The sequence below is a fragment of the Brachyhypopomus gauderio genome, chromosome 14, assembly GCF_052324685.1.
Source record: "Brachyhypopomus gauderio isolate BG-103 chromosome 14, BGAUD_0.2, whole genome shotgun sequence".
NCBI classification, from domain to species: Eukaryota; Metazoa; Chordata; class Actinopteri; order Gymnotiformes; family Hypopomidae; genus Brachyhypopomus; species Brachyhypopomus gauderio.
In genome coordinates, this window is record NC_135224.1 from 12,461,533 (window position 1) to 12,603,754 (window position 142,222).

Here is a 142,222-nt window from a genome sequence, read left to right on the forward strand (position 1 = left end):
GGTTGTTCCAATCTAGAGTCTTAGGCTGTGGAACATTTTAGTGCAGAAGGATTTGTTTATTTTTTTTACACAAGTAAAAATATCCAAAGTGCACGCAGGCTTCTTTCTCACCCATATAGACTAGACATTGTCAGTTCTGTTAACTGTGCTTGGCCTCTCAACGACAATTTGTACTAGGATTCATCTTAATCCACAATCTGCTAGTGTTGTAGTTACGTCAGCATTTTACAGTCACGTCCACACTGCCACGGCTACATCGCAGCATCGTAACTGAGGCTGTTTCCCCTGGACTCACCGAGACGTCATCAGCAGGCCAGAGCAACAGGTCTCTCTGAGGATCACTGTGGATCTGGGCCTTCCTCTGGAACACCACGTTTTCATAGTCCAGTGGTTCGATTATCTTTCTTTGTTCCTGCACATGCACAGACATAAGAGTATATATAGTATTAACAGTAGAAAAGTAACAGACATAGAATATGCCTGTAATAGAGGAACAAACAGAGTATATATAGTATTAACAGTAGTAGAGTAACAGAGTATAAGTGTGCAGATTTAAGTGTGCAGATTTAAGTGTGCATATTAGCTACACAGTTCCTATGTTTTGGTGTGTGAAAGGAGGAAGCAAACGTGAGTCTTCAACTGAAAGAGTTTAATGAAACAAAGACAAATATGAGTTAAACCTGCACTAAAAAGAAAAAAAGAAAGCCAACATAACAAAGGCGTGATAACCCAGGCAAGGGTATGAATGAATGAATGAATGAATGAATGCTCAACTTATATAGCGCCTTTCTAGATACTCAAGGTCGCTTTACAATTTTAACACAGGTACAACTCTTACACAACCAATCACACACTGGCGAGAAGCGGCAGCCAATTGCGCACAGCGTACTCTTTACCGGGATCCACAGCCCCCTGGGGGACTGAATGGGGTGCAGGAGGGGGAGAGAGAGGACAGACCCTAGTGACAGAGCACCATCCACCACTGGGCATACAAACACACACACATTCATGCACACACACTCAGACAACTGCTTTTATTGAACATGAAGACACACAGACACACTCAGGGAGAATTTGTCAGGGAATCAGGGAGGGCCAATTTACCTAACCTCCATGTCTTTGGACTGTGGGAGGAAACCGGAGACCCCCGAGGAAACCCACACAGACACAGGGAGAACATGGAAACTCCACTCAGAGTAGCTAATCTAGCTGAGGCTTAATATGACCAAATGGTGTGAATGTTTCATCTCATAATTTATCTCATAAAATGTATCTCATTAATCACATTAAATAAATAATTTTTAAATCATTTTATTTACAAACCTCATGCATGTGAATTTTTATTATTCATCACATGCTCGTATCGAGATGACAATGCAGATCTATCGGTCAGGACTACCACACTATGCCACTTACTAAGGACATTATACTAATTCAATAACAAACATAGTTGTACAATTATAATATCCATTGATGAGAAGAATTCAGCTATTTTTATTTTTAATAATCAGCTTTAGTAACCAATATTTCAAACACATGTACTATTAATCTATTACTCTAAAACACCCATCATGTCTCTGATACTAAGTCAAACCATCTATTTTTTAAGTTTTTGTGTTTAGCGATATTGGTTTGAACCTGGTGTGATTAATAATATATTAAGAGGAACTGCAGGACTGCTGTAGTTAGACATACTCACATCAGTTGTTGGACCCCATTAAAGGGTGGACCCCATTTTAGGGTCCAACATCAGCTAAAACATTTCCAGCTACCAAAAGTACAATACATTAAATAAGCCACTTACAAATATGTTTGTTAGCTTTGAGCACCCTGGCAGGGTCTTGCAAATCACTGACATGTATAGTAATGTGCTGTGATCATGTACTGAATTTCTTCAAAGCAAATGACTTCTCTGTCTATGAATGCTTCAATTCCAACATACTCTTACACTGTGAAGGTGAGATATGACCGAAAGGCAACTAAAACAGCGCACACTTACTTTGATACCGGATATGCAACCACGTCATTATCCTTGAATACCCCTTTCTCAAGCACACACATGCATGCATGCACGCACGCCCACACACACACAAACACACACACACAAACACACATACATACACGCACGCACACATGCGTGCACACACACGCACACACACACACACACAGAAGCTAAGCAGCTTCCTGTCTTGTGTCACAAGCATGAGCACAGAGGGGGCTAAAACCACAGCCAGTCTAATACAGCTTCCAACACTGGTCAAATTACAGGTCCTCACTTCATACTGCTCTCTCTAACTGTCTCAGTCTGATCCAAACAGAGACGGGCCCTCTCGCCGAGCCCAACACTAACTCGGCATACGGTAGCGGAATCACAGAATGTCAAAGCATACATTAAAGGGAAAAGAGTAGCACCGGCCATTGGCAGCCATCTCCAAGCATGAAAGGCGTTAACACTGATGTGTTATTACTTTCATATCCACATATTGCATCCTGACTGGGAGCCAAAATGGGCTACTACTTAGAATTTGTGACATGTCTGTCGGAGGAAAGTGTGACATGCACAAACAGGTATGCCACAAGAATGTAAAAGGCTAACTGCTCCCCCAGATGTTGATCTTGTTCCTGAGAGCTACATCTGATATGCATCAGGCCACTATGTATAAAACACACCTGCTGGCGCTAAAGCATCGTCATTTCAGTGAACCAAAGAAGTGTTTGAGCGTGAACCCCGTTTTATTTTCACTTTAGAGTTAAATCTGTACGCCTACGTATGGAGTGCAAATAAGAACAAAGTAGGTACAGATACAGTATGATGCTGTTTATTCAATATATGCTCATTAAATTTGTGAACATTGCTTTCACAAAGTGAAAGTTACATTTTAAAAGTTTTAAAAGTTATATTTAAAAAGTCTATATTTTGAATAAAGGCACACCAAACCCAAGTTTAGGCACAACATAAGAAGTGTGCCTTTTCCAGAAATGTAAACTCAAATGTAAACATGTGTAAAACTTTAGCATGCATGGTTGCCACACAAAACAACAATAAAAAAATACACAACAAATGCTGTCGTTAGTAAAAGGCCCAGGGCACACAGCCCTTGTGATGCCCGCATGAACTGCGCAGAGCCGGCGACCTCCACAGAGCTTTGGCTGTTTCCCTTCGCCTTGACAACGATTCCCAACCGGTCGCCAACAAACAGGACGCGACAGAGGATGAGTTAATAACTTCTTCAGCAAACTCATCAGGCTGAAGACACTGGCTGCAACCATTTATCCGCTACTTTGCCTGCGGCATTATTAGCTAACGGATTTAATAGCCCAACACACGGATGAAACGCACCACCCCGTCTGCATTAGCAGTGTGTTCATACATCTTTTTTTATATATGGACACGTCTATCCAAGCAAATGCGTTTAAGTGGGTATGCCCAACCAGATTGCTATATCTGGCCTAAAAGCGGAGAAGAACGAATAAACATAACGAAAGAAAAAGCACATAGTATTTTTTTCCGCACACAAAGGAGGCACCAGAAATGGTCCATGTGGTCTCCGCAGGCTTTGCCTACTGGAGGATTACAATGACTAACACCTCGTGCACTTAATCTCTGCCACGCAATCCCATCATTCTCAATGCACTGAAATAAATCAAATACGTTTTGCTGATGAGCCGAACTGTATTCCAGATGCTGCCAAGCTGGTATTTCGCTAACGTTATGTGAACCCAATCGCAGCATCAGCCCACTGCAAACGGGAAATTGTGGCTTGAGCTAGTTTGCATGTGTCAAGAATGAGGCAAGCGCCGAGAAAAATTAAACACAATAAATATTCCAACATATTTTATATATGAGATAATGAACCCGCTATTCTTTATATTTTGGAACATGCATGGGCGCCAGAGGAGCAGATAGCAGACAAGACGAGCTATTCTTACAAGTTACACGTTAACGTTAAGGTTACTAACCACAGCAATAGACGTCCGCACAGCCTCCGACACACTTTGCCGGAGCTCCGCTGCTGTTCCGGGTTTGCTCAGCCTTTTAGTAAATTTTCGTACTTCGGACATGTTTTATCCTTTAGATAGCTAACAGTTCCATCAATTTCGATTTGAAATCCGAGACATGCCGTAATCCCAGGTGCGATTCAGACAGATGTGGCGACCAGCGCGATTACTGAGACACGAACCTTTTCACGGGCGCTCCACCTCTCACGTGAGGTTGCCAGATAAAACTATAAGGCGTCAAAGACAAATGCGAGGCCCACAACTCCATGTAGATTGTTTTTATTACAACATTTTTTACATTTATTTTTATGTATACTTGGCTGGAGCAGTAACCTTAAACTAGATAATATCCTGAGGTTTAATTGCGAAAGGAAAATGTATATATTCGCATAGTCATTTAACAAGACATTTAAGGTTCATTTAACCAGAAATTATTTACCCTTGGTTTAACAATATTGAAAAAACTGACAATGACAAAATATTTGTAGAATATACGTATTTTTGTAAGGTAAATTCTAATTCAGAATGTGACATTGACATTTTTATACATTGGTCATGAAGTGACACCCTGTGGTATTGTTTGGTATGGCAAGATTTCAGCGTCAACCAGCTTCTGACGTACAGCTAGGTTTATACTTGACGCGTCGCGACCGGCACGAGGGTCTGCGCGGCAAAAATGACGCAATTGCGGTGGCTCCGCCCATGCGCGAGTGCCCCGCGCGCTATCGCGTCGCGAGGTAGTGCACCTCTCGATTTTTGTAACTTCGCGCGTGCTGCGCTTCAGCGCAATGAACAATCATGTTTGCAGGGTTCCTACACCTTAACAAAAGTGTCAAAATGGAACACAACTTTAAGATAAACACAAATATAAAGATATAACCACTGTAATAATACCTGCAGGTGGTTTTCTGAGTGGAGATACACAATTACCTGCAAAATCTTGTATCCACGGCACGGAAGTAATTTGGGGGGGGGGACTTTTTCAAAAGCCCCCACTTTTTCAAAAGCCGGTGTTGGGCCCCCCCAGTTTTTACGGTTAAAACCAAATATTTAAATAGCGACAAATCCATGTCCCCCCACTTTTTATTACAAAATTACGTCCATGCTTGTATCAACATAAAACTTATTTACTTATTATTCACCGATTTTCTGTTGATATGGTCAAATCTGAAGCGATGATGGAGAAACTGTATTTTACATGCAGCTCGTGTTTTGGCTTGCCATAACAAGTTTCATGTGAATCAACAGAGCATTGGTGCGTAGCAGCTGTTTAAGAACAAGATCTAGTCTTAAGTTTTTATTAACATAAGACATATTTTAATCCTCAAACCCATGAGTTATGTATGCATAAGAGCCCCCCAAGAGGCTTTTCAAGAATTAATAGTCTTGAAATAACGACCTAATACATTCAAACAAGTAATGAATTTTTAATAAATTATAGTAGCCTATCTGGAAATCAGTCATTTTTTTACATAAATATTTGCTAAGGCAATGGCATTAGTCATCATTCTGACAATACGCACACTGGAAAAAATAAACTTTGTGGTAAAGTAAAATCTACAAAATTAACGGTCGTAATTTATATACCGTAATATTTGTAACGTTTTGCGTTCACGCAATACAGGGGCGGACACAAATGCGGAGAAACCCGCAATAGGGATCTCAATAGGGTTCTGACACAGAAACGCAACCAACAGACTAGATACACGACGACGAGACCTTAACGTATCCAGGGAAAAACAGAAGAGAGCAGGGAAACCAAAACAGACGGGTATAGGTCACTTAACGACTTAACGAGAGAAACCTACTTGCAACAAACACAAAACCTTATAACATTAATGTAGCGGTGAATACAAAGAATGAGCAGGGAAACCAAGATAGACGCACGAGTTTACATTACTTAACAAATGAAAAGAAACTTACTGATACAAGTGAACATAAAACCCTAGCTACAACACGCATAGAGATAATTAGACACACATAGAAGAGCATAACCAAAGCGAGAAAATGTCAAGTTTACTAGGAAAAAGGGGAAAAAAAGATAACAGGAACGGAAAGAACAAAGGAACCCGGAACCGATAAGACAGGACGGGGAGCAAATGCAGGCTATAGAAACTCATGGTAACAACCATACGTAAGACTGACAGCGACTGAGAAGAGTCAAGGGGTCTAAATACCCAACAAACAAAGGTAAAGCCGGGACATAGGTGAAACAGATTACACTTAAGAAGGGCTGAACCAGGATAGGTGAACATAAAGCCCCCCGCACACAGTAAACACCGTTTGCTCAGCTAGTTGCTCGCTGTGTGCCGGGGGGTTTAAGGGAAAGGAAAACCACGATGACAAATGATGGACAGGGGGGCGGAGCCAATTCAACAAGAACTAGAATTTCTTGTTGAAATAAATAAAATAAATAAAAATTAAAAAATAGATATATATTAAAAAATAAAAATAGATATATACATAGAACAGAACACGTAAATTAAAATTTACCATAAAACATCAAACATAAAAAATTAACATAAATTAAAATTTATATATACATATATATATAAAATAACATTTTATTTAATAAGCGCCTTTCAATACACCCAAGGACACTGCACAATAAAAGCGAACAATAGAAGGAAAATAAAAGAAAGTTAAAACAGGAGACAGACAAAAGCAATAAAAGGTGAAAGAAAATAAAATAAAAATACAAATAATAACAATATAGGCTCAGCCATAAGCCAACTGAAAAAGATGGGTTTTTAGATGTGCCCTGAATATAGTGATAGATGGGCAAGCACGTAACTCAAGCAGCAGACTGTTCCATAACTTTGACCCAGCCACACTAAATGCCCTATCACCAATAGTGCGCAACTTGCTGCTAGGAACTTTGAGAATGTGCAGCTTGGACGAGCGCAAGGTGCGTACTGGAGAGTATGTTTGGAGGAAACTACTGAGGTAGGATGGTGCACAGCCATGCAGAGATTTAAACACCAGCACAATAACCTTGTACTGAATATGATACTGGACAGGGAGCCAGTGAACACATTCCAGAATAGCCGTAATATGCTCCCAGGATCTGGTAGGAGTCAAAACCCTCGCAGCTGAGTTTTGCACATACTGAAGCCTGTTCAACAGCCGAGCCGGGAGTCCATGCAATGCAGCATTTCAGTAGTCAATTCTAGATGTCACAAATGCATGAACAGCAGCAGTATGGGAAAGAAATGGTTGAAACTTAAATGTTCCTTAAATGAAAAAAGGCTGTCTTACAGCTGTTCTTAATGTGTTGTTCAAAGGAGAGAGTTGAGTCTAGAATGACTCCCAGATTTCTGATCTAAGTTGAAGATGAGACAATAAATTCAGGAATAGAGACAGCACCATTGCCAATCTTCTTGAGTGTACCTGGAGAAGCAATTAATATAGCCTCTGTCTTGTTACTGTTTAGACTCAAGAAGTTCTCCTTCATCCATGTCCTCACATCAGCTAGACACTTAATCAGAACAGGAGGAGGTAGACTGACAGAAGGTTTAGTGCATATGTGTATCTGCACATCATCAGCAAAACAGTAAAACTATAGCCCATGGCCCCTAATAATGTTGCCAAGAGGAAGCAAGTACAATATAAAAAGTAGTGGACCAAGAACAGAACCCTGTGGGACACCATGTGACAAAATGCAGGACTCAGATCTAGAACCTCCAATTGAAACAAACTGTTGCCTATCTGTAAGGTAGGACTGAAACCAAGCAAGAACAGTTCCAGATATGCCAATCAGATTACAGAGCCGAGTTAGTAATATCTTATGGCAGACTGTGTCAAATGCAGCTGTAAGGTCTAATAGTATAAGTAAGTTTACCAACCCCTGGTCAGCTGCTATAAGATAATTTACCACCCTCAGTAGTGCAGTTTCAGTGCTATGATTTCTTCTAAAGCCGAACTGAAACACCTCAAACAGTTCATTTGATTTGATGTGTTCAGTTAACTGGGCAGCTACAGTCCATTCTAGAGTTTTGGCAAGGAAAGGAAGATTGGAGATAGGCCTGTAGTTCACCAGATTTTCAGGGTCTAAGCCATTTTTCTTTAAAACAGGAGTAATGGCAGCCATCTTCAAGGAAGCCGCAACTAGACCTGTGATCAGTGAAACGTTAATGCACTGTGTAATAAGAGGGCAAATTGTGGAAAGGCAAGCTTTGACCCAGGATGTTGGCATCGGATCTAATTGGCAAGTGGTGGCTCTAGAAGTCATAATTAACTGTGAGACAAAACTTTCCTGCACAGTATTGAAAGTGGACAGACAGGTGCCATTAAAACATGTAGAGGAAGAATCAAAATTGGCTGATGCTATGGAAATTGAGAATAGATTGTAGCTATTTTCTGATTAAAGAACGCCATGAACCGACGACATAGTTCAGTAGATGGAACTAAGGTAGTGCATTTTGCAGGATGCAGTAACTTACTAACAGTGGAAAAAAGAGCTCTTGGACTGCTATGGGCACTTTGAATGATATTTGAATAATAATAAGTTTCAGCTTTTTCAATTTCTCCTTGTAGTTTGCAGTCTTCGTAAGCATGGCCATGCACAGTCAAACCAGTTATCTTCCAAAGACGCTCAATTTGTCGTCCATATATAAATAAATTAACAATATATAGATTTAATATAGATTTACTAATTTTTCATTTTGTTGTTACTGCACATAAACCCAAAAGTACAAGTATTTTATTCTTTAAAGTTTGGGGATTGTTTTGGAGTTGCTGTGTGGATTGGTTATCTCAACTGTAGGATAGATTTCTGTGTTGATGTGAATTATGGTTGCTGACTTCTTCCTATTTGGGTATGAAAACACAAGGCATGCAGTTATATGCAAAATAGCCATGACCTGTAGAACCTCCTGGTGACTAATTTGTCTCTCAAATTGTCTTTGCAGTTTTCCTCAGGATGTTATACTAAACAGTTATGCACATTTTGGTCAAATCAAAGTATGATAGTCCTTCATAAGATCTCCTAAGTTGTTAGGACCTCTGCAAATCCATCCATCCATCTATTATCTGAACCGCTTAATCCCGCTAGTCGGGGTCACGGGGGGGCTGGAGCCAATCCCAGCATCTCCGGGCGAAGGCAGGGTACACCATGGGCAGGTCGCCAGTCCACTGCACGGCCACCTCTGCAAATAATTATTTGAATACAATTTTGTGATACTAAATGAATGAAATATTTATATAGGATATATGACAAAACATATAGGAGATATACTTGATTTTCTTGAATAGCACCCCCTAATGGCTGAATGTTTCAAAAGTTACAGAATTGCAGAGAATCTTTAATTGTCCATAGTGTTCAGGTTTCATATGGAGTGAGATTACTATGGAGCTAAATCTGTTGCAAAACTTGAGAGCGTGAAGGACCTGATTTGAGAACTTGTAAATTAAAGGTTGCACTTGTAGTTTCAATTTGAGAACCTGTAAACTAAAAGTTGCACTTGTAGTTTTGATGTGAGAACTTGTAGAATAAAAATCTGAGCGTGAATTTTAAAAAAATCACTGGCAGGAAATGTACATGAATTCAGCACAACTTCAAATCTGCCCATCTCGACTTTTGCAACACATATCTCGGTGTACGTGTTGCAAAACAGATTTGTGCTCTTGTACGGGGAAGTGGGCAGGGCAGTGGGGGATGGGACAAAAATCGTGACTCGGCTTATTTTTCGCTACAAAAAGAAAAGAATTGGAGGCAGAACAATTACGGATAATTCCTTCTATGATGGCACAAACTAGCTAGTGACAAGTATTTTTCTAATTATTATAATTTTTCTAAGCAAAGAAACATCATAATGACATTAGATTAAAGTTTTCATCAAGTGCCTTTATCGATCATATTATAGTATTGCTGTCTAATACCATTTGCCATGCTTGTGTAAACCTATAATTTGAATGTCACTATAATTCCAGGTCTCTTTTCCGAGGGGTTAGAAGATAGTCGGGTTACAAGTAAAGTAGAATTCTCTTTATTTCCAGCCGAAGAGCTCAGGACAGAATAACTGGTAGTAGCAACTACACACACTTCTTCCTCTCTCTCGTGCGAGCACTAGGTCCAGCTCCCTTAATTACCACATTTTCCAGACTATAAGCCCCTACTTTTTCCCCCACACTTTGAACCATGCGGCTTACAATGAGGTGAGGCTTTTCTGTAGGTTTTTCTTCAGCCGTCAGGGGGCGGAGCAGAAAGTGAATCAGGTTGTAGGTCAAAGTTGTAAATCAAAGAAGAAAGAGCTCATTTTCATTTAGCACATGCAAGCAGCAGGCACAACGGAGAATCTTTTTCAAACCAACATGGGTTTTTCAAATCAACAAATTCTGACTCCCTGGCAGAATCCGACTCCCCTCATTTGCACACGCATAAAGACGCTACAGATGATATTCGGGAGTTACAGTGATAATAACTTAGTTCATTGAGCACTCTAGTTTTGTCCTAACTAGATATTTAGACATAATACTACTGTAGTACTGCGATAATACTGCGATAATGTGGTCACAGGTAAACTTCGGTATAGCCAGTGTGTATTTTATTTAAAAGAATTGAACCAGTGTGTCTTTGGACATAGATAATGATGTCCCATTTGCTGTGATGGATAATTAAAGTCTAGCTCTTATTTATGCATAGAAACATAAATCGCGTAAACCCACGGCTCCGATATTGCTCTATGTGATGTTGTGGTTATGTTTTTATGATGGATGTGTGTGTAATTATGTGGGTTATTCTTAAAAAATGCAATCGATGGTTCAGGTAATCATCTACCAAGCCTTGATCTGTGACCAGGGGCGGACTGGCATACATTGCTACCGGGGATTTCCCCGGTGGGCCGATGGGTTAGTGGGCCGGTGGGCCGCCGGTGGTTTAACTCAGCCCGTGGAGGAGCCACTGCCGCGCACTGCGGCCCCGGCCCGTAGTCACGCTGCTGTTTAACGGTGTTAATACCTCCCCCGCTCCAGTCAGACTAACCTGCTCAGCGCGGCCGCGGTCTGAGCCTGTAAACACATGAACGAGTTGGACCGCGGCCGCGGACTGGGCCAGCTGGTGCGGGCTGACAGTATGCAGCGGAGATCAGAAAAAAACCAACTTGTCCCAGAAAATATGGGCCGGACTACGAAAACATACAACAGTTTAAATTGTAGATAACATGTTATTTTAAATGTACTGCTGTCGCCTCTGCAACGTCTAAGGCAAATTACCTTAACACGGTTAATACGGACGCAAGTGGCGGTCTTCAAGGCAGAGCACTGTGCACTGTTTTTTTAAAGCTATTGAAATTCTTAGATTAAAACTAACCACCACAAATAGGTAAGAGGAAGAAATACCCACGTTAGAGTTGTAGGTTGTTCTTTAGGATGCACTTTGCGTAAAACAACTTGTTTGGTTGTCTTATGGTGGACTATTTAACAACTTGTTTGGTGGTCTTATGGTGGACTATTTAAAAGCCACTATGTGGCTTTGTAATCATATTATTGCTGGAATTAATATTGTCCATATGACAATAAACGCCGTCATATACACTACGTATAGATTCATATACAGTATACACACACATATACATATATACACACACACACACACACACATATATATATATATATATATATATATATATATATATATATATATATATATATATATATATATATATATATATATATATATATATATTAGTGGGCCAGTCTGTCAGGAACTCCCGGGCCACTTTTTCTCCCCAGTCCGCCCCTGTCTGTGACGTATTTACACTTGTAATCATGAAGCGAGGAAAAATTTTAGAAGCGAGCAAAAAACTGAAACGCTCATGGAAAACACTGAAGTGAGTGCACTTAACCATACAATTCTTGTTTCTCTGCTCTCGCTGTCACAGTTTTTGCTCAGTTTTCTTTATTTTGCATACACAGTGTGTCTGACTTACTCGATTTAACCTTATCTTTGAGCTCTCATATTAAAGACAGTAATCTCACTCCATAGTTTCATGGTCAGTTTTAAGCATGTCAAAGGCCTTCAGAGAGGTGATTGTCCAATTGTCACCACAATATTTGACATACCATTTCATCCGTAATTTCTTTTATATTTTATAGGTCAGTGATCCGTTAGTTTGATCTGATGTTGAGATGTCAAGATATAGGTTTACTCATAGTTCTCCCTACTGACTTACTGGCACCAAACTCAACATTACTTTAAAATCGTGCAAAATTCAATTAAGCATTAATGAGTTTTAACTGTTTATGCTAAATATACTAATTTCCTAAATTATTAATTTGCATATGGCAGCCATTTTTAAGACAATTATTGAGGTTCAGAATCTTCTGAGTATTTTAACACTAAGATTGTGGTGATAGCATGAACAATTTATGACTAGTTAACAAAGTAGGTATCGCATATGCAAATTAGCAAAAACATCTTAATGGGCAGAGTTTATTGTTCATGAAATGCACAGGAGGTGATGTGTTTCATCTTACCATGGGGGAAATTCATTTATACATCAGGGTCATTTTATCTTGTTGCAGCATGCTGCAAAGCTTTGCCCTTTCTTATGGTCTCTCTGGTACATTTAATTTTTGCCAAGAAAAATAATGAGGAGAAAAATGTGAGCAATTACCAGAGTTACAAGCAGCCTGAGTGCAGATAATGTGATTGAGAGCAGATTCCTGTTTTGGAGTATGGCCAACAAAGAAGATGAAGGCAATGTTAAACTTTGCTGAATTTCATATATATTTAATGTGGTAAATGTAAAATTGTACATGTGCCATATTTGTCAATTGTGATTTTTGCCCCAATCAAAATTTGTCATCTGCATTCACCCATCTGGGCAGTGAGAACACACACACACACGGACGTAATTTGGGGGGGGGGGACATGTCCCCCCCACTTTTTCAAAAGCCGGTTTTGGTCCCCCCCAGTTTTTACGGTTAAAACCAAATATTTAAATAGCGACAAATCCATGTCCCCCCCACTTTTGAAATCAAAATTACGTCCATGCACACACACACACACACACATACACACACAAGTGATCACTACGGGGCTGTGATGCACACAGCCAAATCAAATGTAATTAAATTATTATTATTATTATTAATAATAATAATAATAATAATAATGTAATTAATAAAGAGGTTTTTATTTCCATTTGACCATGAAAATTAGTTCAGAATCAGATTAGACATGTTTGATGTAAGTGACCTTGGGTATGATAAAGGCACTATATAATATTAGGGGAATGTAAGGTGGAAACAAATGGAAACAAACACAGACTTCAACTTGGATTAATTTATTATTAAAATCTCTGAGTAATTTCATAAAAGTAGGTAATTAAGGTTAAGGCGATGCCCAAAAGTAAATAAGTCCACAGTGTGGCTTTGTCTTTGCCTACCTTACGCCATGAAGATTTGTTTTTGGGTTTTTTTCTTTTTCTTCAAAATATAGTTTAATCATGTCTTCATATGTACAAAATGCATAATATATACAAGTGTTTCACAAGAGATAAAAAATTTCATACATATATTATGTACATAGTGTGGATATACATTCTGTACAACAGGCTACTGGCATTTCTGTCTGCTCTGTCTGGCTTACTTTCATTCACAGGCATTTTTCTATCTCTCTCTCTCTCTCTCTCTCTCTCTCTCTCTCTCGAGTGTGTGTGAGTGAGTGAGATAGACAATCCCTAAAAAGTCTCTGACTGTCTCTCAGACACTCTCCCTCACATTCCTTCTCACTCACTCAAATGCATTTCATTTTAAGGAATTGAAGTATTCTGTGACTGAGGCTGGCTCTCCATGGTTTAACTAAGCTCCTCGCGTTGACCAGGAGTCGACCTCTCCTCACGTCCTCATGCCCAGCTACGAGGTATTCCACCCCTACAACATAGTGAGCCACACATCCAGCAGGCCATTTGAATCATTCTCTCATCTCACATGCTACTGTGGGAGCAAGTGCTTCTTTAAGCTCACCCGGGTGCAGGACAGGGCAGGTGCAGCCTCTGGATGTCCAAGACTCTGGATAAAGAATGAGGTTTCCTCGAGTGAGCCTGAGGCCAGGTCTGCTCCACAGAACCTTCAGAACCTTCACATCTACTTCTGCATGAGAGCCCTTATCATGTGCTGCTAGAACCCTTACCTTCAGAGCTATACACACACACACACACACACACACACACACACACACACACACACACACACACACACACAGGATTTGAGCGCAAGAGGGCGGCAATGTTATTTTTGTTCTTGTTAAACTCTAGAACAGTGCAGTTGCCATTACCACATAAAACAAGTGTTTCCTGAAATATCTAGCCCTAAAATACCGGTACTCCAATTCCTACAAGAGCTAAAGCCACACCTCCTCCCACTCAATCAGCCAATAACAGCATATTCAGTCAGATGGTGCATTGTACATTGAGCTTTATAACACATTGCAATTCAGAGATCCCCTGTGTCAGCTTGAAAGGTTTCATACTAACCATATGAATATTTCATAGTGCAAAAACTTTTGCTGTTTCCAAGGGATTGTGGTTTACATACACATTTCTCTGCAAAGAAAAAGAAAACAATTACTGTACTGAAATTTCAGCTCATATCCATTGCCAAGACAAAGAACTAACAGGCATAACATTTGTCATAATCTATTAAAACAAATGCTTAAATTAAAACAAACTAATTCTTACCTGGAAAGGTTAGTGCAGAGAATAGTTCTTCCACTCGAAACAGGGTGTTGTTCTGATGCGTATCTGACCTATACACAGCCACAACATTTTTATTATTATCTATTATCTTAACCATGTCATACCCACACAAAAATACTGGAAGTTGACCTAACAGATGGCCACACAAAAAACGCTGACGTCTTAACGCAAGGTCTTAATCAATACTCGCTAACACAACCGGATGCTAACCAAGTCATGCAGTCTCCAGTGTGAGGGTCACAGCTGACTGCACAGTTGCAAGGTCTACAGCCATAGTCACCGAAAGCCCAGTATCCAAGCATGCACTGGTCACAGTATGGGCCAGCCACACCCAGTTTGCAGAGACAGTGACCATTAGTAGTGTTGCAGTTCACAGTGCCGACTGGGTGGCATGAACAAGCTGTAGGTGAACAGGAAAAAACACATAAACACACAAAACAGAATGTGAGATATTATAATAGTAGCACTGTCATTCATGTATAGTCCAAGCTTGTGAACAGGAGGCACAATTAAGGAAAAATGAAATGCAACTCTGAGTGATTTGTAGTTGCAAATCATACAAATTTGTAAATAATGACTTAAAAGGGTAACACATTTTAAAAATGACTAAAAGAACAAAATTTTATGTAAATAATTTGGAAAAATAAGTTATAAAGACAACAATGAACGAATAAAGAAATTAAAACAGAATTAATGTGGAATAGTGAAATTAAATATGTGTAAGTTGAGCTGCAACTTAAAATTCCTCATAATCTTCCCTTAGGGCTGGGACTTCCAAAGCTTTGGAGTTCCACAGCATAAAAACATAAGGCAGCACCTTGTTGGTTAATCTGGTGGTACATTTGAAAGTTAATGAAGATCTTAATAATTTGTTGCAGTTTTTAACTGCCATAAATATTGTCATTTGTTTTGATACCTTTGTTAAATATTTATTTCTTCATTTAAGTAATTTGACTGTACTAATTTGGGTTGCATTATATGAGAACGAACATACTACGATTTGTGTTCTACACGGACCCTTTTTACTGGTGCTTCTTTGTTTTTTTTTAGTATGAAGAAGGTGCGCAAGTCAGACGTTAAGACATTTTGCTAAGCTAAAGGATAGCTAAGGTTACAACTGATAACTAAAGTACGTCGCCTGTTTAATTCGAGTTGCAAGTTAACTCATTCCCTCACGGTTATGTGCAGCCAGCGAGGTATGTTAATAGCATTGTTTATGTATGCGCATTTTACGTTCATTTTTGTTGTATGTTTGAATACGAACATGTGATTGTTATGTTCACTATATATTTGAACAGTTCGACGGTGGATTGCAGTGTGAAGTGCCATCCCAAAGGGGAAAATAAATCCATCAGTAACAGAAGAATCAAAGTGTTGTGTATTTCCTGGAGGGAGTGACACAGTTTGCCAATCAATCATTAATGTACTGCTTTCCTGAAAGCAAAAAACAATTTATGTTTAATTGGTTGCATCATCTAGTCCTACAGATATGTCCAGCTGTAAGTGAATTATCATATGGCTCATGATTACTTGACCAAATGTGTGTATGTACAGAAGAAAAAAAAATGGAAGAAGACCAAATATAAATATAAAGATGTAACGATCTGCGCTGGGCAGAACATGGAGACGGACACAAACGCGGAGGAGAGCGAGATTTAATACAGGAAATTCCAAAAGCAGAGTCGTAGTGGCAGGCAGGGGTCATAACGGGAAGGCAGTCCATACCAGAAATAACAACAGACATACTCGGACAGATAAACCAAACACGACGGGGATACACGGAACAGGCAGGAATGCAGGCAGCGGAAACAATACTCACAACCAACAGGCAACAAAGCACAAGGCACGAAGTAGACAAAATCACGGATCACACGACTGGGGAATGACGGGACTTTATACATAGAAACTAACTAGGGACAGGTGATGGCAATGACACTGGGCGTGGTAACAAACAAGGAAACACGAAGACAAACGAGCAGGGCGGGACAAACAGGCAGGGAACACGGACATGAGGGAACCCAGAGTGACAGCTACGAGAGGGGGCGTTGCCCTACGTGACAGAACCCCCCCTCAAAGCGTGCCACTCCGGGGCACGCAAGGGCAGACAGGACAGGGACAGCGGACACAGGACAGACCGGAGGGACAGGACCAGACAAAATAGGACGGGGGACCTGGGACACGGCAGGGACTGGAGACAGGGAGACAGGCCAAGAGCTGGGCCGGGACACGGCATGACACGGGACACAGGGGGGCAGGACAGGGCCAGGGCGAGGCACAGGAGCAGGACTGGACCGGACAGGACTGGGGACAGACACTGGAGCGGGGCCAGGGGACAGGGCAGAGGTAAACACTGAGGCAAACACGGCTTGGACGATGGTGACGGGGACAGGAACAAGGTGGGTAACAACTTGGGGAACAGACACGGGGACCGGGACAGAGACGACACCACAGGAAACAGACACAGGAACAGGAACATGGACACGAACAGACACAACCACGGGGACAGGGACCAAAACAAAACCAGGGACGGGACCAGGGAGCAAGGGGAACACGGGCAACGGAACATAGGAGGTACATGGCGGGCAGCGGGCACAGGCGCGGCCGGGCGGCGGGCAGCGGGCACAGGCGCGGCCGGGCGGCGGGCAGCGGGCACAGGCGCGGCCGGGCGGCGGGCAGCGGGCACAGGCGCGGGCGGGCAGCGGGCACAGGCGCAGCCGGGCGGCGGGCAGCGGGCACAGGCGGAGCCGGGCGGCGGGCAGCGGGCACAGGCGGAGCCGGGCGGCGGGCAGCGGGCACAGGCAGGGTCCGCTGGCGGGCAGCGGGAACAGGCAGGGTCCGCTGGCGGGCAGCGGGAACAGGCAGGGTCCGCTGGCGGGCAGCGGGAACAGGCAGGGTCCGCTGGCGGGCAGCGGGAACAGGAACCGGCGTGGACGACCCCTCCTGGGTCGCGGGGACAGGAACCGGCGTGGACGACCCCTCCTGGGTCGCGGGGACAGGAACCGGCGTGGACGACCCCTCCTGGGTCGCGGGGACAGGAACCGGCGTGGACGACCTCTCCTGGGTCGCGGGGTCAGGAACAGGCACGGACTGCCGACGGGCAGCAGGGACAGGAACCGGCGTGGACGACCTCTCCTGGGTCGCAGGGACAGGAACCGGCGTGGACGACCTCTCCTGGGTTGCGGGGACAGGAACAGGCACGAACTGCCTACGGGCAGCGGGGACAGGAATCCGAGGTGAGGAGATGCACTCGGGGGGCGGAGCCACCAAGCCGACGTTCTCGGGGGGCGGAACCGCCATGCTGACGTCCTCGGGGGGCGGAACCGCCAAGCCGACGTCCTCGGGGGGCGGAACCGCCAAGCCGACGTCCTCGGGGGGCGGAACCGCCAAGCCGACGTCCTCGGGGGGCGGAACCGCCAAGCCGACGTCCTCGGGGGGCGGAACCGCCAAGCCGACGTCCTCGGGGGGCGGAACCGCCAAGCCGACGTCCTCGGGGGGCGGAGCCACTATACTGACGTCATCGGGGGGCGTGTCCGCCAAGCCGACGTCCTCGGGGGGCGGAGCCACCATACTGACGTCATCGGGGGGCGTGTCCGCCAAGCCGACGTCCTCGGGGGGCGGAGCCACTATACCGACGTCATCGGGGGGCGTGTCCGCCAAGCCGACGTGGCTTGTACTCCCCCCCAAAAAATACTTGGGGGTGTCGTGATGTATAGCTGGCGGGGTCAGCGGCGGTAGGTCCTCCTCCTCAGGGTCCTGGGTGAGCCTGGAAGAATACACAGACACAGAAGCCCCTCGGCGGCTCTCTCTGCGACGGCTCCGCCTCCTCTGAGGCGTCGGGAGCTCGCAGACGCCATCGAGAGCCAACCGAGGGTTAAGCAAATGCCAGTCTGTGCACTCAATCCGTCTGCCTGCGACTTGTACTATAGGTTTCTCCTCCCTATAGTGATCAAGCCGGGCAGACACGTAGCGCTCAACAGGAGTCTCGACGCGAAAGCCAGTCGAAACCGAAAGTGACTGGGCTTTCGTTGGTGCGCGTCGAGACTTCCGTGTTCCCACAGCGCCAGGGGAATTTCTGTCTCTGGTTCGTTCACGCTGCGATATCGGAGAGTTGAACTGGACCGAACCAGTCAACATCTCATCACCGCGATTAAACTCACCAGAGTCTCGCTCCCTCGCTGTGTCCTTGTAAGATCCGTGATTATGTAACGATCTGCGCTGGGCAGAACATGGAGACGGACACAAACGCGGAGGAGAGCGAGATTTAATACAGGAAATTCCAAAAGCAGAGTCGTAGTGGCAGGCAGGGGTCATAACGGGAAGGCAGTCCATACCAGAAATAACAACAGACATACTCGGACAGATAAACCAAACACGACGGGGATACACGGAACAGGCAGGAATGCAGGCAGCGGAAACAATACTCACAACCAACAGGCAACAAAGCACAAGGCACGAAGTAGACAAAATCACGGATCACACGACTGGGGAATGACGGGACTTTATACATAGAAACTAACTAGGGACAGGTGATGGCAATGACACTGGGCGTGGTAACAAACAAGGAAACACGAAGACAAACGAGCAGGGCGGGACAAACAGGCAGGGAACACGGACATGAGGGAACCCAGAGTGACAGCTACGAGAGGGGGCGTTGCCCTACGTGACAAAAGACCTACAAGTGTGATTTTAAAATATGGTCATCGAGGCTGAGGTCCTGGAGGCCAAGTCGTCTACATAAATATTTTATAAATTAACAATTACCCCCTCTGTGGATCACCACCTTATCATGGTGCAGGGGTTTGCGTGCCTACATGATCCTATGAGCTAGGTTGTCAATGCCCCCTGTAGGGTCTCCGAAAGCAAATTGGTCCTAGGTGATGGGGCAGACAAAAAGTGATCCAAAAACCCCTATGGAATTCACAAATAACAGGACCCAGATACCATTGCCTGGAACAGGGTTTCAGGGCCTCACCCTGGAGCCTGGTCTGGGGGAGGGGCTCCTTTGCAAGTGCCTGCTGGCCGGGTCTCTACCCATGGGGCCCGGCCCAGCACAGCCCGAAAGAGATACATGGGTCCACTCTCCCATGGGCCCACCACCTGTGGGCAAGGTAGTACTAGGGGTCTGGTGCATTGTGGATCGGGTGGTGGCCGAAGGCGGGGGCCTTGGCTTACAGATCCTCGGTTACTGAAGCTTGCTCTTGGGACATGGAACGTAACCTCTCTGGTTGGGAAGGAGCCTGAGCTGTTGTGCAAGGCTGAGAGATACCAACTAGATATAGTTGGGTTCTGGAACTAATTCGAGAGAGAGAGAGAGAGAGAGAGAGAGAGAGAGAGAGAGAGAGAGAGAGAGAGAGAGAGGCTGAACTTTATTCTTTTATGGAGTTGCCTAAAATGCAGAGGATAGGAGTGGGCTTACTCATAGCTCCCTGGCTCACTGCCTGTATATTAGTGTTGCTTCTCTGCGCCTTCGGGTTGGGAAAGGGGCTCTGACTGTTGTTTGTGCTTATGCACCAAATGGCAGTTTGGAGTACCCGGCCTTCTTGGAGTCCTTGGAGGGGATACTGGAAGGTGCCCCTTCTGTCGATCCCATTGTTCTGCTAGGGGACTTCACGTTCACGTGGCCAATGACAGTAGGACCTGGAAGGGTGTGATTGGGAGGAACAGCCTCTTTGATCTGAACCCGAGTGGTGTTGTTATTGGACTTCTGTCCATAACGAACACCATGTTCCGAGCACAGAGGTATCCATAAGTGCATATGGCACCAGCTCACCTTAGGTCGCAGTTCAATGATCGATTTTGTAATCACGTCGTCGGACTTGTAACCATGTGTCTTGGACACTCAGCTAAAGAGAGGAGCTGAGCTGTCAACCGATCACCACCTAGTGGCAAGACCCAAATGTATCGTGAGGGTCTGCTGGGAACGTCAGGCAGAGGAACCTGTCAGAAAGATCTTCAACTCCCACATCCAGCTTTGACAGCATCCCAATGGATGCTGGGGACATTAAGTCCGAGTGGGCCTTGTTCCGTGCCTCCATTGTCAATGCAGCGGACTTGAGCTGTGGCCACAAGGTTGTGCCTGTCATGGTGGCAATCCTGAACCCAATGATAGACACCTCAGGTAAGGCAGGCTGTCATGCTGAGTCCTATCGGGCCTGGTGGGCTTGTGCAACTCTGGAGGCAGCAGATGAGTACAGGAGGGCCAAGCGGATCGCGGCTTTGATGGTCGCAGAAGCAAAAACTCAGGTGTGGGAAGAGTTCGGTGAGACCATGGAAACTGACTTTTTGCATGAAGATTCTGGAAAACCGTCAAGCAACTCAGGAGGGCAAAGCAGTTCCTGACCAACACTGTATACACTGGGGCTGGGGATCTGCTGACCTCAACTGGGGTGGTGGAAGGAATATTTCGAGGATATTCTCAATCCCATCATCATGCCTTCCACAGAGGAAGCAGAACTGGAGGACTCAGATGGGGGTTTGCCCATTACTCAGGCTGAGGTGACCAGAGTAGTTGTGAAACTCCTTGGCGGCAAGGCTCCAGGGGTGATGTGCGACTCTCCTGGCTGACACATCTTTGCAACAGCGCATGTACATCGGGGGCAGTACCTCTGGACTATCAAAACAGGATGGCCCACTGCTATGGGCTCTCCAGTCCCTGTACAAATGGAGCAGGAGCTTGGTTCGCGGTGGGAGAAGGACTCCACCAGGGCTGCCCTGTGTCACAGATTCTGTTAATAACTCTTATGGACAGAATTTATCGGTGTAGCCAAGTGGTGGAGGGGGTTCAGGTGGGTGGCCTAGGATTCCGCATCTCCTTTTTGCGGATGATGTGGTCTTGTTGGCATCATAAGGCCAGGATCTACAGCTGTCCTTGGATCAGTTTGAGTGTCCAGGTTCTCTCAGAGATAAGGTATGGAGTACAGTCATCTGGGAGAGGCTCGGAGTAGAGCTGCTCCTCAATGTAGAGAAGAGCCTGTTGAGATGATTCAGGCATCTGGTCTGGGAGGAGACCCCGTTGAAGACCCAGGACATGCTGGAGAGATTATATCTCTTGACTGTCCTGGGAACGCCTTGGTATCCCCCCAGAAGAGCTAGAAGAGGTGGCTGGGGAGAGGGAAACTTCTTTGCTTAGGCTACTGCCTTTAAGTTTATTAGGAGCAATTTTTGATCTACATAATTAAAATTGCACACATGAAAGCATTGGCACAGCTTTTGTTAGTAACTTTTTTTTTTTTTAGTATTTTAAGTAGTGCTGTTTCAGTCAAATATATTGACTGAAATGTTTTATATATATATATATATATATATATATATATATATATATATATATATATATATATATATATATATATATATATATGTATATAAATATTTTAGAAAGCCATCAATTATTAACTACATTAAAGTATTATTCCTTTTTGAACATATCTGAACATATCAGGATCTAGATTATGTACACTGCTTTATTATAGGTGTTGCAGTAGAGTAGACCACCAACACAACTCCATTATAAGGCAACAATTCTGCCATAGTCACACAATACAGGAAATGCATGTGTTTTCATAGTGCTGATCTGTAATAGCACTTTTTGAAACTTTTTGAAATTTATATAAAAGGAAAGAAAAGATTCCAGAAAAGGACTTGAATACATACATGCTCAGAAATAGTTATGAAATAGCTATTACTAGATTTGTGGGCAAAAGATGTATATAGTATATAGCACTGTCCAGATGAGAATGGTGCTTTTGCTATGAAGGTACTGCATGAAGTGGGTCAATGTATGTGATGAATAATCTGTCTACATACACACAATCACATACAACCATGCATATGCACATGTGTGTACATGTGCACACACACACACACACACACACACACACACACACACACACACACACACACACACACAGCCATGGGCCCAGCAGTGCTCTTGTTATTCTGCATGTCTCAGCTCGTTATAAGAGCCATCAGCATTCCGAGCTGGAAATGTGTGTGAATGTGTGTATTTGTGTGGGTGCGTGTCTAATGTATTTAGCAAAAAATGCACACTTCCTGAACTTTGACACCATCCTGGCCAAACTTCATAAATAAATATTTAAACACATTCACATGCATGCACGCACACACACACACACACACACACACACACACACACACACACACACACACACACACACACACACACACGCATTGAACCAAGAACCCAGAGAAAGAAAAAGCCCCATTTCACTCTAAACCATTTTTAATACAAAACCTACACACCCTGACAGCCATATCATTATGAATCACATTTAAGTCAACAGCCTCTAAAGTGCAGTTAGTGTTGTTAGCTTGTTGTGTGTATTAGACTGTGGCGCATGTTAGCTTGTTGTGTGTATTAGCTTGTACAGCCGTGTCTTACGTGTGCAGGAGCCGGCGTCGCTCAGGGGTCTTTCGGGGTGTCTGTAGAAGCCCCTCTGGCAATGCTGGCAGTGCTGCCCCTCCGTGTGGTGCAGGCAGTGGCACACACCCCCGCTGCGCCGACCTGAGCGAAGCCACGTGCTCACGTCGAAGTGGCAGCTCTCCGCGTGCCCATTACACTTGCACTCTGCACACACATGAGGTAAGTGACTACAGCTGCATTGTGAATAAAAGCGGCATCGTTTAGCATAGAGAAGATGCAGATAGCAACATGCTTGTTGGTGCATATAGGGGTACAGCAGTATTGAGCCAAGAGAGGGGGGGAGGAAGAGGGCGAGAGAGAGAGAGAGAGAGAGAGAGAGAGAGAGAGAGAGAGAGAGAGAGAGAGAGAGAGAGAGAGTATAACTGACTAGCACACTGGTGAGCTTCTCCAGTTATGCCACTGGCTGGTCTCCATGGTTGTTCATTAAAGAAACTATCACATCTTTCACAGTGGTCACCTGCTGTGTGATGCTGACACACACACTTGCCATGCACCTGAAAAGGAGACACAATTCATTACATTACAATACAATACAATAAAATACATTACATTACTATACATTAGCTATACTTTCCTGTGTTCTTTGCAAGAAGCTTTTCATTAAGTGGAAAGAGCATATTTAGATCTGCATGTTTAGAGATGACATGATATGTCAAAGATGAGTCATTTTCTTCCAGCGAATTAAACAGGCATAAGCTGCTCTCTGCTGTAACCTTCAACGTGTGATTCCTCACTCACTTTTCAAACTCTACCCAGGCCAAATCTACTCCACTGTTTACTCAGTCCCACTTCCTCTCATCTTACACCCCCATTTCACTGCTTCCAAAAGTTCCACATCATGTCACACAAGTCCCCAAATCAGTCTGTCCAAGGAAGACATACAAGGCAGTGTGCAGAATATTCCATTTGACTACTCTACCCACTTCAACTAGATTGTCCGTGACTGGCACACTGTCCAAATTAGAATTTAACGCAGGCCACTACCGTCTCAGCTCATGAGAACTCACACATCTATGAACAAAACAAACTGGGCCCTGGAGGGAAACAGGAAACTGAGAGCAAAGCAAAAGAACAAGAATATGTGATAATAAGCAAGCTTCTAAAGAACTGGCATCACAATCAGTTTCACATATATTTATAATAACCATCATCATATGGAGGAAAATATGATACGCATACACCTAGGGCCCTACTAAATTAACCAATCCCACTGAGTGTTCAGGTTGACATGGGTCTGGACTGCTGGATCAAACTGGGTGACACTCCCTTGGCCACAGTGTTTATATGTGTGTGTGTGTGTGTGTGTGTGTGTGTGTGTGTGTGTGTATCGCTGATTGCTGCTGCCGGCTGATTACAGAAGGCCGAACAACAGGAGAGTGAATTAGGGAAAGTGAGCACAGCGGTGTGCTTCATGTCGCCTCCGTGTCCTCCCCGCGTCTCGCCGGTCCTCTCCCACTTCCTGTCTCACCGCGATATCTCTTCTCGCATCTCAGCCTCGCTATCAAGAGTTTGGGTTTACAGTAATGTTTCCAGTGAGGGGCACACTACATATCAAAGCACTACACCATCTATGTAATCTGTTCCTCACAACGCAATGGCAAAAGATGAAGAGTATTGAATATGGTAATTCAAAAAATAAACAGATCAGGCATTTAAAAGCAGAAAGGTATGATGTTTTAATATTGCTTGTATTCAATATAGGTACTGCCAGTCTGTCTGAAGTTAGCCTGCCAGGATGCACCTGGTGGAAGAGATTGGCAGGTTTATATCGTGTAGATTTTTAAAAAAATAAACAATGGCGTAAAAGCAGGTCAAGACACCATTACTTCCCATCAAACATCCTACCAGGTCTGGACCCTTATATCTTCACAGAGATCCAAACAGATAAAGATCCCATGTCAGTGAGTGATAAGCCTCACTGACATGTCTTGGGCAAAAAAAAAACCCCATCAAAGTTCCTGAAGGCTACAGTATCTAAAGGAACTCTGCACTCTCCACATGCACCCGCACACATGCCAACGCAGCCTGCTCACTCACCACATGGTGACCGCGGTGGGGCATGAGCTGGAATCCAGCAGCAGGCACACACTGGTCCGAGTGGCCGTGGCAAAGGCAGGCCCCCTTCAGGATGAGGTCGTATATGGCGTAGGGCGCCGTCGGGAGGGTGGGCGGAGCTTTGAGCCGGCACGGGCACTGCTGCGGACGTAGCAGGCGCACTCGCAGGTTGGTGATGCCAAGGCGAGCGTGAGCCTCGGAGCTGTAGGGCTGGAGGGTGTCCCAGGGTGAGAGAGCGCGGAAAATAACCTAGAGATAGACCCCCACCACCACACACATACACACAATCTGAGCACAAGTGAGGAGTTTTATGCTGTGTGTGTGTGTGTGTGTGCGTGTGTGTGCGCGCGCGCGTGCATGCACCTCTCCACCGCTGCAAGGCTGCGATGAGGAGTACTTCTCCGTGCACTGTCCGCCGTCCTCCACCCCAAACATACTGCTGCAGTTTCGGGCGTAGAGGCGCAGCCTGCTCCACGTGCGGCCGAAATCCCGCGAACGCTCGAGCTCCATGGCAGCGGGGCGGGCCGAGCGGAATATGATAATTAGGTGAGTGAAGTAGAACTCCGTCTCCAGGTCCAGCTGCAGAGACTCATTGGCGATGCCAAGGGCTGACTGCCACCACGTCGGGGGCCGTCTGAAAGGCGAGTCCGTCATAGACGTGGGCGGATGGGCCTTCTCCGCCACTGATGGGTCACACACCTCGCAGCTTGGCACACAGCTGCCGTCGTCATAGTTACACGCGTACTCCGGCGAGGAGAAGCCGCACTGGGTGTCCGTGCGCAAACGCCTTCCCACTGCCAGATTACCCATGCGAGGGTTACACACTCGATTTTCACAGCCTAAGGCACAGATAAACAAACAATATCACACCCTCACCTAGCAGTGGTGTGATTGTACTAACACAATTAAGGCACGGCAGTCACGCGCACTTCAAATGTATACTCGTGCACATATCAGGACATAATTATCTTTCTGTGTGTCTATGTGTCTGTTTTTTATAATCTGTCCTTGTTTTGATCGCACCTGCACGGCGCCGCAGCGTGCGAGAACATAACGCGCTTGGAGCGCAGGACACTCACCTGAACGCGCTAAGTGAGGACCACTGCAAGCGAAAGCAAAAAACAAAATCCATCTGTTCATCATTCTCTCGTCAAGATCCCAGATCAAAACTTTGTGGTTTTGGGGAAAAAAAACTCCGAATGAACGCTGGATGACTCAAGTAAGTTATCTAGTCAACAAATTATCAAAAAGATCCAATATTGAGTTTCTCAAACGGCAAGTAGAAGCACGATTTCATTCGCGTGGGTCGGCCAGGTGCAAGAACGTTGCTAAACGGAGGTGATTTCCAACTATACCGAACAGGAATCATTCACCTAAAAACGGTATAGAAGTCTCGCGCGACAACGCCATTTGTTTGCGGTCCCGAGCAAGCGACACTACCACGGACGTGCCATGTTACCCCCTGTCACTGAAGCGGTGTCGTTCTTTAGATGAGACTTTAATGGGTTGCCACAGTGTCGCTGTTCTCTTGAGTTGCAATCTCCAGAATATTTGTGAGTGACAGCACTGTGAACTTTGGCTCCTCCCAGTCTCTGAATATTTTCTGCTCAGTTTTAAAGGAGCGTTCTGAGCAAACTTGAGTTTGTGACGTGAGTCACTGATGACTTGGAAGCAGAAAATGTGTACCTACGTGCGCAGCCTGCGCCTTAAAGCATATGGGGACATGACACCAGTGTAAATTATTGACAGAAACAGAATTAGGCTACACGAACTACAGCTCTGTGGTCTAATTTATGCTGTCTGATCACATAATACTCAACGGTTTAATCTCAGAGCATGTCTGGTGTCAATGCTAAAGGGTGGCAGAGCAGGTTGATAGGCCAGACGGGAAAAGCAAGAAGAGGGGGAAAGAGGTCGAAACGGGGCGAATAAAAGACGGAGCATTCACTGAATTTTTCCTGATTGATTGTCTGGAATGCAGCTTGGCAAAAGATTTCCGCTCATAATCTCTTAGTGTGGATTTACAAACTGCCTGCAGCTTCATAAATGAATTCCTCATGAAAGGTTTTAAAAGAGCCCTGCATTGTTGGGTCACAGCCCTGCCTCCTGCACAAGTGAAGTTTATATACACATATACTTATACACATATACTGTCTTTTATTTACGTTTCCATCCTATATAGGATTTACAGTTTAGATCAGGACTTTTATTTTGTTTATCATTCCATATAGCCTGAACTATCTCTTTAGATTTGTGAGTGGGTGTCTTGGCCTTGAGTGAACCCTGCACTACTCTTTTTAGATTTCTTTCTGCTCTCAGCTCACCTGACTCAACTCATCAGCTAGAATAAATTACAAGCTATTCATGTGGTTTAAAAGGGGCGCGTTAGAGCAGGTTAAAAAACAAAAAATGTGCAGTGGAACTTCAGGCCCAGAATTGGGGAGCATAAAGATTACTTTTACATTTTCAATTCAGTCTGGTCTTGTAATATAAATCATATTGTTTGGCTGCTACATCTCCATCAATTTCTGAATGTCCCATTGAAAGCAATAAGGTATCAAGCAATTTATTTGAACTATAGCTTGAAGCACATTTGAAAAGGTTTTTATATATGTTGTTTTCCCCATCATAGCTGGGTGGATAGGTGGAAGCTTTCTGGAGAACCTACAAATACTGAGGCAGCTCTTACTGACAGAGTCTCTTTCAAGATCCAGCAATCCTGTTTGGAGGGGAGTTCCATTTCATTTTTGTGGAGAGTGAAGCTTACATTGATATGCTTCTGCCATTGATGTTGTTGTTGTTTCCCAGGTTAGCGGTGTGAGTACATACCATAGTCAAGCTTCCTACAAATCTCCCATATTCTTTTCCAGAGTTTAGAGAACTTCAGAAGGGAGGACGGGCCATTCTTTTCATTCTATGTAGTCTATTCCAGCTCATATCCATTACACGTCCCTCAGATTTCGAAGGTACAATGTCACGTTGAGTCTGCCTCTCTGGGTAGGACTGAAGCTTTTCAGTAGTAGTCTTTGGTGATACATGTGCAATAAGCCAAAGGTCAGATGACAATAAAACATGATTCATGGGAAAGGAAGGGTGTCTATTTTTTAGGCACTACTCCTACCTTAGGCTAGGGCATATCTGATACAGTGGCTATTTTGCTATAGGGAAAACTTGATTAAATTAAATATCCTAATAGTAACAAAAATGATAACTTGTTGCCCTATGTGTGTAACCATTCAAGAAGCTAAAAAGCTAGGCAATATGATAAAATATCTACCTGTAAGTGCACCTCAAACACTTAAATATCATTATGACTAACATTTATCAGTTGGCAGTTTTGTAGGCTTGTAATGTTAATACTTTTGATTCAAATCCTTGTGGTTGGTTTGACTGTTCATGCCCCAACAGCACTGTTTAAGAATATAACGTGTTATTGTAGAACATAATAGTTGGGCAAATGAATGAATCTGAGCAACAGCTACTTTACACCTTACATTACTTCGATTAAGTCTGATTCCCAACACTTACACAAACGACAAATGAGTACTGTTTGTCTCGTACGTCATGGAGCCATCTATGCATGTCAAATGAAACGTAAAACACGAATATGGGGACGTGTATAATTATTCCAGGACAGTAGACGGCGCTGCCGTTCACGTGTTCTACGTTTTGAGTTCAAAGGTTACTCGTTGTCCTTCCTTTTCCTGGCGGCAAGGCGTGCGAGTGTGCATCTGCTATATATGCTTTTCAATTAAGTAATTATTTTTCATTGGATTTGAAAACTGCTTTTGAGTCCCCGGCATGGTAAGTCCTGGTTAAACCGTTTTCACTCGGTTCGTTGCATGATTCGTTGGGCGAACGTGAAGGAATTTTCATTCAAGAACTTGTCGGCGAGTTGGTAAGCTAGTTAGCGTTATGGCTAGTTGGCTAACAAATGCAGCTCCAACGTAAGAGTTTCGTTGCTGTATCCACCAGCTGTATTCGCACTAATAACACGAGACGTGACATTTTATTATTTTTATTCTGCATTTCCCATTTTTGATAAGAGTGTAAAATCTTGCTCACACATTAATTTACGTTCATTTCCCACAATTATGGATGTGACGTTATTAAGGCTGACAGAAACCCAACACTGGTAGTAACACTGTCCTTATACCTCTGTGCTAAAACCTTCACTAATTCACCCACTATTTCCAGAGTTTGCCACTGAACCCGAAGCCGTTCTTGAACGGTCTGACAGGAAAACCCGTGATGGTGAAGCTGAAATGGGGTATGGAGTACAAGGGTTACTTGGTATCGGTGGACGGCTACATGAACATGCAGGTATTGTAGCTAGTTAGCTAACCTAGGTTCGCTTTTCCATTCACTTCTATGAATTTTTATTATTAAACACCCTCGCCAATCCCACGTGACTAAATAATAAGTTAGCTAGATCAACTGTGTTTTAATTTGTTTAGTTACACAAAACACATTGCTCCCTCAGTAATCTCAGATTTTGGTACCTTAAAATATTGGTAATAAACATTTCAGTATTGGCAGTGTGTGAATAATCAAGTTCATTGTTGCCAATGAACCACTTTTTTATACTTGGATTTACATTTTAGAGTATTTATTTGTTGTAATGTATCTACTGTTTACTGTCTATTGGTGCACCATAGGGTCTGAGAGTAACATAATTTCCATCCTCTGTATGTCCTGAAGATATTGGAGATGTTGGCAATAAAGTTGACTTGGACTTTAAAAACTGGTTCAAAACACCACCAAAATATTGATCCTTCTTATTTTACTAAAAGTGCAGATATACTGATGCACCAACATCCCATCAAAAGGGTTTTTTAAATACATAGCGACTAACAAAGTGCGTGCCTATTTGTTCAGATTGTTACTTTATCAAAGAGGCCAGTGATTTAGTTTCACGAATCGTAATTCTAGTACTCTTCCCTTCCTCTTGCTTCATGTCCAGTTGGCCAACACAGAGGAATATGTTGACGGAGCTTTGGCGGGTCACCTCGGTGAAGTGCTGATCAGGTAAGAGTACCTCTGAATTACACCGCACAGTGCACAGGCCTGCTTCAGCATTGAGATTTACACTTCAGGCTGTAATCTCCCACTTGTCACCTCGATCCAACACACAATTGACTGGGTGTCTGTAGCACCACATTGCATCATAAACTAGGTTCATGTGCACGTACCAGCCTGAAGATGGGCTACAAATTGCAAACCCATTTGCATGTATCCAAGTTTAGTGAGCTACCCTCTAAATCTCTGGGAGGATTCAGAACACGGGAACGAGGCTGACTGGATATTGAGTGATGGGCCATTTATCTTATCAGACAATGCAGTGTTTACATTTCCATGTGAAGGCTGTGTTTAGAGTGGACAGCCACCCAAAAATGTCCAGCCAAATGCTGTGCTATTAACTACAATTATGAGGTGTTGCTTAAGTGTGTGGAGAGTTGTCCTCAATGCTGTAGTTGTGTTCGTATGTGTCCCCAGCTGGGAAATGTATAATTAAGGCAAGCTACATTTATTCCTGTAGTTTTGCCATTCTGTGTTTACACAACAATATTGACATGAGGCAATGATTTTGACATACATTATTCTGACTTTTCCCAAACCTATGTTCATTGAAATTCTGGTTTACTTGTTTTCCAGGTGTAACAATGTTTTGTATATACGAGGAGTGGAAGAGGAGGAAGAGGATGGGGAGATGAGAGAATAATAAGAGATGTGTGATTATGGAGTGGATATTAAACATGTCTAAGTTAGTTTGTTTTAAGTTGTATGTGAACTTTTCTTTTTTTGTGAAATTCAATTGTTGGTTGTTTTTTTTTTTTACATTGTAAAAGCATAATTTTCATGACACGGTAGTGCAAATAAAATTATGCATTTTGTATTTTTCTGTTTTATTTTTTTCTCAAATAACTTAAGATCAACAACAGTCACTACACATTTTTGTGGCAAGGATTTAGGTAATTTTTGGAATACAACATGATACAATTGTTCTGATTCTCTTAAATTCACCTTGCGTTCCAGAACAGTTTCATTGCATAAGTATACATACTCCACACAACGTTTTTACACTATGGAAAATGTAAAATTTGCGTCAGCTGCCAACCCTGATTGATGCATATCAAATCTATATATAAATCTACATATTGTGTGTCTTACAAAATATCTCATTCAGTAACCATGTTATATAAGCAGTCTTAAGTCTACTTCTCAGTATTATAAGCCATATATATTTTAAGTTATATTGTATTCACTATAACCTGTCAGGTAGGATGAAGTACTACTTTGTGGTCTTTCGGTGCTCTTCAAATGTACAGTACAAAAAACATTTCCTAGAAGGTGACTCAGTCTTTCAACAAATTAAAATGCAAAATGGGATTTATTACATAGACAACTAGCAATTCTAGGCTGTCCCAGGGAAATGAGATAAAGATCATCAAGATCTTTACACGTCTTTACACTTGTGCTGCTAATGCAGAAGATGTGAAGAATCCTGCTTTGGCAGCAGTTGAGGGCTCTGGATTTTTTTAAATCACTTTTTGGTCAGTTCAGAGCTGCATAAGGGGCAATCAAGCACAGTCGAAATGTGCATCAATGTATTCATTACTATTTCAAGCAGGTCTGAAGCAAACAACCTGATTTCTCCCATTGGATAGATGCTTGTGACATTTTTAACATGGGACCCACTCCCACCCCCTAACACCAGTTTTATATTTGCCCCTCCCATCAGAAACCTTTGCCCCGTAGCCTGCCGCATTTGAGGCTTTGCTAATATTTACCTGCATTTTCAACTGGGAGCTCAGCATTCTAAAAGTGCATGTGATACAAAGGGCAAAATTGGCAGAAAATGTCCAGCAATTTTAAGCTTTTAGTGAAGGACGCCAAACAAGTTGTTTTAGTGTGTAAAAATGGTGAGAAGTTTCTAACCAAAGATGGCATGCAGAATTTGGCAGTTATTGACAATGGAAGTGTAATAATTGGACAGTAAGTAATGCTTTTTATATGATAATTATAGCATTCATTTCTGATTGTTCAAACACTTTGACTGGGATAGCTAACTTTGAATGTGATGGTGACAGTGCAAAAATGTTTTTGTCAAACAAATGCTTTGACTTAAAATTGAAAAATGTGCCTGTGTAGTGATGGACTGATAAAAGCCGTGGGGACAGCAGAGTCCATTGAGTCACAGTTCAGAGGCGCCGTGTTCGATAAAGTTCTGGATGCTGCGGGCATGTGTGTTCTTCCAGGCAAGTTGTCATCCTGCAGCCACTAACCTCCAAACTGTCCTAACTGTATGACGTTCTCTTCCTACTGTTCCAACTGTAATCTTCATGATCATGTGTTCTCCTAGGCCTGGTTGACGCCCACACTCATCCTGTTTGGGCTGGAGACAGAGTGCACGAGTTTGCAATGAAGGTAGAGCAAGACGATCTTTAATCACTCAGGTTTCTCCGTCTCGCACGACAAATTTTCTCTGTCGCCTGATTAGAAACTCCCTTGTTCCCTGTCACAAAGAACACCTTTATTACTGAGTATAAGAAATACCTCTGAATAAAGAACACCGTTATTACTGAGTATAAGAAATACCTCTGAATAAAGAACACCTTTATTACTGAGTATAAGAAATACCTCTGAATAAAGAACACCTTTATTACTGAGTATAAGAAATACCTCTGAATAAAGAACACCTTTATTACTGAGTATAAGAAATACCTCTGAATAAAGAACACCTTTATTACTGAGTATAAGAAATACCTCTGAATAAAGAACACCTTTATTACTGAGTATAAGAAATACCTCTGAAGCTGAGATTCATGGTAAATTTGTCACATATGTGATTCAAGGTTTAAATATGAATTGCTTGTCTGTGTGCATGTAGCTAGCCGGCGCCACGTACATGCAGGTGCACGAGGCTGGCGGGGGCATTCACTTCACCGTGAGCCACACGCGTGCGGCGGCCCCGGAGTCTCTGCTGCAGGCGCTGAGGGGCCGTCTGGAGCGCATGCTGAGGGCCGGCACCACGCTGGTGGAGTGTAAGAGCGGCTACGGCCTGGAGCTCCAGACCGAGCTAAAGATGCTGGACGTTATAGATGCTGCCAGGAGAACCATGCCCATCGGGATATCCTCCACATACTGTGGGGCACACGCTGTGCCCAGGTAAAGGAAACAAAAGCCACGCAGACTTTGTCCCGTCTCTCTGTCACATTTGTACATGGTCTCTTGCTTAAGCAAAAAGTTTCATTGTATAGTCTCTCCTACAGAATTGCGGAGTTACTTAATGTAGTTTCAGCTTCATCAAAGCATGTTTTTTGCTGTGTTACAGTTGCTAACATAGTAAGTAATCAGCATTCTGCAGCTGTAGTTGACCAGGTGCATTTAGAGCTGGAACTGTTTGCTGTAGGACGCTCCCAGACATGAGTTTAGAACTGAACTGTTGGCTGTAGGACGCTCCCAGACATGAGTTTAGAACTGAACTGTTGTCACCCAGACCCATGTGCTTGTTTTCAGCGACGTTTCTTTAATACACACATGTTGTGTCCAGAGGTAAGACTGTGGAGGAAGCAACTGAAGATGTTCTAACAGTGCAGTTACCTGCCATCCAAAAGCAAATGGCTGCAGGAAGTCTTAAAGTGGACAACATCGACGTGTTCTGTGAAAAAGGCGTCTTTGATCTGAGCGCCACCCGCCATATTCTACAGGCCGGCAAAGACATGGGGCTCAACATCAACTTCCATGGAGATGAACTTCATCCAATGAACTCTGGACAGGTGTGTATGTGTCTTTACGTGCGGTGGATTCAGAAAGCATTCACACCCCTTTACTTGGTGCAGACTTTGATTTTCAATTTTATAATTGTCATTTTAACCCATCTGTATAATTATATATAATTATTATGAAGTGAATGTTTTCAGAGTGTTTTGGAAATGTATTAAAAATCATAAACTGTAAATAATACAGGCCTTTTATTGAATTCTTTGTAGAAGCCCCCTTTAGCAGCAATTACACCTACAAGTTTTCCTGGATACATCTCGAACAAGCTTTGCACACCTGGTTTTGCTCAGTATATCTCATTTTTGACAGATACCCTCAAGCATAGTTAAGATTGGAAGGGGAGTGTGTGTACACCCATAGCATGAAGGCACCATGACGGTTCACTGTCAAGCTGTTATTAGCCAGGCCATGTGCTGATTTTTAAAGTGCTGAAGAGAGTTGTCCATTAGGTGCTGGTTGTCTGTCTATTTTAATATTATTATACAAGACCATGAGATTTCAGTTTTTGTATTTTAATACATTTTCTAAAAACTCTAAAAATGTTGTCCCTTCATCACTGTGGGTGATTCCGTGCACACTGATGGGCAAAATGATGGCCTATTTTATCAGTTCAAAATCAAATCCACACAACAACAAAGGGTCTCTGAACTCACTACATACAACATACTCTGACCTATGTACATCTATGTAACTATGTAAGTATACACAAACATATCTAATGTACTAAACCTCTAATGTGTTCATTTCTTCCCATCACTCATGGCATTAGCTTGGGGCGGAGCTTGGAGCTTTAGCAATAAGTCACCTGGAGGAAGTGACAGACGAGGGCATTGCTGCCATGGCAACAGCCAAGACGTCAGCCATTCTTCTGCCTACCACTGCCTATATTCTCAGGTGGATGTTCAGCGTAAAAATCCTGTAAATGTTTTTAACAAAAGCACTAAACTATGTGGATTGTGTGCCATGAATGACCAAAAATTATCTTTCATATTGTCAAAACAGGCTTCCGTGCCCTCGTGCCAGAGATATGCTGGATGCTGGAGTTATAGTCTCTCTGGGCAGTGACTTCAACCCTAACGCTTACTGCTGCTCAATGGTAACTAGCGTACACATCCATAAACGTTTGTACATGTGCAGAAATGTTTATACATGCCCAGAGATGTCCGTACATGTGCAGAGACGGTCACATGATGTGCTAAAACGATGCCGTTCAGTTGTGTAATCACACCTCACTCTTTGCTAGCCCATGGTAATGCACCTGGCCTGTGTGACACTCAAAATGTCAATGCCAGAGGCTCTGGCCGCCGCCACCATAAACGCAGCCTACGCTCTTCAATGCTCACACACACACGGATCCCTGGAGCCCAGGAAACAAGGAGATCTGCTCATCATCAACGCCCCACGGTACACACACACACACACCCCCCAAATGAAATTCAAAGGTACATGGTTGCATCAGAAGTGTTATTATAATTTATATAATTATGATTCTAAACCAATGGAATGACTTGTTGTTTTTAACTTCTGGCAGATGGGAACATCTTATCTATCAATTTGGAAGCCATCAAGAGCTGATCAGATTTGTCATCATCAAAGGAAACATTGTCTATGAGAATGATAAAGTCCTGGACCTCTAAGTGTACAAACATTGATTTATTTAAAATGGTTTGGGTTATAAGACACTAATCAGTCAGTATGAAGAAATCCAATATTACCCAAGTTACCAGGGTCATACTTTACGTTACAAAATAATGTACAGTTTCAATTATAGATATAAATATGAATATAATATGAAATAACTTTAAAAAAAATAAAGGTAATTCAATTCTGTTAAGTAATTTACTAAGTGACTGTTTATTCCTGTTTGTGTGTGTGTCTGTGAGGTGCGAGAACAAGATTATTAACTTATTATATAAATTAATAATGCATTTCCTGTGGAAGACTTCTGGTTTTAAATAATCAAATTTGACTATTTTTGACAATTTCTAGTTTACATGCAGCTATGACCAAGAATATTCCACAGGAAAACAGGAAGAGTGGGTCTTCTCCCCAGAGTGGGGTCAGCTCCGTAGAGGAAAGGCACGGTTTAGGATGAGTTCCACTTTGTCTCCACCTAGTGCACACACCTCAAGCACGCACACTAGTCTCTGATTAGTCAGCTGTGTCGCCGTGGCAATCAAGTCAGCTGTAGGTGGAAAAATAAAGGCTGTTAACGAAGTACCACGTTCATTGTGATGAACGACCATCTTGACAATCATCATAGATTATGTTACCTGGGCTCGGGGGCGGGGCATGTGGAGAGAAGCCACCGTGTGACAGGACAGAATCCCAGGTGTTGTCATGTGTAAAGGGGAGGGGCATCCAGTGGTAGTTGCCAGGGTTGGCCGGAATAAAGAGGACATCCAGCAGGAGTCCATCTGACAGAGCTGTACACGCCCACACATGTCAGTATCTTAGCACTACGGTGTATGGAGTCAGAATGGCAATGCTGTGTGGTTCTGTACAAACCTCTCACTGTCAGCGTGAAGTAGCCGGTGTAACAGGGGGCGGGGCTAAAGGACTCCAGCTCTCTGTGTGGTAGGAGCTTCTGGAAGCTGTTGGTCTGCATTCCCACGGCAGCAGCCTGGACATGTCGTCTTTCGTAACAAAAGCTCCGTGGCAACGTCTCCATGGCGATACGAGTTAAGCCGAGGCGGGAGGACATGGGGCTAGTAGGCGGGGTGGAGAACTCTTCTTCGTCTTCATCATCGTTCTCTTCTTCCTCTCCAATCAAAAATTCCATCGCTCCATCAAACAATGAGAACTCTAGAGAAAGGAGTGGAAACACAGACGTCCCATAACCTGCTCCCTACAAATCTTCACCTACCTTTATAGCAATTAAATGGGATTCACAACACCTTGTCAAAACACTGTGGCACTGTGACACTCTCACCATTCTCTGGGTCCTCCCCTGCTGACGCCTGTTGGGGAGGCGGAGCCAGCCTGATGAGATTGAACACAGGCTGTTACATGCTGGCTCAGCAGTACAGTGGTGAGCGTGAACCATGTGTCTGTCTCTCACTCCCCCTACGTGTGCACACATTACCTCTTCCTGCAGCTGCTGATGGGCGTGCTGGTGGAGAAGAGCAGCTTCCTCTTGGCTGGAGTTCTGAAAGGCTCTGGCCTGCAGTGACAACCATACAGCAATCACACACACATGTAACATGTACTCATACAGATATGGCGGCATGCTGAACACACACCCCTCTCTTTGTCGTGCCACTCTGGGGCTGAGTTGAGCAGATGGTGGGTCTGAATACCGCACCCTCCCAGAGTCCTGAGAGAGGAAAAGAAAGAGCCCATTACAAAAGTGATAGTAAAGTTTAGATGACTAAGTGTGTGTGTGTGTGTACCTCTCTGCCATGGTAACAGGCTGCAGTGACCGTGCACTGAATAGCAAAGCGTCGCCTCTCTCTGTAGTGCAGCCTTTCACACTGCAGCTTCATTTCTCCCCCACTGATCAGTCCAGCGTCGCCTTAACACACACACACACACACACACACACACACACACACACACACACACACACACACACACACAGATTTATTTAATATAAAGTAACAATGGTGGCTTAAATTTTTGTTTCCCACTAAGGGGCAGCAAACACTGATCTATAAAAATACCCCTAGTCTTATCCACACTGTATCTCAGCAAGCATCCTTACTATATCCAACTCCACAAAATGATGCAACATGGACAGCTGAATAAATGTTTCTCAAGAACTGAATTCCTGTCTATTATTTCTTACCCAATTTAAATCCTAATCCACCTGAGCCACAAATTACCGTAAAACGCAGATTAGCTGGCTCCAGCATTCTGGAAACTGCTATAGTCAGGTAAGCTCCCTGACTGGGATCTCTGCCTTGCTATCAGACCTGAAAGTCTACCCGTCATACTGAAGTGTGGCATACATGCTGTGGGGGTTATTGTTATCCACCACATGCTTTCATTACCTTGTCTGCTGTCCACAAAGCTCTGCATGGAAACAGGAAGTGGTGGGTAGCTGAAGTGTCCACCAATCACAACTCTGTCCAGCATGCTGGCCTCGTCCACCTGTTTCAGCCATTGCAGGAACTTTCGAACTGGACGGAGCCCTCTGTACGGCATCACAGGACGGGATGCTGTACCTGTGTGTCGTCAGCCAATCACACCTCGGCAATGCATCGCTTAATGAGGCTTTTATATTCAGCCTTGTTAGTGGAGAGCATGCATGTATGTACGTGCATGTGCGTGTTTTTTGTGTTACCTGTGCAATACACCTGGGTAAGTGGTGTGTTGGTCAGATATTCAAAAGTTGTAGTTCTGCCTACTGTACTTCTTATAAGCTTGAGCCTTGTACAAACAACCAGCGCCACTGAGGAAGACAAGAACAGAAAGATTATGCCTTACATTACGATTCATGTGTGGATGTGGTAAAAGTACAAACATACTACACCACAGAATAAGTGAGAAATTACTTGGTTGGATTCGACTCTGGATATCTGGCTGTGATGTAGAGAAAAGCTTGATTATCATTGGCTGGTCTGAGGTCCCATCCTGCAACTGGAGCCATCTGTACTCCTCGAGTTCTGACCTCCGCCCATCTTGAAGCAAAGCAACAGGTTTAAGAGATGCTTGTACAAAGTGCTACCACATGACAAGCCCAGGGTCACACCAAAAACACAGCGATCACTAGACGCATGTTCACTCAGCTGCTGCGTGAGTCTGTGGTCTCACCTGTACTCCTGACACGCTCTTGTCTACCCACAAAGACAACCACGCCAATGACATCACAGATGCTACCAAGAGGACAGCATAGTAGCTCCTGCCTAGAGGAATTGAATGCAAAACAGTTAACAGTTAATAGAACTTTAGCTTCCTCACTACTAATGAATAAAATTACTAAGATAAGTTACATTAGAGATAAAAAAAATCAAAACTTTGATTTGAACTTTGATCTGAGTTGTCAAAGCAACATGAGTAAAGTATGATAGTTCCAGAGACATTATGTAATGTGTACAGGGGTTATGGGGCATTTAATATCACTTGTTATTATGTTGCTGTGTATTGTTTTCTTTTGTCAAAAGATACAGCATGGTGGTATACAATGAGTACACTGAAGTGGCTGCTCTGGGTTTAAAACGTAAATTAACACCACCATCAGTTAGTGGTGTATGTGCATGTGTGTGTACCTGGAGAGGAAGTTGTGTGGCACGTCTGGTAAACTCCACTCTGGAGACACATGTTGCACTGGAACAATGGCAACATCAGCAGTGGGATTTCTGGAGTTTAGACTGATCTCTGAGTGACAGGCGGAGGGAGATGAAGAGAAACACAAAAAAAAGGCACACAAGGTACTATACAGGACTCAGAAGATTTATCCACTTGTGGCAAGTATGTTAGGAGTGGGGATGGATGGGAAATGTTTTTAGTGACATTGCAATGGATGTGCAGCAGCTTGTGATGTTTCTATGTACCGATATTCGGCTCAGAGTCATGTCCACTGCGACTGCTGTAGCTCTCCTTCACCCGGTACCGGCTCAGCCGCAAAACCTGACCAGGCTGCAGGCAGCGGTACCAGTCCAAACACATGGTGTTCCACAGCACCACACACACCGTCAGGGAGCCATCCCCAACCTGGAGCTCGGCCTGTGACGGGGTGAGTAAGGAAGCGTTAATTCTGTATGTCGGCTGCATTTAACCATCACATCACTTCACAGACATGACCCCTGACCTTATATGGACACTCGCAACTCTGTTCTGATTTTCCATAATACATCAGTCTGGACTTGTGAAATATCCGGACGCACAGAGCTCCTCTCGGGCGCCGTGAGCCGCTCAGAAAACGCCGACGAAGTTCTGCTAGTGACACTATTGGTTGTCCGTCTGTTAAAAGAATGTCATTTATCAACATTAACAAACACACGTTACTAAACACCAACAGCACCGCGAAAACATGTTGGGTACCTACCGTCCACTAGCTCGTCCTCAGACCCTTCCTCGCCAGTATCAGGTGGTGTCTCTCGCCACATGTCGCCCGTAAAGTCGTGGTTGTTCCACAAAGGGAGATATGTACTCCTCCGTGCGCGCAGAGGGACGAGGCTCGGTTCGGAGCCCATCCAAGCCAGGGACGCGACATCCATCGACGAGAGCGCGCAAAGAGCCGCATCCTTGCTCGACAAAGCATCGACATCGAGACTGCATATGTGAAATGTCCGACTGTCTCCCTCGCCGCAATCTCGGGCAGAGAACATCACATTGCGCACAACGCTGCCACAGCGAAGTGTATTTCTGTGAACAAGTCTATTCAAGCTGGGGTCCAAAGAAACGCGTATTTTGCAGTCGCCGTCTGTGATGGTGGCGTCAAACAGACTGTCTGACATAGAAATGCTATCTGGAAAATGTACACCGAAGTCTGGGTCTCTTCCATAGCGCTCAAGAGAAAGCACGTACAGCGGCTCTCCTTGTGTTTTAACTCTGACCGACCGAGAAGCCCCTGTAAGTTTAGCCAAACGTCTTTCAAACACACAACCTCCTGAGGAGCTTGACGTCGCGGCCATTTTAACCCATACAATAATACCGCAGAGCATCATGGGAGTTTGAGTCTCGTACTAGAACTCTCGTATTCATAAGCACAGTGCTTACCATACTGTTTAGTATAATCCCACCTAAACCACGTAAAAAGAGTTTTGTGTCTCTGTTCATTTTCAAAGATGGCATATGAATCTACTTCATTATTATATGTTATTAAAAGCCTGCAAGTGGTTGTTATAAGTATGTTATTTAAAGCCTGTATGTTATTAAATGTGGTTATGCAATATTTTGTAGACCTACGTAAACATACATTCTTCATATATTCATATAAGCAATCTTTATTGTTTTGCTCTGAACATAACAAGTAGATGCTAATCCTATTTCGTTCCCATAGTGATGACAAACTGCACTGGAAATAATGAATGAGAGTCCCTGAATTTGAGAGTCACCAATCTAGAGGAAGCTACCAGGATGGACCCCGCTGGTCCTCAAATTAAGTGTTTTAAGGCCCATTCACACCCTACGGTAATTACGGATACGGACCCTTTCGTCCGGTTCCGGAGGTCGTTTCATCCGTCAGTGGGTCCGTTGCCAGAGCGCTTACGAATCCGTAGTAACGGAGCAATATAAACCGCAAATCAGGGGGCAGTAGAGAGTCAGAAGCATCGGGCGTACACCAATTCGGGAAAATCAATGAAGAAGAGTACTGGACTTTAAAAAATGACGCTCGAGTTAGAAGAGAAACTTTGCGAGTTGGTTAGAGGCTACATTCTGCTACGGTGCCAGGTCATCGCGATAAACAGCGATGCAAAAACAGCTGGGAGGAGATTGCTGGTGCGCTGGTGCCGGAAATTTGACTATACTGCCCTCTAGAGGATGTATTAAAAAAAATCATAACAACGTTGGAAACGGAAAGAGGTATAGTGGCCCCCTACGGAGGCTACGTTTGGTATGGACGGACGAAATTCGTCCGTGTCCGGAGGTATAAAGCAGGCTCGACAGTCGCAGTGCTTGAGAGGTAGTTGCAGACAGGACGCTGTGTGAATGACAGCACAATACAATATCGATGAATAAGCATATGCCGAAAACCGCTGTTTGCCTGGCGACGTTTATTCATATATTCCTTAAGGCATAAAACTAATTGGTTTCGACAAGACGAACGCTCGGACGCCTTACCAATGTGGACATTATACAGAAATGGAATTGCACCTAAAAAGAAGAAGAAAAAAGTAGGCATCTATTTATTGTTACATTGTTTACTCATCCCTAAATTAAACATACGCGTGTATGTTTTGTAGAATATCTTACCCTTCAATTATATATGGCATTCGTGTCTACTTTTGCTTCTCCTGTTGTTAATGTTAATTGTTGAAATTGTTTAAATTAAAATGTGCATCTATATAATAGTATGACCAGAATTAATACTCATACCTTACATCGTTCTGTTTAGGTCAAGCATAAAATAGGTTAAAACATAAAGGCCAACTTCCAAATTTCCAGCCAAATGCATTTGGTCAGTTCTCCTTGGTTTCATGTAGTGGCAACAACGAGTAGCAAAGGACTTTTATATAAAAAGTAATTTTGTTTAATCAAAACAGCCTTGGAACGTGTATCACTTTAGCATTCATCAGCTGAGCTAGAAACATGAATGAAAGTAGTTTACATACAACCTCTATGCAAACAGTTATCCAGTAAAATGAAATCTTGATCTTTCTTTGGATGATGGGAAAACCTGTACCACCAATTTTTAGAATCATGAAAATGTGAGCTTCCCATCAATTTCCAATGGACCCATCAAGGCAGTACCACAGGTCTGTTTTTCTTATAGTCTGCTCTTGTAATAATGTGATTTTCTGCTTTTGTTAATCCAGCATTTCACAGTTGTGAATAGTGATGCACTTTGGGTTTGTCGGTACTTTAAAGCAGCCGTATGTCTTTGCCGCTACTGAAACATTATCTGTTCATTTACTACCACTACACTGCTTGTGTTAAGATACTCGCATTGGGAGTCAAACACTAGAGCTGCTGATGTGTGAAACTTTGTTGCTTCCTCATTTAAAATGCATGGCTTCTTCAGGATCATAAAACCAGGCCAAATACATCTCAGAGACTTGAAGAACTATTCCTCTCCCAGTGTCTGACTGATTATGATCCTCTTGATAGGAAAATAAAAAACAAGGTATGAAACAAAACAGGTATATTCTTGGAAAGAAGTTATAAATTTTTTGTAAATGGTTGATGTTGTGGTACATTAATTCTTATAGAATGTTTTTGGTAAGCAGAAAATCCCAAGCCATCAGGTTGCTCCTTATGCTAAAGTAAGTGTGGAGACAGATCTGGAGATCACAGCCCACCTCAAAGTAAGCACGGTTTTAAAAATGCTTCAGGATGTCTTTATGTTTCCTCATCAATAAATCAGTGGTTTCTTAGGGAGAAACCAAAATACTTTCCCTCCTCAGAATCTCTTGCATCAACATAATTCTAAGAGTTCAAGCCATGATTTGTGTACTGAAGAGAATGGGACTAAATCATTACCATCAAAGTTGAGGTCCTAATAATGTTTTGTAAATGCAGTGAGGACTTCCAGCAGAAATTCCTTCTAAACAACAACATGTTAACATTTCAGGACAAAACTCTGGAGACTTTATTTAATGTCAGTGAACAAACAGCTCCATTAAGTGATGCTCCTCAATTTCTTCAGACCCTCACACAATTCAAAGACAATGGAATGGAAAAACAAATGAAAGAGAAACCGGATAAAGTAGCCATTCCTGCTTTGTCATCTTCTACTGACGAGGCTCCAGACATCGGCTCTTATGAGGGACATTGTAGAGGCTCTGCAGTTGAGACAAAAGAAAGTTTGCTCATTAAGCAGTGTGCTGAGAAAGGTCCTGATGTCTACGACTGTATTAGCACAAATATCCTGCAGAAGGACACAGAGAGAATTTCTCATATCAGACAGAGGAGATTCATGATCTATTTGTGTGGAGGATATAGAGGTAAGGTGAACAACCTCTATAGATGAAGAATGAATATGAAACTAATATTGTCATGCATTCACTGTAATCTTATCTGCAGAGACTTAATGAAAATTTAAATATAGTTTCCAAGCTATAACAGAGGAGCAAGACACATACAGATGACGAGACAGTAATGTGATTATGTGTGCAGATACAGTTGCAGAACGTACTGCACTCATGGAGCATGTGTATCCCCAACTGTACCTTTACTGCAAGCAGAGAGGATATGACTTCAAAATGGTGGACCTGCGCAGAGGCATGGGAGACCCTGTTTCCAACCACCATGATTCAGCAATGTTACATGTAGAGATGCTAAAGAAGTGCCAGGAGACAGATGGCACAAACTTTTTTGTGAGTCTGGCTTGGCTTCTTACTTCTGCAAACCATTGAAAACCGTTTCTAACTGTAATGGGGAAATGAGAAAAAAATAAACAAAAAATGTCTAATTATAGTGTTTCTGTTGTTGTCTTCACTTTCACACTTCGTGTTGCTTAAAGTTGTTCATAGGTCAGAAACATGAGGTCCAGTCATTACCCCCCACCATTCTTCAAGGGGACTTTGAGGCCATTCTGAAAATTGTTACAAGAGACAGGAAGATGATGTCCAAGAGGCAGTCGGACATGGATGAGATGGCCACCGAATCACACTCCAGCATCACTGTTAGCAGCAACGGCGGGAGTTTTGCATTTGAGGATGGGGTCATGGAGGAGGAAGAGGAGGGGCAAGCAGGAAGCTCCTTCTTAAAGAGTGAACACGTCACGTACTGTAGTTCATTTTCAGATGGAGAGGATACAAAATTGGCCAGAAGTTGGGTGGACTTTGATCGTGAACTGACTCACTTGCAGACATGGTACCAGCTGGATGAGAACGCAGTCCCACCTGTGTACCGCCTGCTGCCTGTGAGGTAGAAAGATTTCACTGTCACACTCTAAATATGGCCATTCATTTACATTTCTCATCTTTGCACGTTTATTTAGACATACTGTATAATCCTCTTTTATTTGAACATTTTGTTTTAGCAATCACAGGCATGTTTATTAATAAACTTTTATAGTAAAATGTTGCAAACAAGTCTTAAAGTACATAAATCTCAGTACATTATCATGTAGAGCAGCTTGCTGAGCAGGTTGTAGCTATTGGGCGGTAGTAATTAGTTTAGAATACTATTGCTATGTGAATGCAAAACTGTCTGTTTGGTTCCCATGGTAGGAAATGCTGGACTTCTATTGTGGTTAGGATGTTTGACAGCTATTAGTTGACTTTACTACTTGATGGTGAGAACAAGTAGCTGGTAGTGAGGTCAAGAGACAGAGAGGTAAAGAGGGAGATAGAGAGTTCTGCTTTCCCTTTGCTTAGTCATCTGGCTGATTTACATGTTTCTTACTGTATATGCCTGAAATACTATCAGCTTTGATTATTCTGCGATGTTTTAGATGAACAATTAAGTGTTGATATTCACGTTAGCCATGAATGAGTGACCAATCTTGTTCACATTGTAGTGTCACAATGATCAAACTGTCACAGCATCGAGGGCAAAAGCAAACATGAATATCGAGACATGACCACTTTTTTAGCATCAAGGATGTTAGTTATAGCTTGATAAGGTTTTAAATCAACAAACTACAGCATGTCACCAAAAAGGAAAATAGAGAGGACAAAAGAACTGGTCTCTGGAAAAGAGGAGGATGCAACAGGTGCAAAAGAAGCTCTCAGTTAGACTCTGCCCCTACTGCCCCTCTCTGGCAGATGGCCAAGGGCGTGTCACAACAATACAGAACAAGGGTCACATTACAGGTTTATGGTTTAGAATGAATGAAAAACACCATTCATGCACCCTCATCATCACAGTCGAGTTATCATTAAAATAATATCTACTACAGATACTGTTTATATAAATTTCTTAAATTCAATTACCATTGAAACATTCCTGTTTTCCCTACCATCTCTATGAACTTCCTATGACCATCAGCACACACCACCCAGACTTCCTGAGCCGTGATGGACAGCGCAGGAAAACCGCAAGGAAGGCGTGGCGTTCTTCCTGTTTGCGCCTGTGGGGGGTGCTACAGCGCAGTGGCCCAGAGGCCATTGGGGCCATGGCTGCTTCCTGCCTACTCAGGACAGGTGAGCGTTCATACAGTTGTGATTTTCTATGTGACGGACGGGACATTCCTGGGACATCTTTTGCCAGTAAAAAATTTTTTAAATTGTGTGAGATGTGTGTATATCTCAGTTCTGGACTTGGAGGTGGAGCAGGGTTTAGGGTCAAAGCTCCCTGCTGAGGAGCACAGTTACTGCTACAAGCGAATCATCACCGACCTGCCGTACAATCTGAAGAGCGAACACGCTCGGCAGTTCATCGACCTGCACAAAGGCAGGCCGGAGGTCAACCAGATCCTGCACCAAGCACAGCAGCACTGCCTCCACACCGTCCACAGCAAGGTACATGAAACCAGAAAACGATGAAAGGATGAATAACCGACTCTGGTTCAGTCTTTACAGCCTATTCCACGTGACATACAGAATTTAAACATTACGTGACCATAAAAATGTGTCTGTGTGGGACTTTTCGACTGCAAGCTGAGGCACACTAACATCTGTGAGTGGAACGTTAGCTGGGGGAGGAAAGGAGTCAGTCCCAAACACAACAGATCACACCAGTTCTACATAGAACGTCTCTGCTCCCACTTCCAGCGCACGGCCATTGCCGCTCTCAACAGGTACATGAGCAGGTACAAGATACAGCAGCTCTTCTGGAGAATGTATCGTGTGCAGCACTAAAACGGTCATATGTGTTGCAGGACAATGCAGGAAAAACCCGCTAAGGGTTCTGTGGACATGAGGAGAAGAGAAGTATCATGGACTCGAATCCATGAGGAGATTCAGCTTCACCTCAGATATGGAGAGTCCCTGTGAGTTGGCTTTAAGAATTTCTCTGAAAGTCTTTCTTAACTATCTATTTACATGTTTCAGGCTGTTTGAATGGATTGATTTTCTTTGCAGAGCACAAGGCTTTGGGTTTAGGCAAGACTTCTTGCTTGAAGTTAGGAACATTCTGGAATGTTCACCCTCCTCCTCCTCCTCCTCCTCGAATGCTTTGTTGCTGTTGGGGGAACCAGGTTCAGGGAAGAGCACCATCCTGGCCACACTGGCCCAGCTATTACCCACCTGGCTACCTGGGTAGGTAAACAAGGCACACTGCCAAATTTAACTACACTACAACATGACTGGTGTTTGGGCCTTTAATTTCAATCAAATGTAATGCGTCATTTAAACCTGTTTAATTCCAGAAATGTGAAGGTGATAATGTGCTTTGTGGGACTGACATCAGACAGCAGAAATGTGCGTCTTCTCCTACAGACCCTTTGCACACAGATAGCCAACATCTACTGCCAAAATACAACAATATCTGAGGTATCAAGTAACTCCAGTTTTCATTTACAGAAAAATATACAATAATTGCTATTCACTTTATCTTTGCAAGATACTGCTCTCACATAAGTGACTGTGAAGTAGACAGAAATTTCACTTTAAGGACTGTTTGGTCTGGTTCCTACCCCACAGTGCTTACCGCAGCTGTGCAGGGAGTTGCACTCATTGCTGGGGTTGGTGACTGAGGACAGGCCCCTGGCTCTAGTGCTGGATGGCTTGGATGAGCTAAGTGAAGAGCATGAAGCAGACTTGTCCTGGCTGTATCCTCCTCCACCACAGCATGTCTACATGATCCTGTCTGCCAGCACAGACTCCACCTCAGCTCAAGTCCTGCAGGTGCTGCTTCTAGACACTTCCCAAGTTTAGCAAAACTACGGAAAATGTGGATGACATGGAGGCAAATGGGCTTGCAATAAGAATGTGCTTCTTCTTTCTTTCTTTCTACAAAGACCCACGCTATTGTCTCATTACTCCCCCTGCCACCTCTGAGCAGAGAGGAGATCAGGGCCATCCTCGCCTCCAAACTAGCAGCTGACTCTCGCCACCTTCAGGAAGCACAGTGGAGTCTCTTACTGCACTGCTGCCTGTCATGCCCGTTCCCTCTCTACCTCTGCTCCGCCTACTTTGAGACCAGACGCTGGTGTTCCTTCTCACCCCCGGAACAGCTTTCCCTGCCTGGGGGACTGAGGCAGCTCTTCCAGGTCATCCTGGCTCGCCTGGAGCGTGAGCACGGTGAGAACCTTGTGCGACGGGCCGCTTCGTTGATCTCGCTCTCGCGGGCTGGCGTGACGGAGGAGGAGCTCCTGGAGCTGTTGGGGCGTGACCAGAGCGTCGCCCGTGAGATGACGCTATTACATAATCAGGCTCCGCCCACCACGGGATATCCCAGCGTGCCTTTTATGCTTTGGGCACGGCTGAGGCGGGATCTAGGGTATCACATCACAGAGGTGGAGAGTGACGGGACGTGGGTCCTGCGCTGGTCGCACGCCGAGTTCGGCCACGTCGTCGTCCAGCGGTATTTGCGAACGGATGACGAAAAAAAGGCCGTCCATCGAGACTTTGCGGAATACTTCAGCGGCCGCACCTCAGATAGCGATGTCTTCCAGCCGCTGGCGTGGAGCAGGGAGGAGAAAGGCAGGAGAAGTTACGTGTTCAATTTGCGCAGGCTTCACGGGCTGCCCTACCACCTCATCAACTCAGGCCAGATTCTGCCTCTGCTTACACAGTGTCTCTTTAACTATGACTTCCTGCTGCATAAGATCTGGGGTCTGTCCATTTGCCACGTAGAAGAGGACCTCAAAGCCGCCGTCATCCCAGATAAGTAAGCCCATTGCTACGACAGTACGCCAGGCCGCCGTTGCTTACTCTTCTGGATGAAGCCGAACCATCTTGCAGCTGTGTGGAAACAGGGGTTGTGTGATGGTTTCGTGTCCATTGCAGAGAGGTGGTGGACGTGGAGGTGCTGGCCCAGGCTCTCTGTCTCTCCCGCTCCGTTCTCCTCCGTGACCCCTGCCAGCTAGCCTCCCAGCTGCTCGGCCGCCTGCTCCACACCGCGGCTGAGGACAAGCCCGTCGCTCCAGGTAACCCGTGTTTCGGGGATCGCATCCGTACGTGGGCGTGCGGGCAGCCTTCTCTGGGCCGTCACACAGACGGGTGTTTCCGCAGGTGACCCTCGCCGCTACTCCCACCTGCATACCCTGCTGGCGCAGTGCCGGCGGTCGCCCACGCCAGTCCTGGTGCCCTCCTACAGCTGCCTCATGCCCCCGGGAGGACTCACACACACCCTGCTTGCAGGTGATACTCTTGTTTGACCCCCTTTGAAGAAGAGACATTTTTGCTTCCTGTGCTTTTCTGTCTACATGGCCTCACATCACTGCATTTGATACAATCATTCTCTGGTGGAACGCAACTTTTGATTTACTCTTCTTGCTAGTTCTATTTTAGAGGCAACTGTATCAAATCCCTCTACCTCTCTGACTCTACTTTGCCACTCCTTTGTATGCAGTGCTATGCTGTATATCCTTAAATCTTTGTTTATTTGTGCTGTCTGGCCTGTGAGTTTTTTTTTTCTTTCGTGCATCATGTTTTGAGTGGTCATGTTGATGTGAATGTCATGACCCTTTCCTGACAACAGGTCACGCAAGTCCCATAACAGCCGTGGCCTTTGGCCAGCATCACGCAATATCCTGCTCTGCAGACGGAACCCTTAAGCTCTGGAAGCTGGATGAAACGGTGGGACCCGCTCGGACCTTACTGAGGTCAGGGGTCACGCGTTCAGTCTGGTCGGCCGACTCGCTCACCCTGTGTCTGGGGGATACGGTGTTGGCACTGAGGAACGGTCACGGTCTCCAGGTGCACGAGGTGGATTCTGGAAAAGTGCTGTATGAGGACGTGGAGGCTCCGGATGTTCCTGTGATCACATCTACGTGTGACGGTTGTCTGCTGGTGGTCTTTTATGACGGGAGTCACATGGTCAAAGTCAGACACATCAAATGCACCTATATTACCATCAGATGCAGCACAATAAAAGTGTTGACAGAGCATTCCACACCACGTAACTGCATCCTTCTTTCTCTGTATGTTGCGGGTTCTCTGGCCCCTAGGTGTTTGACTTGGAAAAGTCTTGCTCACTGTTGCACTGTGTGGCAGTTACCTTAGGCCATGAACCCATTCACAAAGACAACTCCATATTGGTCTCCCGAAACTCGGTCAAAGACCATGTCCTCTTTGCCTACAGGTTAGTATCTGTGGGTTAATAAGTGACAGAACCTTACTAATTTTAGCACTAAAACATTTTTCTGCACTGTCCAGTAATCTAGCCAAAAAAAAGGACTTTCTTGGTAACAAATGATTGCACTCTCCCTGTCTGTCTCTCCATCTCTCTCTCTCTCTCTCTCTCTCTCTCTCTTTCTTCCTCTCTTGCTCCTTCCAATAATACATGCACTGTATGATAGCATTTTGCTCTAGAGCAATTGCATATCCAGTTGCCTGCCATTTGTGAAATAGCATAGGATCTGTTTCTGAAGTGATTTATGTTTCTGGTCTTTCAGTGAACTGTTCCATTATTTAAAAGTCCTCTGCTTGTGTGTGTTTGGCTGTGTGTGTGTGTTTATGTGTGTGTGTCGCACCACATCATGTAGGTCACTGCCTTTTTTAGAAGATATTTTTCTTTCTTTCTCTCAAGTGAGTGAATGATTGATAAGAGGAGTAGTCTAAATGAATAAATGATTAAATTATCGAATGCATTAAACTTTTCATAATGTAATTAGACTGAGTGGGTTTACAGGTAATGTGAGACAGTGTTTGTTGTTAAAAAGTAGTGGCTAATTATGTCAAATGGCAAACTGCCAAGTGTTTCATTCTGGATCATTTTCGAGTGTATTATTTTGTGTGGCTGAAGATGTAGGTATGGTATATGCCATGTCTCTGCGACTTCAACCAGCACGGAAGCTATGTTGTATTAAATGGAAGGAGAGTTGTTGATTTTGCCACAGTGTGGTGCTGAAGAGCATAAAAAAGCTCTGTAGGCCACATTTGAAGGCTGTTTGAGTTTGGGTCTGGTGGGGTTGTGTCTGTGCTTGTTGTGGTTGACTCAATTTATTTATTTCTCTCTCTGTGTCTCTCTCGCTCTTTCATGGTCTGTCTCTCTCTTGCTATCTGTCTTGTGCACTCTGTTTCACTCTCTTTGTCTGTCTGTCTCAGGAGTGGTGGAGAAGCTGCTGTTTTCAGCGCTAGGGCAGGCTCAGTCTTGGCCACTATAACAGCCCTGCAACAGGCTGCCTCCATACAGGCAGTGGAGATGAGCTCTCAGTACTTACTGCTCTTCTGCAGGTCACAGGAACCACTGTCACCATACACACTGCAACACATAAACACTTGTTGTGGTCTGGCAATGTGTGAACTGTTTTAAACCAGTCTACACAAGCATCACTGCTGGCTTGAAGAGCTTCACACAATTTGTTGAAACAATTAAAATGTTTCAGTAAGCCCTAGGAACACAGCACATATATGGTGTCTTCTTCTATTGCTCTCCTCTCAAACCCAAGGTATCCGTATAAGAGACACAGTGACATCGTACACATCGAGCTTTTCAGCCCTGCGTCGTTCCAGTACCTACGCTCTATCCTTGGCTGCAGTCAGGACTACATTTCCCAGGTTACTATTAACCAGAGCGGGACCCATGCAGTGGCATTTTGCCCCTCCCCCGAGAGTGTCACCACAGAGATTATCACCTGGAATCTAGAGACTGAGGACCATAAACACTTGGCACGCTTCCCAGGTCTTCTAACAGCAGGTTGGTCAGGGAGTGGGGCACTTTGTTTACTGTCTGCTAAACATACAGTGTATGCTCAAATAAGGTGTGTGACTTATTTTTCATAATGTTATGAATTACAAATTATGAGCATGGAACCTGCTTATTAATTATTTTTGTATTTATATTTATATTAATATTGGACCAAACTTGGTAGACTGGTAAGTGACTGGATTGTTTAGGTTTTTTTAAACCGCTCAGGTGGATCTCTTTTCCCCCCCTAAAATGCTGTAGTCTTGAATTCATATGCTGCAATTGCTGATATAATTTTCAGGAAAGTGACACCGAAGCCAAAAGACCACTACTTCAGCCACAACAGTAACAATCCCGCCCCCTGTCCTTTGGGGCTGTTTGTCTCTGCAGGCATATGTCCTGACCTGCGCTTCTGTGTAGGCTTCTGTGTGGGAGAACAGTATCTGCGATTGTGGAGTCTAGCTTCCAGGATCAATGACCAAACTCTCACATACAACATCCACAGGGTACAAAACGATGGCACCCAGGAGATTATACCCATGGACAAATATCCCAGGTAGACACACATATACAGTCACCGTTATGGACGTGCCTGCATTCACAGCATTTAGCAAAGCATCTTTTCCAGAGCAACTTTCATATTCATCAGTATGACAATGAATGTGTTTCCTGAAACTCAAACCCATGACCATGACCTTGGTTTGGCTTGCACATTACTCCACATGGTCTACCAGGTGTGTTATAAGAGTTCAAGAGGTAGTTGTTTATATTTACAGCTCTTATCCATAGTGACTTTATATTTGTGAATTTATATTAGTATGAGTGTTTCCTGAGAATCGAAATCATGACCTTAATGTTGCTAGCACCTAGAGGAGCTACAGGATTTATTTACATATATTACTTATATGTAATGCGAGGTTTTCTGAGACAGGAGGCTGAGACGTGAGAATATTTTAAAATATGTTTATTGTTCATCGCAGACTTGTTCAGAGAAATGCAGTCGAAAACTGACAACGACAATGAAAACTACAACGATGAACAAGGAACACAGACAGCACGCACACTTAAATACATAAACAATAACAAGACACAAGTGTAACACATCACAAAAACAAGATAAGAGACAGGTGCTACGAATAACACAGACAAATACTACGACGCACACACAGAAACGACCAAACTGACAAACATACACACAGACATGCCTGGAGGGGTCAAGGGATGTACTGTGACATGATATTAGTAGGATATTTTTTCAAGGAACTTTGCTTTACACCTCTTAGGACCTCTTTAAAGATATGAGTCTACAGTACTTCCATCTTGAGATTATAGTTTTTGTTTATGTATCTCTAAAAGAAAGGAAAAGTGGTTGAAACATTTGGGCAGTCATGACCAAACACTTCCCCAGACAAGCTCAGCCCTGTACTGCTTCTCAAGCTTCATGAAGCTTCACCATGGCTGGACTGTTCTGCGTGCAGCTATGTGGTGTGTCGAGGGCTTCGCGCAGGCACAGTGCGAGTATGGAATGTGAACCGAGCGCGCTTCCGGGGGCGGCCCGTACGCGTGGAGCATGGCCTGTTCTCCAGCTCCGATATCGCACTGGCCCGTGACCTCAGGCTGTACATACTCACTGACCGCGGGACAGCCACGTTCATTGACTCGCCCACGCCCGTGTACCAGGTACAGCAGTGCTAGCCTTCAAGAGCTAAAACTACAATGCGCTAAATGAATTATAATCAAGAATTGAAATAAAAACGCCTGGCTATAAGAGACCATGCCAGGTTCAGTTTCCCTGTTTACTGACAATTTAATGGGAAGATAATGTGCTGCACTGCATATTAAATGTGTTACATCCATGAATGTGTTTGTCATTTGTAATATAATGTAAAAGGGAAGAAAAAATATGACTAATTGAGGGGAACCTCAATTATCTTTCGGGGAGAGGATGTGGGTTTAGGTGGAGGGGTGAGGTGTGGGGGTGATGTTGATGGATTTATTCCAGCTTTAGTTGTACATAATACACTGTGTGCAGAATTATTAGGCAAGTTGTATTTGAGAGGATTATTTTTATTATTGAACAAAAACTATGTTCTCAATCAACCCAAAAGACTCATAAATATCAAAGTTTAATATTTTAGAAAGTTGGAGTGTTTTTTTAGATTTGGCTATCTTAGGAGGATATCTGTTTATGCAGGCAATTATTACTGTGCAGAATTATTAGGCAACCTAATAAAAGACAAATATATACCCATCTCACTTGTTTATTTTCACCAGGTAAACCAACATAACACAAAATTTAGAAATAAACATTTCTGACATTCAAAAACAAATTAGTGACCAATATAGCCACCTTTCTTCATGATGACACTCAGAAGTCTTCCATCCATAGATTCTGTCAGTTGCTTGATCTGTTTACGATCAACATGGCGTGCAGCAGCCACTACAGCCTCCCAGACACTGTTCAGAGAGGTGTACTGTTTTCCCTCCCTGTAGATCTCACATTTTATGATGGGCCACAGGTTCTCTATGGGGTTCAGATCAGGTGAACAAGGGGGCCATGTCATTATTTTTTCTTCTTTTAGACCTTTACTGGCCAGCCACGCTGTGGAGTATTTGGATGCATGTGATGGGGCATTGTCCTGCATGAAAATCATGTTTTTCTTGAACGATACCGACTTCTTCCTGTACCACTGCTTGAAGAAGGTGTCTTCCAGAAACTGGCAGTAGGTCTGGGAGCTGATCTTCACTCCATCCTCAACCCGAAAAGGTCCCACAAGTTCATTTTTGATTATACCAGCCCATAACAGTACTCCACCTCCACCTTGCTGGCGTCTGAGTCGAATTGGAGCTCTCTGCCCTTTACTGATCCAGCCTCGGGCCCATCCATCCGGTCTCCATCAAGAGTCACTCTCATTTCATCAGTCCATAAAACCTTAGAAAAATCAGTCTTAAGATATTTCTTGGCCCAGTCTTGACGTTTTAGCTTATGTTTCTTGTTCAAAGGTGGTCGGTTTTCAGCCTTCCTTACCTTGGCCATGTCCCTGAGTACTGCACACCTTGTGCTTTTTGATACTCCAGTAACGTTGCAGCTCTGAAATATGGTAGAACTGGTGGCAAATGGCATCTTGGCAACTTCATGCTTGATTTTCCTCAGTTCATGGGCTGTTATTTTGCGCCTTTTCTTTTCAACACGCTTCCTGCGACCCTGTAGGCTATTTGTCACAAAACGCTCGATTGTTCGGTGATCCCGCTTCAAAAGTTTGGCAATTTCAAGACTGCTGCATCCCTCTGCGAGACATCTCACAATTTTTGACTTTTCAGAGTCCGTCAAATCTCTCGTCTGACCCATTTTGCCAAAGGAAAGGAAGTTACCTAATAATTAAGCACACCTTATATAAGGTGTTGATGTCATTGGGCCACACCCCTTCTCATTACAGAGATGCACATCACCTGATTTACTTAATTGGTAGTTGGCTTTCAAGCCTATACAGCTTGGAGTAGGACAACATGTATAAAAAGGATGATGTGATCAAAATACTCACTTGCCTAATAATTCTGCACACAGTGTAGGACTGGTTCATGTCAACTCACATTTCATGCATGTATCATAAATTTTACTTTAAACAGAAAAGTGCTACCTGTACTTTATATGTTCATATGTAAAAACCACTGCATGGAGTCATTCATCACCATAGGATACATGTGCTGTAAACTACACTGTCTCACAGATCATTGGTGTCTCTTATATGGACCAGCACATGTTTGAAACAGGAATCAAAAAGGAATTCCAAATTTTGTAGCAGTTTCAAATATTCTTTACCTAATTTAGTTAGTTTAGAACACTTTACACTATGTGGACTGCAGTATGTTGAGTATTAAAGACTTACTTCAAAAATGTATCTTCTCTAAATGAACAAATATAGACACTGCTGGTATACAATCTTGTGACAAGGAGCTACATTAAGAAGCAGTCGGGCCTCTTCATTGTCCCCTGTCCCCAACAGGACTACCGGCTCCTCAGGGGGGAACTTCTCCTCGGCCTGTCCGAGACCCGGTCAGCACCCTCAGTATTGTTTTCACCACCTTCTCTGAGCAACCCAGAGATAGTTTTGATGGCAATCTGTTGTTTCATATTCCAGAAGCTCCAGAAGTATTTCTTTTCACATGATTGATTTGAGTGACAAGAGTGACTCCATGGAACACTGTAGTCAAATAATTTCAACACATGTCGGTGTGGTGTGCTATGACATTATATCGTAGAATAAAATGTAATAGACTATCTGTATATTTGATCATAGTGACCATCTGATAGTGTGGGACCTGGAGTCTGGCTACATTAAAGGGCGCATTAAAACATACCATAAAGAGTCTCTGCTGTACAGCATTCCAGTCAAAGACGAGCAACACCAAAGTGTGCCCACTGAAGAGAAAAAAGGTATCGCTTTATTTCCAAGCCTACAGAACACTGCCTAAGGAACACTGCCTGCAAAACCATTCAAAAGACCCATACTGGAGCAAAAGCTGAACACTCACCTTTCAGTTTGACCGATGTTCCAGACATTAATTTACATACCTAACCTGTTGATGCGTCTTGCTGCACTTTGACCCAAACTGACAAAATCATTGCTCATTGCATGATGCCTTGAATCCCTGCTCTCTGAGAAGTCCTGCAGACTTTGACACCCTGTATTGTGTGGTCATTGGTGTCTCTCTGCAGGTCTGGTAATGCCATGGGACAGGCGGACAGAGAGCGTGACGGCCAGGAAGAGAAGGGAGGAAGCCAAGGTGCACAGGGCCAAAGAGGAGCAGAGGTGCTTAGACAGGGAGAAGCACAACGCTGTGGACCAGTATCTCCTCAGTGGAGACGAACAGGTACTGTCCAAGTCTATGACTACTGAAATTACTGTTCAACCATGTAGAAATGGTTGGAAAGGGATAGGTTTGTGCCTATATCCTGACCTCCCTACTGTAGTGTGTTCAAACAGTTCCTGTACCACTAGACTATTTTTATCCCCGTAGGGCTAATCAGTTTCTAAGGCCATGTCAAGCTGTCCCAGGTTCAGTCTCAGGCTCCCAAGATCAATTTTGGTTTCTTGCTAGAAATCAAAGCCAGGACATATGGTGGAAAAGAAGGTTCTCCTCTTCTACACACACTCTCTCTCTTTCTCTCATCCAGGTGGTAGTATGCTCCTACTTTGCCCATCATCTGAATGTGTTTAGTGTAGTCTCCCTGGAGCACCTGCACACACTGGAAGATCGGTGGTCCCTGCTGGGCCTCCGTACTGCTGCTCTCACACACTCTGGAAGCCATTTGGTCATTTGCAATTACAGTGATGCCCAGCATTCTCCTTATCTCACACTGTGGGACACGCAGCATGGCAGGGTAAGCTAAAGCTTGGAATGGTCATGGCATCCAAATAAATAATTTTGTATTGTATTTTAGTTACATTCTGAATGCTTTGTGTTTTGTGTTGTTCTAGGTCCAAAGAAGGCTAAAAAATGAGTCTGGAATTTGTTGCGTGGCCATCACGAATGATGCCAGCAGAATAGCCTTTGGCATTGCAGAACGTAACAAGTATGTAATAGATGTTGCTTTCCTCAGTGTGTTTAAATATTTATTCTGTAAATACAGTTTCAAAGATACTGCATCACCCTCTACAGTGTCAATGTTGACATTACACCTGTCAGTGATAGCATTATTCACACAAACTCTGGGACTTCACAGATTTGTAGTGTAAATACCAATGTACTTCTTGTATATACTTAAAAAGCATGTTGAGTCTGTTGTGTGGCAAAATGCCATATGCCATTTTTTAGTCTAAAATCTTGGTGTGGTGAATTGGTTTGTTATTATTCAGATTAAAAGTGTGGGATCCGTTTAGACGAAAGCACAAAACCATCTCGGGATATGGGACCCTCAAGCTGGGTGTTTCCAGCCAGCTGTTTGTCACTGAGGGAGGAGCCAAAGCCATTCTGCTAGCAGGTATTATCAGGAGAAAAATATCAGGTAGTATAATACAGGTAGTATCAGGAGTGGCCTTTGGATTTTGAAAGTGGCCTTTGCCTTTTATTTAGTCCTTTATCTTCCCCATTTTTTACCCATTTGTAAAAACACAAAACTGTTTTCAACTCTAAGGTAGATGAATCCACTAATTTCCCCCAGTTGTTATGACACAATGATGACATGACAGACGCCTCAGGCTTTGGTCTGTATTTTAAAGGTCAGAGCTCTTTAACAAATGTAAATGTATTTCTACATGGCAATATGGCTTCCGAATGTTTAGTCTTTCCCTCCAAGCATGGCAGGCCTCAGGCACTAAAACAGACAGACCCTGTCTCCATGGAGACGGCTATCGCCATGCAAAGAATAAGCTGGAAGCCCGAATTGTATGTTTTATAGATGTAAATCATAAATGTGGTTCTTCCTGCAGGTGAAGTGAGTGTGTGGGAACTGGAGGCAGGGGTTGTCCTGTCTGTCTTCACGCCGGACTCCAGGATCCTGTGCATGTCCACGCTGGACGATGAGCGCGGCACTCTCCTGCTGGGTTGTAGCGACACCCCCACACTCATCCAAATGACCCTCACAGGGCAGGACGTCATCGCCGCGACCGGGGCTGCACCCCATGTCGGAGCGTTTGGGGAGTCCAGCAGCAGTGAGGAGGAGGAGGAGGGTGGACAGAAGAACGGGGTCAGATGAAGGACTTTTTGAGTTAATTGTGTTGAACATTTTGTGCAAAATGAATTATAAAATCCTTGTATAGCTGAGTCACTTAGGGAAGTATTAGATCTCAGCAAAGAGTGTTTGTCAGCAATGGGATGCCTCATTGTGTGTCCCAGTTTCCTTTATCGATCACAAGGTGACATGAAATGAAACTACACTTCTCAGTTATAAAACCACTTCATGCTGTGTGAAAATGATATTTGTATTGAACCGTGAATTAATCATCTAAAGGTTTTGATTGTTGGTGGAATATAACCTGATGTAAAAGATGTAACAGATTTTAGTTATGTGTGTTTTTATACACATACATGTTTACAGACAATTCATGTAGTTGCAATATTTTACAATTATAAGTATTCCTGTTTATTTTCATACAGCTGCATTGTGACTTAATGTGGATATAAAAATACATTTCAATTATATTACAAGTTTTTCTCCTATATTTAGAAAGTTAGTATATTGAAAGTATATCTAGTATACTCATGAGTGATATCAGCAAATGAATACTGTATGCCTTGTAATCCTTGCTTGAAATAGATAGCCAGCCAGTGACTCGTGTTAGAATTCGAATAGCAAGCTGAGCTGATGGCAATGACAAAGCGTTGGAGCAGTCCAGTAACAGTGAAGAGGAGGAGAGAAGAATGGCCCAGCTGGTCAGATGAAGAACGTTTAGGGTTAAAAGGGTAGAACATTTACTACACAATGATGGATGAATGGCCTGGTGGTTAGGGAACTGGTCTTGTGACCGGAGGGTCGTGGGTTCGATTCCCAGACCTGAGGCCATGACTGAGGTGCCCCTGAGCAAGGCCCTTAACCCTCAATTGCTCACTTGTATAAAAATGAGATAAAAATGTAAGTCACTCTGGATAAGGGCGTCTGCCAAATGCCATAAATGTAAATGAATCACTTTAGGACAAAAATGTATCTCAGTGAAATGGAATAATAATATCATTTGAGTCCTTGTCAGCAGGACATGCTTCATCAACCATGCCTCATTGTGTGCTAGCAAGTTTCCTATCAGTCACAAGATCCCGAGGTTATAACGAAACTACTGACTTCAGCAAGTATATCACTTCATGTTGTGGAAAATGATATTAGTACTGGAACGTGACCTGAATTCATCTAATCGAAAGGTTTTCATTGCTGGTGACATAACCTGATCTTATATAACGGGTTTTGCTGGTAAAATGACAGGCTCTAGGAAAGCAGATTTTAGACAGCTCTTCATATCTCTGGAGTGTGTGTGTGTGTGTGTGTGTGTGTGTGTGTGTGTGTGTGTGTGTGTGTGTGTGTGTGTGTGTGTGCGCGCGCGCGCGCGCGCGCGTTTATGCATGTGTGTACATGTTCATGTGCTTAGAACTTTTTTCAAAATTCCCTTTTCTTGTCACGTGCATCAAGTAAATAAAAATAGCTTACATTTAATCATACTATTTATTTTCTTCATATAATTAGAAAGTTAGTAGGTTTTAAAGTCTAGTATAAGGTCTAGATCTACTCTCTAGTATACGTATATCGACGCATACCTTTAAATATCACATCCATAAGAATATGTTAAAATATGAACATCCAAGTAAGATACAAGTTTGAGAATTAGGACATGATTAAGCAAATTAAACGAACGAGGACTGCTCACAGCATTGTTTAAGTAAATGTTCAACTATTCAGACAGATAAAATTTCTTATCCCAAGTAAATGTTTTGAATATAAAACCTGACAGTGGACATAAAACCTCGTCTTAATTACTCTTCTGGGTGTACATCTTTCCCTGTAAATGCCGTCAAAAACAGTTTACTGTCGCTCCATTGTTACACTTACGACAAGATCTAATTCGCAGCTGAGTCTATACTTCCTTAACTCGTTTTAGTTTCGTTTCTGCAACAGATCCCGGTAGCTCGTAGACCTACGCATATCTGCTCCCCTTCAGTTTGTCTCCTAAAACGGAGGAATTATTGAAAACTACACAACAACCACGGGAACCTACTGCAGTAATAAAAATGGGATTAGCAGGGATATTCGTGGCTACGTTCATCCTGGCAGCAGGTAAAGAGAAATTTATAGCTTTTCGCAGTCTTTAAAAAAGGAAGAGAACTTCAGAACAATCGCACACTAACATTTCTTATTGTGTCTGTGATTATTTTTACTTGTATTATTATATTTAAATAATGATTTACTCTTTGGTCGTATTAGATTATTTTGTAATAATTACGTAATTTAAAATAGACATGGACTGTTTTGTCTAAAAGGGCAACTTGATGTCACAGAGACATTGCTTGTTTTAACCTGTGCTGCGCCAAACAAAAATCGATGTGCTACTATGCTCGTAAAAATGAATAGACCTACGTTTACCGTGATTGGGGCTCTACCGTTTGTACGGGACTGAGAACCTTACAATTATTTCACAAGAGACAACATAGTAGCAACAACATTAAATGTTTATAACATCGATATCGATGAACATAAAAACGGAATATTAATAAATCAGTAACTATTGGGCACATAATGACAGGAATGAATAAATCAGCTTGCACGAGGCTGAAGTTCTTTGTTGGTGCAGCAGGCCTGTGAGGTAGGTTTCGCTTTTCATCACGTGCTGGATTTTCACGTGATCTGTGAAAATTTGCTACATGTCAAATGATTACAGTAAGTAGGTAACTATCAAAAAAGTAAATGTAATAAGGATACATTTCCTGTGAGGTTGTTTTAATAGTTAGGGGCATTAGTTTTACGTGACTAGCTTCAAACCTTTTCCTGTGAAGCTGAGAGTTAAGGCCTGATTAGTGTTTGTGTGAGTGCGCGCGCGCGCGCGCGCGATTGTGGGTAAGTGCGGGTGTTACATGTGAAGATGTGTTACTTGCAGTTGTGCTTTATATAAAGAACAAAAATATGTGCTGATTTTCTTTCTCTCTTTAGCTACTGCTTTACCTCTGGAAGATGACTTTCATAAACCTCCAGCCAGCGTTTTGCCCCCTGCTCAATTTGATGCAACGACAACAACTGCGACGACAACAACTGCGACGACAACAACTGCAACGACAGTGACAACAACTACAACAACAACTGCAAAAACAACTAACACGACAACTCCCAAACATACCACCAAAACTACTATAACCACATCTCCCCCAACAACCCACAGCAACACAACCACTCATGCTCCAACTACCCACAGCAACACAACCACTCATGCCCCAACTACCCATAATGCTACAACTGCTCACATTACAACACACACCACCCCAAAACCTGAACCAACACCAAAAACCAATGTCACAGTTGGGAACTTTACATTTGCAAACGGAGGCAAACTGTGTGTTATGGTCCAGGCAGCTATCCAAGTCCACGTTAACAGAAGTGATGTAAGTAGCTTGTCTGTACTTGTGATAATGCACTGTCATTATACAAAATGTCATTGTCTTTGCTGCTCACTACAAACATACTTTAGCCTCCGTGACATTTATTAGGATTACAGATCAACAAGTCGTTAAGGAGTGAGGTTCACACAGATCAATTTTTCCTGAAACAAAATACCTTCAGTAATAAAGTACCAGTTGCTCTGATTTAAACAATTTTGGTTTGTTTAAACAATTACACGTACACATTACACACACACACACACGTGTGTGTGTGTATGTATGTGTGTGTGTGTGTGTGTGTGTGTGTGTGTGTGTGTGTGTTTCAAAACATGTTTTATTAAATTATCTAATTCTAGAATATTTAGATTCTTATTACTCATATTCAAGACACAGTATTATTCAAATATTGATGTATTTTCATTGTTGCATTTTACTCTACAAACGTATGTGTCCATCTCTCTAGGTTGATGATACATACATCCTTCAGCCAGCAGCAACCAATACAAGTGGGCAGTGTGACAAGAATTCTGTCACTCTCAACATTTCCTTCACAGATGGATTCATTGTCATGCATTTCCTTAAGGTAGTATATGCTCTCATAATTAGAATCACTAGTGTGTGTGCGTGTGCGTGTGTGTGTGTGTGTGTGTTCCCACTGTACAGATGGGTAAATGCAGAGAACAAATTTCATTTGGGGTGAAAATCACAATTGACAAATATGGCACATCTGTTATGTTAAGATGACAATAATCTATTTAGCCCATAAAACTCTTTTTTTTCAGACATTTAAAAAGAAATAATATAAAATAATTAAGATTTTATTGTTTTGTTTTGGTTGAACAGAAAAGATTTTGCAATAAGGATTGGCTCAATAAGGATAGTTGTCCCCTTAATAGAATAAAAGAAAGAAATACAATGTTGAATTGAGAATTGAAACTCTTCAGTAGATGCTCTTATTGAATACTGCAGCTGTGGTTTGTTGCTGATAGACTGCAATATAAAAGGAACTTTGGCCCTTGAAGAGGAAGTGGACTGATAAGGGTGTTATTTTTCATTTTTCATACAAGCCTGAGCAACATCGTAGGAAACCATCTGAGCATTGCCCAGATGTCTTTGTTATGCTGTACCTTCTGTGTGCTATCATGAGTTATGATATTGTGATTTTATTTTTATTCATTTATTCATCAAAATTCATTTTTCATATTGAGGAATTTGCTGTTGATTTTTACTGATTTATTCATATTTTGCATATTCAGCTTTTTAAAAATGTCCACACAATATCCATCTAACACTTCACCCAGTGGTGCTGAAATGGTTGAGATGGATGGATCTTAGTCACATGTCATATTTTCCTGACATGAATCATCCTCTGATTCAGATGCCACTTAAACTGTGTGTGTGTGTGTGTGTGTGTGTCTGTCAGCCTGTTTTGTAATCAAATACATATCCTTGTGTTTTTTCCAGAACGAAACAACAAAGACAGTCTATGTCAGCTCTCTGCAAGTCAACTTAAACTACGCCTTTAAATCTGGATGTAGGTCTACAGCCTTAAATTACTTTTTAAAGTCTAAACACGAGACTTTTCATATACTACATATAGGAGATGGGGAAGAAAATTGCAGTCAGAATTATTCTTCATCTGTGTAGTGAATTTCAGTCAGTCCCCTCTTCAAATTATTACATATTTTTATTTTTAATTTTGGAGAATTTCTCCTAAAGGTACATTATTATCACACTCAGCAACTCCACTGGGGCCCTTTCAACCTCACTGCCCCTGGTCCTTAACTGCATTCATGCAGTGAAAATCATGTGCTGTTGTTATTCAAGGAGTGGGAGACAGCAGTAACGCTGGCTGTTGTCAGTCCGTCTCCTGATCCAGGTGCTGCTTACTTTTGTGAGGACATTACACAGAAGTAGATAAGCAGCGTAACCAACTGCAATGAAGAAAGGCCAGTTTGGTGTGATGCTTGCACATGCTTCCTTTGTCTATTATAGTGAAGCCTCTCATGGGTGTTTATAGAAAAGGTCATGTTTTTTATACATGAATGAGAAGATGCTTTACCTAGCATAGGTATGTATGTTACAGTTGAGTTCAGCTCTCAGGATGTGACATTGATATTTCTATGTTAATATGGAAAATGTGACTTCTTTAGGTATTTTGTGCAAGTTTGAACATGGCCATGATCTATGAACAAATAAACAGTGCTGTGTAATCCACGCAATGTGGATTAGCCAGTTTGGCGACACATGTACTGTAACTCAGCTGCTTGTGGGGAGAGACAAGGAAGTAAGAGCTGTCATGTGACACTGAAACCCCACCACACCGCATGACAGTTAAGGTCACAAAGATGTGCAGAGTTTAAGGGTTAAAACATAATGCTGTACTCAAGTCCGCTGTACAAGCAACTCCAGTGAAACAACTACAAACAAACCTTCACTGCTAGCAAATAACAGTTGATTTGATGGCATGCATAATTTGCTGAGGGAATTAATTGTATTTCATGATGACAAAGCACATGGTTTTCAACTGGGTTGCAGTTCCAGAAGGGTCTGAGCAGCCTGCAGAACTAATCACCATGCAGGCTGCAGTACTATTGCCGCATACGGCAGATGCCAGATACCTTCCAAACGCACCATGCATTCAAGCATGCTTCAGTTCAAGGATCCTTTTAAAGATTCTGTAACTGCACTCCCCATATATTGAGCATTTAGTGTGCAGCGCTAACATAAAGGGGGCTGAAATGTGCATAAAATTGTGATATCTTTTTCTTTCTTCCTTTCATGATAGATATAACCAAAATCAGTCAGAAGAATGACTCGATGCAGCTTTTCACTATGAAAGTGAGTCACTCGTACTCCTGCACATCGGAGTCTGTCTACATGGGTGCCGGCGTCTCCCTGAAGTTCAGCAATGACAGGATGCAGGCCTTCGACTTCAACAACAACCAGTTTGGTCTGCGTAAGTAACCATAACAGTAAACTTAGTTTTAAGTGATTTGAAAGTAGGTTGTGGTTTATGATGTATTAGCTGATAGAAGGGTTGCAATGGATGATAAAACATGTTTACAGTCTATCAAAAGTCCACGTGTCTGAAAGTGTTGAAACAGACCAAATTTGTCTATTTTAGATTAATAAGATTATAAGATGTGAAACACATCACATCATTTAAAGGTCTTCTTAATTTAAAGTGAAAGAATAGTCTGTGACGCGTGAGGAGTGCAAATAAAAAAGGACGGTGATCACGCCAGTCTCAAGGAAAAGGGAGGATTCAATGGATAAAATGCACAAACTCAAAACCCAACTAATCTGAACTGAACTAATCTGAACTGAGTAAAATGCTCTCAAGCACTCAGAGCAGAGGTGGGACCAAGTCAGTGTTTTGCAAGTCTCAAGTAAGTCTTTATCCTCAAGTCCCGAGTCAAGTCTCAAGCAAAGACAGTCAAGTCAAGTCAAGTCTCGAGTCAAGACAGGCAACCGTCAAGTCAAGTCCCAAGTCTGAAACTTGGAATTTCAAGTCCTTTCGAGTCTTTTTTTTTTACAGGCACCAACGCTTTACGAATGCTACGCTGATGCATTTCTTTACTCGTTTTGTTGGTGTCCGCAGCCAAAAGATGACAGATCATTTACATTTTATCTTCTCTTAATTACATAAATGTACTTAAACAAGAATGTTTCGTTTTCATTTTACAAGAAAATAGCAAGCTTAATCGTAAGCAAGATGCTGTCATTACGAATGGTTATTCTAAACATTTGGATAAAATGTTTAAATATAGACTAATAAAAGGTTAGGGTTATTTTTTCATTGTTTTCTGTTATTGTGGGGTCACGGTGTAGGCTACTATTGTTACCTGGAGATTCAGTGGGGTCACATATTCTGATGGCTGCTGTCAGAATTGGTCATATATTGGCTCATGGATACCAACAAAACGAGTAAAGAAAGTGCATCAGCGTAGTTTACGTAGCATTCGTAAAGCGTTTGTGCCTCTGAACAAAAACTGTGAAATAGCGCCCCCTGTGGTCACAAAACTCGACGGTCACAGAATCTAACGCTGGTCTGCGTCAGAAGGACGGAAATGAAATTAATGGGGCGCACTTTATAAATATTAATATGCATTTTAGATTTAGATTTGGGGTAAAAAAAAATCAAGTCTTTGCAAGTAAACAGGTTCAAGTCCAATTCAAATCCCAAGTTATTGGTGTAAAAGTCCAAGTCAAGTCTAAGTCTCTGAATATTTTTTCAAGTCAAGTCAAAAGTCTTAATATTAATGACTCGAGTCTGACTCGAGTCCAAGTCATGTGACTCGAGTCCCCACCTCTGACTCAGAGCCCTTAGGTTAGGGGCCAAACGCCTGAAGCACTGGAGTCAAGCACCTGGGGAACTTCACAGGCAGAGGTAATGATAGGAGAATGAGGAGAATAACTTGCTTCGTGATAGTTTCGTGTGGAATGACAGGGCTAGTGGGGTGTGTCAGTTGTCTTAGATTTGCAGTTCTAGCAGGTCAAAGGAATCCAGAATGACAACTATAGCTGTACAGAAAGGTCTGTGAAAGCAACTATAATGCAGTTTCTCTGTTGTGATGTTTGCACTCTGTAAATTGCACTTCTTAAATTAATATGCATATCCATATTTACAAAATAAACTCAAAATATGTTTACCTTTACTTTATAATGGATTTAATGGATTTAATGGGCTTGATGGATGTTAGTGAATTGGTGATTTTACGAAAGCAGAGGTACTTTATGCATGTTATTTGGCTTCGTGCAGGCCTTCAGATCACACACTGCTTTGACGGAGCAGTCCAGTCTAGGGCTGAACGATTAATTGCATTTGCGATAATCTCGCGATATTTTAAAACGCGATTCTCTAATCGCACAGGCTGCGATTTAAGCTGGTCACGTGACTTGGGAGCGAGCCGAACCGAGCCGAGGACGAACGGAGCAAACCCGAGCAGGAGGCAGGGAGGTGGAGAAGTGAAGTTAACACAGCGCACTTTAACTTGTTGCACAATGGCTTCAGGCTCGACAGAAGCTGACACAACTGAAAGTCTAATACCAAAGAGGGGCAGCACATCAGTTATGTGAAATTACTTTGGCTTTAAAAAAAAGATGCTGCTTAACGTCAGGTACTGTGTAAAACGTGCCTTGCTACTGTCGCTACGACGCGAGGTAACACTACAAACCTTCTTCAGCATTAAAAAAACACCTCGTATGATATTTGTAAGGCTAAAATGCCAACGACCAGTGCTGCGTCTTCAAATACGGAAAAGTGTTTCTCTGCGCTTATACAGCTTTAGTATGCGGTGAGCAGCGAAATACCGTAAAATCACGCATATAGGCGCAATAAGACTTAAAGCACAGATGAATCGCAAAAGTGCGGATAGCTTGACCGGTCCAGCAGACAGGGTTCACTGACCAAACCGTTTGAAAGTGTAACTCCTTATGGATATAATTCGAAGCGTCACGCTGAAATAACTCGGGCAGTAACGGAGTTCATAGCGAAAGACATGATGTCTGTTAATATAGTGAACAAGCCCGGCTTCATGGCTTTATTAAACACACTGGATATGCGCTACCAAATGCCCTCACGCACATATTTTAGCCAAGTTGCTATACCTGCAGGGTTGCCAACTCACGCATTGAGCGTCTTAGACTAAAAAGTTACTAGTTCGCTCTGGCGCCAACCACGGGCGATCGATCGATCACGATATAATAATAATACTTAAATTTTGTCCATTTTACACCCCCCCATAACAACAAATTACGTTTGCCACCCACTCCAGGTTCAAGTCTCACTCCAAGCGATCTTGAAAAGTTGGCAACCCTGTATCTGAGCTGTATAAAAAAATGCCGAAACAGTTTCCTTAAAACAGTGGGAAAAAATCGCGATTTTAAATCACAATCGCAATTTATAGATAAAAAATTGCAATTAGATTATTTTCCAAAATCGTTCAGCCCCAGTCCAGTCCAAGAGCTAGCCATGTCAACTCTGTTGAGGAAGAAATGAAAACAAAACTCAATTGTCATTGTGCAAACACAAGTGTGAGATGGCACATCAAGTGAATTAGCTGTCCAAAAATGCTTTTAAACTACAGTGCCTGACAAAGCAACTGGGACGCTATGCTAATATTTACTGGATATTGGTGCACAAAAAAAAACAAAAAAAATTTGAATTACAGAATGAAGTGTGGGTGTTTCTACTGCATGTTGTATTTTATTACTTTCAAATATAGTGCTCAAATTTGCCAATAATTTACACCGATATCTTAGCATGGGTATTTCGATATAAACAAGTACATAGGTTTTCATGTTCTGTGCGATAAGTAATCATATAAGGCACCTGCCTACAATTGTTTTTCTCAAAGGCTTTCCCAAGCTGCTTCTGCACACTGTAGATTCTTATCTATGTTGATAGATTCCTGTCCTCAGAAACTGATGCGCATCCCTTGAAATAAACCAGGGATACTCACTATGATGTTCAGCCTAATATAATCTGGCCATTCCGGTTTGATGAGAGGTTTCTGGGTAGGAACGGCATCTTGCTTAAAGCAGATAACTCCTGGATTCCAGCAAACGAACCAGCCTATATTGCATATTTACTGAAATTTAAATGTGGGTGGGTATATGGATGCACGGATGTATAGATGAAACTCCACAAAGCGCACCAGTCTATAAGTCAAAATAATGTGTATTTTAATAAATGACATCATACATATTTAATACATAGATATTGTAATACATTTTTAGTATGTTCTGTTTGTGGTGGTTGAGTGAGTTCACAAATTCAAAGTGTCGTAAAGATGATCCTTTCTTTGAGTTGGCAGTTTTATACGGTCCTGTGCTTTTGCCATGTGCCCTGTGGAACTGGCTACGTTCTTATGGTCATATAGATTAACAGAGTCGTTGATTCCCTTTCATTTCAAATGGTGTCGTCAAATGCTCATGCATTCAGACTTAAAACAGGCACCAAGGGCAGAAACCTACAGGATTAATGTAGTTTTTCATATTCTTTTTCCTGGTCTCCTAGTGAAGGTTTCTCTGAAGCTTATGAAAAAAATGTATACATGTAAAAGTAAACATGGATTTGTTTTCCTATACCATATACAACATTTGCTATTTATTGGTGCCATGGAGAACACCTTAGTAACCATGCCTCCGTTTGTCTTTTGCTGTAGCTGACCTTTGCAAGGCCGACCAGCCTAACTACACCGTGGCTATTGCTGTGGGCATCGTTCTTATTATCCTCATTGTCATCGTGGTCGTGGCTTACATGATCAGCAGGAGGAAGAGGACAGACGGCTACCAGTCTCTCTGAAAGACATCCAACAGTTCACAGACAAGACCATTCTGTGCAAGTTAGAATGAGTGTGGCACAGTGTGATGCGTTTGTGAGGCAGATTACAAACACTTGAGACAAGGAATTTCTTCGTTCATAAAAACTTGAAATCCTTTTCAGGCATCAGTTGTTTTTGCTTCTGTAGCTAACATTATTTATCCATCATCTCAGTTTTAACCATCAACACAATTGCATAATGAAGAGATTTTGTGTTTTATCAGTGTAATGCATCCTAGCTCATGCTTACCTGTGCTTTTTTCACTGCGCTTAAATGCTACTGACTTTGTTTGCTTATATAGGCACTTTGATTAGTCAATTTTTCCTTTCATACAATTGATCAGCTTCTTTATACAACACCCTAGTCTTCATGCCATCTTTTGTGAGATTTCCAGTGATAACTAGATCTGGTACAGTTATTACTTAGTAATCTGCTAATCCTGAAATTAGGTTTAACTGAATGAGTAGCTGATCCGAGGTCAGTACAACATTACAGTACAACAGGGCAACATGTCCAGATGGAGCCTTGGGAATGGAGGGATGGGTCAGCATAGCTCCATGAGGAATCAGAGGAATCTGCCAAAACAACCTGCCTTATTTCTTCACAAGTTCAGTGATGTAGCCTTTAAGTAACTTAAATATTACATAACCTCTAGATTAGAAGGAATTCAGGTTTAAGGGTACCTAAGGGAAAGTTTATATTTTTTTTCATTCAAGTTTTTTAATATTTACTGCATTATTTGCATTAAATATTTGCATATTTCCTGCTTGGAGCTAAAAGAAAGGGATTTAATACATGTTAAAATAATGAATTTGTATCGTTGTTTCTGTTTTAGTTTTGTTCCAGCTGACTGGATAAATGGGCAGTCGTTATGGATCTGATTTTGATCTCTCAAAATGGTTGCATCATACATCATCGTCATATCTTAGCTTGGTTGAGGTTTTGTCCAGCAGATGCTGCTGTAGCTCATTTTTCAGTGGAGAAGCTACACACAATCTACAGTTTTAACATCATTTTATTTGCTCAGTAGCATCTTTTCTCCAATAATGGGCGACTCTTGTCCACACATCTTTAATTATAAAAAATCTAAAAGAATAAAGGGAATATCTTGTAAAGGATTTTTTTTTATGTATCCCAATAAATCTTTTAAAAGATAATCTGCATTCTTTTTTTTCTGACAATAATGTATATAGGAAGAAACAGCAGACGTGGGTGGCACTTCACCTTTACTTTCCATAGTGAAGACATACAATAAGACACACAAACAGTGGCGGACTTAGAAATTTGGGGGCTCAAGGCGAATTTTGCTAGGGGGCCCATCAATATTAATATGCGAGAAATAAGTCAGCTAATCAGGAGGCCCCTATAATGGGCTGCAGTGGGAGGGGCCCAAGGCAGTTGCCTAGCCACGCCTCTTTGCAAAGACCGCCTCTGCACACAAACAGAACGGCAGTCTCTTAACGTGAAACGAAGTTACAGCGCAAAACGCTAACTAAAGTGAAGCAGCTATATTCTCTCACTCGCTGTAGGGTCTAACATAAGAGTCCAGTGACAGTGCTGCACTCAGTACGGCTCAGTCTGGACCTGTGGGTTAAAGTGCTAGCAGTGATTAGTAAAGAAATGTGAGTGAGGTGTGTAGAGTGTGTCAGTAAGAGGGCGATTGGGAACGTGAGAGTGACCGAGAGCGTGTGTGTGAGGGAAAGAGCATCTCCGTTCGTCGCTGAAGACCAGCTCACCGTCACAAATATGTTTAGCCACTTGTTTTCCTTTGAAACGAGAAAATATCAAACAACAGAAAATGATTAGTGCCACCTTGTCTCAACGCAATTGACACTATTTTTCCACGAGGAGTCATGGTGCGGGAGATCCCACATGTCCGAACGGAACGTCCTCCGCTGGATATGTGTTGGACTCACGGGGGACCTGGCGTGGTTTGTGTCTCTCGCCTCTCTCCCTGGAAGATGTAAAGGAAGTGTAGGCCTACATATTTGGATCGCTGGGTTTCTGCTGGTTGGATTAGGTGTTGCCCTGGTGTACCGGGAAATTAAGAGTGGGGTCAGTTATCCAACGCCCACGAAAATTGCCCAACATGATTGATGCGATGGGTAGAGCTGTCGGAATGCAGACTGTGACTGTTAGTAAAAGCTTGGAGTCGATTGTGGAGGGTATCAATGCTCTAAGCGTGAAGTTGGATCAGTTGGGAGACCGCTGACTTAAGAGGAGTTTCGCGGGCTCCTTGCTAAATTCTTCCGTTATCTACATTGGCGCCCAAACAAAATTCTCCCCGAAGGTCGTCGTCTTGGTTACCTACTCCTTCCCCCCACAAAGAGACTGTCAGAGGATGGCCCTCGCCTCCCACCGTGAACTTTGACACAAAAACTGTGCGCCAGGCCTCTGGCTCCCCCTCCCCATCTGAACGAATCACGCCTCTCACGGCTTGACTGTCTGTGTTATCAATGCTTGTATGTGCTATTTGGATTTTTTGCGTGCACACATAAAAGACTGTTGTCCTGTTGGAAGAATAATCTGTGGTCATAATTTTTTGTCTCCTCCTAATGTTTATCTCTCTATGTTTCTCCCCACATTCTGCGAAACGGTGGCGCGTCTCTTGATGCTCTACACTGAGGCCCTAGAGAACGATATTTCATTGCCTTGTACTTGTACAGTGTATGACAATAAAGCTATTCACTATTCACTATTCTTGTGCATCATAAAACAGAGACACGTAAGAACTTCAATAAAATATACACTACACATTTTCACACAATATTTCTACAGTCAAAATGTTATACTATTCAGTTACTATGTAGTTTGCTGTGACTCCATAATAGATAAAGCACCTTACTATGATTTACTATCATTTAACTAATCAATAGATACAGTGATCAAAAGCCATTTAACTGAATAGCACAATAATCGCGGTCCCACATCATACACCTCAGTAGTAACATGACTATGCCCCTGTAATATCTAGACAGTAATAACAGTAATTTTCTAGATGAGGTATATATTACAGCCCTGGTATTACCTGTGTGTTATGTCCTGCGTGCTGAGGGCCCCACTCCATTGCATTCTGGACATTCAGCTCAGACCTTGACCCCTCAGCAGAGGGGGAGAGCAACAGGAAGCGGAGAGAGTGAGAGCACTACATTGTTAGAGATCTGTTTGAGTACTTAGAGGATCGCGATTGTGAGACTTGCTTTTATGAGATTTTACTTACTTTGGTCCTCACCCTCACACTGAGTTTGCATTTCTTTCGTTCCACTAGCTGCTGTTGTTGTTTTGTATGTACTTCATGGTTTTGTGCACTGGTCGTAGAGAGTGGCTGCTATTTTTGTTGGGTTTGAGGTTTCGTCACTGTTTTGTGCTTCGGGGTTAGTGTAGTCCTATTTGTGTTTCTCTTTCTGAGTAAATCTGGTCAGTGTGTTTTTGTTTCTTGTGTGGGTTTTGTTTCTTCAGGTGACAGGAAGTATTTGTGTATGTTTGTATATATTGAGTACAGTACACTGAAAGTGTTTGAATCTCTGTTTTTATTTCTTTTCCACAAGTATTTGTTAGCCACTCACATTCCTACTCTTGTTGCTGCCTCGTTGTCTAGACAAGGTCATAACCAATGTTACCACCATGATGATTGTCCTTTCTAACGTTGAAGTCGTCCCTGGTCCTGGACCTGCCTGCGAATAACTGTAACTGTATAACTGTTCCGTGACTCACGTCGGCATCCACTTCTTCTCCCGCAACGCCCGCAGTATCCCGTTGTCATTACTACACTGAAGCTAATATAATGACAATTCTATAATTTATATAATCATGTGTATCGAAGTATAATAACTTTACAAAGTACAGCATCGATGCTACATAAAACGTATAGCATACCCCTTCACCATGGCAGCAGTCATGGAGAAAAGTGAACAAACACAGGATGTTTTGGATGAAGTTTTTATAAGCATTCTTTCGAATTTCACTTTATAAACTGACAAATACAGGTTCATACCTTTATAGCTTATTTACTATTATCCATAACGCTAATACTACGCATGCTGTTCATAATTGTTATCAACCATTAAGCACAGAAAAACGCGCTTTATTTTACCGTAAAGATATCGCTGTTGAGTACTTTGGAATGTCTTAGAGTTTGTTTATGTCTCGGTGCGAGTAAGGGACGCGGAGAGCTACAACATACAACATTTATTCCCGTGAAGACACAGCCTATATTGCGACAATAACAAACAACAGACACGCACCGCGGACCGTACCAAGGACGCATGAACGGGGGTGGGGTGCCGGACGGTTAGTTTTTCTGCTTTTTCTGCAATATTTCACAACGTGTACAGCTGCCACCACAGAGAGGGGTTTTGAAGGCAGGGATTGAGCACAGGGGAGAGGGAAGTAGAGAGGCCTGGTGGTTGTACTCATTTGAATATTAAAGCAAAATTCAAGTGCCACTCTTCTGAGTCTTAGCAGCTGCAGTTTTAACGGTGGACTATTGCATCCACGACTTCAGATGGCGTAATTTGCATTGACGTTTTAATGTGGGAAATACGAGGTTTCAAGCGAGAAAAATTGCAAGCTTCCAGTTGTACTGAAGGCAACATTAATCCTACAGTTGTGTGCAAGACTTCCCAGATGTTTCCTGTGATCGAACTTCTTGCGTGGGCAGGACTAAATAACTGGAAAGCTTATAAGTCCCTTTGTGGTTTTCTCAGAATCTCCATGTATTTCGATGCTAAAACAGGCTTCGACACAAACAGGATCTCCTACATGTAGTATTACCAAACTTACAAAAAAGGTAACAAGCACAAGCCTTGATTTATTGCAGCAAGTTTGTTTTATTACTTAATCAATGTACCAAGCAAAGTTTTTTAAACAATCTACCCAGATTCATCAATTTCATTAAATGTGTGACATATCAAAAGTAAGTTTTGATATGCCTTTATTGGCCACAATCTTTTAAAATTCCCGTAACACGAAGTACTGTAATAATAGAAAATATAACAGCGAACTACGGTTATATTGGAATCTTGGGTCTTTGCAGATGTTAATCTGCGTCAGAGTTCATCGTTTGGGGTGGGACCATAGTGGGGCTGAAAAATATCAGAATCCAATACGCAAGGAAAGTTTTTGCACGGACTTCTGTTTGTGCGAGGACGCCTTACCGACATTTAGACCAAAGGACAGTAAACATGGCAGGTAAGCCTATGCTATATCTTCTTCAACTTTAGACGTATATTCTTGTATTCCGTTTTCGTAAAAACATAGGTAATAGGTTGAAATCACAAGCTGAATTAGATTTACGTTAGCTCATTTATACAACCAAATCTAGTGCTAGTCCATTAGACGGAATTTTAGAGTTATTTAGAGATTTAGTTACAATTAATGGAAAGTGATAATCCCAGTAAAGTTAATTTCCTTAACCAATGATAAAGAAGGAAGCAATAACTGCACAGTCTTCCAGATAAGTCTTGAATCACTCTGTACATAACCACACAAAAATCATATTTTGCCTGAGATTCTCAAAGGTAAGTAATTTTGCTTTGACACTCATCTGATTTATGTGTCAAATTTAATGTAAGCTATACTAGCTTTATATTGTGTAGTAATTATAAGCACTTACATCAGGAATATTTGCCATGCAGCTGTTTCTGGTTTTCCTTATTCATACTTCTGAAATAACAATGTTGCTACTTGAGTGTTCCACTATTGACTGCTACTTTGATTTTATGTTTCACAGAAGAAGGTGAGGTGGAGATGATTGACTCTACTGCTTGTGGTGCTGGACCACCAAACCAAAGCTCCACACCTGAAACAGGAGTCCTAGTGAAGGTCGCCTTTCAGAAAGACCTCTACCATAAATACAAATACCTGGAGTCAGAACCTAAAGCTTTAGGGGTGCGTATATGAAACCTACCATTGAGGGTCACTTTAATCTTTTTAATGTTTTAAATGTTTCTTCACAATGTAGAATGGTGTTATCTGTTATTCTCTTCTCCAAAGACTACACAGATTATGCTGAGTCTCTTTGTCTTGAGTACCAGACTTGCCACATTGAGAGAGAATCTGAAGTTACAGTTTATCTTCGGAAATCTGACTTTATTTGTAAGCATTAGCCATTTATAATTGACCAGATAATTATTTTATCTGGGCCTACCTCATGTAATTCTGATGCAGTTGGCTATTTTCCATTCAGTGCCTGATATGTAGTGTGCATTTGTTTTCAATCCTGCAGGGTTTAATAGCTGGTAGTGTGGCAATAGCTGCTCAGAATCTCCATCTTCCTACAGTAAGCAAGGACGAACAAACGCATCACCTGAACATCATGATGCCACATAGCTGTCATTATTCAGATTACATTCACAGCACACACGTGATTGTTTCATTACACTTGTGATTTAAATGTGTGCACCTCTGTCTCTGTACCTCCATCTGGGCTTTGTTTCCTAACAGCTGAAGGCCTGTTTTGGAGTGCAGGTTGTGATGTGTGTCCTGTCAGTGACCAGCTTTATCAGTAGCATGAATCTACTGCTAACACACTCAGTCACCCATGCATGCTGGTATGAAAATGTCACTTCGGAAATAGACATGTGTAATAGACTCCAGGTAATGTATTCATCTGGATCATTGCAGCATCTTTACGTTTTTTTACAGTCTGCCCCTTACTATTACAGAACATGGTCGTAAAGCATTAATGATTTCATATTGCTTTGTAGTTAACACTAATTACATTGGCACTTCTGACATTTAAAAAGGATTTTACATATGACATTTGGATGTCTTAGCATACATATGATGATCACATTCATTGACAGGATGATTTAGCATTTGGCATGGCTTGTTTATATAATTTCTCTTTTCCAAATGTTAAGGGATCTTAATTCATAATCTCAACCATAATAAATAACAAAATCATACTTAATATGATTTTAATAAGTATCATATTATTAGTATTAATATTGATGCAATTTTTGTGTGGTACTAATAGCGTGGTCCTAATATCTTAAAAGCAGATACTCATTTAAATATTAATCTATGAAAATCATGTTTGCTCAGTATTTCCTCTCTACAATGAGGATTCCTTACCTCTTTGTACTGAAGACAATTCTCATAATTAGTTTCAGAAGTAATTTTGACACAAGTGCAGAGACACTTCTTACATTGAATCTTTAAATGAACATATAAGCTAATTTACTGACGCTTTCCAGGTAGCACATTCAAAAACACAGAAATGTAAAGACACAGGCTCTGTATACAGAATGGATCCCTAAATTTTGCAACATAACAAACCATATCCATTATTTCATTTCATGGCCCATGTAGCCCCTATTTGACCATACCATGGGATTGGAAATGCTGGTACAGGCGACTCAAATTGCTCTTTCTGTCACCTTGGCTGCGTTCTGCTGCAAAGTCATTCAGTGCTGCAACCCACAGCCCAGCATGGTAAGAGCACACTAAAAGTACATCTGTTACTCCAGACTTCACAGCAGTTTAAGATCAGTGGAAATGATTAATATACTGTCTTGTGTTCCTTCTTTCAGCCTGTCATTGCTGTGAACACACCACAAGCTCCTGAGTGAAAGAGTTGCAAGTCGTTAAAAATTCTATTTTATATCACTTGAGTTCATTTATATATAATACATACATAAACATGCAATATAATTTTTATATAATGTACATACTCTTAAAACATATGTAGGTACTGAATCTATAATGTGGAGTATTAGCATAGCATTAAAGATAATGCACTTTCATTGACAGTGTTTCACTTCTTCAAACACTTTGTGCAATTATTTGACATAATTAGGCTAAAGAATGTGTTTTTCAGAGTCATACAGTCATTACATACAGTTTCACCTAGTGAATAAAGGGATTATTGTATATGTAGCAGTCCATGTATTTCCTTTGGCTGTAGTTCTATATGAGTGTGTTCATCCGTCACACCTGTAGCTTGTCTCGTTATCGTTATATGTTGCGCTTGATTGTTGTTGCGCTGACACATCTTGTTGAATAAATGCTATTGAAAGTGTTCCTCATCTCAGTATCCTGCATTCCCCTCGCCGTGCCATTATGATGTCATGGCTATACTGATTAATGTCATTGTGTTTATGATGATGCTAATATAAAAGTTGAGCTCTGCTCTAAATTGTATTTTTAAAGTTGTCTTTATCTTGGTTTCCATTTTGTGTTCCTAAAGGACAGAATGTGGGCTTCTGGCTTGTATTTTATAGCCTAGGAACTCAACCATGACTTCTTCAATGATATATACCAACCTTCTGGTTTCAATAGTGCTGGTGGTTGGAACTGTACTAGTTGCTGTATTCCTGTGATAGCACCCATCTGATGGTAGCTAGTCACTATACTGGCAGAGCACACTGTGGTGGCTGACAACAGTTATCTTAGTCATGATCTGCATGTTCACGGCAAGGTCACACAACGTGTCCACTGTAAACTTTGGCATTCCTTGCCTTCCTGTTTCAGGTATTGTATTTGGATACTGACACTTTCTCTATAGTTTATCCATTTCCATTTGTGATAGGAAGCATTGTTTAACAATAAGTAGATGTTTAGGACTTTGAAAGAAGGCTTTCTACAGAATGCCTTTGGGGCAGTGGTAGCCTACTGGACTATCAATCAGAAGGTTGTGGGACCAAGTCTTAGTTCTGCCATGCAGTCACTGTTGGTCCTCCTCGGCTCCATAAGAACTACAATGGCTCACACTGCTCTGATCTCTGACTGCAACAGCAAACACAATGAATGAGATTACATGAGGGAACTATGAGAAGAAAAATAAACTTTTTTGCACCAATTTGATTCAGTTTTGTGATTTAGAACAAGGCAATAAAATGCCATCTTCACATTTGACAAAAGTAATTACCATTTAAGCAAATGCTTGCTTCATGCAACTGATAGGGGTTGGTGTTCTGTAGAAATGAAGGGCAATTGAAGTTTTATGGGATGATACTGATACATTTTAACTTGATATATGTTTCAACACTTGTATAAATAACACCACACCCACAGACAATACATACATGGACATGACCAGCTGCATACTACTCATACACACACCCGAGGGGAGGGGTCAAGGGCTGTACCGTGACCATATACAGTCTTGTCAGCTAGATGTGGATGATGTGTGTTGGTGCCTTGCATCTGCAGATTTAACTCATTGATTTTCTGAAACATGTCACTGAGGTATGCAACATTCAAGAGGAATTTGTTATCATTAAACTTGATTGCACGTTCATAACATTCCTCCTTCAAATAGACCCCGATCTCTCATAATTCAAAGACCCTAGATAAAACCTTCCCACATGACAGCCATCAGGCCTCACTATGGAACAGCTGTGGGGTCGGATCCCATTTCCTCACACAAAGCAGAAATGTAGTTTTAATGTAGTTTACTGTGCCAATGACATCCGTCAGAACATTGTACAGCTCAGGGCTCATCTCTTTAGATGCCAGCATTTCTCTGCGTATCATACAGTGTGTCCGCTGAACCCTGGAAAAAACATGCTTGATGAGTGCTTGCAGTTCCCAGCCATTGCCTGATACCCCATCTATGCATCCTCACACATGTTTTACAATAACTTTGAACAGTTCTTCTGCAGTGGCTCCTCTAGTAATATGTGCAGCCAGAAGCGTGCTTTGCTTTCCAGACAGCAGCAACAGGACAGCAGCAGAGGGAACTTGGCAAGCTGCAGCCCCTCATAGGGAACATGGCCAGCTGTATGCAGGCTCTCTCCATGAGGGCTGAGACAACAGCCCCTGCCATTGGATAGTAAATGTGCAAATGAAGTCATAAAACTTGCAACTTTCCTGGATGCACTTATGCCTCTTTCACTTAAATGGATATTTCAACACTGAAATAAGTAAAATTCCTTTTTTTGCGATTATTATAATGTCTAGAACATGTCATTACTAAATTATTGTTGATTGCATGCACCAACTTAGATCTTCAGGTTTATATGTCTTTACTGTACTTTTACAACGTTGGGTAAGGATGGTAGTAAAAAAGGCATATGCACCTTGCACAATGCATGCGGACATGCCACGTACCCTACAGAGTGTTATTCCCTTCGTCTCTTACCAGGTTATGTTTAACCTATTTTGTAGTATTGTTTTAAGACATATTGCATCATATAGCTAAAATCTTTTAGCTAAAATTTCACTTGGTAGTCGCTTCTTATATCACAAGTAAGCTAAATGCTCTCCAGAAACATTTTCATTGTGTTTTGTCTAGATTTGCAGCATTTCTGGATTTGCAGCATTTCAGAATTTGCAGGGCATTTCTAAAATGTAGTGTACACATGGTCATTTTGATCAATTTGCTCTGTGTATTTGCAAAGCATTTCTCTTTTGCAGTACAATGGGTTTTCTTAGCTACATTAGCTACAAGCTGTCATGGTTAGCCCCTCCCCCAGGCCTCCCCAATGTTTTGTTTTATTAACCATGTGCGTCATAGTCCCTCCTTGTATTTTCTAACTCGGCCCTCTTGTTATTGGATTCATGTGTTACTCATTTGGTCTCGTCTATTTAATCTTGGTGTTTGGTCTTTTGCGTGGCTGTTCATTGTCATATGTTGTTTTGCATACAGCCTGTTTTGGTGATCATGCTTTGGTATTTGCTCTGTGTCTTAGTTTCAAGTTCTTTGTCTAAGTTTGTCTAAGTATGTCTCTTCATGTTGGCTATGTTTCATGTACAGACTCCTTCACGAATTTGAGCATGGCCTGTCTTTTCAACCCTTCTTTTGGAATGCCCTTTAATAAATCTCGCTCTTCTCTGCGTTTGTGTCCACCTCATCGCTCCTTGCCGCCACCGGCGTTACACGAGCAAGTAAACTTACACTGTGAAAGACATCACTGAAGCTGTCCGAACCAGACATATTGACTGAAATGGAATCAGACACCAGTAAATCAAGTGACGAGAAGGTGGATCAGAATGCAGGTCCACTGTATGAACAGAATCACATAACCGTTGATTGCCCAGCTGATGATGATGATGATGATGATGATGGATAGAGTACTACCAGAGGTTTGTGTCAGAAGACATGATCTAGGCTCTGGCAGAAAACACTAATGAGTACAGCTTCCAAAAGAATGTAATATGTCTAAACAAGGAAATTGAACAAATGATTGACATGTACCTGAAGATGGGCCTGGTACAAATGTCTGGAGTCCGTATGTATTGGGAGACAGACACGGTATACCCCCATTTCGGAAGTGATGTCACGCAATAGATTCCAATCTCCCAATAATATCATTGCATTTTGTCACAGTGTGAGAGGCACAAAAGAAAGACAAGCTCTGGAAACTCAGACCATGGCTAGCTTCCTTTAGAGAGAACTGTCTGCAGGTGGTACTTGAAGAGCACAGCTCAGTTTGAGATGATGGTTCCATTCAAGTGGAAATTTAGCAGCATAAAGCAATATATGTGAGGCAAACTCCACCCATGGGGCTTCAAATTGTGGTTGAGAACTGGGTCCTCAACAGCATCAAAGACAAGCTCGGATCTAAACTTGGAATGTCCAGTGATGTTGTAATGAAGCATCACTGGACATTCCATCCATGTTTCCATATGATCAGAACTATAAAATCTATGCTGACAACTACTTCAACTCTGTCCCATTAGTTCAACTGTAGTAGTTCGTTTTATTCAGATAAAATCAGCTCTGGGATGCAGTGGCAGCCTTATATCACCAGTGACATCACAGAACCCTGTATCACCAGCGACATGGTTGCACATTTCAAAGTAAAAACAGAGAAGACTCTGCATGCACTGAGGCTACACTAATACCCTCTGCAGGAAGTGTGGTGTGGGTATATGATTGAGTGATTGTCTCCCACTAATCCAGGTTCTGCCAGCATCTCCTGGGTCCACACAGAAGTTTTCATTCTGTTATTATTTTCCTTTTGCTTATTCACAAAATATTGAGAAAAGTATGACCACTGTGTGATTACTAATCATATTTACTGTTATAGTGCTTTATAAGCAAATGTGGATTAAATGATAACATTTCGCATCAGAGGACAGACACAAATACTGGTTTAAAGGCAAAAAATAAGAGGCAGGGTGAAATAAAATAATTTTCTCAATGTATTAACATATATCAAAGGTATCCGAGATCCTTCACCTGAACTATGCATGAGATCATTTGTTCTCCAAAGGTTGCTGGATCTCAGTTGATCAATGTCTGTATTTGTAGGGCCTCCACCCATCTTTTAAACCTCTCTCTCTTTGGGCTGCAGCAGTCTTTTTGAGGCTCATTTTTATATCTTCCTTATCTTCCTTAACTAAACAGCGATTTTGTATAAGAGAAAGCTAATAAAGCTGATGATTCTTACCTGGATTTGTTGTATTGTTCTTGTAGATTCATTTGTATTGTTGTATTAATTACAGATTTACAGGCATTTCTTTTATTTGATGGGGTGTCTCAGAACTATTTGCTTTAACAGATTTTTCCATTCTTAGTAAAGGTTTTGCAATATCTTATCTGCTGCCATGGTTCTACTTATATTCCCCAGTTCAATACAATTTTAAACATTTCTAAGTCCATCCCATATTTTATAGCCAATTATACTCGTATACTGTTAATTCAGACCAGCACAGGTGTTTTTAAGCTTGTTTTCTTTAGTTCAGCACTCTATTGGTGTTACACTTACCATGGTCCACTTTGACCTATTTTAAACTTTTTTGTTGAACATTTTCTAGGGGGGTAATTTGGCATATGTGGCAACAATGTGCAGCAATGGTAATAAATTGTTTATTTATTAAAATTAATTAATAATATAGCCGCAAGCGGCGATTGGCGGGTTCACACAAAAAAAGGCAAAAAAGCCCAAAGGGTCTTTTAGACCAACAAATTGGCCTCTTGGCCTCAATAGGCAAAAAGAAGCCCAATAGGTCCTTTAGACCCAAAAGTGAATAGAAGCTGTTTGAGTGGAAAAAATGCATAAGTAAATCAATGTGACAAAACATTCAATTCAACTGAGGCACTAAAGGCCCAAAAGGATCAAAATAATGTGTATTGGCAAAATGATTCAGATCACAGAACTAAATCACATGCTGAGATCAGCTTTGTGTGCGTTTGTGTGGTGTTTCATGTGAGCAATTGTTTTCAGTCAGTTTCGGTGTTTGGCCACTAGATGGAGCCCAAGTACTATCATACTGATATCTCATTAATCTCAGTAATGCAATGACATTTTGGTGAATTAAAAGGTTCATTTCTGGTCAGGCAGTGCACTTTTTGTTATGAGATGTAATTGCAATGTTATAGATCTCATTGATCTGAATCATACAAGCCCCATTACTTGTCTGTATTCTGCATAACAAGATTGCTGCGTGAGTTTTTATGATTTCTCAGGTTTTTGGGTACTGTAGCGCCTCCGACAGGCCAATTTGAACCAAACTTGGCCTACCTCACAAGGACCTCAGTGTATAAAAGCCTTTCAAATTGGGAGTTGATCACTTACATGGTTTATGAGTTATAGCAATAAAGGTCATTTATGGCATGGCCAGAAGGATATAATGGAAAAATTGACCAATCAGACAAATAAAAATGCAACATTTTTTCCTTATTTAGTTAACTACAGTGTCTACAGATTATGCCTATGCCATTTTTGCCATCATTGGATCAAATTCCTAGGACTAGTTCTTAAAGAGCTATTTTCAAACAATTGATGAATGTGACAAAAGTATGCATTTTTTAATAGGACTTGTAATTGCAAAGTTGTCAGGTCTACTGCAAGGTATAAAAAGAAACAAGTTGCATGTTCCTAAGTGAAAATTTGGAGGAGTTATGCATGATTTTCACAAATAGCGCCACCTAGTGGCCAAATGTTTCAACACTGCACAGTATGACACATAGTCCTGGGATATGCACAGTGATGAGGTTTCATGTTGATTGGCCAATGGTAAGTCTGTCAAATGGCCAATTAATTCAAATAAAAATTAATTGGCTCATGGCGGCCATGTTTTTTGAGTGATGAGGTCATCATTGTGTGCCTTGATACTACTTGGGCCCCTGATGATGCCTGTAAAGTTTGGGCTTGATGTGACTAATGGTTTCTGAGAAACAAATTTCCCCATGTTATAGCGCCCCCTATTGGACAATCGTGGCCAGCTTTGACCTGTGACCTCTGAGTCATGTGCCCTAACAACTGATAAATTTTCATAAAGATAGGTCAAAGCATTGCTGAGATATAGCTGCTGAAGTGAATTTGGCCACGCCTCAGAGCTATTGATTGACATGTCACAACGACACTGTATGCAAATGTAACAATTTTGTTCAAATTTATTGATAATGAGATTCTTCTGAATATTTTGACACCAAGATTGAACAAATCCGATGAAAAACCAAGGACTAGTATAAAAAAGTAGGTTTTGCATATTATGCAAATTAGCAAAAAATCTAAGTAGGCGGAGCTTAATGGTTCTTGAGGCTTTTTTGTTTGTCTGGAGCCAAGGAATGCACCTGAAGTGGAATTTTGTTTCTAGGACCTACGGGGTGGGAGATATGGACCAAAACGCAAAATGCTGCGCTATAGCGCCACCATCAGGCCAATGTGGGTCTCTGTACTTTAGCACGGTCCCGCAAACAGACTACACCAGTCTGCCAAGTTTGGTCTCCCTGGGCCTTACGGTCTAGGCTGCAGTATGCGTTTTATGCGGAGAAAAATAATAATAATAAATATAGCCGCAAGCGGCGATTGGCGGGTTCACACAAAAAAAGGCAAAAAAGCCCAAAGGGTCTTTTAGACCAACAAATTGGCCTCTTGGCCTCAATAGGCAAAAAGAAGCCCAATAGGTCCTTTAGACCCAAAAGTGAATAGAAGCTGTTTGAGTGGAAAAAATGCATAAGTAAATCAATGTGACAAAACATTCAATTCAACTGAGGCACTAAAGGCCCAAAAGGATCAAAATAATGTGTATTGGCAAAATGATTCAGATCACAGAACTAAATCACATGCTGAGATCAGCATTGTGTGCGTTTGTGTGGTGTTTCATGTGAGCAATTGTTTTCAGTCAGTTTCGGTGTTTGGCCACTAGATGGAGCCCAAGTACTATCATACTGATATCTCATTAATCTCAGTAATGCAATGACATTTTGGTGAATTAAAAGGTTCATTTCTGGTCAGGCAGTGCACTTTTTGTTATGAGATGTAATTGCAATGTTATAGACCTCATTGATCTGAATCATACAAGCCCCATTACTTGTCTGTATTCTGCATAACAAGATTGCTGCGTGAGTTTTTATGATTTCTCAGGTTTTTGGGTACTGTAGCGCCTCCGACAGGCCAATTTGAACCAAACTTGGCCTACCTCACAAGGACTTCAGTGTATAAAAGCCTTTCAAAGTGGGAGTTGATCACTTACATGGTTTATGAGTTATAGCAATAAAGGTCATTTATGGCATGGCCAGAAGGATATAATGGAAAAATTGACCAATCAGACAAATAAAAATGCAACATTTTTTCCATATTTAGTTAACTACAGTGTCTACAGATTATGCCTATGCCATTTTTGCCATCATTGGATCAAATTCCTAGGAATAGTTCTTAAAGAGCTATTTTCAAACAATTGATGAATGTGACAAAAGTATGCATTTTTTAATAGGACTTGTAATTGCAAAGTTGTCAGGTCTACTGCAAGGTATAAAAAGAAACAAGTTGCATGTTCCTAAGTGAAAATTTGGAGGAGTTATGCATGATTTTCACAAATAGCGCCACCTAGTGGCCAAATGTTTCAACACTGCACAGTATGACACATAGTCCTGGGATATGCACAGTGATGAGGTTTCATGTTGATTGGCCAATGGTAAGTCTGTCAAATGGCCAATTAATTCAAATAAAAATTAATTGGCTCATGGCGGCCATGTTTTTTGAGTGATGAGGTCATCATTGTGTGCCTTGATACCACTTGGGCCCCTGATGATGCCTGTAAAGTTTGGGCTTGATGTGACTAATGGTTTCTGAGAAACAAATTTCCCCATGTTATAGCGCCCCCTATTGGACAATCGTGGCCAGCTTTGACCTGTGACCTCTGAGTCATGTGCCCTAACAACTGATAAATTTTCGTAAAGATAGGTCAAAGCATTGCTGAGATATAGCTGCTGAAGTCAATTTGGCCACGCCTCAGAGCTATTGATTGACATGTGACAACCAGACTGTATACCAATGTCACAGTTTTGTTGATGTTCCTTGATAATGAGATTATTGTGAATATTTTGACACCAAGATTGTGGTGATCAGATGAAAAACCAGGGACTAGTATGAAAAAGTAGGTTTTGCATATTATGCAAATTAGCAAAAATCTAAGTAGGCGGAGCTTAATGGTTCTTGAGGCTTTTTTGTTTGTCTGGAGCCAAGGAATGCACCTGAAGTGGAATTTTGTTTCTACGACCTACGGGGTGGGAGATATGAACCCAAACGCAAAATGCTGCGCTATAGCGCCACCATGAGGCCAATTTGGGTGTCTGTACTTAAGCACGGTCCCGCAAACAGACTACACCAGTCTGCCAAGTTTGGTCTCCCTGGGCCTTACGGTTTAGGCTGCAGTATGCGTTTTATGCGGAGAAAAATAATAATAATAATAAGAAAGAAGAAAAAACCTAACAATAACAATAGGTTTCCCACACTACGTGTGTGAACCCTAATAAGAAAGAAAAATCCGAGCAATAACAATAGGTTTCCCACACTATGTGTGTGAACCCTAATAAATGGTTTGCCAGAGGATGGAAGAAAACCAGGATTGCTGAGAGAGTTAACCAGATGTTAACTCAGTGAGCCACCACAGGGTTTTGGTAAGTAGGACCCAAATGCTGTGCTTGTGTGTCAGATGAGAATGGGTAAGAAAGGATTAATTACCTTTGGATACGAAAATTAGAACCCAGTTCACCACTTCGATAAACTAAAATGGGAATCATCAATGCAAAGAAAAGTATGTCCTGAACTGAATTAACTCTGTGTAGTGGTATGGCCAAAACCAAAAAGTAACTCCGACTACGCCACCCCCGGGGGTATAAGCTCCCGGGGGACAGTAAATTTTGATCCTCCGACCTCCCAAAATTAGTCCCAAATTACCCAGGTTCCCGCACACTTCAGGTTCTTGCAATACACAGAGACAGGGTCAGAATAGAAATGTTTATTAATAACAAGGTCAATTTATAAATCTATTTACAATTTATAAATCTATTTAAAACCCGCACTCCCAAACACACACCGACTCACTCACACATTGGGTATACTCAGCTCCAAATCACACAACTCCAAAATGGCAAATAACTCAAATAAAAAACAAAAGAAATATTATGGGCCTTATGCCTGCCCTCCCCAGAGAATGACTGAGCACACCAAGCAGCAGCACGATAATCCCCCAAAACCCAGTGATCACACACAAGAGTTTACGCACGTGATACAGATAGTACACCCCAGCGGCACCGCAGATATCACCCCCCAACAAGGGCACCACAAACGGCCCAACCACCCCCCAGGAGGAACCCAAGGCCCAACGAAATTGAAACCAAAGAAACAAAGCAAATCCACACAGCGATACATTAACCCAACCAAAGCAATAAACACAAGAACTGGATACCCACTTACACACACACACGCGCGCACACACACCCCCACACACGCGCGCACACACGCGCGCACACACACCCACACACGCGCGCACACACACCCACACACGCGCGCACACACACCCACACGCTGTCGTACGCAGGGACCGACACTCGGCCCCGCTCACCGTAATGCCGCCGTTGGCGGGGTCAACACCATGTGCGAGTGCACTATAATAAACACATAAAACTAGCAGCAGAACAACAGCCAGAGCGAAGCCCAGCACCGCGCGGCTGATGGTAGGTCCGGTAGAGAGAGAGAAGCTGGAACCACCCGGTAACCTATAACAAACCAAGCGACCAGATTAGCCAACCCCTCCATAATTACTACGCCTGGTGCGGCGATATTAAAACGCTACTTACCCCAATCCAGTGTGACTAGACGCCCAACCCGAGTGCTAGTCTCGGGGTTAACAGGCACAAATATGGAGCCTACAAGGGAGGATGAAACGTTAGCCTCGACGCTATAAACGGTAGCATTTAGCGAATACGTGACCAAGTGATCACCTACCAAACCACGAGGAGCCCACGAATGAGATAACCCGCTGTAATGGGTTACCAGCGCGTAGCGCAGGACACAAGAACTTCTCAAAGCCACGGCAGAAAGCCGGCCACTGAGTGAATCACCTGAACACACATAACGCTAGCGTTAGCAAGTGATAACTAACCTAGCCTTCAATGCCCGGAGAAAGCAATTTACGTACCTCCAGAAAAGTGTAGTTTAAACGAGCCCAACACAGCCTCAGCAGAAATTGCCCACAGATAACACAGCAAACTAATGCAGATGACCGGACAGAACGGCGTAGAGCAGCCAGAACGTGCATCTGACAGTGTCGGCGCCCTGAATTTAAAGCCCAGCCCTACGTAAGATGCCAGAGCAGCGTGATGACGCAACCCATGACGCGGCATGGCTGCAGCACCCGTAGTGGTGCCGAGGCACCACTACAATCTACCCCCCACATCTTTTATCGTCGCCCCGACGATACAACATGTATACCACCACGTCCAAAAATGAGTTGCCTTAAACGTCTGGAATTGCCCCCCGGGGCAACCGGTAAGGATTGGAATGTTGCCCCGCAGTGGCCCGGGTAGTACGACGCGACGGTTCCTGCACCCGACCCGGACTGCAACCTAGCGGCTGAATGGACGATGGGCCCACCGCAGAACTATTAGAAGGGGCATCCTGAATGCTCAGACCCAACCCTTCGTCACCCCGTGGGGCATGACCTAAAGGTAGGGGAGACCCAGCTGGAATGTATGGGTCAACCCCACCTACCGGCTCCCCCAGGAGGATATCTTCCTCGCTTGACAACTCCCCTTGGTCCGTAGAAGTTGGTTTACCTGGTTGAATCAACCCCTGAGGGTTGTCCAGGGCATAGGGCCCCACCAGCCCTTTCAGCATGCTGCGATGCACATGCCTCACTTTCGTGGGGTCACCAACAGGGGCGATGGCATACACGGCCCCCGTCTCCGAAGGAACCCACACCACCACATGTACCACGGAGCTCCACTGGTCTTGGATTTTGTTGCGACCCCTCACACCATGATCGCGTACATACACCAGCTGTCCTACTGCTAAAGCCGGGCTCCGCACTCGTGCGTCGTGTTTGTCCTTACGGTACTCCGCTGCTGCAGCCAGACGTTCCCTAGCACCATCAAACGCCACTTGAAGCCGGGTCTGGTGTTCCTGTATCCAATCGCACACGGTCCCCGGCACCGACGGACGGACCCGCCCTAGCAGAAAATCCACTGGCAACTGCGGTTCCTGCCCAAACATCAAGAAGTGTGGCGATTCTCCTGTGGACTGATGCGGGGTGGTGTTATAACAAAAGAGTACATGTGGCAGGCAAGTGACCCAGTCATGCTTACGAGAGGCCGGCAGAGTGCGCAGCAGATTGTGCAACGTACGGTTAAACCGTTCGCATTGCCCATTCCCAGCTGGATGGTACGGGGTGGTCCGCGACTTCTGAATCCCATACATACTGCACAGTTGCTGGGTCAGTATGCCCTCAAAACAACGCCCCTGGTCGGAGTGAAGCCGGCTAGGGATACCGAACCTATAAAACCACTCGGTAATCAAGACCTGGGCAACGGTTGGAGCCCGCTGATCCCGGGTGGGGACTGCTATGGAGTACTTACTAAAAACATCAGTAATCACCAAGACGTTCTCCACCCCCCCGGTCGAAGGCTCCAAAACTGTGAAATCAATAGCAACGGTTTCGTTAGGCCGAGATGCCAACAGATGTCCCATGTACGTGGCGGCCGACGGGGCCGTCTCTTTGGCTACCTGACATCTAGGGCACTCTTCACACCACTGGCGCACCTCTGCAGACATTCGTGGCCAATAGCACCGCTGCCGGACCAACTCAAGGGTACGGTTGGCCCCTTGGTGGCCATGCTGTTGGTGAAGTTCTCTCAAAACCTCTGCCCGCAACTCAGCTGGTAGGATCAGCTGACGGCACTCCTCACGACCACTGGGGTGCCAGACACGACGATAAAGCACACCTTTATTTTCAATCAACCGATCCCACTGGCGCAGCAGGAGAAGCGCCAAGGGTGAAAGGGTCCCCCTTTCCTCACGAGTGGGCCGCCGTCCTTCCTTCCAGAAGACCAGAACTGACTGAATGATGGGGTCACTGGCCTGTAACGCACACAAATCTGGGGAAGAATGAGATGGCAATACAGAGACCACCAACTGAGAAGCGGTGATGCGATCTTCACTAGCGGCTACCTGTTGCAGCGCCCTAGGGACCGCAATACTCAAGGCCAGATCACCTACACCCTCCCCCTCAGGTTGGTATTGCCGCGAAAGGGCGTCGGCATTACGGTTGGACCTCCCCGATCGGTACCTCAGTTCGAAATCGAACGATGCTAGCTGCGCGGCCCATCGATGCTCCACGGCCCCTAGCTTCGCCGAGGTGAGATGGCTCAATGGGTTATTGTCGGTGTAAACCAAACACTTCTGTCCCATTAGGTACTCCCTGAACTTCTCTGTAATTGCCCATTTCAGGGCAAGAAACTCCAGCTTCATTGAACTGTAATTGCTCATGTTTCTCTCTGTTGGTCTTAAGGTCCTACTGGCGTATGCCACAGGCCGAACCTTACCTTCCACCTCCTGAGAGAGTACTGCACCCAAGCCACTATAGCTGGCATCTACTTCCAGGATGAAGGGTCGGCTGAAGTCTGCGTACGCCAACACTGGCGCAGTGACCAGCTTGTTTTTAAGCCCTTCAAAGCTGGCTTCACACTCCTCCGACCAGGCCTCCTGAAATGGCTGCCCCACGGCCCGTCGGGATCGGCTCCAACTTAATGCTGCTACCAGACGATGCAATGGCGCTGCCCATTTTGCAAAGCCTTCGACAAACCGCCGATAATAACTGGCAAAGCCAAGGAACGAACGTAACTCAGACACATTGGTGGGTCGCCGCCATTTGGAAACTGCTTCCACCTTGCCAGGTTCAGTAGAGACCCCCTGCTGAGAAATCACATGCCCCAAGTAACAAACCTCTGGTTTGAAGAACGTACACTTCCCTAGCTTGGCCTTCAGTCCCTCGGCCTGTAACCGGGTCAAGACCATCTCCAAACGTTGTAAATGTTGCGCTACTGTGGACGAAAAGATCACAATATCGTCAAGATACAGAAGGACAGACTGACACTGCTGGTCACCGAACATTCGTTGCATCAATCTTTGGAACGTGCTTGGCGCATTACAAAGACCAAATGGCATTCTGTTCCATTCAAACAGCCCAAACGGTGTACAAAAGGCCGTCTTGGCCCGGTCACCCTCAGACACTGGGACTTGATTGTACCCGCTGGCTAGATCCATGGTGAAAAACCAGCGGGATCCAGCCAACATGTCCAACGTCTCCTCAATCCGAGGGAGAGGGAAAGCATCCTTCCGAGTCCTCGCATTTAACAGGCGGTAATCCACACAAAGCCGTAAGCTTCCATCCTTTTTCCTTACGAGAACCAAAGGAGAAGCAAAGGGACTACTGCTCTCTCTGATGACCCTCGCCTGGAGAAGCTGATTGATATGAGTTTTTACGGCCTCATAGTCAGAGGAGGCAATGCGGCGATATCTCTGCCGAACCGGAGTCTGATCTAGCAGTGGGATCTCATGAGAAATTAGGGTAGTACAACCCAGGTCTCCCTCATGGGCGGAGAAAACTGAAGAATACTTCACAAGCAATGCACGAACCTCTGCCTGCTCCTCGGCCGATAGAGGTGACAAATCCACGGCCCCTATTCGTTCTTCCACTGACAGGGCAGGAGAGGGAGAACTCGGGTTCGCAGTAACCGAATGAACCTCCACCACATCCCGTGGCAAACTAACAATGGACACCGTGCTCAGCAGTCCAAGCCTGGTACGGGGATAAAGCACAACATCCGTACAACCAACGTTAACTACGGGGACCTGCACTGACCCACGCATCACTTGCACAAGGGCTGGAGAAATCAACAGCCCCCCTGGCAACCCCTGGTCAGTGGGCTCGAAAAGCGTGCCATGTTCAGAATAATACTCTGGGCAAGTAGCGGAGATCAACTTCATGGTGCCCCCTGGAACCCGCCACGGCCGACGACCCCCAACCTTCACGGCACCACTGGTCCTGAGCATAGGCTGGGCTTCCAAACTGGCACTCGGCCCCGCTCACCGTAATGCCGCCGTTGGCGGGGTCAACACCATGTGCGAGTGCACTATAATAAACACATAAAACTAGCAGCAGAACAACAGCCGGAGCGAAGCCCAGCACCGCGCGGCTGATGGTAGGTCCGGTAGAGAGAGAGAAGCTGGAACCACCCGGTAACCTATAACAAACCAAGCGACCAGATTAGCCAACCCCTCCATAATTACTACGCCTGGTGCGGCGATATTAAAACGCTACTTACCCCAATCCAGTGTGACTAGACGCCCAACCCGAGTGCTAGTCTCGGGGTTAACAGGCACAAATATGGAGCCTACAAGGGAGGATGAAACGTTAGCCTCGACGCTATAAACGGTAGCATTTAGCGAATACGTGACCAAGTGATCACCTACCAAACCACGAGGAGCCCACGAATGAGATAACCCACTGTAATGGGTTACCAGCGCGTAGCGCAGGACACAAGAACTTCTCAAAGCCACGGCAGAAAGCCGGCCACTGAGTGAATCACCTGAACACACATAACGCTAGCGTTAGCAAGTGATAACTAACCTAGCCTTCAATGCCCGGAGAAAGCAATTTACGTACCTCCAGAAAAGTGTAGTTTAAACGAGCCCAACACAGCCTCAGCAGAAATTGCCCACAGATAACACAGCAAACTAATGCCGATGACCGGACAGAACGGCGTAGAGCAGCCAGAACGTGCATCTGACAGTGTCGGCGCCCTGAATTTAAAGCCCAGCCCTACGTAAGATGCCCGAGCAGCGTGATGACGCAACCCATGACGCGGCATGGCTGCAGCACCCGTAGTGGTGCCGAGGCACCACTACATCTGCACTAACCCTCTACCTGACAGTGAACATCTGACTCACCTCATTCATTTACATTTACATTCATGGCATTTGGCAGACGCCCTTATCCAGAGTGACTTACATTTTTATCTCATTTTTATACAAGTGAGCAATTGATGGTTAAGGGCATTGCTCAGGAGCACCTCAGTCATGGCCTCAGGTCTGGGAATCGAACCTGCAACCCTCCAGTCACAAGACCAGTTCCCTAACCGCCTGGCCATGACTGCCCACCTCCACTGCCTGCCTCCATGACAGTGCTTTCCACTTTATATACTCTCCCCATCATCACTACTGTCTCTCATTCTCACTGGCATCATGGGGTAATGCCAACACATTCTCTCTAAATTCTTGTATTCTTTAAGTACAAGCACGCACATCTACAGCCTTTAACAAAGAAATTAAAAATATGGCCGCCACACAAACATCATGAATCAAGGAAAATTGTTGGAAAAAAGAGAAAGGTCAGGTAAATATAAGTAGGCATATATAATTGGTTGTATTTAACATGCATATGTGGAGATTTTCATTCACATGGACTCCCACTGGTTATTTGTCGTTAATACTTTCCACTACTTTAAACACAGTCACTCACGCCGTGTTACGTGATGAAGAGTGGAAGATTTTTTGTTGCTCGGTCAACTTTAACCCTGCCTTGTGTAAAAGTAATGTTTGAACAGAAAACGGTTGCGTAATTAGCTGCCCAGTTAAAAAGTCCACAAGCTCCCTTATTTTTAATGTCTCCTTCTTAGGTGAAATATGTATTCCAAATAGGTTATGTGTTGAATATACAAAATATTTTAAACAGTCTTTTCAAATTCATCAATATGTCATTAATTTGTAGTATATGAAATCATGTTTTGTTTTGTCTATAGGTCTGGGTTTGAAACCCCGGGACGTTTCATGTATAATCGATGTCAAATTACGTCGTGAGGGGTGGGACTGAAAATAGCAAATTCAAGAAAACCCACTACACGGAAATAAAAAGTTCGTGTCTTCAGTTTACGAAACGCTGACCGACATTTAGATGCAGACATAGCGAAGATGACAGGTGTGTTATGTTTTTTTTTACTTTACATACCTAATCATGTATCTCCTTTTCGAAAAAAGAACTCGCAGCAGGTTGACGAGCATTAGATTTAATTTATCACTTGACAACTCCAATTCAGACAGTTATATTAAATATAGTGTATATATATATATATATATATATATATATATATATATATATATATCATTATTATCATTATTTAATGACCATTATTTAAGGTCATTAAAGGTAAGGGTCATTTTCACAGACTCCCCCAAATGATATATTTAACGTTTAACCTTAATGCAACAGTATTGATAACCATGTCCTTTACAAGTGTTTTCAGTGCTGTTCTTTTCCTTGTTCTTCTGCAAACTAAAGTATTTTTCAATATAGCATTAGCAATATTTCCACTTGCTCCATATGCTCCACTTGCGGCCACTGGGGGGAGCCCACGAGTCAGCTCCCGCAAAAGCGGTGATTATGGAGTGATTTTTGTTTCAATAGTTCCACAAAAGCAAAAGTAAATCCAAGAGCAGAAAGTATATGTTATAAATGCAAAACAGAAAAAAATATATCAAAATTATATATTTTAAATATAATTGGTTATTTGAAACTTATTTTCGTTTGCATTTTGACAAGTTTTTGGTTCCATTGGTTTTGTTTTTTTGGATTTTCCCAGTAAGGTCTTTTGCTTCTGGAATCTCTCTTTGCTTCTGCTTCGTTTTTTGCTTCTGACTTTTGGAACACATTTCACATATGGGAGGGTCTTAGATGAAGGCGTTTCTCTGCAATCTCCATTGGTCACTGATTCCGGACTGACACAGAGCTCTGAGACCGCCTCTGGGACCAAGCCACGCCCACCCCACCAGCTTCCCAGCGTTTTCAAACATGGCGGAACGCGGGGGTTCTGTTTCACAGTAGCATGTAAACTGAGTTTTACAATAAAAGTTTATACAAAGGTTATAATTAATTGCTAAATGGTCTGTAGATATAGCAAATGTACACTGTTGGTATCGTGTGGTGTCCAACTGTACTCAAGTCGGGATTGTTTTGCCTATGGTGTCTCATCACCACAGTATCTCCTGTCACCTGTTTCTCCGTTGGGAGAAGTTTCCCTGTCCCTACTCCATCGAGTGGTTTCACTCCTGTGCCTTCTTGGTCATCATGTTTTCCATTGCTGTTTTTTTTTTTGGTTACGTGGGGGAAGGGTTTTTCGGTTACTTACCACGACAGTGGCGTCTTCAGTTTGGTTGTTGTTATTGTTATTTGTTTTCACATTGAGTTTTCCGTGAGATTTTTATTCTCTCTGGATTTTCCCCAGCAGTTTGTTTACGGCGGCGTTGTATTTGAGCTCGTTTCCCGCAGTCGTTTTGCGGAGGTCTCGATTGTTTGTTTTGCGTGCACTTGGGTTCGCATATTAAAATGAAAACCTCACGGTAAAGCCCGTTGCCGGTGTTGCACCAGATTCTGTGACCGTCGAGTTTTGTGACCACAGACGGCTCTATTTTGCAGTTTCTGTTCACAGACACGAGCGCTTTACGAATGCTACGGAAACTACGCTGATGCGCTTTTTTTTCTTCTTTTGTTGGTGTCCACGAGCCAAAAGATGACTGATGTTTGTATTTACATTTTATCGTCTCTTAATTGCATAAATGTACTTAAACAAGAATGTTTCGTTACATTATTTTATACGAAAATATCAAGTTTCATTGTAAGCAAGCTCTGTAAGATACTGTCATTATGAATGGTATTTCTGGCCCTTTGGATAAAATGTTTAAATATAGACTAATAAACGGTTAGGATTATTTTTTTCATTTTTTTCTGTTATTGTGGAATCACTGTGTACCAGGGTTGCCAACTCCAATTTCACATGCTCTCACACCACACTTCCGATATCTCACGCCGAAAAAAAAATATCTAGTTTATTTACCTCTGATCCATATATGACTCAATGAGTTACTAATTCGCTCTGGCGCCCCCCCAGCCCCCGTTAACAATTTACACTCGCCACTTCCTCCAGGTTCAAATCTCACTCCAAGCGATCTTCAAAAGTTGGCAACCCTGGGTGTACTATTGTTACCTGGAGATTCATTGGGGTGACACTGAATTCCCCATGTTACAATTTCTACACGAGTGCACCAATACTGACTGGGTTAGGGTTAGCTCATTGGCTTTGATTTTATATTTCACAGAAGAAGGTGAGGTGGAGATTATTGACACTGCTGCCTGTGGTGCTGGACCCCCAAACCAAAGCTCCACCCCTGAAACAGGTGTCCTAGTGGAGGTCGCCTTTCAGAAAATCCCGTGCCAAAAAAACAAGTACCTGGAGGCAGAACCTAAAGTTTTAGGAGTGCGTAGATGAAATCTGTCTATGAGGGTCACTTTAGACTTTTTAATGTTTTAAATGTTTCTTCACAATGTAGAATGGTGTTATCTGTTATTCTCTTCTCCAAAGATTACACAGATTATGCTGAGTCTCTTTGTCTTGAGCACCAGACTTGCCACTTATGAAAATGAGCTGAAGTCAGAATTTTTCATCGGAAATCTTACTTTATTAGTAAGTATTAAATCTCAATTTAATCTGGCCTCATCCCAGATCTTAGTCTATAGTTCTCTTGCAGTTGTTAAATGCAGTTTCCCGATATCTGATTTGCAGTGGTCAGTAACAAGTTACATAGTGACGCATTACTCTAATGTGACCACTTTTATATATTTTTAAATAATTTTATATGATTATTGAATTTTTAACAATTACTTAATCACTCGGGGAGTGATGTCTGACCTATGCACCAATTAAGGCCGCATTATTCTTGACCGTATCACTCTACTATTCACACTGCGCACAAACCTTTGAGAATGGCAGAAGCGTTTATACTTGACGCGTCATTCTTTGCAATGTTCTCCGAAATTATATGTGGTAGTGTAAAGAAATACCCCTGCAAAAACAGATAAAGCAACATTTACCTGACTGCAACATTTCCACTGCATTTCCAGAATATTCAACTGTCTTGGCATACACATTTGAAAAGGTTTACACAGAAGGTAAATCCAGATAATTTCCCCCTAGTACCAGGGTCAAGTGCAGATAACATCCTGCTCTTGTTAGAAGTGGAAATGTGATGAGTGTTCATTTCTGAGCAGTTAATAATAATCTTGTGGAGCCTTTGAGCTGGCTTTGCAGGGCCATGATGAGAGTAAGAGCTTGGATAAGGCCTGGATATGCGTGTTGCCTTTTTCAAGACTTGTTTTGATTTTTTTAATGAATTTTGATTTTTGTTTGTTTGCATCCCCCTCAAGACATTTAGCACCAGCCACCACAGCTGACACAAACACAATGTCAGGATGATACATTGTTACTGTTAATGTACTTCCAATAATTTTGTCGTCAGCAGCTGCTGAATGTAACTAATAAAGTAACTTGTAATCTAATTGGTTACTTTTAAATCAAGTAATCAGTACATTATCTAAGTTACTTTTAAAAGTAGTAATCAGTAATCAGAAATTGGATTAATTCTTCAAGGTAACTAATCTATCACTGCTTATTTGTAGTGTGTATTTGTTTTCCATCCTGCAGGGTTTAATAGCTGGTAGTGTGGCAATAGTCGCTCAGAATCTCCATCTTCCTACAGTAAGGACACACCGACACATCACATAGACACTTGACACATATATGTCACTATTTAGAATGCTTTCACAGCAATATTCAAACAATATTTTAATGTGTGTGTTACTGTCTGTGTGCATGCGTGTTTTTATTTCCTAACAGTTGAAGGCCTGTTTGGGAGTGCAGGTTGTGATGTCTGTCACGTCACTGATATCATTTAACAGCAGCATGAGGCTACTGCAAATGTACCATGTCACATCCACGTGTTGGATGGACTTTCCAAATATCACTTTGGACATGAAGATGTGTAGAAGATTTCAGGTGATGACCTGGATTTTACCTTCTGTGTAAACCTTTTCAAATGTGTATGCTAAGACAGTTAAATATTCTGGAAATTTAGTGGAAATGTTGCAGTTACTGGAAATTTGCCAGGTCTCTGTGATCTGGGCAACAGTCCATAAGAACTGACAGGTGAGTTGCCACACTGTTCAAATGACAGGATTTATGCTTCTTCATATAATCAACAGATTTAGGGTTAGTAATTAAGGTTATGGCTCATAGTTGGTCTGTGAAATTAATAAGCATAGGCTCTATAAACAAAATGGGTCCCTATATCTTGCAACACAACAAACCAGATCCATTTTTAAAATGTACTTCCCCTGTAGGCCATATTTGACCATGCCATGGGAGTGGAAATGCTGGTACAACTGACTCAAATTGCTCTCTCTGTTACCTTGGCTGTGTTCTGCTGCAAAGTAATTCCGTGCTGCTCCCCGCGGACCAGAGTAAGCATACACTAAAAGTACATTTGCTATTCCAGATTTCACAGCAGTTAAAGATCAGGTGTGATGCTTCATAATTGTACTGTCGTGTGTTCCATCTTTCAGCCTGTCATTGCTGTGCACACACCCCAAGCTCCCGAGTGAGAGAGCACAGACTTGCAAGCTGTTTAAAAATGTATTTCATCAATTGAGTTAATTTACATAATTACATAACAATCAGTTTCATTTTTATGTAATGTCCATGATGCTACAAGTATGTAGGTGCTAAATCTGTAAAATGGAGTTTTAGTGTAACATTAAACTTAATGAATTTCACTGACTATCATCCCTCACTGTTCAATTATTTGATTCTATCAGTCGCAGCTCGTCAATAGTAGGCGCTGAGGCACCACCCCCATCATATTTTCCAGAGAATAAATGCTACATTAACAGGTAAATTATATACTGCAAAAGTATTATGAAACTAACACTGGCCACTATTATTTCGTTTTAAAAGAAAAAGATATTAGTCAAAGACAACACAGATAAACATTAAATGCTATTTTTAAATGAAGGTGTTTATTATTAAGGGAGAAAAAAAAATTCAAACCTACATGGCCCTGTGTGAAAAACTGATTGCAACCTAAACCTAATAGCTGGTCGGACTACCCTTAGCAGCAACAACTGCAACCAAGCATTTGTGATAACTTGCAATGAGTCTTTTACAGCATTGTGGAGAAATTTTGGCCCACTAATCTTTGCAGAATTGTTGTAATTCAGCGATATTGGAGGGTTTTCAAGCATGAACAGCCTTTTTAGGTTTATGCCACAACATCTCAATTGGATTGAGGTCAGGACTTTGACTAGGCCACTCCAAAGTCTTCATTTTGTTTTTCTTCAGTTATTCAGAGGTGCACTTGTCCTCCTGCAGAACCCAAGTTTGTTTCAGCTTGAGGTCACGAACAGATGGTCTGACAGTCAGTCAGACTCTGATTCTCAGTCAGATTCTCAGTCAGGATTTTTCTTCCAGGCCCTGACGCAGCAAAACAGCCCTGGACCACCACACCACCACCACCATATAACAGCCCTGGACCACCACACCACCACCACCATATTGTACTGTTGGTATAATGTTCCTTTTCTGGAATTCAGTGTTTCTTTTACGCTGGATGTACTGGGACACACACTTTCCAAAGAGTTCAACTTTTGTCTCATCGGTCCACAGAATGATTTCCAAAAAGTCTTGGGGATCATCAAGATCTGTTCCAGAAAAATTGAGACAAGCTTTAATGTTATTTTTGCTCAGCAGTGGTTTTCATCTAGGAACTCTGCCAGTCTCTTTCTTATGATGGAGGCATGAACACTGATCTTAACTGAGGCAAGTGAGGCCCGCAGTTCTTTGGATATTGTTGTGGGGTCTTTTGTGACCTCTTGGACGAGTTGTCGCTGCGCTCTTGCGGTAATTTTGGGCGACCGACCATTCCTGGGAAGGTTCACCACTGTTCCATGTCTTCACCATTTGTGGACAATGGCTCTCACTGTGGTTCACTGGATTCCCAAAGTTTTGGAAATGGCTTTATAACCCTTTCTAGACTGATAGATCTCAATTACCTTCTTTCTCAATTGTTCCTGAATTTCTTTGGATCTCAGCATGATGCATAGCTTTTAAGGATCTTTTGATGGACTTCACTTTGTCAGGCAGGTCCTATTTAAGTGATGTCTTGATTGAAAACAGGTGTTGTAATAATCAGGCCTGGGTGTGGCTAGAGACAGTGTACTCAAGTATCAGAAACCACAGTAACGGTATGTTTGAAAAAGGGGCAATAACTTTTTCACACAGGGCCATGTAGGTTTGGATTATTTTTCTCCTTTAATAATAAACATTTTCATTTAAAAATAGCATTTTGTGCTTACTTGTGTTGTCTCTGACCAATATTTAAATTGGTTTCATGTTCTGAAACATTGAAGTGTGACAAACATAGAAGGAAATTAGGAAGGGTTGCAAACACGTTTTCATACCACTGTAGATGTGCACCTCAACTCTGCTGTTTCCACCAAAACTGTCCGTTGGGAGGTCCACAGGGTCAATACACATGGCTGGGCTGCTATAGCCAAACCTTTGGTCACTCATGCCAATGCCAAACGTCCGTTTCAATGGTGCAAGGAGTGCAAATCTTGGACTGTGAACAATGGGAAACAGGTATTCTTCTCTGATGAGCCCACCTTTTACTGTTTTTCCCACATCTGGGAGAGTTACGGTGTGGGGAAGCCCCAAAGTGTACCTCCCAGACTGTTGCACGCCCAGAGTCAAGCATAGGGGTGGATCAGTGATGGTTTGGGCTGCCATATCATGGCATTCCCTTGGCCCAATACTTGTGCTAGATGGGCTTCCAAGGACTTCTAAGGACTACCGAACCATTCTGGAGGACCATGTGCATCCAATGGTTCAAACATTGTATCCTGAAGGCGGGGCCGTATATCAGGATGACAATGCACTAATACACACAGCAAGACTGGTGAAAGATTGGTTTGATGAACATGAAAGTGAAGTTGAACATCTCCCATGGTCTGCACAGTCACCAGATCTAAATATTATTGAGACACTTTGGGGTGTTTTGGAGGAGTGAATCAGGAAATTTTTTCCTCCACCAGCATCACGTAGTGACCTGGCCACTATCCTGCAAGAAGGATGGCTTAAAATCCCTCTGACCACTGTGCATGATTTGTATATGTCATTGCCAAGACAAACTGATGCTGTATTGGCTGCAAAAGGAGGCCCTACATCATACTAATAAATTATTGTGGTCTAAAACCAGGTGTTTCAGTTTCATTGTCTAACCCATGTATGATACAGCTTCCAAGAGGCTAGCTAAGCTAACCATGCCAAGAGCTAAATGATGCTGAGGAAAGTACTATAGTACTTAAATGTTCAAACATTGTTTATATTCTAATATTTAGTATGCATTCTCTTATTCACAACTGTTTATTCATACTCACAAATGCAACTGTGTCCTTCGTAGCCCTTCATTGCTCTTCTTAGCTAACTATCGGTTTAGCATTCTACCCAAACAATTCAACATAAACTCCAGCTAAAGTAAACCTTTCCTTTTTCTATGATGTCCAAAAGTATATGCAATCAAAATATTCACTAACAAAATATTCACTAATAATCTGGCATGTAGTCATTTTAATAAATAATAAGGCTTTTACCGTTCAAGTAGTGTTTCAGTCGACACAACATATAGCAGATGCACATGTGTAGACTCGAGCTAAGACGAGCAAGGGACATTGCGTAAATGCACATTACATAGAAGAACCAAAGTGATGACCCAGGGAGGGACCCAGGGCTGTCCTGTGACAGACCTCCCCCACCAAGGGCAACTCTGGCAGTGCCCCGTGCAGCTGAAAAAGCCCCGGCCCACACCAATGGCATCACCATAATCATTTGCCATTGGGAGTTGCCGTCCCCTGCGAGGGAGTCCGCCAAAAAACAGATCAGAACACCCTCCCTGGGAAGAACAGGGAATAAGATGTTAGACAAGCACAGTAGCACACAGTGACCCCCAGGCCCAGACCACGCCTCCGAGGAGCCATAGCTCAGGATACTCGCGTCCTTGATGGTGCTGCCATCACTCCATAATCTCCCCCTTCTCTGCCTCCTCCAAGGAGTACTCCGAAGGAGGAAGACTGGAAGCCCCACCCAGATACTTCACCATCTCAGCAGAGTACTCCAATGGGGGTGGGCTGATGTCTTCCCCCTCATGGTACTCTGTTCCCGCCAAATACACAGATGGAGGGGGGCTGACATGTTCCCCCTATTTTACAGCACTCGTCTGGCACTGGCCCTGGGGAGGAATCCCTCGCTGGCTGGTGGAGTTTATTCCTCCATGTCTCTTGTGCGAGGTCAATTTAAAACTCCCCCACCTCTTCCTCGGCCTCACAAGTGAGTGAAGTAGGGACGCACAGATGACGTCTGTCTGCATCTCTGAGGCAACGACGAGCACAATTCTGAGGTGCAGGGGGAAAAGTCCACGATGGCACTTGCCCTTTTTGTTCCTTGGCTTACCTCCCTTTGCGCTGCACTTGTAGCCAGGCATCCTCCATGGCTTGTATTTCTGTAACATGTGAGGAAGGCAGGATGCAGAGAAGAGTAGTCATAGAACACGTAATCATTTTAATAAACAATAAGGCTTTTATAGCCAACACTGAACATATAGCAGACTCACATAAATGAGTGATGACGAACAAGCCACAGATGTGATGGATTAACACACGCACACTGAACCACGCTCAAGGAAATGCACATATGGACATAACCAGACGAAGACTACACCTACACACGCTCAAAGGGAGGTGCACGGGGCTGTACCGTGACAGCTGCATCATTTGTTAGTACTCCTGTTGTGGTCAAGCTTGCTTAGTTTAATAAAATTAGTTAAGGACTCCACAATCCAGGTGTCAGTAATCATTAATCTGTTACAGAAATGTGTAGTGTTGTGGCCCACTTTCATTGTATTGTGACAGGATTTGCCATGTTTCTGAATTTGCGGTGCATTTCTGAAATGTAACATACACATTGTCATTTTGATGATGAATTTGCTTTGTATATTTGCAGCACGTTTCTTTTGTAGCGTGATGGATCTTGGCCACCGTAGATTCTGCTCGAGCAATTTTAACCTGGACGAGAGATTACATGAGTGACATATCAAAGCATGTTTTTATTGCCTCTAATGGAACCATAACTTGGAATTGCTGCTTATTATAAATGTTTTGGGGAGAGTGGTGTGAGATGTGCCAGTTTTTACTTAAAGTGACATTAAAGTGAGGCTATGACAGTAATGCATCCAACTAAGATATCTACATATATTTCAGAATGTGGAGCATCCCTGGGAACAATCACATTGCATCTGAAATATAGCATTTAACCCATCTGTGCAGTTAGAACACACACACACTAGTGATTACTAGGGAGCTGTGGATCACACGTGCCCAGAGCGGTGGGCAGCCCTAGCCCAGCACCGGGGAGCAGCTGGTCTTGTGACCGGAGGATCGTGGGTTCGATTCCCAGACCTGAGGCCATGACTGAGGTGCCCCTGAGCAAGGCCCTTAACCCTCAATTGCTCACTTGTATAAATTGAGAAATGTAAATGTAAACTGGCTGGGATCTTTACTAGGATCTTCAATCAGTCCCTGGTCAGTCCGGAATCAGTGACCAATGGAGATTGCAGAGGAACGCCTTCATCTAAGACCCTCCCACACGTGAAATGTGTTCCAAAAGTCAGAAGCAAAAAACGAAGATTTATATATATATACTTTTGATATATTTTTTTCTGTTTTGCATTCATAACATATACTTTCTGCTCTTGGATTTACTTTTGCTTTTGTGGAACTATTGAAACAAAAATCACACCATAACGTTCAGCTGTTATGGCTGGCGGTAATGATTTGTAATATCGCCTGTGCATTTGCTAGGTGAGAGGGGGTAGTGAGTGGGTGATGGGGGAAGCCTACTTTTGCTGACCGTTTAAATGCTGTAAGTTGCGGACGTGAACGTTGCCTATGAATTACTGCTTGCATCTGGATTGTATGTCGTTTGTGGATTGTGGAGGTCTGTGGACGCTGATGTTTATAATGCTGAAATACTTGATTTGATACAAAATAAAGCAACGCTAACTGAAGCTTGGATTTACGTTCAAATGCTCTAACGCGTCGGGCATTAGTTTCCCCTATTCAGCCGCTCGACGACACAGACAGGATTTGATGGCAGGGAACAAAAAGGAAAAGAAGGTCTACCTGGGGGTAGACACATATAAAATTAGTAATTAAAAACATGTTTAATTTTTTTACCGCTGTACTGTGCGATTGCTCATTATAAAAGTTACACCACTCTGTTAGCAATAAATGACTGTCTATGAGAAACAGCAACACCGATGCAGATTGTTTCACTAAATCTTTTAAAATTCCCTTAAAGCCAATCTGGAAAAATAACATGCATAGTGATGTCAGTGAGCTGTAGTAGTTCCAGATGTAATCGGTGTCAAATTACGTCGTGAGGGGTGGGACTGAAATGTAGTAAAACCCGTGCAAGAAAGTCCACTGCAGGGACGTTAATGATTATTTTTGGATTTACGAGACGATAACCGACGTGTAGAAGAAAAATGGAAGGTATGTCATGTTTGTTTTAACTTTCGATAACTAATCACGTATCTCCCTTTTGGGAAAACGCATCTATTAGAAACTAGTAGTTATAACTCATAGTTGCATATATGTATCCAATCATTTTCGTAGTTTTGGATTAATTTGTATAAGGCTATTCTTGCACGCATTAGATGGGTTCATGTTGGAAAGTTGATCGAATTAATGGAAAGAACGGTAATACCAGCAAATTTACGTAACCACAACCTAAAAAAAAGACGCAATAGTTGTTTACAAAGTCTCCTATATTTTGCTAGATACTCTCTCAAAAAAACCCAAAAACATTCACTCAAATGTAAAGGTAACAGACGTATTTATCGTTAAGCTTTATACAACAGTAGTGTATTAAAGATAGATACTACTTTATGAATGGTGGTCGTGTTTCCCGTTTTACTTCTGCGTCGGTCTACGACTGCGGTCAAGCTATCCGCGCTTTTGCGATTCATCCGCGCTTTAAATCCTATTGCGCCTATATGTTTCATTTTACGGTATTTCGCTGCTCACCGCATACTAAGGCTGTCTAAGCACAGAGAAACACTTTGCTATTATTTAAAGAGCTTTTTCTATATTAATAATTACTTTATTTGATTTAACAAATTTACTTCCATCATGAAACAAACACAAGTAATGTATTTCAATTGCTTAATAAACACTAAACAAAATAGTTTTAATGTTTGTCTGAAGTTTATTGGACTACCAGCAATAATGGCATATTGCAATACTGCAAATGTTCAGGGCAGGGGTTTACTCCATGACTATACATGCTTTTAAAAGATCTAGTCCTTGTATTTGTAATGATGTTTAAATGCCTGTTTAATTCTGTGACTGTGACTGTGGTTTCCTATTTGTCTGAATTTTCCCATAATGCCAAAAAAATTCTGCTACCACTCAAGAGTGGGTAGCCTTTGTTTATCCCCGGTGCAAATCTAGACAGATTCTGCTGTACCATTTTTCAAAAATCCACATTGAAGTCTTAAATGTCAAATAGGGCTGAATTAGGACATCAATTTCTCAGAAATCTCCCATAATGCCAAAACAATTCCACTGGTGCATAAGATTATGAACCCTTAGCTATCATCACAATAAGTTTGGACAGATTTCACTGTACCATATCCTCATAAATCCATTTTAGGTTCATAATGCATTTAGGCAAATTAAAGCACTCATGTCAAATATGCTGAATTAGGACATCAATTTCTCAAAAATCTCCCATCCCATTCCTAAACCATAGGGTTCAATTTGAAGTTGGTCCACCCTTTGCAGCTAGAACAGCTTCAACTCTTCTGGAAAGGCTGTCCACAAGGTTTAGGAGTGTGTTTATGGGGATCACATCACATACTGATGTTGGTCGAGAAGGCCTGGCTCTCAGTCTCTGCTCTAATTCATCCAAAAGTTGTTGAGGTCAGGACTCTGTGCAGGCCAGTCAAGTTCATCCACACCAGACTTTGCCATCCATGTCTTTATGGACCTTGCTTCATGTTATGTTATGTTATGTCATGTCATGTTAGAAGAGGAAGGGGCCAGCTCCAAATTGTTCCCACATGAATTGTCCAAAATATCTTGGTATGCTGAAGCATTCAGAGTTCATTTCACTGGAACTAAGGGGCCAAGCCCAGCTCCTGAAAAACAACCCCACACCATAATACCCCCTCCTCCAAACTTTACACTTGGCACAATGCAGTCAGACAAGTACCGTTCTCCTGGCAACCACCAAACCCAGACTCGTCCATCAGATTGCCAGATGGAGAAGCGTGATTCATCACTCCAAAGAACACGCCTCCACTGCTCTAGAATCCAGTGGCGGAGTGCTTTACACCACTGCATCCGGCGCTTTGCTTTGCACTTGGTAATGTATGGCTTGGATACAGCTGCTTGACCATGGAAACCCATACCATTAAGCTCTCTGCGCACTGTTCTTGAGCTAATCTGAAGGCCACATGAAGTTTGTGTAGCGCCCCCTTAACTCTAGACTATATGAGTTAGGTGAGTTTGTAATGAGCTGTAAGCAATGGCTTAGTATTTACGGGACTATTGTGGTTGAAATTCTATAACCCTTAAATGGTAAGCACAATAAAAGTCAGAAGCAGTTGGGTAAGACAATAGAGTAAAATAAATGTATTAAGCAAGTATGGATTTATTAAGCAAGTATGGATTAATTAAGCAAGTATGGATTATTTCCAGAGACCCGTTACAAACGCACAAGGCGTCTGCCACAGAGAGCTAATTCCCCCCTGGGAACTCTCATCTCTTATACTTTAGTTCATAAGCACCCAAGGTGTTCACGAGGTGAACAAGAGGTCATTAAAGCATATGATTGGATGAACATAACGTAAATCACGCATGATTTGACAAATGTATATTGGCCTCTCCCCTCACACGCCCCATCCACACTTGCTAGTCTTGTGATGGTCCGAGAGACGACATGGCCACTTCCATGTTGAGACTAGGAGACCAGCTGGCGTCAGCTGGAGGAACTATGTGACTATTATGATTAACATATACTAATAAAGCATAGCATCAAGGAAAATATTTAAATTTCCACCACACTATATATTACCTCAGGTTATTACGGCAACTCAACATAGAAAACACTATCACAGGGGTACTCAACTGGCGGACCGCGGTCCGGATCCGGACCCGAACGCAGTCCTGTCCGGACCCAATCTCATTCCTGATTAACTGGATACGGACCAAAACAAAACCGTAGCATTTATTTCAGGGCTATTGACAAAACACTCCGTCGCGAGTGTTACGTTTGCCACCCCCGCTCAACAACTTACGTTCGCCACCCCGCTCAACAACAAGCCTGCCTGGTTGACGCTTCGCGAGCGGCGCGAGGGTCCGCGCGGCGAAAATGACGTAATCGCTGTGGCTCCGCGTGTGCGCGAGTGTCTCGCGCGCTGTCGGTTCGAGAGGTCGTGCACCTCTCGAATTTTGTAACTTCGCGCCGCGCTTCAGCGCAATGAACAAAGTCACGTTTTCAGGGTTCATACACCTTTATAAGGTGGAATTAAAGCACTTGTACGTCACTTTCAAGGTCCATTTCAATATTTCCCAGCATGTTAAACATAATTAAGTTAAATATTTATACATATACTCGAAATAATTCGCTTTTTATCACATTATTTAATGGTTGTTTATTTAAAAAACGCCCAATCTTCACGTCCTCTCATGTTTCGTCCTGGAATTACAAGAGGCTCGTATTTGTTAACCTAATACAAGAGAACTATTCAGTCAGACAGCTATTTGTTGTGAAACCAAGTAGTTACAATTTCAAACATTTTAAAGTACTTTAACCTAAATTCCAGCACTTTTCAAACCTGAAACATATAGCAACATTAAAATTGGTCAGGTAAATGTTCACTCCCCTGTTTTGAGGGGTGTTTCTACCATCGTTTCGGACAAAACGCCTATCGTTTCGGAGAACACTGCAGTGACGCTCGCGAAAGTATAAACGCCTCCACCGTTCGCGCACCCCCCCGCTCAACAACTTACGTTCGCCACCCCCGCCGCACCGGACCTCAGGGCACAGGTATCTGCCAAAATTGGACCGCGGACAAATTTAGTTGAGTACGCCTGCACTATCACAATTATCCATGGACTTGTTATATCTAACTAGGATATCAAATTTACCCCATCAGACAGGTGACTCTATAGTGGTTCAACCAACCCAAAAACCCCCTGGGCTATAAAGGCAATAAAATATATAATATATTAAATAAAGTATGTAAAGTATATGTACTCCAGAAATTTCAGTATTTATAGCTGGTATGTTTTATTTGACCCAACGAAACCTAGAATGGCTGGGATTTTTCTCTACCCAGTCTCTCAACTAAAAACATTCAGATTTTTTGGAATGCAATTTTTTCGCAGTCTCACAGTCAGAGCAGACCCACACCGCTCCGCGTACACACTGCAAATGAACTGCGCATGCCCAAAGCTGCTGCTGACTGACCCCGCCCTGTATTTACAGATAAATGCATCTTCAGTGTGACACGAAAAGAAATCACTGCACTCACTCACTGCACACTCATAGTCTCAGTTACTTACCTCATTCACTATGTAGCCTGTTACTCACCTCGTCCGCATTATTGCAACATTGTTTCATTAACGCTGAAATTTTCCCGCAGCTTAGGTACATAATACGTTTTGAGGCTCTGATCATAGTTCATTGTGTGGCAGCATCATGGCATCAAGGTAGGCTTTCAGCTGAAAATGTCATCAGGATGACCCCAGGATGTACAAAATATGCTGTAACCCGCACTGATGACATAAAAAGCCTGCTTTGAACAATTCCTGACTGAGTCCTTTGTAACCGCTGTGGAAAACATGATCAACTTGGAGGGGAAATGAATTTACAAAGACAATTGGAAGTTGCTAACACAGACAGACATCTCCGTATACATGGGTCTTTTGATTCTGACTGGTGTTTACACATCCCAAAATGAATCTATCAGCAGTTTACGAAATGCAGAGTCTGGTTGAACAATTTTTCTGGCCACTATGTGTCACGTATGGCTACGCCCCCTCTCCCCGCTGTCACTCCAACGTCTCTGTTCCTCGTGGTTTTGTTATTCTCTGCCTGTTTATCCCGCCCAGCTCGTTGTCTCTGATTCCTCGTTTGTTACCACGCCCCTGTCATCATTGTTTGCACCTGATCCATGTTTGGTGTTCTGTGTATATATAGTCCCTGAGTGTCCCTTGTCGGTTGTTTTGGATGTCTGACCGTTTATGTGTTTCTCGATTTCGTGTTGCCCTGCTGTCGTTTGTTGTTTTCTATGTCATTATGCCCCTGTACCTGTCCAACCTTGATGGCTCTCCTGTTATGACCCCTGCCTGCCACTACGACGATGAATATGGTATGTCCTACAATAAATCTCGCTCTTCTCAGCGATTGTGTCCGTCTCCTCGCTCCGTGGCGCGAGCGCCGTTACACTATGTCGCTCCAAAAATCCCATATGTTCTCACGGGTGATTCGCTTTGATAACCAGTGTGGTGGAATTGATGACACAGCAGTCAAGGTCTTATAACATATTTATATTGATAGCAAGACTTCCTGGACTTCCTGACTGGGACAACCCCAGTCAGTCCGGATCGGGAACAGCACCTCCAGCACCATCACAATGAACACTGGGGCCCCCCAGGGCAGTGTTCTGAGTCCTCTGCTATTCACCCTGCTGACTCATCACTGTGTGGCAAAACACAGTTCCAATCACATCATTAAGTTCGCCGATGATACAACAGTGCTGGGTCTCATCAGCAAAGGCGACGAGTCAGCATACAGAGAGGTGGTGCAGCGGCTGACAGACTGGTGTAAAGACAACAACCTTCACCTGAATATGGACAAGACCAAGGAAATGGTTGTTGACTTCAGGAGAGCATGTCACTCTCACTCTCCGCTCAACATCAACGGGTCCTCTGTGGAGATCGTTAAGAGCACCAAGTTCCTTGGTGTCCACCTAGCGGAGAACCTCAGCTGGACCCTGAACACTAGTTCTATAGCCAAGAAAGCCCAGCAGCGTCTTTACTTCCTCTGGAAGCTGAGAAAGGCCTGTTTCCCTCCACCCACCCTCACCATTTTCTACAGAGGCACCATAGGGAGCATCCTGAGCAGCTGCATCACTGCCTGGTTTGGGAACTGCAATGTCTCTGACCGCAAGACCCTCCAGGGAATAGTGAGGACAGTTGAGAGGATCATTGGTGTCTCTCTCCCCTCCGTCATGGATATTTACACCACCCGCTGCATCCGCAAAGCAACCAGCATTGTGGATGACCCCACCCACCTCTCACACAAACTGTTCTTCCTCCTCCCATCGGGAAGAAGGTACCGCACTATCCGGTCCAACACGGCCAGACTCTACAACAACTTCCTCCCACTTCTCAACTGCACTCTGTCTAGTGTACTGTACTGTCTATATTGTGTTGTACTGTCTGTCTGCACTTTGTAGTGTGTTGCACTTATGTTCTCTCGGTACTGTGTCTTTATGTTGCACCATGGTCCTGGAAGAATGTTGTTTCGTTTCACTGTGTATTCTGTATGTAGTTGAAATGACAATAAAACCTCTTTAATTTGAACTTGAAGAGAGTTACAAAATATAAATACAGCACTGGTTGGGAGGTGGGAGCCCAGTCTTTGTCCTTCCTCAACATCCACGCCAATGTCCTACCTTCCTCCAGGCGGGATCGTCTAGTGTGCTAGCTAGAGATATGTGGGGTATGGCCCATGGGACACAATGGAGATTTCTTTGTCCTTCATTCAATCTCACTAGACCTGTCGTTCCAGATCAAGTCAGTCATGGTCAGGGGCAGACTGGGGTAAAAAAAGTGGCCTGGGAGTTCCTGACAGACTGGCCCACTATATAACTATCTATCTATCTATCTATCTATCTATCTATCTATCTCTATATATCTATATATCTATCTCTGGTAGCTCAACGTGTTGAGCCGCATGCTCCCAATTGGAAACAAAGGGCAGGAACTTCAGAGGTTCGAATCCCAAGTCCACTTTTAGGGCAGTCATGGCCTGGTGGTTAGGGAACTGGTCTTGTGACCAGAGGGTCGTGGGTTCGATCCCCAGACCTGAGGCCATGACTGAGGTGCCCCGGAGCAAGGCCCTTAACCCTCAATTGCTCGCTTGTATAAAAATGAGATAAAAATGTAAGTCACTCTGGATAAGGGCGTCTGCCAAATGCCGTAAATATATATATGTCATATGGACAATAATATGATTACAAAACCACATAGTGGCATAACAAAATAACTAACAAACTTAACAACTTGACCCTGACAAAATACAGAGGAAAAACAACTGGAAAGCTACTGAAACCTATATTGTTCACTCAGTGAGTAACCTCTGCAGCTTCTTTTCTTCTCTCTCAGCTTTTCAGCGCCACCTTTACGTTTCGTAGTTTGTTTAGACCCTGGCTTAGACTGCTCCATCTTTACGGCAATGCGGACTTATTTTTTCATGTTTCAGTAGCGTCAACTGTGTCGCGGAAGGATCACATTATGAGCTGTGTCAGTGTGCAACTGGCATCTCTCTCTTGACTTGTCACTCGTTGGATACAAACAGGGAGATATAATTAATGTGGCATTAGTATGGACAAGGCTTTTCCAGTTCGTGACTACTAGTATTAATAAGTGACACATTAATAAGTGCTGTATGTTTTCGTAGTCCGGACTGGATTTTCTGGGACAAGTTGGTTTTTTTTTCTGATCTCCGCTGCATAGCGTCAGCCTGCATCTGCTGGCCCAGTCTGCGGTCCAACTCGTTCATGTGTTTACAGGCTCAGTCCGCGGCCGCGTGCTGAGCAGGTTTGCCTGACTGGAGCGGGGGAGGTAATAGGCACCGTTAAACAGCAGCGTGACTGGTTATTCGTCAACAGTTGGTGGGCGATGTCTTGTTGGGGCAGCATCGAGGTCAGGATCAGCTAAGGAGACACACTGGGGCACCTTATTAGTATTTTCTCCATACCCTACCTGCCTAACCTTCTTTTGCATATTAGCTCTGTTTCGAGCCTTGTGCAACATATCTTCCTTATTGTCATCAAAATACTTGCATGCTTTCATATTATTCCTTTTTAGGTCTCTCTTGAACCTTCTGTATTAACTTCCCTAAGTGCCCCACACTCAATGAGCCACTTGGTGCAAACCCACAATTTTCTTTCCAGTATGAAACATGTTTGCAGCAGTTAGTACCATAAAGTCTATTAATCTGTTCAAACAGGCTATTGGGATGTTGGCTGACATCAAAGTCATAATTTTGCTGTTACTTGAACCCATCTTTTAAATTATCAAAATACAAATTGCTATCAAAATACACTTATTTACTGCTTAACATATATTGGATGTCAATTTAGTTCCAACAATGGCCGCGAATAGGTCCCTCCTATTGCCTCACACTGAATCAAACCGGGTCCTTAATATGTTAATGTACGTATACACTAACGGCTGTAACGATCTAGAATCAGACGGCGGACACAATTGCTGCAAAGAACCACATTTATTCAAGTCAGAAGCGGTACTACCTTCTATAACCTCGACCTTTCCAACACGCACGTTTCGAGATCGACGCGGCATAATAATCACACATACAAAATACCTACACAGAAACACACATTGATGTAAAGACAAAGATTACCACTCGGACAACGACAATAAGCAAATCACACATAATTAAATCACAATGTCTAACAACAGTAATGAACAATTCACATTGGATCAAATCATAATATTTAACCGAACTAAAAACCGAGACATACGAAAACCCCCACAACACTTAAGTACGAATACACAGCGGGAACAACCATATAGTACAAACAAGACCAAGACACATTACAACCAGATCAAAGCGACAATTACATATAACAACATAGGAAACTCAACAAAGAACCGAAACGAATCAAAGACGACAGAACTCTAACCAGAACCGCAACAGACCTAGACACCTCAATACCAAACTGATCACAGAAATCCTAGAAGGACACGGAGATTGAAAGCGCGACAAAGAACATTAACAACGTAAACCAACCTACAGACATAGACCCACAGGGAACACATGAACTCAACCAGACTATATACACAAACTAATCAAACCACAATTCCAAACAGCTGATAAGGATAACATTAGCAGGGATAAACAAAAGGGGCGTGACGAATTGAAACAGAATCGACGAAAGGGAACAGAGGGAGGGAACAAGACAAGATACACACAAAGGGGCGGAGCTAAACGTTACAAACGGCCTTTTCTCTAGTTAGGCATCTAGTTAGGCCTAACTAGAGAAAAGTTTTATTTACTTACAATTGCGTGCCACCACCACATTCTTTTTAATTCGTCAGAAGAGGCGGGAGTCGTCAGCAGGGTCAGAGCTCTCAGCTGCACCCTGGTGGTACTTTCCCTTTAGCTTGTGGGGTTCCCCTTGTCCTGCTCAGTCCCAGACTGAGGAGCGTCCTCAATGAGCTTCAGTTCGTTCCTTCGTGACACAGAAGTTGAGGTCTTATAATATATTAAGCAGTGTTTATTTATTAGCAAGAAAGTTACAAAATATAAAAAAGTATGATATGAAGCCTGTGCTTCAAGCAGTAACTCTGAACTGTCTCTCTCAGTCCAGTTTCTTCATAGTCAAAGTGTGTGTGCAGAAAAACTAAGGATGCTGCTTCCCAGGCACAGTTATCAATTTCCCTTCGGTTCAACTTTGGGTACATAGAAACGGATAAGCAATGTCATCTCTAACTCTGCTGCTGCACAGAAGACTTCAGTCTTACAGTAAAACATCTTCAATATGGTCACAGTGATCACTAAGCAGTGCAAGCAGTACTTTTCACACAGACTGCGCTACAGTGTCTGCATGGACATGATTAACATGAATAACACATATGAATATAATCATTATTTCCTTCATACCAGGATACAAGACCAGACCTGCCACACATCTATAACCCAAGTGGGTTGTGGCTTTATTTGAACGCTGTCGGACGATTTGTTAATAAATGTTTGTTCGGCGATGCTCTTGACTCAGATTCCTGCTTTCTCGCGCCTCTCACACACAGCATGAGGGTTCTGGAATAACAATGTTTCTACTTGAGGGCTCCACCAATGACCACTACATTGATTTTATGTTTAATAGGAAAAGGTGAGATGGAGATTGTTGACTCTGCTGCCCATGGTGCTGGACCCTCAAACCAAAGTTCCACACTTGAAACAGGAGCGCTAGTGGAGGTCACCTTTCAGAGAGACACCTGCAAAAAAAACAAGTACCTGGAGGCAGAACCTAAAGCTTTAGGGGTATGTAGGTAAAACCCGTCTTTAAGAGTTGCACCATTATAGACCTGCTTATAATCTTGAATTTTTCATTTCAGTGCCGAGGTAATACTTGTTCTTTCATTTTCTAAAGATTACACAGATCATGCTGAGTCTCTTTAGCATAAGCATCAGATGTGCTGGTATGCAACATGAGGTTACGTCACACCTTGCCCTTGGAAGTCTTGCTTTATTTGTAAGTTGATCACTTTAGAATAAAATAATTATCTGGATTAATCTAATTCTGATGCAGTTTGTTATTTTTAATGCAGTTTTTGACTTGTAGTGTGTATTTGTTTTCCATCCTGCAGGGTTTAATAGCTGGTAGTGTGGCAATAGTCGCTCAGAATCTGCATCTTCCTACAGTAAGGACACACCGACACATCACATAGACACTTGACACATACAGTGGGATGCGAAAGTTTGGGCACCCTTGTTAATTTTCATGATTTACCTATAAATCATTGAATGTCTGATAAATATATCATATAGGGGACAAACACAGTGATATTTGAGAGTTGAAATTAAGTTTATATGATTTACAGAAATTGTGCAATAATTGTCTAAACAAAAATAGGCAGGTGCATATGTTTGGGCACCGTTGTCATTTTATTGATTTCAAAACCTTTACTAAAACTAAATTATTGGAACTCAAATTTGGTTTGGTAAGTTCAGTGACCCTTGACCTCCATACAGAGGTGACATCAATTATGAGAAAGGGTAGTTAAGGTTGGCAATTGTATGTTTTTCTTCTCTTTGCATCTTCTCTGAAGAGTCGCAGTATGGGAGATTCAAAACAACTTTCAAATGACCTGAAAACAAAGATTGTTCACTGTCATGGTTTAGGGGAAGGATACAGAAAGCTATGTCAGAGATTTCAGCTTTCAGTCTCCAGTGTGAGAAACATTGTGAGAAAATGGAAGAAGACAGTTACAGTTCAAGTCAAGGCTTGAAGTGGCAGACCAAGCAAAATCGCGAATAAACAGAAGCGAAGGATGTTGAGAACAGTCAGAGTCAACCCACAGACCAGCACCAAAGACCTACAACCAGACCATCTTGCTACTGATGGAGTCACTGTGCATCGTTCAACTATTCGGCGCACTTTACACAAGGAGATGCTGTATGGGAGAGTGATGCAGAGGAAGCCTTTTCTCCACCCACATCACAAACAGAGCTGCTTGAGGTATGCTAAAGCACATTTGGACGAGCCAGCTTCATTTTGGAGTAAGGTATTGTGGACCGATGAAAACAAAATAGTTATTTGGCCATAACAAGGGCCGTTATGCATGGAGGAAAAAGAACACATCACTCCAAGAACAACACCTGCTACCTACAGTAAAATTTGGTGGTGGTTCCATCATGCTGTGGGGCTGTGTAGCCTATACAGGGACTGGGAATCTTGTTAAAGTTGAGGGACGCGTGGATTCCAATCAATATCAGCAGATTCTGGAGACCAATGTCCAGGAATCAGTGAAGAAGCTGAAGCTGCACCGGGGCTGGATCTTCCAATATGACAACGACCCTAAACACTGCTCAACATCTACTAAGGCAGTGGTTCCCAAAGTGGGGGGCGCGCCCCCTAGGTGGGGCGCGGAGCTATTGCAGGGGGGGCGCGGAGCTTGAAAGTAAAACGTGCACATGTAGGGATGCACCGATTCCGATATTAATATCTGAAAAAATTCTAGATCGGGTATCGGGGACAATGTGACCGATCCATAAAAACAGATCTATTCAGTCTAATTCTATGCTTGTATTGCTTGCTTTTCGGAGTTAGTTCAACCTTAATACTCGCGCTGGTGGTATTCCACTTAGTCCGTTTATTTGCTAGTTGACCAAAATAAACCTGGGCTCCAGCAATACTTCACTGTTCATACATGAACTGGTGAGTTGTCCAAAGCTCATTTAATGTGTTACTTACAGAAATAAAATAAAGAGCAGTGGTCTGACTCGGTCTACGGCAGAATGCTAAAAAACAATATTCCATACGCGCGCTCAACTCGCTCCCTTAAAGAGACAGTATACATATTTCTGGCCGTTACATGCTTTGTGCTCTGCGTGATGTCTGCGCTTGCAAACTAGCCGCATATGTATTGCTGTTTCTCTTATTTCATCTCCTTATTTATTTTAAATTATATTTAGAATTCTTGAACCATTTAAAAGGTTTCTTGCAGTTTATTTTTTTCATGTTTGACCAAAGTTGTGAACCTATTGTTTTTGTAAGTTTCAGGTTCTTTGGTATTATTTATTTTACATTCGATGTTATATTCATAATTGCACTGACTGAACAAATGCAAGTTGTGTTGTTTTTACATGTTTTATGTGTGTTTAAGTGTGCTATACTGGTGCAGAGTTTCAATAAACTTGTAATTCAGTATGTCTGTGTTTAAAAAAAAATGCTTTAAGTCGGTATCAGATCGGTATCGGCAGAGGTGGTCTTTGCATAGAGGCGTGGCTAGGCAACTGCCTTGGGCCCCTCCCACTGCAGCCCACTGTAGGGGCCCCCTGATTAGCTGACTTATTTCTCGCATATTAATGTTTGATGGGCCCCCTACCTAATTTCGCCTTGAGCGCCCAAATTGCTAAGTCCGCCACTGGGTATCGGATCAGTATCGGCCGATACGAAGCCTCAGATATCTGAATCGGTATCGGAAGTGAAAAACGTGAATTGGTGCATCCCTAGTCAATATGGGGGGGGGGGGGGGGGGGGTGTAGGGGGGGCGCAAAAATATTCTCATCTACTAAAGGGGGGCACGGCAGAAAAAGTTTGGGAACCACTGTACTAAGGCATTCATGCAGAGGAACAAGTACAACATTCTGGAATGGCCATCTCAGTACCCAGACTTGAATATTATTGAAAAGCTGTGGTGTCGCTTAAAGAGAGCTGTCTATGCTCGGAAACCATCAAACCTCAATGAACTAGAGATGTTTTTTTAAGAAGAATGGTCTAAAATACCTTGAGCCACAATCTAGACTCTCATTAGAAGCCATAGGAAGCGTTTAGAGGCTGTTATTTCTGCAAAAGGAGGATATACAAAATATTAAGTTAGGGTTTTTTTTTGGGTGGCCAAACTTATGCACCTGCCTATTTTTGTTTAGACAATTATTGCACACTTTCTGTAAATCATATAAACTTAATTTCACTTCTCAAATATCACTGTGTTTGTCCCCTATATGATATACACTGTAAAAGGTTTACTGTGAAATGTACAGTAACTTGCTGGCAGCTACACTGTACATCAATTTAGTTTTCACAGCATTATTGCTGTAAAATGATCAAATTCTTACTGTAGAACCTGTATACAGCATGTTACTGTATATCTGCAAAGCATCATGGTCAAGTGCAGATGGATGATAGCCTGTCGTTCATCCACTACTTTTTAATGTCATGCGATCTACCCACACTTCCTTCGCGATTGACCCACACTTTCTTCGACTGGTCGATCGCGATCGACGTAATGGGCACCCCTGGTGTAAATTAACATGAAGCCGGTGTTTATCAGCTCTCACTTCCACCATTCTAAGGTACTGCTCTTCTACATAATCCTACACTGCACTGGGAGAGGGAAACGTTAGAGAGGCACCTTCCTTAGTTGCTAATGTGCGTTAAATTACCAAAACTTACTCACTGTATATGACATTTTGATAGAATTTGTTATTTTGTAACATTTAGTGGATAACATCATCAGTTTGCTGTAGGAGTAACTGTAACACAGATGAGAAGGGTTTTATATATATATATTCTAATGAATGGCCAATAGGTTCGGCTATCGGAGCATAGTGGGGTGTTTAAATGACACACAAAGACAGTTAGATAAATTTACAGAACTGGCTTTAGTGACATAAATCATAAAACTAACAACTAGGGATGCACCGAAAGGAAAATTATTAGCCGAAACCGAAAACCGAAAATGAGGAAACCAAGGCCGAAAGCCGAAAACCGAAACACCGAAATACATTATGCCAATTATTAGTAAATACATTATGCCAATTATTAGTAGCATTGGATTTATGGCTAACCTCACTAAAATCAAGCCATTGCTATTCAAAGAATAAATCAACTACAAAATTTGATTTGAAAATATTTATTTAGCACTGACATTACAGTAGTGGTGGGCCGTTAACGGCGATAAAGCTGACAATGGCCGACCACTAATTAAATTTAACTCGCTTGCAGACCGTTTTTATCCGAGAGGATAAATATATGTATTTTATACGAGTTAAATTTAATTATAACGGACTGGCCTGAAAGATAAATATAAATTCTCTCATAAAAACGTGACGTGAGTTGCAACAACATTAAACAGCTCAGGTAAACACGCTTCTGAGAAATGTCGTCTGCTCGGCAAAACATAACGGGGCTCAATGTGCTCCAGCCTATGAAATCCCTACGACAGAGAACGGCTGATCGTCTAAGGCAGGGGTGCTCATTACGTCGATCGCGATCGACCGGTCGATCGCGAAGGAAGTGTCGGTCGATCGTGAAGGAATGTGCGTAGATCGCGCCACATAAAATAGTAGTAGATGAATCGCACTTCTGCACTGACGGTTGTATTTTGATTGACATTCACGGTAGCCAATCTGCAATCCACTCAACAAATTACGTTCGCCACCCCCCCCCCCCCCCCCCCCCCCCCCGCTCAACAAATTACGTTCGCACCCCCCCCCCCCCCCCAACAAATTACGTTCGCCGCCACCCCGGTAGATCTCTCTGACTTGGTCACCTTATAAGTAGCTCGCAAGCTGAAAACTGTGGGCACCCCTGGTCTAAGGCAACGAGTTCCATAATGTTTGGTGTAATGTCCTTTGCCTCGGCGCCATCACTGGAAAACTTTTTTGCTAGCTTTATCCAAATAAGCGCGTGCAGGTGGCGATTTTTGCTTGCGTCATCACAGCACATTGTTTCGGCCGTGTTGTTTCGGTGATGAAAGTATTTCGGCCGAAAACCGAAAATGCAAATTTAAGCCATTTCGGCCGAAAATTTTCGGTGGCCGAATTTTTGGTGCATCCCTACTAACAACAATTGTACAAGGCACACAATCATGAAAATAAAAGTACACAATAAAATACAATTGATAATAATAATACTTGGCCAAGTGCTAGTTCTCAGTTTTAAATCCTTTGGGTGCACCCTGGTAATCTGAATTCCAAATGTAATAGACAACAGATTCAATTTCAACTCAGTCTCAACTCAGCACCATTCACATGAGGAGAATTTCCTACCCAGCAGTTGTTATAACGTCCCAAATAAACACTAGTCCAAAAGGTAATGTCCGAAATTATAGGGTGAGACAATAAGGATGAAAATGTCAGTCAGTGGTCATACGCATAACCAACTGTGGGTGAAGATGTGAGTGATACAGGCCTACCACACCGCAGGGTGCAGCAGGACTCCAATGGAAAAGAAGGAATCCAGTTCTTTCTAAGTCCAGGTGGGAAGGCTCGCCATCAGAGTCACAGGAGGAATCCACCTCAAGAATAATCCAGCATAAAAAAAAAACCTGACCGATCTCAATGCCACACGTTTGGGACAACAATATGGCGGATCTCAGGCCGGACACTTCAGCTGAACGGAGAACGAGACGAACTTCCAGGAGCCAATAACCAATAAGAGCTAACGAGGCTAACTAGGTAGCTCTAACAGTGCTCGGTAGAGAAACTGAAGTTCAGTCTTTTTTCCTCACTTCACAACTTCCAGCTTAGAAGTCGGATGATAACCGGCAATTCTTTCTGAAAAAGGGTTTGTTTCAAGTTTGTATCCAGTATTATAACCGTTTTAATACACAGACTCTCGCGCTGCACTGGCTAACAGTCTCATGGCGGACCGCTCTCTCTCTCGCTCACCCACATTCCTGCAGACGTGAGGAAGAAGAGCGGAACTTACCACGGCAGTCTGCATTCGGATTGGTTTACAACACACTGGAACCGAAACTTCCTATTGGCTAGGTTGACCACCTAGCTTCCCCAACCTCTATTTCTTAAAGGGGCATCCCCAGTTTATGTGGGTTACACCCTCCCCTCTGAAAGGTATGTCCGTCCCTGGACATTTGTAATGTGACACTGAGTCACATGGCTTAGACATGCTTGACAGAATTATAGGATACATCCTCAAAACCATTTAGGGAGCTAGTCAGTGCCTCACTAAGACCCTGGAAAAGAGAATTCACCACCATTATCAGCGGATTTCCTAGTTTTACATATTCTAATCCCTTAGGCTTTGTGTGCACTCTTTGAGAGCGACGAAGAGATGTTTCAGCATCTTGAAGTCCATCAATCTGAAACTTTAAGGGTTCAGGTTGGGCAGTAACAGGTGCATTTGCATTACAACACCCATAATCACATGCTGCATCTGAGCTCATCTCAGTATCTGGAGGAGTTTCCTCAGACTGCTGCAAATCCAAACACTGGGGGATCTGTTCACTGAGTTCAGTTCAGGTAAAACGTCTTCTTCGGATAATCTGTCTTGTTCAGGTGAGTTGTCATGTTCAGGTAAGTTGACACTTTCAGGTAAGATGACACTTTCAGGTAAGTTGACACTTGATGTACCATGAATATCTCCAGTACTTCCATCTCCTACAAGGGGCTGAGTTGCTGGAGTATCAGGTGAGAGGGAAACTACAGACTCCTCTGTTTCTGCTGATTTCCGGACTGCACAAGGAGGCTCACTCGACCTGTGAGTTTCAGGCACTACAACATATGAACCAGGTTTTGATGTAATACGAGGGAAAAATGTCCAATCAAGTACATCATCCGAATCCGAGATGATCTCCTCTTTACTCTCAACAGCTGGACATTGTCTTGTTCTGGGTCTCTTGTTCGGATGAGGCTTGACTGTTTCAGGTTCTGCTGCTACTGACAGGAATCCACATGGCAGAAGCAAGTCTCTGTGCAGAGTCCGCACTGGTCCATCTTTACTTTCAGGTTTTACTGTGTAAACTGGCATTTCTCCAGCTTGCTTGAGGACAATATAAACATCCTCTTCCCACTTGTCTGCCAACTTATGTTTTCCACGCAGCTTCACATTTCTTACGAGAACTCTGTCTCCTGTCTGCAAGGTTGATTCAACCACTCGTCGGTCAAATCTGGCTTTATTGCGACTTGCATTCTTTGCTGCATTACTAGTGGCAATACGGTAACTTTCTTCCAACCGAGATTTTAAATTGCCAACATACTGGGAATGAGTCTGCTTACTAGCATTTGTGGGCACTTTGAAGATCAAGTCAATGGGCAGTCTGGGTTGTCTCCCAAACATTAATTTGTACGGGGAGAATCCAGTCACGTCACTCTTTGTACAATTATAAGCATGTACCAGAGGTTTGACAAAGTCTTTCCAGCGGAGTTTATCTGACTTGTCAAGTGTTCCAAGCATCTGAAGAAGAGTGCGATTGAAGCGTTCAACCGGATTTCCCCTGGGATGGTAAGGGGTTGTGCGCACTTTCCTCATGCCAATAAGTTCACAGAGTTCTTTTATGGTTTTTGATTCAAAATCAGCACCCTGATCACTAAGGAGTTTTTCAGGAAAACCATAATGGACCATAATGGTTTTCCCAGAGGCACTTCGCTACGGTCTGTGCTCGTTGGTTTGGAGTTGGTATAGCTACTGCATATTTTGTGAAATGATCTGTTATTACAAGAACATCTTTTGTATTTGAGCGATCTGGCTCTATTGACAAAAAGTCAATGCACACAAGTTCAAGAGGTCGGCATGTTTTAATGTTCATTAGTGGAGCGGCTTTCTCTGGATGTGTTTTTCGGCGAATACATCGCTCACAGGCTTTTACCATTTTCTCTATGGTCATATACATTTTCGGCCAGTAAAATCTGGCTCTTGCCAAATTTACTGTTCGTTCGACTCCAAGGTGGCCCATATCATGATGAAGACTCCTAAGTGCTGTAACTCTTAGCTCCTCAGGAAGCACAAGCTGATATGAGATGTTTGGACCATCCTGTCGCTTACGATAGAGCACTCCATTCTGCATCTCCAACCGAGATAACTCTCTGAGTAACAAAGGTAGTTCGGGTAACTCCAACCTGAGGCTGGGACATGGAGTTTCACCAGTCTCCAAAAGTACAATGACTGCATTGATAGTAGGATCTGATGTTTGTTGTTGCCTCAACTCTTCTTCTGAAAATGAATGGACAAGGGGGGACCCATCCACTTGCTCCTGCTGGAAGCAGTCGGGAATGGCTGTGGACTGGTGAGTCAGTGATTCAACTAATGTCAACCCAGGAGCGGTGGCTTGATCATCAGCTACAGATGAAGTGACCATATGACGTTCACAAATAGCCTTAATCACCTCCTGGGGAACAGTTTCTGGACTATGAGGATCACTCAGATGGTACAGTGTGAACTGCCGGATTCTCTCGCTTTCTTTCTTGGATGCATAGTCATCCTTTGGTGGATCATGAGGTCGGTGAGAGAGTGCGTCGGCATCTAAATTTTGCTTTCCCGCCCTGTACCGAAGACTGAATGAGTAAGTAGAAAGACTAGACAACCACCTGTACCCTGTCGCATCAAGCTTTGCGGATGTTAAAATATAGGTAAGTGGGTTGCTGTCTGTCACTACTGTGAAGTCTGTACCATAAAGGTAATCAGAAAATTTCTCTGTGACTGCCCATTTAAGGGCCAAGAATTCAAGCTTGTGAGCTGGGTACTTTCTCTCGCTCTTTGAAAGACCTCGACTTGCAAAGGCTATGACGCGAGATTGACCATTTTGAACCTGATATAATGCAGCCCCAAGGCCAACAGTGCTGGCATCAGTATGTAGGACATACGGAAGCTGGGGGTCTGCATATCCCAAGACTGGAGCTGACGTTAGCTCTCTTATGATGTCATCAAAAGCTTCCTGACATTGGGATGTCCACCGCTGACCAAAGGACTCCTTTGGGTTGCGATACTCTGAGCTTGTATTTATCTTCTGTCTCTTGTTCAATTTTCTGATTGGTGGATAACCGGAAGTTAGTGCATTAAGTGGCTTTACAATAGTGGAGTACCCCTGAATGAATCGTCTGTAGTATCCAGCAAATCCCAAAAAGGATTGAAGCTCCTTGAGGTTTGTGGGGATCGGCCAGGTCTTTAAGGCCTGAACTTTCTCGGGGTCGGTTTCAACACCTCTCTCAGAAACAATGTGGCCAAGGTATTTTACTGACGTTTGAAAGAATTTGCACTTTTCTGGTGCCAGTTGCAAACCATATGTCATGAGTCGTTCAAGGACACGCTGCAGGCGCTGTTCATGTTCTTCCAGTGATGAGGAGAAAATAATCAGGTCGTCAATGAACACTAAAACTTCTTTTAGGTTCATATCACCAACACACTTTTCCATCAGTCTTTGGAAGGTTGAAGGCGCATTTGTTATTCCTTGGGGCATCCTGTTAAATTCCCAAAATCCAACTGGACACACAAATGCGGTCTTATGCTTGTCCGCTTCTTCCATTTCGACCTGATAGTAACCTGATTTGAGGTCTAGGACGGAGAACCACTTAGAACCAGCGAGTGCAGTGAAAGCATCTTCCAGTTTTGGAAGAGCGTAGGCGTCCTTAATGGTCTGTAGGTTCAGCTTTCTGTAATCCACACACAGACGAACAGAACCATTCTTTTTGCGAACCACAACGATTGGGGAAGCGAATGGGGACTCAGACTCCCGTATGACTCCAGAATCTAGGAGTTCCTGTAAATGTTGTCTCACAGCATCCACATCGTTGGGGTGTATTGGACGGGCTCTTTGCTTAAAAGGCGTCTCATCACTGAGCTTGATTCTGTGTTTCACCTTATCAGTATGGCCAAAATCCAGGTCATTCTGAGAGAAAACGCTTGGCATGGTGTTTAACATCTTTGTTATTCGCTCTTTCCATTCAGTGGATAAAGGTGAGTCTCCAAAATCAAAGCTCAGCTCTTGGGAAGACTTTGCTGGAGACTGGGAACAGTCTGGTTCACTGGCAGCATGTTGTCTGTGTAGCACTTGTACTATAGCATTAACATCTGCCACAATAGTTTTGGGGGGAACGACAATGTCATGAGTGGTGTCATTTCTTAGTACGACAGGAAGATGACATGAGCGCTTGCTCGGTACAGTTACTGCAATTGCTGAAACCAGTAAACCATTAGGTAAAGAAGAAGCTGATGGTTGCTCAAGAATGACGTCTCTTTGCATGTTGAAACGATCAACATGGACAAAGGCTTCAACAACAGCGGTCTGTCTTGCAGGAATAACTTGAGGCAGCTTGCCAGTTAATTTTGCACAACCAAGGCTGCTGTGGTTAAGCTCCTTTTGTCGTATCTCAAGTATTTTCAGAACGGCCTGATATCCATTCAGCAAAGGCCGAAAAGATGAAAGTTTCTGATAGTCAGCATAAAGAACGTCAAGTGTGTTTGTGCCTATAAGCATCTGTTTGTGGGCTGCAGAGCGGAGGTGAGGAATGATCAAGGCCAGAGTGTTAATTTCAATATCAGAGCCAACAAACTCTTTGGGAAAGGTGATGGTAAGCTCAATATATCCTAAATAGGGAACAAACTGGCCATTAGCACTCTCCACTTCAAGCAAATCATTCAAGGAATGAATGGTCAGATCAGAAAGGTGTTCTTCATAAAAGGACTGAGGTACAGTTGTGACTTGTGAACCTGTGTCCAGAAGACAGTTTGTGTCTTTCCCTGCAATGGATACTTGAGCTTAGGGCTGAACGATTTTGGAAAATAATCTAATTGCAATTTTTTATCTATAAATTGCGATTGCGATTTAAAATCACGATTTTTTCCCATTGTTCCACTTCAGGAAACTCTGTTTCGGCATTTTTTATACAGCTCAGATACAGGGTTGCGGGGGGGGGTGTAAACAGAGGCGGTCTTTGCATAGAGGCGTTGCTAGGCAATTGCCTTGGGCCCCTCCCACTGTAGGGCCCCCTTGTCTAGCTAAAGCCAGGTTCACACTACACGACTTTTCAGTCATCAGGTTCTTGTGCCGTTCGCACTATACGACTGGTTGTGCTGTAATCGCAAGTCTTTCAGTTGTTGTGGCTTTCACACTACATGACTGATCGGTGACGCGGGCTCACGAATTAAACGACTGAGGAATCGCCGACTCATCTGGCTGCCGTCCAAAAACACGAGAACACGAAAATGAAACACTCGCGAGAACCAGCAACACCACGAAGAAAATAAAAACAACGTACATGTACTCCACATTTTCGTTATTATTATTTAATTTTTTTACCGTTTAACCACTCCATAGTCCCAAATTGCCAGAATTATTTCATCTCTCCGTTGCAGTGAACATAGATATAGTCAATCACACTATTTCTCCAGTGCTGTCACAATAACTTAAACACAGTCTTGTAGTAAATTTGTATGAAGCTAGACGCTGCTGTTGACTCACAGTCGCCGACTGGGCTAGATATGAAACATGCTAGATATTAAACATGCTAGATATCTGCCGGTCGTCTGCGATGAGTTGGCGGCCACTCGGCGACGGCTCGGCGAGCGTCTTTCAGCAGTTCACACTACACGACTGAGCGAGCGCCGAGTGATCCCCGATTTGCGTCCGACCACAGTTTCTGTCGGCGATCTACAAAAACAGGCGGCGACTGAAAAACCAGCCTAAAATCTTGTAGTGTGAACCTGAACTTATTTCTCGCATATTAATGTTGATGGGCCCCCTAGCTAAATTCGCCTTGAGCCTCCAAATTGCTAAGTCCGCCACTGGGTGTAAAATGGACAAAATTTAAGTATTATTATTATATCGTGATCGATCGATCGCCTGTGGTTGGAGCCAGAGCGAACTACAAATTTTTTAGTCTAAGACGCTCAATGCGTGAGAGTTGGCAGCCCTGCAGGTATAGCAACTTGGCTAAAATATGTGCGTGAGGGCGTTTGGTAGCACATATCCAGTGTGTTTAACAAAGCCATGAAGCCGGGCTTGTTCACTATATTAACGGGCATCATGTCTTTCACTATGAACTCCGTTACTGCCCGAGTTATTTCAGCGTGCCGCTTCGAATTACATCCATAAGGAGTTACACTTTCAAACGGTTCGGTCAGTGAACCCTGTCTGCTGGACCGCGGTCAAGCTATCCGCGCTTTCGCGATTCATCCGTGCTTTAAATCTTATTGCGCCTATATGCGTGATTTTACAGTATTTCGCTGCTCACCGCACACTAAAGCTGTATAAGCGCAGAGAAACACTTTGGCGTATTTGAAGATGCAGTACTGGTCGTTGGCATTTTAGCCTTACAAATATCATACGAGGCTTTGTGGTGTTTTTTTAATGCTGAAGGTTTGTAGTGTTACCTCGCGCCGTAGCAACAGTAGCAAGGCATGTTTTGCAGGGTACCTGACGTTGAGCAGCATCTTTTTAAAAGCCAAAGTAATTTCACACAACTTATGTGCTGCCCCTCTTTGGTATTAGACTTTCAGTTGTGTCAGCTTCTGTCGAGCCTAAAGCCATTGTGCAGCAAGTTAAAGTGCGCTGTGTTAACTTCACTTCTCCACCTCCCTGCCTCCTGCTCGGGTTTGCTCCGTTCGTCCTCGGCTCGGCTCGCTCCCAAGTCACGTGACCAGTTTAAATCGCAGCCTGTGCGATTAGACAATCGCGTTTTAAAAAATCGCGAAATTATCGCAAATGCAATTAATCGTTCAGCCCTACTTGAGCTGTGGTTTTAGTTCCCACAAGGCCATGTGGCAATTTTGACCCTTCTACCTCAACACTCTTTACAACAGATTTCATGGTTTTGGGACTGGAGTTTTGTAACTTTGCTCCCATATGTCCCTCTATGGGGGCAGACACTAGTTTAAATGTGTCTCACTCTGAGAAGCACCAGAGACCTCCCAAGCAGCCTGCTTTTCTTTCAGCTGTTTTTTCTTAGCTGCTACAAGGGAAGGATTTGGCGCTTTATCACAAACCGAAACAACATGGCCATCCTCTCCACATTGAAAACAGTACCAGGGACGTGATCTGCCCTTTGCTCTAAATGTGGAGGGATGCTGATGGGCTGTTTTTGGTTTCACCACATGGGCTTCATGTGTGACTCTTGGAGGAACTGACCTTGCTTTTTGTTGCTTAGGTTGTTTTGGCTTCTGGCCTTCTGACACAATGCTCTTAACCTGAATGCTGAGGTCAGTAATTTGTTGCTTGAGCATCTCAAGATCAGTTTTATTTATCAAATCATTTGTGTCATGTGCGATATGCACTTGTGACATGGTACGCTGCTTGCTGGGGTTATGGCCAGACTTAGCATGGCTAAAATGCTGTCGCATGCGAGTCATTTTTGCAGCCTGTTTATCTTCTTCTGTCCTAAGAAGGAGCAGCAATTCTGCAAAGGTAGGTGGTCTTTCTTTCTTCTGTTCTAACTGAAGGTCGACTATTAAAGCATTTTCCCAACAGCCTCTACAGAACTGCTTTAAAAGCTGTTGGTCAAACTCAATAGCGGACACACCCCCACGTCTCATTGCTTTGCTTAAAGCAGTGTGCAGTCTCTGCAGGAAAACAGAAGGTAACTCTCCATCATTCTGGAATGTGCTCATGAACCTAGCGTAAAGCTCGTCACCATCTTCAACTGTTCCGTACGCGGAGTCAAGCAACTCGAGATAAGTGGAGGGACTAGACTGTGGGCTCAAATGTTTGATCATTTCAGAAGCAGGAGAAGACTGTCCAATATACGATGTGTGCAATGCAAGTCCGACACAGATGGATCTCTGATAAGAATTTCAACACTTGCACGCCATGTATCGTAATCAGCTTCATGGCTTGGACGTGGACTCTTACCTGAAAAAGCTCTTGAGTCTACTGGGTGAAGCAACCTGGGGTGAGTTATCATTGCTGCGCACCACATGCTCAACCACCACTCGCTGAACTACAGGTGGGTTGACATCGATTAGGGGCATAGCAGTGGATTCAGATGAGGCCGAGAAAGCCTGTGGAGGGTTGAGATCAATCAGGTTTTTACTGAAAATGGAAGGGGTAGGGGGCTTACTTAGATCATTTGCTGGTGACATAGTTGTGGATTCGGTAAGTATCACTGGTTGAGGGTTTTCACAAGATAGGACATCTCTTTGGCTGATTGAGTCTTTTTGTGGGGTTGGACTCTGTGGAGCTGAGGATTCTAGGTCAGTCTGAGGTGATTGGGCAAAAACACTTTCTGCAGATGAAACCAGATTTTTGAGTTCCTCCTTCAACATCTCCCCTAATGAATTGCCACTCAGCCTGGCTATTTCAGAGAGCTGTTCCATGTACATCTTAGTAGCTTTGCTTCTGGCATCTACACTGTAGACACTTCCTAAAGCCTTTAACTCATACACAATGCCTGCTTGGGTCATACTCGGAAGCTGAAGAGGCAACAATGGTTCCAATGTCTGCATGGCAGTTTCATGTGCAAACTCAATAATTATGTTTTTATGGTAATCTGACTTAGGATCATCTAAGCGAATATGACGATTAATGGAACCATACTTCTGGAGAAAGGTGGACACTTCCTCATCTACCTCTGACCCTGTTAAACCACTAACAACCACAGAATGGGGAATTTGGACAGACTCCTGGAGTACTACTTCCATTTTTCTTTCTTAGAAAAAGTACCTGGCATGTCCTAACAGGTGTAAGATGTCTGACACTTAAACACACACACACACACGCTCGCCAAAGCTTCCTCTGTAACACAGATGAGAAGGGTTTTATATATATATATATTTTAATGAATGGCCAATAGGTTCGGCTATCGGAGCATAGTGGGGTGTTTAAATGACACACAAAGACAGTTAGATAAATTTACAGAACTGGCTTTAGTGACATAAATCATAAAACTAACAACAATTGTACAAGGCACACAATCATGAAAATAAAAGTACACAATAAAATACAATTGATAATAATAATACTTGGCCAAGTGCTAGTTCTCAGTTTTAAATCCTTTGGGTGCACCCTGGTAATCTGAATTCCAAATGTAATAGACAACAGATTCAATTTCAACTCAGTCTCAACTCAGCACCATTCACATGAGGAGAATTTCCTACCCAGCAGTTGTTATAACGTCCCAAATAAACACTAGTCCAAAAGGTAATGTCCGAAATTATAGGGTGAGACAATAAGGATGAAAATGTCAGTCAGTGGTCATACGCATAACCAACTGTGGGTGAAGATGTGAGTGATACAGGCCTACCACACCGCAGGGTGCAGCAGGACTCCAATGGAAAAGAAGGAATCCAGTTCTTTCTAAGTCCAGGTGGGAAGGCTCGCCATCAGAGTCACAGGAGGAATCCACCTCAAGAATAATCCAGCATAAAAAAAAAACCTGACCGATCTCAATGCCACACGTTTGGGACAACAATATGGCGGATCTCAGGCCGGACACTTCAGCTGAACGGAGAACGAGACGAATTTCCAGGAGCCAATAACCAATAAGAGCTAACGAGGCTAACTAGGTAGCTCTAACAGTGCTCGGTAGAGAAACTGAAGTTCAGTCTTTTTTCCTCACTTCACAACTTCCAGCTTAGAAGTCGGATGATAACCGGCAATTCTTTCTGAAAAAGGGTTTGCTTCAAGTTTGTATCCAGTATTATAACCGTTTTAATACACAGACTCTCGCGCTGCACTGGCTAACAGTCTCATGGCGGACCGCTCTCTCTCCCGCTCACCCACATTCCTGCAGACGCGAGGAAGAAGGGCGGAACTTACCACGGCAGTCTGCATTCGGATTGGTTTACAACACACTGGAACCGAAACTTCCTATTGGCTAGGTTGACCACCTAGCTTCCCCAACCTCTATTTCTTAAAGGGTCATCCCCAGTTTATGTGGGTTACATAACGTTACTGCATAAACGTTAGTGTTGTGTGTGTGTTGGTGTGCCAGCTAGCTGCATTTAGTGAAGCTCATCACTTGTTTTTTGCTAGCCGTGAGTACCAAGTACGGAAGACTTTGAATCTGCACATTTTTAATGTAATATTGTGTTTTCTGAGCTCCGTTGCTTTAACTCGCTTACAGGTTAATCCAGGATTCCCAGCCCAAAAAGGAGGAATTTAAATGTTTTTATTTCTAAAGCTTTTTGTGCTTTTATACAGTTCCACATTTAATAGTGCACCTTGTATTAAAATGTTCAAATGTTCTAAAATGTTTTAAAATATTCAAAGCAATACAATAAATTGAATTTTGTGGGACAACAATGTCGTCTTTATTTTACAGTATATAATCCTTTTTACAGTAATTAATTTACTATATTAAAATGAATACAGTAATTTTAAGCTGTAAAGCTCTTACAGTATGTCACGTTGAGGACCCCGGCCCCTCCCTTTTGGGCGTGTGTATACGTTGTCCACGTGCTTTGTCTGCGTCAGTGGAACTCCGTGGTTGGGGTTATGTCGTGTGAATAATGTGTCTCACCTGTGAATCGTCTCGTAATCACGTGGGGCTAATGTGGTCTGTCTATTTAATGTGCGCTCGCGCAGTGTCCTGTGCTCGTCGTTGTCTAAGTCTGCACGTTGTGGATGCTTGTTTTGTGTTGCTCGTGCGCTATTGCGCAATACCTGTGTCAGAATTAAAGTGACCGTGTCTGAACCAGCGGATTCCGTGTCTCGTCCGTCTGCCGCCTCCCGCGTCACACAGTAGTTTAATAATTACTGTAATAGAAAATACAGCACCCTATTACTGTGATAAAAACTACAGTAAGTACTGTAAGTACTGTGATTAAATGTACAGTATGCATACTGTGAAATTGATTACAGCAATTTACTTACTGATTTTTTTAATCCAAACATTCAATGATTTATAAAGGTAAATCAGGAAAATTAACAAGGGTGCCCAAACTTTCGCATCCCACTGTATATGTCACTATTTAGAATGCATTCACATGTTATTTCGTAACAATGTATTAAATGTTAAATGTGTTAAATGTATTAAATGGCTGTTTTTGTTTCCTAACAGCTGAAGGCCTGTTTGGGAGTGCAGATTGTGATGTGTGTCATGTCAGTGATATTCTTTATTGACAGTTCAAGGCTTCTGACAATAAATCACATCTATTCTTTCTGCTGGGTCCACTTTCACAATGACAGTTCAGAAATAACCACGTGTCAAAGAATCATGGTAATGTAGACCATTGGAGCATTTTATTTGTATTTACAGTCAGTGCTTTACTGTTTTAGCTATAGATCAATAAAATACTTTGATGTGTAGAAATGCAGAGCCTTACAGCCGCATAGCTATTTGTTGAGAAACGAAATACAGTTACAATTTGATTTTCAAGTAATTTTGTCAAAATTCCAGCACTTTTCAAACCTGGAAAATGTACTTTGTAAGAATATAAAGCTTTGATTAACGTTCATGATGTTTTCTCTCTCACCCTTATGTTAATCTATGTATGTGAGCACCGTTTGTGTGAAAATAAGCAGACATTCATAGCTGTAGCCTGTTTGTAGGTAAGAACATTCTGTGCTCCCTCTGTATCGATGTAATTAACCCCCTGAATGATGGAGGGGCAGAGGAGCCTTGACCTGACCCCATGGAGGGAGGGATAGCACCAACCTCACCGGGCACCAATGAGACCTGACGTTCATAATTCTGCCACTAAACCATTATGTAACCAGCAGTAGATAATTATGAGTACAGAAGGGGACTAGTTCTCTCTCACAGATGCTTTTAGCTTATGTTACAGAGATCTCTGCATCTATCCATCTTTAATAAACTTTATTTTACTTTGATAGCTTACCCTAATGCTTCTGACTAGGGGTGTGACGATACACTCAGCTCACAAGATGAGACGAGATTTTAAGAAAACTAAAATGACAGTTGTTGATTTGAGTACTTCTGACTATTCTTGCTCACCACTAAGGTTCAAAATTTCAATGACAAAAGGAAGGTTAGGTGGAAGTAGACTAAGGCATATAATTACATACCTGAAACATAAATCAGATACATTTCTTCAATTAACTCTGTTTTCTCACAGGACCTGTATAGACATATCATGGGAGTGGATATGCTGGTTCATGTGGTTCAAATTGCTCTCTCAGCCACCTTGGCTGCGTTCTGCTGTAAAGTTATTCAGTGCTGCTCTCCGCAGACCAACGTGGTAAGAACCCCACTAAAAGTCTGCTATTCCAGACTTCACAGCAGTTTAAGATCAGTGGTGAAGATTCCTAATTGTACCGTATGTTCCTTCTTTCAGCCTGTCATTGCTGTGAACGCACCACAAGCTCAATGACAGAACACAGAGTTGCAAGCTGTTTAAAATTCTGTGTAATGTCTTCATTTACTTATACTGCATATATGTATCTGCAGTGATGATTTTATATTCAGCATATACAGTTGCAAAGTGCACTTAATGGCCACTTTATTAAGGAAACCTTGCTAGTACTGGATTGCTCACCTTTGCTTCCAGAACTGCCATAATTATTTGTGGCATAGGTTTAAGAAGATGCTGGAAAGATTCCTATGAGATTTTCATTCGGTCTATGCCAAATTCTGACCCTAACTTTCAAATGTTGCTGTAGAAACTGAGACTCATCTGACCTGGGAATGTTTTTCCAATCTTCTATTGCTGTGAGTGTCACGTTGAGGACCCCGGCCCCTCCCTTTTGGGCGTGTGTTTACGTTGTCCACGTGTCATCTGCGTCTGTGGATCTGTGTGGTGGTGGTTGTGTCTTGTGAAAATCTGTCTCACCTGTGGCTCGTCTCGTAATCACGCGGGGCTCATGTGGTTTGTCTATTTAATGTGCGCTCGCGCAGTGTCCTGTGCTCGTCGTTGTCTAAAGATGCACGTCTTTATGTGTTTTGTGTTCTCCGTGCGCTATACGCGCTTATTCGTATTAAATAAATTAAATAAACATTCTCTGCATGAAAATTCCACAACAACGTGCATTAATGAGCAGTTGAACAGGTGTGACTAATAAAGTGGCCACTGAGTGTTCTGGGTACACTCTATACACTAGGTACTGACTCTATACAATGGAGCATTAAGTATTGTAATATTAATGCACTTTTATTAAAAGTTTATTCACACCCTATTATTAAATTGTTATATTATTCTTTGATATTTGTAGACTAACAAAAATTGCTGCACTAATGTTAAATGAATAAACCACAGCAATTTCCTTGAAACTGAGAAATAAACAGTATGAAAATGTAATCACTGATCTTATTTTCTGTCATTGGAAGTGTGCTACGGACTGTTCTACATTAACTTGCAAATGGCATAATGAAGCAATAATACACGAGAGGGAGTGCTATAACGTGTAATATTGGCACTGCTGTGCTGCGGCCGTAGATCAGCTCCATTAAAGTAGGTGCCAGCTCTTTATCGCAATTGTGTCCTACCCTGACTCCCACCACCTTACACAGATATTGGTATATTATTTATTTCAGTAATTCCATTCAAAAGGTGAAACTTGTATATTATACTCATTCATTGCACACAGACTGATATATTTCAGAAAATAAAAATGTTAATATTGTGAAAAGGTTCAATATTGAAGACAATATTAAATAGCTAATGAACTAAAACTGGTCTCTCAGTCTAGTTCTGTATGCTACACAGTCATGGGGAAGAATAACAAGTAGTTATATATTAAGTGCATCCTAAACAACAACCTACAACTCTTACGTGGGTATTTGTACCTTGCACCAATTTGTGGTACTCACTTATTGTTTTATTATTTCCATAGCTTTTAAATGGTCCATCAGAAGACCACCTAGGAAGTTGTATTACACAAAGTGCATCCTAATCAACAACCTACATCTCAGACGTGGGTATTTACAGGTGCTGTTCATAAAATGAGAATATTATAAAAAGCTATTGAAATAATTAGATAAAAACTCACCACCATTAGGTAAGAGGTAGAAATACCATATGTGACTTGTAGGTTGTTGCTTAGGATTGCGCTTAATATATAAGAACTTGTTTTATGATCTTATGATGCACCGTTTAAAAGCTAGTGGCATAATTAGACAAAAACTGACCACCACAAATTGGTGCAAGGTAGAATTACCCATATAAAAGTTGTAGATTGTTATTTAAGATGCACTTTGTGTAATACAACTTGTTTAGTGCTCTTATGATGGACCATTGAAAAGCTATTGAAATTATTGAAAAAAAACAGAGTGCGCAGTGCTCTGGGGCCTTTATGTAACGATCTGCGCTGGGCAGAACAGGGAGGCGGACACAAACGCTGAGAAGAGCGAGATTTATTACAGGGCATTCCATAATCGTAGTCGAAGTCACAGGCAGGGGTCACAACGGGAGAGCCATCCAGATGAGACAGGTACAGGGGCATGATAAAGACAGACACGAAACAAAACCAGGCTGAAATAACACTGAACACAGAACTAACCAACAGAGAGTAAAACACCGGGAACGGGGCACACGAATGCAACAGCGCGAGGGAGAGAACAACCAAACATCCAAAACAACCGACAAGGGACAAGGGACACTCAGGGACTATATATACACAGAACACCAACATGGATCAGGTGCAAACAATGATGACAGGGGCGTGGTAACAAACGAGGAATCAGAGACAACGAGCTGGGCGGGATAAACAGGCAGAGAATAACAAAACCACGGGGAACAGAGACGTTGGAGTGACAGCGGGGAGAGGGGGCGTAGCCATACGTGACACTTTACTACCACCACTTGCATCTGTGTTAATCGTGTTAATGTAATTTGTAGACGGTGCCTTAGACGTTGTAGCGGTCACAATAGTACATTTTAAATAAAATGTTGTCTACAACTTAAAATATGTATATTTTATGTATATGTATACAACCGGGTCTCCCAGGGCCAGGGGGGCCCATCAAAGAGCCCAGCAATTTATTTTTTATTTAAAGTCTATAATTTTTAAATAATTTCATTAATATAAAATTATGTACTCATAATAAGCTCAATGGCTCAAATATATATGTTTTTTTTACCTATCTTCATATTTTCCATTAAGTGCATACACCCCCGCCTCCCACCGAAAAATGGTTTGATCCAGCGACCGTAACCGGCTGGTACCCGCCCAACAGCGGGAAATACAGTGGTGGATAGTTAAAGTAAACAGAAATCTGTAGCGCAGAAAAGAAAGGAAAAAAAATTACCTGACGAGTTGCATTGTGTTCCAGGTTTGAAAAGTGCTGGAATTTAGGCTAAAGTACTTGAAAATGCTTGAAATTGTAACTACTTCGTTTCACAACAAATAGCTGTCTGACTGAACAGTTCTCGTGAAGACGTTAAGATTGGGCGTTTTGAAAATAAACAACCATTAAATAATGTGATAAAAAGCGAATTATTTCGAATAATTTCGAGTATATGTATAAATATTGAACTTAATTAAATTTAACGTGCTGGGAAATATTGAACTGGACCTTGAAAATGACGTACAAATGCTTTAATTCCACCTTGTAAAGGTGTATGAACCCTACAAATATGACTGTTCATTGCGCTGAAGCGCGGCGCGCGCGAAGTTACAAAATTCGAGCGGTGCACGACCTTGCGAACCGACGTGAGGCCCTCGCGCACGGGCGGAGCCACTGCGATTACGTCATTTTCGCGCGAACCCTCGCGCCGCTGGCGACGCGTCAAGTATAAAACAGTCAGCTGTTAGAAACAGCTTTGATGTGTGGCTATATTATATACTATATGACCTAACAAAAGGATCAGGCCCATAGCCAGGGGGGATCGAAGGGTTCGTTCGACCCCCCCCCTCCGCACCCTCCCTCCGTACACACATGCCCCTCAAGATAGGTAGGCTATTCAATGAATGAATTGTTAATCTCCGGTGAATATACAGACGAACAAATAAGGACAGCAACAACAGACTCACAACAAACTTATAACAGTTTTGCCAACTCTCACGCAATGAGCGAGAGACACACGCATTTGACTGTCTTCACACGCCACACATCCGATTTCTCACGCTAAAAAAAACTAGTTTATATACCTCTGATCCACATCTATGATTCAATGAGTTACTAGTTCGCTTTTGACATACACACCACTCCCGTTTGACACCCCCCCCCCGCCCCCAAATCTAATCTCACTAGTGATTTTGAAAAGTTGGCAACCTTGCTTAAAATTAATAATATGTTTAAAATAGTGGTGGGCCGTTAACGGCGTTCATTAATTTGATACTCTTATCGGGCGATATAAAAATTATCGCCGTTAATCTATTCTTAAAGTTGGTTTGGGAACTGGGTCAAAATGGGTAAGCAAACTATGATGACTTTCAACTTGATAGTTTAGCTCGGCTGTATTCCTAACCAAATTGCACAGTAGGGGCGAGAACGAGTTTTTAAACCTGTGAATTACAAATCGTACGTGTTTTTACATGGATGCAGCCACGAAGTCGCCATGTTTGCTTCATGGAAAATTCATTTTTAGGAACATAAAGTGTTACCGGAGCGGAGCTCGGAGCGGTCGTTTTCTGCATGGTCCTAGCGCTAGATTCGTCGCTATTTAAATATTTCTTTTTAACAGTTAAAACTGCAGAGGACCAAAACCGGCTTTTGAAAAAGTCCCCCCCAAATTACGTCCGTGAGGTTAAATGTACTAAATGTTGGCTTACATTTCAAATATCATGTTTAGCTGAATAAACATGTTATCCCTTTTAATGTACAGTATGTAGGCTTACAAATTCATGTTTAACTGAATAAACCGTTGAACACGAGTAGCATACATTTTATTGAGCATGTTTTTTTTTTCTTCAAGTATCAAAGTAGAACAGCTTCCTCAAGCAGTCATTGATGCATTTTGGAAACAGGAGATGAGCCCCTGGTCTAATGCACCCCCTGTATTAAGAAACCCTATCTCAAAAACTGACTTTGTCATTACTTGGGTAGCACGCATATGAGCCATTTTAATATAGATTAATCTAGATTAATTTCAAGATTTCAGTGAGATTAATCTAGATTAAAAAAAAATCTATGCCCACCCCTAGTTTAAAATAAAAGGTTTGAAGTGTGCTCGTGTATTTTGGGGGCATTGGAGTAGAGAGCCAAATGAAGTCCACTTTTGGGGGAAAAAGATCGAGTTAATTAGACGATTCAAGTGATTAGTTGAATAGCCTACTAGGATACTTTTTCAAGATATTCTAATATTTTGAGATAGGATTTTTGAGTTTTCTTAAGCTGTACGCCATAATCAGCTATATTAAAACAATTAAAGGCTTGCAATATTTCAGTTGATTTGTAATGTATCCACAATGTATGACATTTCATTTTTTTTAATTGCATTACGGAAAATAAAGCACTTTATCACAATATTCTAATTTTCTGAGACAGTCCTGTATATACAAGGGAGTCCCTGTCGCAGTGAAGTAGTGTGTGTAGTGCAAGTGCCTTCACATTGTCAGGGATAAGTGGTTGGGTGTGTGTGGGTGAGTGTGTGTGTAGGTATGGAGGAGAAGTCCATCAGTTTAGTGTCTGGCGTTGAGGAGTCTGATGGCTTGTGGGAGGAAGCTGTTGCAGAGTCTGGCCGTGTTGGACCGGATGCTGCGGTACCTTCTTCCCAATGGGAGGAGGGAGAACAGTTTGTGGAAGGGGTGGGAGGAGTCGTCCACAATGCTGGTTGCTTTTGCGGATGCAGCGGGTGGTGTAAATGTCCGTGACAGAGGGGAGAGAGACACCAATGATCCTTTCAGCTGTCCTCACTATACGCTGGAGGGTCTTGCGGTCGGAGACATTGCAGTTCCCATTGCAGCTAGCATTCAGTCTTATTTTGTTACTGTAGAGACTTCCCACCCTAGGAGTGTTTGATTCATGCACCTTTAGGAGTCACTATCAGGCAGGCGTAGGACAGCTGTTAAGGGGGGGCCTTCGCTTATGGCGAAGAGCAGTAACCAGAGCAGAACGTTCCTCTAACTAAATGCATGAAGTTCTGCATGTGTTTGTGAAGAGGTCAGTTGAATGTACATTTTGTAATCTATAATTGGAGTTCTCAGTGGATGAGGAAACCATACAAAGGCTACGTCTAATTCAATCCTCAGTATATAACTGGTTAATCGAGCCGGATTTCTTCTCCCACTGTGACCCGACTTTATGGCAGAACAGAGAGCAGCAGCCATAATTTGAGACAGCACCTGGAAGATGGCCTTTGACTATCTGTTGAATCCACATCCTGAACTCTCTGAATGTTACAAATATAGAGTACTTATGTACTATTTATGTACTTGGAGAAGCTCACCAAGCGCAATCATGTCAGCGTTACCCTCAGCTGTATATGGCTTTAATGCAAGCCTTACAACAACAACGTGGTCCACCTTACCAGCTAGCACAGATTGAAATTGCTGCTATCATAAATCCCCCAGATCTGAAGGCTGGTGACACCAAAGCCTTTCAGAGGTTTGCTTTCAAGGATAAACATCCTTGTGGGGATGCTCACATGACAGGAAGTCCCCAGTGGTAAGCTCCCAAAGTACTTACGGAACTACTTCATGGAGCATCTGCAGATGCAAAGCTGCCTCCTAACCAATAGTCTGCAGTCCAGAATGGTGCACCGTTATCAGCCTAACAAGGTCAAGCCCAAGAGGGACAAGCTGTTCACCCAGAACAGAAGGACCGGCAGTCAAAAACAGCATCCAAGCTATAACAATCCACCATGAGTCAGAAAAAGCAAACAACAGTAGTCTACAGGCCACTGAACTTCCTTAGTTAAGTACCATGCAGAGAAGGACAAAACTTCTTGGTTCTGTAAAAGTATTGAGCACTATCATTCACACTGCCCAAAGATCACTTCCTGTCCCAGCAAGCATGTACAGTACACTGGATCACTAAGGGAAAAAAGATGCCACAAATGTGGTTGCATAAGTCATGATTCAGAGTCATGCAATCTGAAGAAGGCGTGCCATGAGCAGAGGCGGTCTTTGCATAGAGGCGTGGCTAGGCAACTGCCTTGGGCCCCTCCCACTGCAGCCCACTGTAGGGGCCCCCTGACTAGCTAACTTATTTCTCGCATATTAATGTTGATGGGCCCCCTAGCTAATTTCGCCTTGAGCCCCCAAATTGCTAAGTCCGCCACTGGCCATGAGTGCCAGGAAATCCATCTCACGATGCTTCATGGCATAACCTCTTCATCCCGGTGGATTAAGCTACTCACTGTCAGACCAAGCAGAGAGGAAGGGTATCTCTGAAGGTTGTGCCAATCATTCTGAAGAATGAAGGCAGAATGCTGAAGACCCATGCAATATTAGATGATGAAGCAGAACGAACAATCATCCTTCAAGCTGTTTCTCAGTACTTGGGCCTTCAAGGCCAAGCTGAATGCTTGTCTCTCCAGACTCTACCTCATTACGTGGCCCACCTCATTGGCTCATCAGTTAAGTTTCATGTGTCTTCCCTGTCTCAGGTTCATGAGGAGCATCTCACCCAGCATATCTGACCCACACTCATTTGATCACAGCTAGGTCCTCACGGCAGACCTGGAGTCATACATACTGAACTCATATCTTTATTCCTCCGTGGACCACATGACCAGTGGCATCAAGTTCCCGTCTTTGATGGCAGAGAGAATTCAGATGAGTTAAAGCGGAGAACATTTTGTGTTCTCTTTGTAACAACTCCAGCAATGCCAATGCCTGACACCACACAGTTCACTACATGGTCTGGATTGATAAAGGTGACCCAACAGGCCCCACATGGGGTGGCAGAAACTGATCATGCTCCACCATCATTAGATTTAGATGATTCTGAAACACAAATTTTAAGAGCCTGTTAGGCTGACAATTTCCCAGATGAGGCTACTTAGAGCTGGGAAACCGGTGTCACCCTGCAGCAGGCTGAGCATGCTCTCCCCTGAATGGGATGCCGAGACAGGTCTCATCCATGTTGGAGGTCATCTGATCCAAATTGGAGGTCGTCTCCGCCGTCTGGAGAACCCTGACCCATCAAAGATCGATCACATTGTGTTTGGTTCTCACCACCTGGTGACTCGCCTTCTGATCCAGGATGTGGATGCGCACCTGCTTCACCCTGGGCCTAATTATATGATTGCTGATCTCAGACGTCAATAGTCTGAGTAGGAAGGCAGTCTGACATCACTAGAGAACATGTATTCATTACTTGGTGAGCCACTCCTTTGAGATCTTATCCGATCAGGCAATGAATTTCACAGGAGCACAGAACGCATAGATAGGCCTTCTAGGCCTTAGAGCGCTTAGTTAGGCCTTCTTGAATCAATGTTGGATTTGGTGTTGATTTTGAAAAGTGAATCAACATTGATATGCCAACGTTGTTTCAATGTCATACATTCAACCTTGAGTAAACCACAAAACTCACGTTCATGATGCTCAAAATTGCATGGGAGAGAGGAAAAAAACAACTGTATGCCTTAATGAAAAAAGTTCAAAATGTTATTTCTTTTTTATTATATCACAATTGTGATTTTTTTCACCTCAATCGAAATTTGTCCTCCACATTTACCCATCTGTGCAATTAGAACACACACACAAACACACTAGTGATTACTAGGAGGCTGTGGTGCACACATGCCCAGAGCGGTGGGCAGCCCTAGCCCAGCAGCCAGGGAGCAGTTGGGGTTAGGTGCCTTGCTCAAAGTCCAGAGAACTGGTCTTGTGACCGGAGGGTCGTGGGTTTGATTCCCAGACCTGAGGCCATGACTGAGATGCCCCTGAGCAAGACCCTTAACCCTCAATTGCTCACTTGTATAAAAAAAATGACATAAAATGTAAGTCGCTCTGGATAAGAGCGTCTGCCAAATGCCATAAAAATGTAAAAAAAAAAAGGTTAAGTTGGGGGAAATTATATTAATTATATAATTATTACTAAAACTATTGTAGTATGTAGTACTTAAAAATATATATATATTTTAAAAATTAAGATTTTCCTAAACTTATATATTTTATTTAGAGTTTTATTTTTTTTAAACTGTACTTAAAAATGATATTACATGAACTTAAAATTTCTTACACTATTTCATACACTATGATGACAATGTCAGCAACAGTAAACAAAAATATAGCCGCAAGCGGCGATTGGCGGGTTCACACACCAATAGGCATTTTGGCCTCAATAGGCAAAAGGAAGCCCAAAAGGTCCTTTAGACCTAAAAGTGAAAAGAAGCTGTTTGGGTTTGGCCAGTGTGTGCTCTACAGATAGAGTGTGATGACATCTGCGTGTGTCAGAAAGGGAGACACAGAAATAGCACATCTGGCTAGGGCTGCATCTATGTGAACAGTATGGGAAGGCCTGCACTTGTCTATACATGATTGGGCCTGTATATTACTGACAGAGAGAGATTGAGGGAGCCAGAGACTATGTTTTGTTATTTCACTCCTCGTACACCTAGCACGCCTAACATGACTGCCCGTGTATTCAAAGTATGAATGTAGTCTGCAAAGCCTGGCATTACATGACTGGCATGACTGACATAACTGGCATGACTGTAATGATTTGATGATTTGACTGACATGACTGATATGACTGGACTGATATGACTGGACTGAAATGATTGGCATGACATGACTTACATGACTGGCATGACTGACATGACTAATGTAACTGGCATCACTGGCATGACTGACATATACTATACATATACTATAGATATGCATACAAACTTTACATACATTTAGGTAGAAGTGTGTGTGTGTGTGTGTGTGTGTGTGTGGTAGTGTATGTACTCAAACTATGACAACATATACTAATACATACATACATAAGTATACATAGAAACTATACTTACTTAGGGCACAGAGATGGGAGGGGGAATGTGGGTGACAGTGTGAGAGAGACTGAGTGTGTGAGTTTCAGCTTGCGTGCGTGTGAGAAGGAGAAGGTGACAGAGGGACTTTACATGCATTTTTATGCATTGTGTATAATACTGCACTGTAGAGCCATACGATAACCGATTTAGATGAAACTTGACAAATTTGTTCAGGATGGGATTCTGAATGGGCTTGTGCATTTTGGTCAGAATTGGATAAGATATGAAAGAGCTTTAAGAATATGAATATTGTATGTATCGATGCTGTCCATTAAAAAAATATTTAGCAGGTATAAGTGTCCTCAAATCCAAAATCTTTGGATTGTTTTTTGATTTCACACTCTGTAGAGTATTATAAGACTTTGCTTGACATGATAGTATGAAAATCCTAGGAGCAGTATGAAAAGTGATGATTTCAAACTATTATTAACTGTAAATAAACTGTGCATTTTTTAATAGGACATGTAATGGGAAAGTTGTTCGCATTACTGCAAGGAATCAAAAGAGTCCAATTGCATGTTCCCAAGTGGAATTATGTAGGGGATATACTTGCTTTTTTTGCAATAGCGCCCCCCAGTGGCCAATCGACACCCGGCTGGATTATGTCATAGGGGGTGTGCACTTGTCCACACCCAAGATGTTTCGTGCAAATCGACCAATGGTAAGCCTGTCAAACGCGTGCCGATCACTGATTGGCCGATTACGTCAGCCATTTTGGAAGTATGGCATGTCTGCTTTAGGACCTGGTTCCCAGAGGCCCATAGATGATGTATGCCAAGTTTCATGTGGATCAGCCAATCTGAGTGCATGGGGCAAATTTTTGCATGTTATAGCGCCCCCTAGCAGGTGAGGTATGGCAACCTCTGCGAGCTGCCCCAGACCCTCACAGGGAAGCTGCTTGTGAAGTGCCATCTCATTACATGCAAGTTTTCTTAAGTTAGAGCTCCATATGTGCAAAATTTACTATTGAATTTATGCCCCCTCATTTGATTGGCTTATACTGACTAGGTAGTGAAGAAATTAGCATTTTTGTTGGATACATTTTAAAGTTCAGACTCTTCTGAACGTTTTGATACCACATATGTGCATGTCTGTGAAAAATCCAGGGACTAGTTCGCGCTCAAAAATGTGTGTGATTTTGCACATTATGCAAATTAACTCGAAATCTAAGTGGGCGGAGCTTAATGGTTGTATATTAATTGTCCTATTGAATTTAGTCAAGGAATGTATAGGAACTGGAATTTTGGTTCTAGGACCTACGGTGTAGGAGATATGGACAAAAAGTCAATGTGGTCTGCTATAGCGCCACCATCAGGCCAATTTGGGTCCCTGTATGGGAATCTGGTCCTTGGAGTTAACTGAACCTTTTTGCCAAGTTTGGGGTTTCTA

General features: G+C 42.8%; 10 protein-coding genes and 1 long non-coding RNA gene across 25 annotated transcripts in view; 8 read left to right on the forward strand and 3 right to left on the reverse strand.

The window, feature by feature from the left end:
- The window catches only part of dock11 (dedicator of cytokinesis 11), a 51,329-nt gene extending 47,142 nt beyond the window's left edge, over positions 1-4,187 (reverse strand). For 2 of the 3 annotated variants that reach the window (XM_076971950.1, XM_076971949.1), the window contains exons 1-2: positions 3,961-4,187; positions 296-412 (exon numbers count right to left, since the gene is read on the reverse strand). In XM_076971950.1, coding sequence (XP_076828065.1) covers positions 296-412; positions 3,961-4,062 — 219 coding nt within the window. In that variant the 5' untranslated portion in view covers positions 4,063-4,187. Of the gene's footprint in view, positions 1-295; positions 413-1,999; positions 2,169-3,960 lie in introns of those variants that run through there. The other variant, XM_076971951.1, reaches the window with a different exon arrangement.
- A 9,094-nt stretch (positions 4,188-13,281) lies between these two features.
- On the reverse strand, positions 13,282-26,406 carry ntn4 (netrin 4). The gene is made up of 10 exons (XM_076972143.1): positions 26,274-26,406; positions 25,558-26,033; positions 25,177-25,443; positions 23,507-23,633; positions 23,098-23,283; positions 14,910-15,099; positions 14,682-14,749; positions 14,478-14,546; positions 13,969-14,142; positions 13,282-13,875 (listed from the first exon to the last, which is right to left on the reverse strand). Exons 1-10 carry the CDS (start codon positions 26,335-26,337, stop codon positions 13,739-13,741), a joined length of 1,758 nt encoding a protein of 585 aa, XP_076828258.1. The 5' UTR covers positions 26,338-26,406; the 3' UTR covers positions 13,282-13,738.
- On the forward strand, positions 25,648-27,889 carry LOC143474644 (uncharacterized). Its single transcript, XR_013120823.1, has 3 exons — positions 25,648-25,740; positions 26,234-26,413; positions 27,827-27,889. It is a non-coding gene; the product is annotated as an uncharacterized LOC143474644 (long non-coding RNA).
- Positions 27,890-28,841: 952 nt separating this feature from the next.
- snrpf (small nuclear ribonucleoprotein polypeptide F) lies at positions 28,842-31,090 on the forward strand. Its single transcript, XM_076972145.1, has 4 exons — positions 28,842-28,998; positions 29,392-29,517; positions 30,158-30,222; positions 30,850-31,090. Exons 1-4 carry the CDS (start codon positions 28,996-28,998, stop codon positions 30,914-30,916), a joined length of 261 nt encoding a protein of 86 aa, XP_076828260.1. The 5' UTR covers positions 28,842-28,995; the 3' UTR covers positions 30,917-31,090.
- Positions 31,091-31,223: 133 nt separating this feature from the next.
- On the forward strand, positions 31,224-35,744 carry amdhd1 (amidohydrolase domain containing 1). The gene is made up of 9 exons (XM_076972144.1): positions 31,224-32,190; positions 32,347-32,453; positions 32,558-32,622; positions 33,086-33,363; positions 33,749-33,974; positions 34,748-34,872; positions 34,981-35,074; positions 35,222-35,382; positions 35,510-35,744. Exons 1-9 carry the CDS (start codon positions 32,054-32,056, stop codon positions 35,613-35,615), a joined length of 1,299 nt encoding a protein of 432 aa, XP_076828259.1. The 5' UTR covers positions 31,224-32,053; the 3' UTR covers positions 35,616-35,744.
- LOC143474639 (RPA-related protein RADX) lies at positions 35,712-40,587 on the reverse strand. 3 transcript variants are annotated; one of them, XM_076972140.1, is made up of 15 exons: positions 39,968-40,585; positions 39,731-39,882; positions 39,474-39,645; positions 39,189-39,297; positions 38,734-38,825; positions 38,475-38,600; positions 38,264-38,371; positions 37,971-38,144; positions 37,371-37,492; positions 37,221-37,294; positions 37,064-37,141; positions 36,911-36,960; positions 36,487-36,783; positions 36,252-36,404; positions 35,712-36,163 (listed from the first exon to the last, which is right to left on the reverse strand). In XM_076972140.1, the coding sequence occupies exons 1-15, from the start codon at positions 40,554-40,556 to the stop codon at positions 36,039-36,041; spliced, it is 2,421 nt and encodes an 806-aa protein (XP_076828255.1). In that variant the 5' UTR covers positions 40,557-40,585; the 3' UTR covers positions 35,712-36,038. The 3 variants fall into 3 exon arrangements, with proteins under 3 accessions (XP_076828255.1, XP_076828257.1, XP_076828256.1); XM_076972142.1 differs by lacking the exons at positions 35,712-36,163; positions 36,252-36,404 and having other exon boundaries at positions 36,607-36,783; positions 36,876-36,960; positions 39,968-40,586; XM_076972141.1 differs by lacking the exons at positions 35,712-36,163; positions 36,252-36,404 and having other exon boundaries at positions 36,650-36,783; positions 36,876-36,960; positions 37,064-37,294; positions 39,968-40,587.
- Positions 40,588-41,011: 424 nt separating this feature from the next.
- LOC143475082 (NACHT domain- and WD repeat-containing protein 1) lies at positions 41,012-59,270 on the forward strand. 9 transcript variants are annotated; one of them, XM_076972813.1, is made up of 30 exons: positions 41,016-41,759; positions 42,282-42,341; positions 42,608-42,709; positions 42,795-42,890; positions 43,157-43,529; positions 43,702-43,901; positions 44,048-44,454; positions 45,520-45,674; positions 45,784-45,992; positions 46,131-46,270; positions 46,352-46,462; positions 46,554-46,730; positions 46,841-46,964; positions 47,115-47,318; positions 47,432-48,303; positions 48,423-48,562; positions 48,648-48,776; positions 49,117-49,460; positions 49,586-49,719; positions 50,685-50,813; positions 51,029-51,276; positions 51,658-51,823; positions 52,746-52,947; positions 55,272-55,321; positions 55,566-55,702; positions 55,985-56,139; positions 56,444-56,650; positions 56,748-56,842; positions 57,126-57,250; positions 57,699-59,270. In XM_076972813.1, exons 1-30 carry the CDS (start codon positions 41,709-41,711, stop codon positions 57,962-57,964), a joined length of 5,808 nt encoding a protein of 1,935 aa, XP_076828928.1. In that variant the 5' UTR covers positions 41,016-41,708; the 3' UTR covers positions 57,965-59,270. The 9 variants fall into 9 exon arrangements, with proteins under 9 accessions (XP_076828933.1, XP_076828928.1, XP_076828927.1 ...); XM_076972812.1 differs by having other exon boundaries at positions 43,232-43,529; positions 55,191-55,321; XM_076972810.1 differs by having other exon boundaries at positions 55,191-55,321; positions 57,699-59,269.
- Positions 59,271-59,844: 574 nt separating this feature from the next.
- Positions 59,845-69,829, forward strand: cd68 (CD68 molecule). Its single transcript, XM_076972208.1, has 6 exons — positions 59,845-60,028; positions 60,899-61,344; positions 61,805-61,924; positions 62,806-62,875; positions 64,130-64,300; positions 68,514-69,829. Exons 1-6 carry the CDS (start codon positions 59,983-59,985, stop codon positions 68,651-68,653), a joined length of 993 nt encoding a protein of 330 aa, XP_076828323.1. The 5' UTR covers positions 59,845-59,982; the 3' UTR covers positions 68,654-69,829.
- Positions 69,830-73,044: 3,215 nt separating this feature from the next.
- On the forward strand, positions 73,045-76,695 carry LOC143474684 (uncharacterized). Of its 3 annotated transcripts, XM_076972209.1 has the most exons (8): positions 73,059-73,461; positions 73,708-73,862; positions 74,404-74,561; positions 74,667-74,768; positions 74,899-74,952; positions 75,117-75,269; positions 75,987-76,109; positions 76,208-76,695. In XM_076972209.1, exons 2-8 carry the CDS (start codon positions 73,856-73,858, stop codon positions 76,244-76,246), a joined length of 636 nt encoding a protein of 211 aa, XP_076828324.1. In that variant the 5' UTR covers positions 73,059-73,461; positions 73,708-73,855; the 3' UTR covers positions 76,247-76,695. The 3 variants fall into 3 exon arrangements, with proteins under 3 accessions (XP_076828326.1, XP_076828324.1, XP_076828325.1); XM_076972211.1 differs by lacking the exon at positions 75,117-75,269 and having other exon boundaries at positions 73,045-73,461; XM_076972210.1 differs by having other exon boundaries at positions 73,059-73,862.
- A 16,037-nt stretch (positions 76,696-92,732) lies between these two features.
- LOC143474811 (uncharacterized) lies at positions 92,733-97,362 on the forward strand. Its single transcript, XM_076972424.1, has 7 exons — positions 92,733-92,828; positions 95,003-95,160; positions 95,266-95,367; positions 96,385-96,438; positions 96,577-96,735; positions 97,080-97,199; positions 97,302-97,362. Exons 1-7 carry the CDS (start codon positions 92,822-92,824, stop codon positions 97,338-97,340), a joined length of 639 nt encoding a protein of 212 aa, XP_076828539.1. The 5' UTR covers positions 92,733-92,821; the 3' UTR covers positions 97,341-97,362.
- Positions 97,363-103,189: 5,827 nt separating this feature from the next.
- On the forward strand, positions 103,190-132,265 carry LOC143474812 (membrane-spanning 4-domains subfamily A member 4A-like). The gene is made up of 7 exons (XM_076972425.1): positions 103,190-103,340; positions 112,997-113,154; positions 113,264-113,365; positions 113,481-113,534; positions 130,069-130,227; positions 131,087-131,209; positions 131,306-132,265. The coding sequence occupies exons 1-7, from the start codon at positions 103,334-103,336 to the stop codon at positions 131,339-131,341; spliced, it is 639 nt and encodes a 212-aa protein (XP_076828540.1). The 5' UTR covers positions 103,190-103,333; the 3' UTR covers positions 131,342-132,265.
- Positions 132,266-142,222: the final 9,957 nt, after the last annotated feature.

Coding starts and splice junctions, on each gene's coding strand:
- LOC143474639 (XM_076972140.1), bottom strand. CDS start 40,556: ATGGCCGCGACGTCAAGCTCCTCAGGAGGTTGTGTGTTTGAAAGACGT. Junction 38,145..38,263: donor TACCCAGGTGTATTGCACAG/GTAACACAAAAA, acceptor GACGACACACAG/GTACAGCATCCCGTCCTGTG. Junction 37,493..37,970: donor CTTTGTGGACAGCAGACAAG/GTAATGAAAGCA, acceptor GTGTGTGTTAAG/GCGACGCTGGACTGATCAGT.
- snrpf (XM_076972145.1), top strand. Junction 29,518..30,157: donor ACGGCTACATGAACATGCAG/GTATTGTAGCTA, acceptor CTTCATGTCCAG/TTGGCCAACACAGAGGAATA. Junction 30,223..30,849: donor CTCGGTGAAGTGCTGATCAG/GTAAGAGTACCT, acceptor CTTGTTTTCCAG/GTGTAACAATGTTTTGTATA.
- ntn4 (XM_076972143.1), bottom strand. CDS start 26,337: ATGATGAACAGATGGATTTTGTTTTTTGCTTTCGCTTGCAGTGGTCCT. Junction 26,034..26,273: donor TCCTCACTTAGCGCGTTCAG/GTGAGTGTCCTG, acceptor TCTGTGCCTTAG/GCTGTGAAAATCGAGTGTGT. Junction 14,547..14,681: donor CTCTGCACTAACCTTTCCAG/GTAAGAATTAGT, acceptor TTTTCTTTGCAG/AGAAATGTGTATGTAAACCA.
- cd68 (XM_076972208.1), top strand. CDS start 59,983: ATGGGATTAGCAGGGATATTCGTGGCTACGTTCATCCTGGCAGCAG. Junction 60,029..60,898: donor TACGTTCATCCTGGCAGCAG/GTAAAGAGAAAT, acceptor TTCTCTCTTTAG/CTACTGCTTTACCTCTGGAA. Junction 61,925..62,805: donor TTGTCATGCATTTCCTTAAG/GTAGTATATGCT, acceptor TGTTTTTTCCAG/AACGAAACAACAAAGACAGT.
- LOC143474812 (XM_076972425.1), top strand. Junction 113,155..113,263: donor CAGAACCTAAAGCTTTAGGG/GTATGTAGGTAA, acceptor CATTTTCTAAAG/ATTACACAGATCATGCTGAG. Junction 113,366..113,480: donor TTGGAAGTCTTGCTTTATTT/GTAAGTTGATCA, acceptor TCCATCCTGCAG/GGTTTAATAGCTGGTAGTGT.
- LOC143474811 (XM_076972424.1), top strand. Junction 95,368..96,384: donor TCGGAAATCTTACTTTATTA/GTAAGTATTAAA, acceptor TCCATCCTGCAG/GGTTTAATAGCTGGTAGTGT. Junction 97,200..97,301: donor GCTGCTCCCCGCGGACCAGA/GTAAGCATACAC, acceptor TCCATCTTTCAG/CCTGTCATTGCTGTGCACAC.
- LOC143474684 (XM_076972210.1), top strand. Junction 74,769..74,898: donor TCGGAAATCTGACTTTATTT/GTAAGCATTAGC, acceptor TCAATCCTGCAG/GGTTTAATAGCTGGTAGTGT. Junction 76,110..76,207: donor GCAACCCACAGCCCAGCATG/GTAAGAGCACAC, acceptor TCCTTCTTTCAG/CCTGTCATTGCTGTGAACAC.
- amdhd1 (XM_076972144.1), top strand. CDS start 32,054: ATGTCCAGCAATTTTAAGCTTTTAGTGAAGGACGCCAAACAAGTTGTT. Junction 33,364..33,748: donor GGGGCACACGCTGTGCCCAG/GTAAAGGAAACA, acceptor TGTTGTGTCCAG/AGGTAAGACTGTGGAGGAAG. Junction 35,075..35,221: donor ACGCTTACTGCTGCTCAATG/GTAACTAGCGTA, acceptor ACTCTTTGCTAG/CCCATGGTAATGCACCTGGC.
- LOC143475082 (XM_076972810.1), top strand. CDS start 41,709: ATGTGGACATTATACAGAAATGGAATTGCACCTAAAAAGAAGAAGAAA. Junction 51,824..52,745: donor CCCATGGACAAATATCCCAG/GTAGACACACAT, acceptor TTCTGCGTGCAG/CTATGTGGTGTGTCGAGGGC. Junction 55,322..55,565: donor CTCGGCCTGTCCGAGACCCG/GTCAGCACCCTC, acceptor ATTTGATCATAG/TGACCATCTGATAGTGTGGG.